We start from the raw sequence: 144,179 nt of genomic DNA, 5'->3' as shown, positions 1-144,179 counted from the left end.
TGTCACAACAATGAGGGAGGGGTGGGATCACAATCTGACAATAACAGTGTGGAATGTCACAACAATGAGGGAGGGGAGGGATGACAATCTGACAATAACAGTGTGGAATGTCACAACAATGAGGGAGGGGAGGGATCACAATCTGACAATAACAGACTGGAATGTCCCAACAATGAGGGAGGGGAGAGATCACAATCTGACAATAACAGACTGGAATGTCCCAACAATGAGGGAGGGGAGGGATCACAATCTGACAATAACAGACTGGAATGTCCCAACAATGAGGAAGGGGAGGGATCACAATCTGACAATAACAGTGTGGAATGTCCCAACAATGAGGGAGGGGAGAGATCACAATCTGACAATAACAGACTGGAATGTCCCAACAATGAGGGAGGGGAGGGATCACAATCTGACAATAAAAGTGTAGAATGTCCCAACAATGAGGGAGGGGAGAGATCACAATCTGACAATAACAGTGTGGAATGTCCCAACAATGAGGGAGGGGAGAGATCACAATCTGACAATAACAGTGTGGAATGTCCCACCAATGGGGGAGGGGAGGGATCACAATCTGACAATAACAGTGTGGAATGTCCCAACAATGAGGGAGGGGTGGGATCACAATCTGACAATAACAGACTGGAATGTCCCAACAATGAGGGAGGGGAGAGATCACAATCTGACAATAACAGACTGGAATGTCCCAACAATGAGGGAGGGGAGGGATCACAATCTGACAATAACAGACTGGAATGTCACAACATTGAGGGAGGGGAGAGATCACAATCTGACAATAACAGACTGGAATGTCCCAACAATGAGGGAGGGGAATGATCACAATCTGACAATAACAGTGTGGAATGTCCCAACAATGAGGGAGGGGAGGGATCACAATCTGACAATAACAGACTGGAATGTCCCAACAATGAGCGAGGGGAGGGATCACAATCTGACAATAACAGACTGGAATGTCCCAAAAATGAGGGAGGGGAGGGATCACAATCTGACAATAACAGACTGGAATGTCCCAACAATGAGGGAGGGGAGAGACCACAATCTGACAATAACAGACTGGAATGTCCCAACAATGAGGGAGGGGAGGGATCACAATCTGACAATAACAGTGTGGAATGTCCCAACAATGAGGGAGGGGAGGGATCACAATCTGACAATAACAGACTGGAATGTCACAACAATGAGGGAGGGGAGAGATCACAGTCTGACAATAACAGACTGGAATGTCCCAACATTGAGGGAGGGGAGCGATCACAATCTGACAATAACAGACTGGAATGTCCCAACAATGAGGGAGGGGAGGGATCACAATCTGACAATAACAGACTGGAATGTCCCAACAATGAGGGAGGGGAGGGATCACAGTCTGACAATAACAGACTGGAATGTCCCAACAATGAGGGAGGGGAGCGATCACAATCTGACAATAACAGTGTGGAATGTCCCAACAATGAGGGAGGGGAGGGATCACAATCTGACAATAACAGCGTGGAATGTCCCAACAATGAGGGAGGGGAGGGATCACAATCTGACAATAACAGACTGGAATGTCCCAACAATGAGGGAGGGGAGGGATCACAACCTGACAATAACAGTGTGGAATGTCCCAACAATGAGGGAGGGGAGAGATCACAATCTGACAATAACAGTGTGGAATGTCCCAACAATGAGGGAGGGGAGGGATCACAATCTGACAATAACAGACTGGAATGTCCCAACAATGAGGGAGGGGAGGGATCACAATCTGACAATAACAGTGTGGAATGTCCCAACAATGAGGGAGGGGAGGGATCACAATCTGACAATAACAGTGTGGAATGTCCCAACAATGAGGGAGGGGAGAGATCACAATCTGACAATAACAGACTGGAATGTCCCAACAATGAGGGAGGGGAGTGATCACAATCTGACAATAACAGACTGGAATGTCCCAACAATGAGGGAGGGGTGAGATCACAATCTGACAATAGCAGACTGGAATGTCCCAACAATGAGGGAGGGGAGAGATCACAATCTGACAATAACAGTGTGGAATGTCCCAACATTGAGGGAGGGGAGGAATCACAATCTGACAATAACAGACTGGAATGTCCCAACAATGAGGGAGGGGAAGGATCACAATCTGACAATAACAGACTGGAATGTCCCAACAATGAGGGAGGGGAGGGATCACAATCTGACAATAACAGACTGGAATGTCCCAACAATGAGGGAGGGGAGGGATCACAATCTGACAATAACAGTGTGGAATGTCCCAACAATGAGGGAGGGGAGGGATCACAATCTGACAATAACAGTGTGGAATGTCCCAACAATGAGGGAGGGGAGGGATCACAATCTGACAATAACAGACTGGAATGTCCCAACAATGAGGGAGGGGAGGGATCACAGTCTGACAATAACAGACTGGAATGTCCCAACAATGAGGGAGGGGAGCGATCACAATCTGACAATAACAGTGTGGAATGTCCCAACAATGAGGGAGGGGAGGGATCACAATCTGACAATAACAGTGTGGAATGTCCCAACAATGAGGGAGGGGAGGGATCACAATCTGACAATAACAGACTGGAATGTCCCAACAATGAGGGAGGGGAGGTATCACAACCTGACAATAACAGTGTGGAATGTCCCAACAATGAGGGATGGGAGAGATCACAATCTGACAATAACAGTGTGGAATGTCCCAACAATGAGGGAGGGGAGGGATCACAATCTGACAATAACAGACTGGAATGTCCCAACAATGAGGGAGGGGAGGGATCGCAATCTGACAATAACAGTGTGGAATGTCCCAACAATAAGGGAGGGGAGGGATCACAATCTGACAATAACAGTGTGGAATGTCCCAACAATGAGGGAGGGGAGAGATCACAATCTGACAATAACAGACTGGAATGTCCCAACAATGAGGGAGGGGAGTGATCACAATCTGACAATAACAGACTGGAATGTCCCAACAATGAGGGAGGGGAGAGATCACAATCTGACAATAGCAGACTGGAATGTCCCAACAATGAGGGAGGGGAGAGATCACAGTCTGACAATAACAGACTGGAATGTCCCAACATTGAGGGAGGGGATGGATAACAATCTGACAATAACAGACTGGAATGTCCCAACAATGAGGGAGGGGAGGGATCACAATCTGACAATAACAGACTGGAATGTCCCAACAATGAGGGAGGGGAGGGATCACAGTCTGACAATAACAGACTGGAATGTCCCAACAATGAGGGAGGGGAGCGATCACAATCTGACAATAACAGTGTGGAATGTCCCAACAATGAGGGAGGGGAGGGATCACAATCTGACAATAACAGTGTGGAATGTCCCAACAATGAGGGAGGGGAGGGATCACAATCTGACAATAACAGACTGGAATGTCCCAACAATGAGGGAGGGGAGGGATCACAACCTGACAATAACAGTGTGGAATGTCCCAACAATGAGGGAGGGGAGAGATCACAATCTGACAATAACAGTGTGGAATGTCCCAACAATGAGGGAGGGGAGAGATCACAATCTGACAATAACAGACTGGAATGTCCCAACAATGAGGGAGGGGAGTGATCACAATCTGACAATAACAGTGTGGAATGTCCCAACAATGAGGGAGGGGAGAGATCACAATCTGACAATAGCAGTGTGGAATGTCCCAACAATGAGGGAGGGGAGGGATCACAATCTGACAATAACAGTGTGGAATGTCCCAACAATGAGGGAGGGGAGGGATCACAATCTGACAATAACAGACTGGAATGTCCCAACAATGAGGGAGGGGAGGGATCACAACCTGACAATAACAGACTGGAATGTCCCAACAATGAGGTAGGGGAGGGATCACAATCTGACAATAACAGACTGGAATGTCCCAACAATGAGGGAGGGGAGGGATCACAGTCTGACAATAACAGACTGGAATGTCCCAACAATGAGGGAGGGGAGCGATCACAATCTGACAATAACAGTGTGGAATGTCCCAACAATGAGGGAGGGGAGGGATCACAATCTGACAATAACAGTGTGGAATGTCCCAACAATGAGGGAGGGGAGGGATCACAATCTGACAATAACAGACTGGAATGTCCCAACAATGAGGGAGGGGAGGGATCACAACCTGACAATAACAGTGTGGAATGTCCCAACAATGAGGGAGGGGAGAGATCACAATCTGACAATAACAGTATGGAATGTCCCAACAATGAGGGAGGGGAGGGATCACAATCTGACAATAACAGACTGGAATGTCCTAACAATGAGGGAGGAGAGGGATCACAATCTGACAATAACAGTGTGGAATGTCCCAACAATGAGGGAGGGGAGAGATCACAATCTGACAATAACAGACTGGAATGTCCCAACAATGAGGGAGGGGAGTGATCACAATCTGACAATAACAGTGTGGAATGTCCCAACAATGAGGGAGGGGAGAGATCACAATCTGACAATAACAGACTGGAATGTCACAACAATGAGGGAGGGGAGGGATCACAATCTGACAATAACAGACTGGAATGTCCCAACAATGAGGGAGGGGAGGGATCACAACCTGACAATAACTTACTGGAATGTCCCAACAATGAGGGAGGGGAGGGATCACAAACTGACAATAACAGATTGGAATGTCCCAACAATGAGGGAGGGGAGGGATCACAATCTGACAATAACAGATTGGAAAGTTCCAACAATGAGATATGGGTTTATCCCATGGTCTTTACTGGCTTTTTCATGAAAATGCATAATTATCAATGCAGGTAGAAGCTGTTTTGATGGTTACTCAGGCAGGTTACCAACCCTTCCTCACTCTGCTTGGTGCTCCTGGTAAGTCTTTCTCAGTTCTGTAAACCATCGTGAACATTACTGTTATTTTTGTTATCTATATTTGGCAAAGATGTAATGTATATTTTTTCTAATTTTTTTTGATCATGTGACTGGTAAAAAACTGCTCTTCACTTTGCATTTATCGAAGGTAAGACTAAGTTAAGCTTAATGCTAAAAATGGCAGGAGATTCCAGACCCGTGTTATGCTCTCCTTGCTCAATGTGGGAGCTCAGGGACATGGCTGATGTCCCTGACTCCATCACATGTAGGAAGTGTGTCCAGCTGCAGCTCTTGTTAAACTGCATGGCAGCTCTGGAGCTGTGGATGGACTCACTTTGGAGCATCCATGATACTGAGGGGGTCGTGGGCAGTACGTTTAGTGAATTGGTCACACCGCAGATTAGGATTGCTGAGGGAGAAAGGGAATGGGTGACCAAAAGGCAGAGAAAGGGTAGGAAGGCAGTGCAGGTGTCCCCCATGGTCATCTCCCTCCAAAACAGGCATACCGTTTTGGATACTGTTGGGGAGATGACTCACTGGGGAAGGCAGCAGTAACCAGGTTAATTCCACCGTGGCTGGCTCTGCTGTACAGGAGGGCAGGAAAAAGTGTGGAAGGGTTATACTCGTAGAAGATTCAGTTGTAAGGGGAATAGATAGGTGGTTCTGTAGTTGAAATAAAAGACTCCTGAATGGTATGTTGCCTCCCAGGTTCCCAGATCAGGGATGTCTCGGATCGGCTGCAGAACATTTTCAAGGGGGACGGTGCCCGTTGTTGTGGTTCATATACGCACCAATTATATCGTTAACACAAAACAAAACAGGATGAGGTCCTATAAGCAGAATTTAGGGAGTTGGGAGCCAAGTTAAAAAGTAGGACCTCAGAGGTAGTGATCTCAGGATTGCTACCAGTGCCCTGCGCTAATCAGAGTAGGAACAATACAATAGGCAGGATGAATGCATGGCTTGAGAGATGGAGAAGGAGGGAAGGGTCCAGATTTTTGGGACATTGGGACCGGCTCTGGGGGAGGTGGGACTATTACAAATTGGATGGTCTACATCTAGTCCAGATTGGAACCATCGTCCTTGGAAGTGCTTTTGCTAACATTGTTGGGAGGTTTTAATTAATGTGGGAGGAGGATGGGAACCAAATGAGGAGGTTAATGTACAGTCAGGAGGTAGTAACTAAAGGCTGCAAGGAACTAGATAATGAAGTCAGTGTGACTAAGGGGAAGTGTAGGCAGGAAGCAGATGATGTAGGTAAAGGGACTGGTGGTCTAAGGTGCATTTGTTTTAATGCAAGAAGTGTCGTAGGTAAGATGGATGAACTTAAGGCTTGGATTAGTACCTTATTGCTATAACTGAAACTTAGTTGAGCGAAGGGCAAGACTGACAACTAAGTATCCCAGGATATTGATGCTTCAGGCAGGAGACAGAGGGAGGTAAAAGGGGTGGAGGAGTTTCATGACTGGTCAGAGAGGATATCACAGCCATGCTGAAGGAGGGCATTATGGAAGACTCGAGCAGTGAGGCAATTTGGCAGAGCTCAGAAACAGAAAGGGTGCGGTAACAATGTTGGAGCTGTACTACAGGCCTTCCAACAGCGAGCGTGAGATAGAGGTACAAATATGTAAACAGATTATGGAAAGATGCAGGAGCAACAAGATGGTGGTGATAGGAGATTTTAATTTTCCCAATATTGACTCGGATTCACTGAGTATTAGAGGTGTAGATGGAGCAGAGTTTGTAAGGAGCATCCAGGAGAGTTTTCTAGAGCTGTATGTAAATAGTCCAACTTGTGAAGGTGCCATACTGGAGCTGGTGTTGGGGAATGAGCCTGGCCAGGAGGTTGATGTTTCTGTAGGGGATTACTTTGGGAATACTGATCACAATTCCATAGGTTTTAGAATACTCATGGACAAAGATGAGAGTGCTCCTAAAGGAGGAGTGCGAAATTGGAGGAAGGCCAATTATACCAAAATTCGGCAGGAGCTGGGGAGTGTAAATTGGGAGCAGCTGTTTGAAGACAAATCGACATTTGATATGTGGGAGGCTTTTAAAGAGAGGTTGATTGGAATGGAGGAGAGGTATGTTCCTATGAAAATGAGGGATCGAAATGGCAAGATTAGGGAGCCATGGATGACAGGTGAAATTGTGAGACTAGCTCAGAGGAGAAAGGAAGCTTACATAAGGTCTAGGCGACTGAAGACAGATGAAGCTTTGGAAGAATATCGGGAATGTAGAACCAACCTAAAAAGAGGAATTAAGAGGGCTGAAAGGGGCCATGAAATATCTTTAACAAGTATAAGAACAATCCCAAAGCCTTTTATTCATATATAATGAGGAAGTGGATAACTAGAGAAAGGGTTGGCCCATTCAAGGACAAAGGAGGGTAGTGTCACAAAGCTAGTCCTTTTTTTCGAAAAGCTGTTCCTTGGCTCAAGGAGACTCTGTCCCTGATTTTTTTCAGAGGGACAATAAACCAGGCCGGGATCTGATCAGTCTGGTTTGGTACAGAGATGAAAAGGATTTTGAGAGGCCTCTGTGTAAACAGATGAGACTTCAGGCCAAAGTGGTCATGTTTTAGAAGTGACCTGAATAATGAAAGGGGAGTGGTCAGCTCTCTAGCTGAGCTGAGCTGTTTTAGTTCAGCCTTGAGCTGGTGAGAAGTTCAACAGGGAGCTGTGTGGAAATTCCCTCTCTCTCTTTCTGCTCTTCAACTTCAACCTGTAAGCATGTGTTCCATTTATACTGGGTTTTAAAGGGAGTTTGCTTATTGGGACTGTTGTATATATTCGGAATAGTTGGATAGGCTGAGATCTGTAGTGGTTCCTTATTCTGTTCTTTGTGTTTCATTGTGTAAATTTGTGAATAAATTTCTGTCTGTTTTAAAACCTAGTAGTCCACCTAGCTATCATACTCCGGGTAATTTTCACTGTACACTTACTGAAACAAATTACAAAGTTATGATCTGGGGTTGCCTGCTCAAGAATAATTTGAGTGGTCTGGCCTAGTCCATAACAGATCGGGGGCTCTTTGCGGGATTTTAAACAGCGAGTGGTAGGTGCTCCTGTCTTTATTTCAGGTGTTGGTTTGGTTGGTTTGACAAAGCTTGGGATAGGAATGGGCTCTTTCAGCCGCCAAGAGTTTTCTGGATGTGGATGCAATGACTTTGGAAGTTTTGGAAAAAAGTGATTAAGACCAAGTTGCAAGAATTAACAGAGAAGCTGGAATTGGAAATTCCTGCTTCTGTGAGGAAAGGAGAGATAATTACAGCAGTAGCTCAGCATTTACACTTGCTGGAGAAACCTTCAGAGTATGTAGAGATGGCAAGAATTCAATTGCAAATGAAGCAGCTTGAGTTAGAGGCGAGAGATAAGGAAAGGGCAGCAAAATGAAACAGTTTGAGTTACAATGAAAAGCAGAAGAGAGGGAAAGAGAGCAGCAGAAGAGAGGGAAAAAGAGAGAAGTCTTTGAATTTCAAAACCTGATACTTAAAAAGGAAAGACAGCTTAAAAGGCTGGAGATAAAGACTGAAGGTAGGCTCAATGAGGATGAGCAAGCCTCTGGTAATCAGAAGCCGAGTGAGAAACTGATTAAGTATGTTCAAGCATTGCCTAAATTTGATGAGTAGGATGTGGCAGTCTTTTTCATCTCATTTGAAAAGGTGGCGAAACAAATATAGTCGCCAGTGGCAATGTGAGTTTTGTTGATCCAAACGAAACTTGCAGGTAGGGCTACTGAGGTATTCGCATCCTTATCAGAGGAGATATCTGGGGAGTGTGAGGAGGTGAAAAAAGCCATTTTAAGTGCATATGAGCTTGTACCAGAAGCATAGAGACAATGTTTCAGGAATCTAAGGAGGGGCCCTGGTCAAACCTATATTGAGTTTGAAAAGATCAAACAGAGTAATTTCAATAGATAGATAAGAGCTTTAAAAATCGAGCAACCTGTGATGCCCTTAGAAAGGTAATTATTTTGGACAAATTTAACAATTCACTGCCTGAAGCAGTGCAAACCCATGTGGAAGAGCAGGGAGTTAAAACAGCAAGGTTAGCAGCTGAAGGGGCTGATGATTATGAGCTGGTCCATAAAACTCATTTTGGCTTCCAGAATCAATGTCAGTCCATGAGGGAGAGAAATTGGGGCAAAGACAAATCCCCACGTGGAAAGGGAATGGTAGATCTCAGTGAAGATCATAAGGATAATTTACCACAGGGGAAAAAAGAAACTCTTGAGGGAGACAAAGAAATTAAAAGGCTCCGGTGTTTTCATTGTAATAAAGTGGGCCACAGGAAATCACAGTGTTGGTGGGCTAGGAGAAAGCCAGGTGTAGGAAAACCAGACACGCCTGGGAGTTTTATTGGTCTAGTAACAAAAAGCACAAGGGAAGTTAGACAGCTGCCTCAGAGCGTACAAGATGATCAGAGGTTGGTTAATGAGGAAGTGCCAGATCTGCTTAAAAAATATACCTGTAAGGGTAAAGTTTATTCACATAGGCCAGGAGTAATAGGTAAGGAGGTTACAATATTATGGGACACAGGATCCTCTCAGCCTGTGATGCTGAAGGATGAGGAGATATGTACTCCTGAGGGACTATTGCCAGAAAAGGTACTGGTCACAGGAATTCACGGTGAGACAAAAAGTGCTCAGTTATGTAAAGTGAGACTAGAGAGTCCAGACAACAGTGGAGAGTTTGTGGTCGGAGTACTGGACAAACTCTCAGCTCCAGGAATACAATTTGTCCTTGTAAATGATATAGCTGATTCACCGGTAGGCGTGCTGCCTACCCCAGTTGAAAAGCCAGTGGAGACGCAGGCAACTGAAGACATAGAACATAGAACATAGAACATAGAAGAATACAGCGCAGTACAGGCCCTTTGGTCCTCGATGTTGCGCCGATCCAAGCCCACCTAACCTACACTAGCCCACTATCCTCCATATGCCTATCCAATGCCCGCTTAAATGCCCATAAAGAGGGAGAGTCCACCACTGCTACTGGCAGGGCATTCCATGAACTCACGACTCGCTGAGTGAAGAACCTACCCCTAACATCTGTCCTATACCTACCCCCCCCTTAATTTAAAGCTATGCCCCCCTTGTAATAGCTGACTCCATACGTGGAAAAAGATTCTCACTATCTAAACCCCTAATCATCTTGTACACCTCTATCAAGTCACCCCTAAACCTTCTTTTCTCCAACGAAAACAACCCCAAGAGCCTCAGCCTTTCCTCATACGATCTTCCTACCATACCAGGCAACATCCTGGTAAACCTCCTCTGCACCCGTTCCAGTGCCTCCACATCCTTCCTATAGTATGGTGTCCAAAACTGCACACAATACTCCAGATGCGGCCGCACCAGAGTCTTATACAACTGCAACATGACCTCAGTACTCCGGAACTCAATTCCTCTACCAATAAAAGCCAGTACGCCATATGCCTTCTTCACCGCACTATTTACCTGGGTGGCAACTTTCAAAGATCTGTGTACATGGACACCAAGATCCCTCTGCTCATCCACACTACCAAGTATCCGACCATTAGCCCAGTACCCCATCTTTTTGTTACTCTTACCAAAGTGAATCACCTCACACTTAGCTACATTGAACTCCATTTGCCACCTTTCTGCCCAGCTCTGCAGCTTATCTATATCCCGCTGTAACCTGCCACATCCTTCCTCACTGTCTACAACTCCTCCGACTTTCGTATCATCCGCAAACTTGCTCACCCAACCTTCTAGCCCCTCCTCCAGGTCATTTATAAAAATGACAAACAACAATGGTCCCAAAACAGATCCTTGCGGAACACCGCTAGTGACGGCACTCCAAGATGAACCTTTATCATCAACTACTACCCTCTGTCTTCTTCCAGCCAGCCAACTCCTAATCCAAACCTCCAACTCACCCTCAATGCCATACCTCCGTATTTTTTTGCAGTAGTCTACCATGGGGAACCTTATCAAACGCCTTACTAAAATCCATATACACCACATTTACCGCTTTCCCCTTGTCCACCTCCTTAGTCACCTTCTCAAAGAATTCAATAAGGTTTGTGAGGCACGACCTGCCCTTCACAAAACCATGCTGACTATCCTTGATCACATTATTCCTATCCAGATGTTCATAAATCCTATCCCTTACAATTCTCTCTAAGACTTTGCCCACAATAGAAGTGAGACTCACCGTCCTATAGTTACATGAAGAATGTTTGTGCAGGAATTTTCCCTGATTGTGTGATCACTCCATTTGCCACCTCTCAGCCCAGCACTGCAGCTTAAATATGTCCCTCCACAAATCCCTTTTCCTGCGAGCTGCTCCCACCCTGATGTTCTCTGTCCACCTGCATTTTGAAGTCACCCAAGATTACTGTGGTCGGGCCTTTCTCACATGTCTTTTTGATCTCCTCATTTATGTTCTGCCTCACATTCTGACTCCTGCCAAGAGGCTTATCTCACACAGTAACCATTGTTGCCTTGTGTTTCCCCATCTCTTTCTGATCATAAATCAAAGATGTGGCGCTGGAAAAGCACAGCTGATCAGGAGCATCTGAGGAGCAGGAGAATTAGTTTTTCAAGCACAAGCCCTTCATCAGGAAGAGCTGATTTCTGATGAAGGGCTTATGCCCCAAACATCGATGTTCCTGCTCCTCAGATGCTGCCTGACCTGCTGAGGTTTTCCAGCGCCACACTCTTTGACTCTGATCTCCAGCATCTGCAGTCGTCACTTTCTCCTTTCTGATCAAAAGTCATTTCTTGCTATTGATTTAATTTTAAGTCTTGCTAACAAGGTATTCCGAGGCAAAAGAAAGGACTGCAGATGCTGGAAACCAGAGTTTAGGTCAGAGTGGTGCTGGAAAAGCGCAGCAGGTCAGGCAGCATCCGAGGAGCGGGAAAATCGACGTTTCGGGCAAAAGCTCTTCATCAGGAATAGAGGCAGGAAGCCTCCGGGGGGAGAGATAAATGGGGGGGTGGGGCTGGGGAGAAGGGAGCAATGAGTACAACAGGTGAATGGGGGTGGGGATGGAGGTGATAGGTCAGAGAGGAGGGTGGAGTGGATAGGTGGGAAGGGAGATTGGCAGGTAGGACAGGTCATGAGGGTGGTGCTGAGCTGGAAGGCTGGAACTGGGGTGAGGTGGGAGAAGGAGAAATGAGGAAATTGTTGAAATCCACATTGATGCCCTGGGGTTGAAGTGTTCCGAGGCGGAAGATGAGGCATTCTTCCTCCAGGCGTCGGGTGGTAGGGAGCGGCAGTGAAGGAGGCCCAGGACCTCCATGTCCTCGGCAGAGTGGGAGGGGGAGTTGAAATGTTGGGCCATGGGGCGGTGTGGTTGTTTGGTGCGGGTGTCCCAGAAATGTTCCCTAAAGCGCTCTGCAAGGAGGCGTCCAGTCTCCCAATGCAAAGACCTATCCCTCCGTGACTACCTGGTCAGGTCCACACCCCTCAACAATCCACCTTCCCTTCCTGGCACCCTCCCCTGCCACCGCAGGAATTGCAAAACCCGTGCACACACCTCCTCCCTCACCTCCATCCAAGGCCCTAAAGGAGCCTTCCACATCCATCAAAGTTTTACCTGCACATCCACTAATATCATTTATTGTATCCGTTGCTCTCCTCTGCATTGGGGAGACTGGGCGCCTCCTAGCAGAGCGCTTTAGGGAACATCTCCGAGACACCCACACCAATCAACCAAACCGCCCCGTGGCCCAACATTTCAACTCCCCCTCCCACTCTGCTGAGGACATGCAGATCCTGGGCCTCCTTCACCGCCGCTCCCTCACCACCCGACGCCTGGAGGAAGAACGCCTCATCTTCCACCTCGGAACACTTCAACCCCAGGGCATCAATGTGGTCTTCACCAGTTTCCTCATTTCCCCTTCCCCCCCCATGTCACCCCAGTTCCAGCCTTCCAGCTCAGCATCGCCCTCATGACCTGTCCTACCTGCCTATCTTCCTTTCCACCTATCCCCTCCATCCAACCCTCTGACCTATCACCTCCACCCCCATTCACCCATTGTACTCTTTGCTACCCCCCCCCCCCCCCCCTCCATTTATCTCTCCACCCTGGAGGCTTCCTGCCTCTTTTCCTGATGAAGGGCTTTTGCCCGAAACTTTGATTTTCCTGCTCCTTGGTTGCTGCCTGACCTGCTGAGTTTTCCAGTGCTATACTCTTTGACTCTGATCTCCAGCATCTGCAGTTCCTCACTTTGTCCTTTCTGAGCATAAGTCACTTATTGCTGTAGATTTAATTTTATCTCTCGCTAACAAGGTATTCCTGCTCACTCAGCTAACTTGCCTGTCCTTTCAATAGGATATATGTCTTTGGATATTTACTTCCAAGCCCTGATCCATTTGCAACCCAAACCCTGGAATATTCTAGAAACCCGTTATTGTTATGGATATGTGTCCGTGATTTGGGGAGGGAGTGTTTCTTGTCTTTTAGATCACATTTTGTAATTAATTAATTTGTAATTAATTCAGAACTTCCCATTTGTTATATCAGCTTCAATTATGTCAATGTATCTCTGAATACAGAATCACTTTGCCTCCAGAATGACGCGTCATTGATTTGTTTTCCTTCCTCACAGTTAATGTACTGACCATCTACGTCCTGCTTTATAAAGATTGTGGATTGTCTCCATGTGTCAGACGTTACCTGGGGGCCATGGCAGTGGCGGATCTCCTGGTCATTATCCTCGACCTGATCCTGAGACACATTCCCATTGTTTATCGGCAACAGTTTAATTTCCGCTCCTCCATCCGAGTGTGTAATTTCCACAGCATCCTGGTTTATGCAGCCACTGACTGCTCTGTCTGGTTCACCGTCACTTTCAGCTTTGATCAATTTGTGGCCATTTGTTGCCAGAAGCTGAAAAGTAAATATTGCAGTGAGAAAACGGCGGCTGTGGTTCTGGGAGCAGTGACTGTGCTGAGCTGTTTAAAGGGCATTTCCTGGTATTTTATGCTCACAGATGAATATTGGCCGGTGAACCAACCCTGGTTTTGTTATCCAACATACGGCATTCGTTTCTCTCTGTTCTGGGTCACAATCGAGTTCCTCCACCACATTTTTACTCCGGCTCTCCCATTTCTCCTGATTCTGCTGCTCAATGTTTTTACCGTCAGACACATTTTAGTCACCAGCAGAGCCCGCAGGAGACTCCGCACTCACACCAATGGGGACGCTCAGTCTGACACTGAAATGCAACATCGAAAAAAATCCATCATTTTACTGTTTGTAATCTTGGCCAATTTCATCCTGTTATGGTCAACGTTAATGGTTTTTACTATATCGTTCCGAATGTCGTGGTTGGGTGATCAGTTTGAGCAATTACCTTTCTTTGTGATGGAATTGGGCTTCATGCTGCAGCTCCTCAGTTGCTGCACAAACACCGCGATTTATGCCGTAACCCAGACTAAGTTCAGGCAGCAGCTGAAGAATGTGCTGAAATATCCCTTCGCCCAAATCCATCCATCCATCAAATTCATTCATGAATCAATCCATCCGGGATTTTCACATTTCAGTTCAATATTTCTGCAATGAAACAGCTTGTCGCTATGGTAACAGACTGAGGGTAGTGCTGGTTTGTCCATCCTTATCCCACAGAGTGTTACAGGGTCACATTATCATGTTTCTCTCAACTCAGGGGCCAGTGATAAAAGGCACCATTCCACTGACTGTATGTGTAACTTGATGGAGTGAGAGTGAGGGAGTGAGAGTGAGGGAGTGAGAGTGAGGGAGTGAGAGAGAGGGAGTGAGAGTGACGCAGTGAGAGTGAGGGAGTGAGAGTGAGGGAGTGAGAGTGCCGCAGTGAGAGTGAAGCAGTGAGAGTGAGGGAGTGAGAGTGAGGGAGTGAGAGTGAGGGAGTGAGAGTGACGCAGTGAGAGTGATGGAGTGAGAGCATGGGAGTAAGTGTGACTGTGAGCGAGTGAGATTGACACTGAGGAAATGAGTGTCAGAGTAAAGGGGTGAGAGTGTGAGGAGAGGGAGTGAGGAAGTGTGAAAGTGAGGGAGTGTGAGAATGAGGAAGTGAGTGTGACTGTGAGTGAGTGAGACTGACTGTGATGGAGTGAGTGTGAGTTTGAGGGAGTGAAGGTGACTGTAAGAGAGTGAATGTGACTAACTGATTGTGCATGACTGTGAGGGATTGAGCATGTCCTTGAGGGATTGAGGGTGACCGCAAGGGAGTGATCATGACTGTGAGGCAGTGAGAGAATGAGGGATTGAGGGTGACCGCGAGGGAGTGATCATGACTGTGAGGCAGTGAGAGAATGAGGGATTTAGGGTGACCGTGAGGAAGTGAACATTACTGAGAGGCAGTGAGAGAATGAGGGATTTAGGGTGACCGTGAGGAAGTGAACATTACTGTGAGGCAGTGAGAGAATGAGGGATTTAGGGTGACCGTGAGGAAGTGAACATTACTGTGAGGCAGTGAGAGAATGAGGGATTGAGGATGACTGCGAGGGAGTAATCATGACTGTGAGGCAGTGAGAGAATGAGAATTGAGTATGATGGTAAGGGATGGAACATTTTGATGAGAGTGTGAAGGTGACTGTGAGGGATTGAGGGATACTGTTATTTAGTGACCATGACTGTAGGGAAGTGAGGGTGACTATGAGGGATTGAGGGTAACCGTGAAGGATTGACAAGGATGGTGAGGGTGTGACGGAGTGAGGGTGACCATAAGTGATTTGGCATAACCCTGAGGGTGTGGGAGTGACTGAGATTGTGAGGGACTCAGGGTGTCACTGTGAGAGTGAGTGTGACAATCAAAGATTGAAAGAGACTGTGAGGGAGTCAGATTGACTCTGAGGGAATAAGTGTCAGAGTAAGGGAGTCTTTCTTTGAGAGAATGAGAGTGAGGGGTTCAGTATGAGCAAAAGGAAGTGAGAGTTAGGAAGTGAGAATGGGAGAGAGTGTGTGGGAGTGTGAGTGAGTGTGAGGGAGTGAGTGTGAGGGAGTGAGTATGGGAGAGTGTGTGGGAGTGGGAGTGAGTGTGAGGGAGTGAGTGTGAGGGAGTGAGTGTGAGGGAGTGAGAATGGGAGAGTGTGTGGGAGTGGGAGTGAGTGTGAGGGAGTGGGAGTGAGTGTGAGGGAGTGAGTGTGAGGGAGTGAGTGTGAGGGAGTGAGTGTGAGGGAGTGAGTATCACCAAAAGTGTGTTGAGGTGACATTGAGAGAGTGAGAGTGATACTGAGTGAGAGTGACAGTGATTGTGTCAGTTTGAGAGTGAGTGAGTGTGGGAGAGGCAGTGCTGAAAATGTGTTGCTGGAAAAGCGGGAATTGAATTAACTGACAATTTCACTCCTATACTTTATAAATTCTGAACCATTTCTTTTACCAGTTTTATAATAAGGTGGATGCTAACAGGTTGTTTCTCTTTATGGGTGAATCTAGGGCCAGCAGCATAACCTCAGTCAGTGATGACACAGATAAGGAGGAATTTCTTCTCTCAGATGACAGTGAATCAGTGGAACCTTTACAGCTGAAGATTGTAGGTGCTTGGGAGTGACAGTGGGAGGGAGTTAACTGTAAGGGAATTAGCATCACTGTGAGGAACTGAGCCTAACTGTGAGTGAGTGAGCGGTGACTGTGAGGGCATGAGAGTGATATTGTGGGAGTGACAGTGAGAGTGCGAGCTTGATGGAATTGAGAGTGAGGTTGAGGGACTGAGAGTGACAAGGAGTCAATGTGAGTGAATGAGGGAGGGAGTGTGAGAGTGAGGGAGTGAGTGTGAGAGTGAGGGAGTGAGACTCCAGGGAACTGAGACTGTGAGGGAGTGAGTGTGAGAGTGATGGAGTGAGACTCCAGGGAACTAAGACTGTGAGGGAGTGAGTGTGAGAGTGAGGGAGTGAGACTCCAGGGAACTGAGACTGTGAGGGAGTGAGTGTGAGAGTGATGGAGTGAGACTCCAGGGAACTGAGACTGTGAGGGAGTGAGTGTGAGAGTGATGGAGTGAGACTCCAGGGAACTGAGACTGTGAGGGAGTGAGTGTGAGGGAGTGGGTGTGACAATGAGGGAGTGTGAGTGAGGGATTATGACTGCAAGGAAGTGAGAGTGGCTGTGAGCGAGTGAGAGTGATAATTTGGGAGTCAGTGTGAATGAGTGAGGGAGAGTGTGATTCAGGGAGTGAGGTTGGGAATGAGGGGGTGAGGTTGGGAATGAGGGAGTGAGGTTGGGAATGAGGGAGTGAGAGTAAGTTTTCTGAGACTCTCGGATTGAGACTGTGAGAGTTGGGAGTGAATGTGAGAGTGAGGGACTGAGATAGTGACGGTGAGAGTGACGGTGACAATGAGGGAGTGAGTGTGAGGGAGTGAATGTGAGAGTGAGGGACTGGGTGTGAGAGTGAGGGAGTGAAATTGAGATTGAGGGAGTGACAATGAGGGAGTGAGAGTGATGGAGGTAAAATGGCAGATTGTGACTGTTAGGGAGTGAGAGTGAGGGACTGCGAGTGTGAGAGTGAGATTGAGGGAGTGAGAGAGGCTTTAGGGTTGAGTTTGGTGTTGCTGGGGCTGCTGGGCAGAAAGCTGCTCCGTAAATAAGCAGAGATCTTTTTGGTCAGAATCCATGGGAAAGGCAGGTTGCCTGGGAAACATTAGACATTCCCAATAAACTGCACCAGTATTAACTTCCGATCAGTCAGGCCCACTATCACAATTTTGTACTTACTGCTTTTCTGAATAATCAGAGATTTTCCCAGGTTTATGTTATAAAAGGACTGTATTTTGAATCACTTGGAGCTGTTCCCTGTAATATACACCTCCCGTTCATTGGAGAGAAAAGTGAAGATTGGTTTGGACAAATGAATGATTTGTCTGAGTGGTGTTTCAGATCAATATAACACTTTGACAGTTTATTTGGAGATTGTACCGAATTCCTTTGCTGTTCGGGTCAGCGGTGATTCCAATCCTGTGCCACAGTTAATCGTTTCTCTGGGTCTGTTTATTGTTTGCTTCTTAATTATTTTTTAAGAGTAAGGTTAAGGACTCAGACTGGAGAGTGCGAACAATGCAGTCTGAGAATTGATTGGATTTATTAGACCATATCATTTTTGTTGATATTAGCTAATTGTATGTTTCATAGCGAGTTTTGAGAAGATTTGTAGCTCAGGTTGAGGTTTTGGATGTAGGTTTGCTCGCTGAGCTGCGAGGTTCATTTCCAGACGTTACATTACATTTGATCATTTGAGGATGTAACTCTGAAGGTGGACGAGGGAGATCCAGTGGATGTAGTGTACTTGGACTTTCAGAAAGCTTTTGATAAAGTCCCACATAGGAGGTTAGTGAGGAAAATTAGGGCGCTTGGTATTGGGGGCAAAGTACTAACTTGGATTGAAAGTTGGTTGGCTGACAGGAAACAAAGAGTAGTGATAAACGGCTCCATTTCGGAATGGCAGGCAGTGACCAGTGGGGTACCGCAGGGATCCGTGCTGGGACCGCAGCTTTTTACAATATATGTTAATGATATAGAAGATGGTATCAGCAATAACATTAGCAAATTTGCTGATGATACTAAGCTGGGTGGCAGGGTGAAATGTGAGAAGCATGTTAGGAGATTACAGGGTGACCTGGACAGGTTAGGTGAGTGGTCAGATGCATGGCAGATGCAGTTTAATGTGGATAAATGTATGGTTATCCACTTTGGTGGCAAGAACAGGAAGGCAGATTACTACCTCAATGGAATCAATTTAGGTAAAGGGGCAGTACAGAGATCTGGGTGTTCTTGTACACCAGTCAATGAAGGTAAGCATGCAGGTACAGCAGGTAGTGAAGAAGGCTAATAGCATGCTGGCCTTCATAACAAGAGGGATTAAGTATAGAAGCAAAGAGGTGCTTCTGCAGCTGTACAGGGCCCTGGTGAGACCACACCTGGAGTATTGTGTGCAGTTCTGGTCTCCAAATTTGAGGAAAGACATTCTGGCTATTGAGGGAGTGCAGCGTAGGTTCACGAGGTCAATTCCTGGAATGACTGGACTACCTTACCCTGAAAGATTGGAGTGACTGGGCTTGTATACCCTTGAGTTTAGAAGGCTGAGAGGGGATCTGATTGAGACATAAGACTATTAAAGGATTGGACACTCTGGAGGCAGGATACATGTTTCCGCTGATGGGTGAGTGCCAAACCAAAGGACACAGCTTATAAATACGGAGTAGACCATTTAGGACAGAGATGAGGAGAAACGTCTTCACCCAGAGAGTGGTGGCTGTGTGGAATGCTCTGCCCCAGAGGGCAGTGGAGGCCCAGTCTCTGGATTAATTTATGAAAGAGTTGGATAGAGCTCTCAAGGATTGGGGAATCAAAGGTTATGGAGATAAGGCAGGAACAGGATATGATTAAGGATGATCAGTCATGATCATATTGAATGGTGGTGTAGGCTCGAAGGGCTGAATGTCCTACTCCTGCACCTATTGTCTATTGTCTATTACCTTACTAGGCAACATCTTCAGTGGGCCTCAGGCGAAGCAATGCTAAAAATTCCTGCTTTCTATTTATATGTTTGGGTTTCTTTTAGTTGGTGTTGTAATTTCCTGTGGTGATGTTATTTCCTGTGGTGAAGACACTTCCTGTTCTTTTTCTCAGGGGGTGGTAGATGGAGTCTAACTCAATGTGTTTGTTGATAGATTTCCTGTTAGAATGCCATGCTTCTAGGAATTCTCGTGCATGTTTATGTTTGGCTTGTCCTCGGATGTATGTTCTTTAGGTTCTTTACGCAGCGAGTGATAAGGGCGTGGAATGCCCTACCTGCTAATGTAGTCAACTCAGCCACATTAGGGAGATTGAAACAACCCTTAGATAAGCACATGGATGATTTTGGGATAGTGTTGGGGGACGAGCTGAGAATAGTTCACAGGTTGGCACAACATCGAGGGCCGAAGGGCCTGTTCTGCGCTGTATTGTTCTATGTTCTATGTTTCATGTTTTGTGACTGTTTTGGAAACGAAATCGGGGACCAACAGGGACGTTGGGACACTGCACACATTTAAATGGTTGAGTTAAGATGTTGAGAACACGGTCACTTAGAAAACGTGTTGTTGGTGTCCAACACATTGTGCACACAATCAGACTGAGCCCGCTTTAAGAGCCCAGTTGATGGCCAGGAGAAGCGAGTCGTGAGTATGGTGCTGGAAAAGCACAGCAGGTCAGGCAGCATCCGAGGAGCAGGAATACTACCTGACCTGCTGTGTTTTGCCAGCAATACACTCTCGACTCTGATCTCCAGCTTCTGCAGCCCTCACTTTCTCCTGGCCAGGAGAAATGGACATAGAGATCATCGGTTGGAGCGAAAAGGGAAATTGAGAGACCGAGGAGCTTTTAAATTACTCAGCCAAGGTAAGGACGTACAATAACAGAATAGGATGTTGTAATATTACAGGAGGCTGCTACACCTGCAGACAGGTGGGACATTGGTCTGATACATGTCTGATGTGCCAGCAGCCCCAGCTAAATGGACACCCTCAGCTGGGTTAGAGTCATAATCATGTTAACACCCAGCAAGCGCAGGCTCACACCAGACCTCAGGCCAACAGCACATTCCAAAATCCATGGGGATACTAAAATAAAAACCCCAGTCACTCTGGCCAGCTGTTCTGACCATCAGAGTTGCGCCCAGTTGCTTCCCTTGCCCTGCTGTCCCGTTGTGTCAGCCACTGCGACTCGAGAACCCACAATAATTCTCCACTTAGACAACAAAGGCATTCTGTTTTTAGTGAACACTGCAGTTACTTACTCCCTCCGACCAAGGAACGTGGTAATGAGATCCTTCACTCAACCACCCATGCTTTCAGCTCATGGCTCGTGGGTACCCCACAGGCTGTATTATTTTCCAAGCTTCTGCATGTAACTCCTCACAGGTTTGAGAATTCCTCTTGTCTGATGAGTCCTCTTTGAACCAATGTGTCAGAGACCTGTTGGGCAAAATGAATACTGTTATCATATGCTCAGAAAATGGAACTACGGTCCACATCTCGGAGAAGAAATAAGGCATGTTTCCACTTCACTCAAAACCAGCCCTGGTCCTCCATGCACGGTTCAGCTACTGCTCTGAGCTGGGCAGTACCCTTGCTGTTACTATTGAATCCATCCTGAAAGCAGTCCCTCACCCCCACGACATTTGGGACCCCTTTAAAGTCCAATTCACTGCCGTCTATGACCAGGATGGCCAGGGTCAGGGGGAACAAGCCTTTTACCAGCCGTTCTTGCTAAAAATTAAGCAGATCCTTGTTGGTCCCAAAGGCATAGTGGCCACTGTCCTACTCCCTGCTCAGGTACCGAACCTGTTTCAGGTGCAGGATAGCCAGTTGCACTGTATACTAGCAGCCTCACAGGGATCTGGGCCCCATGGTAAAGGATATGAAGGAATTGGGGGTGGATAGGGAGTGGTGGGGTACATGAACACACTTTAGTTTGCTGTGTGGCAGAGCTGGGATATTGCCTTTGTTTGAGTGCCCCAGTTTGTTTTGATAATGAATTTGTGAAGCGCCTACTGGATGCATCAGTCTTCCTCCTCCATCAGGAAGCAGAGGAACTCCTGAACCAGGTCCTGCCTCACATTTGGTTTGACCAGTTCAGTAAAGTCGGAAAGTGTTAACCGCCCAGCCACACAAAGTCACCCTCACACCAGCGGTGCCATTTCCATAAAACCCCCCAATATCCCCTTTCTCAGGCTGTGGAACAAGGAATTGCTCCCTTCACATCTCTCCTTGATCAATGTGTTATAGTAGCTACCAGAAGCTGTTGCTATACACCTACCCTGCCAGTTCAGAACCGAGTAGTGACAAGTAGCACTTTATTCAGGAGCTCCGGGCAGTTAATGAGTTGTTTTTTCCCACCTATCCAGTGTTCCCAAATCCGACTACCATTCTCACTGGCATTCCAGTGGGCTCCTTCGATTACACAGTCATCAACTTGTGTTCAGTCCTTTTCTACAGCCTGATACACTCGAACTGACAGTTCCTCTTTGCTTTCACCGACTGAGGAACCTAATACACCCGAGGAGTATACCAAAAGCCCTACCATGTTCTCTCCGTGCTTGAAGAAAGATCTGGAAGATGTAACTTTTCAAGCAGGGTCTACTTTGACACGATGTGTGGAGGATTTGTTTTTGGCATCCCCTAGTAAACAGGCTTGTGAGACTGACTCCTTCATATTGCTCCAATCTCTAGCAATGAAGGGCCATTAAGTTTCGAAAGCTAGGCTACAGTTTCTGTCTGAAAGAGTCCACTATCTGTGACGTGGACTATACCGGGCTACCAGACTGTTACTAATGGATAGAATCAAGATGATCTGATTAGACCCACTGTCCATCATTAAAAGGGAGATGCAACATTTCTTAGGCATGTCTGGATATTGTAGACAATGGGTGGCTAATTATGCCGACCTAGTCCACCCACTCCTGGATAGTTCCATGCACTCACAGCCCGATACCCTGATCTGGAATGAGGAAGCTGAAGATGTTGGTAAATCTCTCAAGCAGCCTCTCATCTCGGCACCAGCGTTAGGGCCTCCTGACTATGCAAAGCCCTATCACTTGTTTGGCCACCGTAGGTCTGGTTTTGCTCAGTCTGTCTGTTGGAGACAACCTTCGGTCAGTGGTATATGTTAGCATTTGAATGGATCCAGTTGCTGAGAACTTGCCCAGCTGCCTGCCTGCAAGTATCGCTGCTGCCTTCCAACAAGCTCACGCTATCACTCTGAACCATCGTACTGTATTGCATGTTCTCCACTCTGTTGAGATCCTATTGACCAAATGTGCCACTCAACAACTGACCTTGGCCCGCACCATTCAGTGTGAAGTGAAATTACTATCTAACTCGAAATTGACCATCAAGCACTGCTCAACCTTCAATAAGTCAGTGATCCCTGAAGATGACAGCCCTCAACACTGTGAGACACTTACCCAGCTAGTCCCAAACCTCGGGTTGATATGACCAACAGGCCCCTGACTCTATTTTTTTCGCTGGTTCGGCCTTTAGGAAAGACAATGGACACTGCTGTTCAAGCTCTGCCATCATCACAGATTACTCTACTGTCCAAGTGGCAGCTCTCCCCAACACTTCCTCTGCTCAACAAGCTGAATGTCTTGCCCTCACACAAGCATGTATATTGGCTACTGGCAAAACAGCTCATATTTACAGCAACTGATGTTATGTATTTGGCATTGCTCATGACCATGGACAGATCTGGAAACTGCGGCATTATCCAATCTCATTGGGCACAAGAATCAAAACTGCTGAATATGTTGACAACCTCTTGCGTGCTACTCAATGTCCTCAGCAGGTCATGATTATTAAATGTTTGGCACATAAGGGTAAGCAAGATGAGGCTACACTGAGCAATGTCCAGGCTGATAGAGGGACTCACAATGCCACCTTGTCTGATACCAGATTGCCTTTGTTTAGAGAAATTGTAAACCCATTGGTTTCCTGCCCACAGTTGGTGATGTATTAGCCTGTAGGTCTCAGGCCAAAGCTGAGGTGGTGTTAGCTTGGGCCCAAGATCAGTGCAATAAGACACCAGCGGGGGTCTGGGTTCATCCCGATGGCCACGTGGTGACACCCAAAGCCCTGCTCCAGTGGGGTTGCTGCTTTGTTCAGTCGGTCACACGTACAGGCAAAGGGGGGAATGGCAGGTTACATTTTGAAAATGTGGTATGCACCAGGAATTTCAGCAAGTACAAAGTAAATTAGTGAATGGTGTGTTACCTTCCAAACTATGAATCTGGGAAAAAAACACAGAAAAAGCGCAGATTGCCTCCCACCTAAATCCTGCAGGGCCTTTTGAACATTTGCAAGTGGATTTTACCAAACTGCCCCTCGTGCATGCGACTTAAGTGTGTACTTGTAATTATTGATGTATTCTGTAAATGGGTCAAAACATTTCCCTGTCGGAGAAATGATGCACCTACAGGTGCTAAGCGTTTCTACAAAGAAATTGTACCACGGTTCGGAATACCTGTGCAGTTATCAAGTGACAGTGGGTGACACTTTAGTGGAACCGGTTGTTATGGAAATGTGTAATGCCTTGCAGATCAGCCAGCATTTTCACTGCAGCTACCATCCATCGTCAGCTGGACAAGGGGAAAGCTATAATGGGATGTTGAAAGAGAAACCTGCAAAACTCTGTGAGGAAACTGGCCTTAAATAGATCGAAATTCTACCTTTAACCTAATGACTGTGTGATCTGCTACCAATCGGCTGACAGGATTGTCACCACACGGGATCATCGTGGGGCGTTCCCTATGGTTACCTTTCTCTGCACCTCTCACTGTTAAAGAAACAGACATTCAGTAAACAGAGGAACATATTTTTAAGTTGTTGTATGTCACCAACCAAATGTTTCTCTAACTTCCATTCACAGGTAAAGAAAGCTAAAGCTGACCCAACTGGAAGACATTGCTGTAATTTGGAACCAGGAGAATTCATGAACATGAAAGTGTTCAGGAGAAAGCACAGCCTCTAGCCAAGGGTCGAGGGGTTGTTCCAGATCCTGCTGATCACCAATACTGCTGTAAAAGGCATCGGCAACGGGAAATGAACAGGATGGCTATGTTTTCTAATGACTTATACTGGACCAATATGGACTAGCCCACACCTCAGCACGTCTCTGCATTTCAGTGATGAATATGCTTTGCGGTCGGATCAATCTATGTGCTGGGTGTGCAGTACACTCGAGTGGAGGACTCCCCCTCATACCTATTCCCTTCAACACATCTGACATGGCAGAATGGGTCACTCACCAGAACATGGCCCTGCTGATTAGTGTTTGCGTGGCTTCCACATCTTCCACAGGGAAAGGGTTATTTTGGGTAGACATGGGGGCTCCTGTGATAGGACGGAATCAGTAGGATACAGCCTTTCTGCCTTTGAAGGTTGGTATTAACACCAGTTTAATACCTTCCATACTGCACCACATGTCACCATCACCGATACATCAAGAGTAGGAAGATTAGTGGGCTATATTTACTTCATCTGATTCAAGCCGGGAGGATGGTCTGCAGGTCAGAAGGGCTGACTCAGAAATTCAGTCATAGAGTCATAGAGATGTACAGCATAGAAACAGACCCTTCGGTCCAACTCGTCCATGCCGACCAGATATCCCAACCCAATCTAGTCCCACCTGCCAGCACCCAGCCTATATCCCTCCAAACCCTTCCTATTCATATACCCATCCAAGTGCTTTTTAAATGTTGCAATTGTACCAGCCTCCACCACTGCCTCTGGCAGCTCATTCCATACACGTACCACCCTCTGTGTGAAATATTGCCCCTTAGGTGTCTTTTATATCTTTCCCTCCTCACCCTAAACCTATGCCCTTCAGTTCCGAACTCCCCCACCCCAGGGAAAAGACTTTGTCGATTTATCCTATCCATGCCTCTCATGATTTTATAAACCTCTTTGAGGTCACCCCTCAGACTCCAATGCTCCAGGGAAAACAGCTCCAGTCTATTCAACCTCTCCCTTATAGCTCAAATCCTCCAACCCTAGCAACATCCTTGCCAATCTTCTCTGAACCCTTTCAAATTTCATAACATCCTTCCAAGAGGAAGGAGACCAGAATTGCACACAATATTCCAACAGTGGCCTAACCAATGTCCTGTACAGCTGCAACATGACCTCCCAACTCCTGTACTCAATACCCTGACCAATAGAGGAAAGCATACCAAACGCCTTCTTCACTATCCTATCGATCTGCGACTACACTTTCAAGGAGCTATGAACCTGCACTCCAAGGTCTCTTTGTTCAGCAACACTCCCTAGGACCTTATCATTAAGTGTATAAGTCCTGCTAAGATTTGCATTCCCAAAATTTGCAGCACCTCACATTTATCTGAATTAAACTCCATCTGCCACTTCTTGGCCCATGGTGTCATTTGCAAACTTACTAACTATACCTCTTATGCTCGCCTCCACATCATTTCTGTAAATGATGAAAAGTAGAGGACCCAATACCGATCCTTGTGGCACTCCACTGGTCACAGGCCACCAGTCTGAAAAACAACTCTGTCTTCTACCTTTGAGCCAGTTCTGTATCCAAATGGTTAGTTCTCCCTGTATTCCGTGAAATCTAACCTTGCTAACTAGTCTCCCATGGGGAACCTTGTTGAACAACTTACTGAAGTCCAGATAGATCACATCTACTGCTCTGTCCGCATCAATCCTCTTCGTTACTTCTTTAAAAAACTCCTGTTCCCTGGATGCTGCCTGACCTGCTGCGCTTTTCCAGCAACACAATTTCAGCTTTAAAAAACTCAGTCAAGTTTATGAGACATGATTTCCCACATACAAAGCCATGTTGACTATCCTTAATTAGTCCTTGCCCTTTCCAAATACATGCACATCCTGTCCCTCAGGATTCCCTCCAACAACTTGCCCACCATCGATGTCAGGCTCACTGGTCTATAGTTCCCTGGCTTTTCCTTACCACCTTTCTTAAACAGTGGCACCACGTTAACCAACCTCCAGTCTTCCAGCAGCTCTGGCTATCGATGATACAAATATCTCAGTAAGAGCCCTAGCAGTCACTTTCCGAGCTTCCCACAGAGTTCTAGGGTACACCTGATCAGGCCAATAGACATTAGACAGTAGGTGCAAGAGTAGGCCATTCTGCCCTTCGAGCCTGCACCACCATTCAATATGATCATGGCTGATCATCCTTAATCAGTATCCTGTTCCTGCCTAATCTCCATAACCTTTGATTCCACTATCCTTGAGAGCTCTATCAACTCTTTCTTAAAGGAATCCAGAGACTGGGCCTCCACTGCCCTCTGGGGCAGAGCATTCCACACAGCTACCACTCTCTGGGTGAAGAAGTTTCTCCTCATCTCTGTCCTAAATGGTCCACCCCATTTTTTAAGCTGTGTCCTCTGGTTCGGGACTCACCCATCAGCGGAAACATGTTTCCTCCAGAGTGTCCAATCCTTTAATAATCTTATATGTCTCAATCAGATCCCCTCTCAGTCTTCTAAACTCAAGGCTATACAAGCCCAGTCTCTTCAGTCTTTCAGGGTAAGGTAGTCCCGTCATTCCAGGAATTGACCTCGTGAACCTACGCTGCACTCCCTCAATAGCCAGAATGTCTTTCCTCAAATTTGGAGACCAGAACTGCACACAATACTCCAGGTGTGGTCTCACCAGGGTCCTGTACAGCTGCAGAAAAACCTCTTTGCTTCTATACTCAATCCCTCTTGTTATGAAGGCCAGCATGCTATTAGCCTTCTTCACTACCTGCTGTACCTGCATGCTTGCCTTCATTGACTGGTGTACAAGAACACCCAAATCTCTTTGTACTGCCCCTTTACCTAAATTGATTCCATTTAGGTAGTAATCTGCCTTCCTGTTCTTGCCACCAAAGTGGATAACCATACATTTATCCACATTAAACTGCATCTGCCATGCATCTGACCACTCACCCAATCTGTCCAGGTCACCCTGTAATCTCCTAACATCCTCCTCACATTTCACCCTGCCACCCAGCTTAGTATCATCAGCAAATTTACTAATGTTATTACTAATACCATCTTCTATATCATTAATATATATTGTAAAAAGCTGCGGTCCCAGCACTGATCCCTGCGGTACCCCACTGGTCACTGCCTGCCATTCCGAAATGGAGCTGTTTATCACTACTCTTTGTTTCCTGTCAGCCAACCAACTTTCAATCCAAGTTAGTACTTTGCCCCCAATGCCATGCGCCCTAATTTTGCTCACTAATCTCCTATGTGGGACTTTATCAAAAGCTTTCTGAAAGTCCAGGTACACTACATCTACTGGATCTCCCTTGTCCATCTTCAGAGTTACATACTCTGTAACTCCCGGGGTTATCCCTATTCCCTATTTTGAACAGGGGCACGACATTCGCCACTCTCCAGTCCCCTGGTACCACCTCAAAAAATTCCAGAAGATTAGTCAAGCATGATTTCCCCTTCATAGATCCATGCTGACTCTGACCTATCCTGTTACTACTATCCAGATGTGTCATAATTTCATCCTTTATAATAGACTCCAGCATCTTTCCCACCACTGAGGTCAGAGTAATTGGTCTATAACTTCCTGTTTTCTCTCTCCCACCTTTCTTAAAAAGTGGTACAACATTCACCACCCTCCAATCCACAGGAACTGATCCCAAATCTATCGAACTCTGGAAAATAATCACCAAGGCATCCACGATTTCTAGAGCCACCTCCTTCAGTACCCTGGGATGTAGACCGTCAGGCCCCGGGGATTTATCAGCCTTCAGACCTAACAGTCTCTCCAACACCAATTCCTGGCAAATATAAATTCCCTTCAGTTCAGGTCCTTCAGCCACTGTTACCTCAGGGAGATTCCTTGTGCCTTCCCCAGTGAACACAGATCTGAAGTACCAATTCAATTCTTCTGCCATTTCTTTGTTCCCCGTAATATATTCCCCTGTTTCTGTCTTCAAGGCCCCAATTTTAGTCTTAGGCCTTAGGGATTTATCCACTTTTATATGTTTCAAGACATCCAGCATCTCCCCCTCTGTAATATGGACATTTTTGAAGATGTCACCATCTATTTCTCCACATTCTATATCCTCCATGTCAGGAATAAGTGAATGTCTGAGCCTATATCATAAACTAATCTCAGTAGGTTACAAGCAGATAAGGGATAGAGTTTTAAACTTATTTCCTTGATGTTAACTTTATTCTAAGTATTTAATTAATTAAGAATAAATATGTTTCAGTTTAAGACATGGCAGCACAGGTTAGTCAAATGGAAGGCCTTTAATATTGGGAAGTTGAAACCCATGTCAGTGTTATGGCTGAAAACTGGGTTTTGGAGCTGAGGCAGTGACTGGAGACTCAGTGAGATATCTGCGATGCTGAGAGTTATGTGGTTGGCACATACAGAGAGGGGATCTCACTGTAGTCATAACTACTTGGCTGAAGGAAAGGAATGGGCAACTATTCAGTGCTAAAGAAACAGTTTGGGAATACAGGAGAACCCTGGGGTCACACTTACAAATCGGTTTTCCAGTCTGGAAGCTGATGAAGCTGCTGGCTGCTCAGGGGAGAGCGGTCAGAGCCACATTTGTGATACCACTAGCAGCCTGATTGTACAGGAGGGGAGGGAGAAGGAAGGAGGAGCAATAGTCAGAAGGGATTCAGTAAATTGAAGGAGATATGAGCTTTCCTGTGACTGTCAATGCAACTCCAGGATACTGAGGTCAAGAATATCACAGTGTCTACAAGAGGACGGTGAGCAGCCAGAGGTTATGGTCCATGTTGGGAGGGATGACTTGGGGAGGTAGTGTGAGGTGGTCTGAGAATCAAAATTTAGGGAGCTTGGTGGATTGTTAACAAGCAAGTCCTCAAATGTAGCAATCACTGGGTTACACCCAGTGCCATGTGCAAGGCAGTACAGAACGAGGAGTATGAGGTGAATGAGAGCGTGACAGGAATGATGATGCGGCAGGAAGGGCTTCAGGCTCCTGGGACATTGGGACTGGTTCTAACAACTCTACAAGCTGGATGTAGTAGCATGTGACAGAGCTGTGACTGAGCCCCTTGTGGGGCATTTGGTTAGTGCTGTTGGGAATGATTTAAAATAAATTGGTGGAATATGGGAACTGAAAGGGAACAGTAGAGGAGACTATCAGGATTTACAATAGCAAGCTTTATAGGGGAAGGTGGAGTAAGAAAGTCTAAATCATAGTCACTCTGCATTCATGTGAAAACTGGGAGTACAGTAAATATGAATGGGGAGATTCAGTTGCAGATTGGTATGTGGAAATCTGATGACACGGCAATAACCGAGGTCTGGCTCAAGGAATAGCAAGACTGGGAGTTAAATATTACTGTGTCCAAAGTATTCAGAAACGATAGAAAGGAAAGGATGAAATGCAAAAGGATTGGTTTAGGATAACATCAGTTAAAGAACCCAAAAAAAGAGAGGTTTTCTCCAAGGACAGAATGTATTTAGCTGGAGGTCCAGAATAAAAAGTGTGCATTTGCTCTGAGGTGCAGTCTAGAGGCCGCCAACTAGTGGAAAGGATGTAGAGAGCAAATCTATAAGGCAGTCCAGAGAGATGACAATATTATACAATAGTTATATTGTGAAATTTAAATGGTCCAAATATAGACTGGGATACTGGTCATGTCAGGGCAGTGAGAGTCAAATGTTCCTGGGTTGTATGGAGGAGAGGTTACTACAGGAGAATGTGTTCAGCCCAAGAGAGCATGTACCTGGTCTGTGCAAAAGAGATGGGGCAAGTTGATCCTGTGTCAGTTTGGAACAATTTTGGGCAGTGATTATTTTATTGTAAAATTCAGGATGATGGCAGAGAATGACATACAACAATGGAGAGTGAGAAAAATCAATTGACTTAGAGCGGCCTTCAGTGGAGCAAAAATGAAGCTGGGAAGGTCTGACTGGAACACCAAGTTGGTCAGAAAAAGGAAAACTGAACAACAGGTTCCCTTCAAAGAGGAGATGGTTTGGGTCCAATCGAGGAATGCTCCCTCATATAGGTAATGCAGGATAACCAGTGCAAAGCTCCCTGGATGACAATATGGCAAGTGGTTAAGATGAAGAAGAACAATAGAATAGTTAGAGAATAGAGTTGAGAGCCTGGGGAAATGCTGAAGGTTCAGAGCAGAGATGATTAAAGAGAGGGTATGAGAGAACTGCAAGCATACATCGAGCTGCCCCAGAATCTTAGGTGGGCCCTCATACAGACAGGGTTAAAAGGTGGAGTAAAACTAATAGGAAACTAGAAAGAGGTTTCATACCAAGAAGAACTTCTCTGACAGTGTTTAGGATACACTTGAATGTGTTTTCGATGCATGTTCAGTTGAAACATTCAAGAGGGTTTTGGATAATTATTGTGACTAAAAATAATGCAAAAGGGTGAGGGGGTGGAATACAGGAGATCATTACTCAGTAATGAGTTCAGTCAAAGAGCTGGTGTGAACCTGATGGGCCAAATAACATCGTTTTATGCCATAAGGATGTCTTGAGAGTCCTACAACTCCAGTAATATCCTATCTCAGTAATGTCATCGAACAAATACTATCAATTCTCTACAACCTCAGTTAGCCAATGCAGCCCTACTTATCTCTGTAACTCATACAGACCATATAAACCTCCTTTCCCTGGAATCTCCTCCATAATCTCCAATCCTCTGTCTCTATATAATCTTTCTCAAATTTTGCAGCTCTGCCTGTTTTGTTAGCTACTCTGATCCACAGAAATCTTCCAATCTTTGCAATCTCCTCCAGTCCAATAATCATCAAAAGTAATCTTCAATTAAGAACATACTGATGACCATGAAAACATTGTTGATTGTCAGTGAAATCTATCTGGTTCACTAATATTTCTCAGGAAAATCTGCCATACTCAGCTAGTCTGGCCTACATGTGACTCCAGACCCACAGCAATGTGGTTGACTCTCAATTGACTTTGAAATGGACCAGCAAGTTTTTCAAATGTACCAATCGCTACAAAGCCTCAAAGTGATCAACCTGCATGGTTCACCTAACACCGACCTTGGCATCAGAAAAGACAATGGCAGAAACAGTCCTGTCGGCCCTACAAAGTCCTCCTTCCTAACATCTGGGGCTGAGTGCCAAAATTGGGACAGCTGTCTCACAGACTAGTCAAGAAACAGAATACAATCGTCATTCTCACGGAATCATATGTGGCGGCACTGTGTGTCTGGAGGGTGGAGCTTTGGCAGTTCTCAATATTAACTCCAGACCCCATAAAGTCTCATGGCTTCAGGTTCAACACAGGAAAAAAAGACTCCAGTTCATTTCCACCTACAATCCTCCCTCAAGTGATAGATTGATACTTGTCCATGCTGAACAACACTTGGAAGAAGCACTGAAAATGACAAGGGCACAAAATGTACTATGGGTGGAGGATTTCAATGCCCACCACCAATAGTGGCTTGGCAGCAGTACTACTGATCGAGCTGATTGGGTCATCAAGGACATAGCTACTATACTGTGGTACGTGGTGAGACAACCAACAAGAGGGCAGAAAAATGTGTTGCTGGAAAAGCGCAGCAGGTCAGGCAGCATCCAAGGAGCAGGAGAATTGACGTTTCGGGCATAAGCCCTTCTTCAGGAACCAACAAGAGGGTAAAATATACTAGACCTCATTGTTACCACTCTACCAGCTGCAGATATGTCTGTCCATGACATGTCCAATGAGAGTGATCACGGCACAGTCCTTGAGGAGAAAAAGTCCCGCCTTCACATTGAGAACAACCTCCATCACGTTGTGTGGCTCTACCACTGTGCTAAATGGGACAAATACCAGTCTTCAGCCAATTTGATTCACACCACGTGCTATCCATACATGGCTGGAGGCATTGGTTACTGCAAAGGCCACAGGCTCTGGCAACATTCCAGGAATAGTACTGAAGTCTTGAGCTGCAGAACATGCTGCTCCCCTCGTCAAGCTATTCCATATAGTTACAGCACTGGCATCTACCCAACAATGTGAAAATATGCTCATGTATGTCATGTACATAAAAAGCAGGACACATCCAACCCAACCAATTACCACCCCATCAGTCTACTCTCAATCATCAGTGAAGTGATGGATGGTGTAGTCCACACTGCTATCAAACAGCACCTGCTCAGCAATAACCTACTCAGTGACACCCAATTTGAATTCCACAAGTGCCACTCAGCTCCTGACCTCATTACAGCCTTGGGTCAAACATAGACAAAAGAGCTGAATTCCAGAGGGGAGGGGAGGGTGATAGCCCTTGACATCGAGGCTGCATTCGACTGAGTGTGGCATCAAGGAGCCCGAGCAAAACTAGAATCAATGGGTATCAGCAAACTCTGCTGTGGATAGAGTCAGTCCTGACATGTAGGAAGATGGTCATGGTTGTGGAGGGTCAGTCATATCAGCTTCAGCACATCTCTGCAGGAGTTCCTCAGGATAGTGTCCTCAGCCCAATCATCACTAACTGCGTAATCAATGACCTTCCCTCCACCATAAGGTCAGAAGTGGGGATGTTCCCCGATGTTAGCACAACGTACAGCACCATCAGTGACTCCTCAGAAACCGAAGGAGTCCATATTCAAATGCAATAAAATGTGGATAATTTCCAGGCTTGGGATGACAAGAGGCAAGTAACATTTGAACCACTGATATGCCAGGCTGTGACCAACATCTACAAGAGACAATCTACCTACCACCTCTTGACATTCAATAGTGTTACCATCACTGATTCCCCCATTATCAACATCCTTGGAATTATGTTTGATTAGAAACTCAACTGGACTTGCCACGTAAATACATTGTCTATAAGAGCAGGTCACAGGCTTGGAATACTGTGGTGAGTAACTCACCTCTTGACTCCTGAAAGCCTGTCCACCATCTACAATGCACAAGTCAGGAGTGTGATAGAATAGTCCCCACTTGTCTGGATGAGTATAGCCCCAACAACACTGAAGAAGCTTGACAGCATTCAGGACAAATCAGCCTGCCAGATTGACACTGCATCCAAAGGCATCCACTCCCTCCACCACTTTACCTAAGCAACAGCAATGTACACTATCTACAAGATGCACTGCAGAAATTCACAAAAGATCCTCAGACAGCGACATCCAAACCCCAGACCACTTCCATCTCGAAGTACAACAGCTGCAGACGTATGGGAACACCGCCACCTTCAAGTTCTCCTTCAGACCACTTACTATCCTGACTTGGAAATATATTGCCGTACCTTCACTGTTGCTGGGTCAAAGTTCCCTCTCTCCCTGGAATTCCCTCCCTAATAGCACTGTGGGTCAATCTACAGCAGATGGACTGCAGCAGTTCAAAAATGCAGCTCACGCCCACCACCTCAAAGGCAACTAGGGATGGGCAATAAATGCTGGCCAGCCAGCAATGCCCACATCCCACAAAAGAAACTCCCTCCAGCCCTGACGATTCTCATGATCTCAATAACATCCTCAAACCAATAAAATGCTCATTATACCTGCAACATTCTCCAGCACCTACAACTCTGCCCATCTCTTTTCCTTGCTCCAGCTGTGACAATGCTTTCAGCCATATAACCTACTCCAATGTTAACAGCCTCTAGTCCCTACAGCGCCTCCGATTCTATAATCATCTTCTTCCCGTAAACAGCTCCCCATTGCTTTCTAAATCCATCTCTATCTGTGGAAGCACCTCCAGTCCTCCCTGTCTCTGTAATCTCTGCCAGATGTTAAAACCCTCTACATATCTGTAACCTTCATTAGCTTCTTTACTCTCTCTTTTCGACCTCCTCCAGCTATTAAAATCCAGTCTAACTGCAAGAAAGGTTACACCCTTGTCAGTAGGGCCTCCTCATCAATTGTCTGCAGCACCAAGACAAGCTTTTTTCTGTTTTCTGCCAGCTCGCAATGCCAACCTCATCCACCCATAACGTCCCTTTTTATCTCTAACCTCTTGCAAATGATCCACCCTCATTTCAATGACCTTCTGAGGAGGCAGAGGCTTTCGAGAATGGAGCCTTGTAGGGTTTAGAGGATGTTACAGAAGTAGGAATGTTTATAGAAACTGGAGGGTTTAGAGAGGTGGGAAGGGTTATAGTTCATGAAGGATGTTACAGAAACTGACAATTTGGAGGCACAGAAGATCCATGAAGAATCTTGGATTTTCCTGGTTGGCTGTGGGTTTCAAGACAAAAATGCTATTGAGTTGCAAATGAATAGGCCCATTATCGAGCCCAGGATCTTCCTATTCTCACTGTGACATTCTGTACTGGAATAGTTGCCAGTTGCTGACTCTGGCACAGTGTAGAGAGAGAGTCTGTAATCTTCTTGATTGGTATGAGGAGCTCAGTTCCAGGACAGGTGAGAGCAGCAGACCATGTTTCGGTGGGAAAGGGAACATAAGATCTTTCTGATGTCATTGTGGGACTCATTTCCGGAATAGATGTGAGCAGCTGTTAATGCCTATTGCCTGGGACTTATTAAGTTTTAAATGCATTTACTAATTCTGTGTCTATGTATTGACGTGATTCTGAACTGAAACAGATACAATAGAATTGTTCTTCGAGGAGAAAGTGAGGACTGTAGATGCTGGAGATCAGAGCTGAAAATGTGTTGCTGGCAAAGCGCAGCAGGTCAGGCAGCATAAAAGGAGCGAGAGAATTGACATTTCGGGCATGAGCCCTTCTTCAGGAATGAAGGGCTCATGCCCGAAACGTCGATTCTCCTGCTCCTTGGATGCTGCGTGACCTGCTGCGCTTTTCCAGTAACACATTTTCAGCACAATAGAATTGTTGCCCTGCAGACAAGAACTCCCAGGTATCAATTCCTGAACAGCAGCCAATGCAACAGAGCCTCAGATCAAAGTACATTCTCACTTCCTGAAATAGAACATAGAACATAGAACAATACAGCACAGAACAGGCCCTTCGGCCCACGATGTTGTGCCAAACATTTGTCCTAGCTTAAGCACCTATCCATGTACCTATCCAATTGCCGCTTAAAGGTCACCAAAGATTCTGACTCTGCCACTCCCACAGGCAGCGCATTCCATGCCCCCACCACTCTCTGGGTAAAGAACCCACCCCTGACATCTCCCCTATACCTTCCACCCTTCACCTTAAATTTATGTCCCCTTGTAACACTCTATTGTACCCGGGGAAAAAGTTTCTGACTCTCTACTCTATCTATTCCTCTGATCATCTTATAAACCTCTATCAAGTCACCCCTCATCCTTCGCCGTCCCAACGAGAAAAGGCCTAGCAGTCTCAACCTATCCTCGTACGACCTATTCTCCATTCCAGGCAACATCCTGGTAAATCTTCTCTGCACCCTCTCCAAAGCTTCCACATCTTTCCTAAAGTGAGGCGACCAGAACTGCACTCAGTACTCCAAATGTGGCCTAACCAAAGTCCAATAGAGTTGCAACATCACTTCACGACTCTTGAATTCAATCCCTCTGCTAATGAACGCTAATACATCATAGGCCTTCTTACAAGCTCTATCCACCTGAGTGGCAACTTTCAAAGACCTATGAACATAGACCCCAAGATCTCTCTGTTCCTCCACCTCACTAAGAACCCTACCGTTAACCCTGTATTCCGCATTCTTATTTGTCTTTCCAAAATGGACAACCTCACACTTGGCAGGGTTGAACTCCATCTGCCACTCCTCAGCCCAGCTCTGCATCATATCCAAGTCCCTTTGCAGCTTGGTCACCTCCTCAAAGAATTCAATCAGACTTGTAAGGCAAGACCTACCCTTCACAAATCCGTGCTGGCTGTCCCTAATCAAGCAGTGCCTTTCCAGATACTCATAAATCCTATCCCTCAGTACCCTTTCCATTACTTTACCTACCACCGAAGTAAGACTAACTGGCCTGTAATTCCCGGGGTTATCCCTATTCCCTTTTTTGAACAGGGGCACAACATTCGCCACTCTCCAGTCCCCTGGTACCACCCCCGTTGACAATGAAGATGAAAAGATCATTGCCAACGGTACTGCAATTTCCTCTCTTGCTTCCCACATAATCCTAGGATATATCCCATCAGGCCTGGGGGACTTGTCTATTCTCAAGTTGTTCAAAATATCCAACACATCTTCCTCTAGCTTACCAGTCCGTTTCACACTCTCCTCTTCAACAATACGGTTCCTCTCATTGTTACAATTGAATAGTGTTCATGTGAGAACAAACGTTTGTTTCAACTTTGAGAATTGAATCTGCATAATTCACCATAATCTGTGTAGTAGAACAGTTCAGTTTACCTGTCACAGTGTGGGATATATTTACACACTTGTGTGCCTGACTCATTTTCATAAAGTTTTGTTCATGGTTTCTCTCTGCAAGGCTCCTGTAGCCAAAATATTGACTTAGCCGGGCAGCATGGTGGCTCAGTGGTTAGTACTGTTGCCTCAGAGCACCAGGGACCCAGTTTACTTCCAGTCTCGGCCGACTGTTTGTGTGGAGTTTGCACATTCTCCCCATGTCCACCTGGGTTTCCTCAGGGTGTTCCGGTTTCCTCACACAATCCAAACATGTGCAGGTTAGGTGAATTGGCCATGCTAACTGTTCAGGGATATGCAGATTAGGTGCATTAGTCAGAGGCAAATGTATAATAATGAGGAATGGTTTGGGTGGGATACTCTTCGGAGGGTGGATGTGGGCTTGTTGGGCCGAAGGGCCTGTTTCCACACTAGGGATTGTAAGATTGACTTCAAACAAAAGTTAAACTATCCTTTTCTTTGTAATCTCCTTCAGTCCCTGTGGCAAGGTGATCCAAAGACTATTAACTTTCTGAGAGAGAAACTCCTCCTCATCTGAGACTGAAATTAGCGCTTCTTAATTCTGCAACTATGCCCTCTGGTCCTAAACTGTTATATAATCCTCCCAGCTTTTATCCTGTCAAACCCCTTAAGAATCTTAGCTTTTTGTGCATCACTTAGGAGAAACACAAGTCCCTCTCTATTACAGCTTTCTGCAGCTTTCCCCATTTAAATAATATACTGTTCTTTGATTCTCCCTTCCAAAATGACCAAGTTTTTATGTTATCCTCCATTTACTCCAGTGTTGCTAAAACACTTTGATGCCACATTAGTTCCGAAGTGGCCATGAAGTTGAGAGCAGTTACTCTCACACTGCCTCGAGGGTTCTGTTCTCTTTGTGTGTCTAAATCGAGGCTGGAATGACGTCCGGAGTTGAGCGGGCGTTATAGAACCCAAACTGAGCTGTCACTTCTCTGTTGCTGAGCAAGTGCTGTCTGATCATGCTGTTGATGTCCCCTTCCACCATTTTACCGATGATCGAGAGAAGACTGATGGGGCATAATGACTGATTTGGATTTGTACAGCTTTTTATGCACAGGGCATAATTGAACAATTTTCCACATTAGTAGATGCCAATGGTGCATCTATATTGGAACAAATTAGCTAGGGGATGTTTTGGGACTTTTTCCAGGGCACTTTGCTGATGTTTTTCAATATCAAGTGCAGTGAATCAATTTTTCTGAAAGACCTTTGGAGAAGGTTGAGATAGTCCAACTTCTCAAAACTTCTGGCTGAAGATTGTTGTAAGTGCTTCAAATTATCCTTTGCACTGATAGATTGCCTCCTCCTGTCAATGCAGATGGGGATATTTGAGGAGGCTCCAGCTCCAAAGTTTAAATGTCCTCTCGCTTTCACAAATGCATATTGCAAATCTGCTGAGCTCGCTACACCCTGTCTATCTGCTGCTGCTTAAGTTTGATCCCTGATTCATGGTCATAATGTTCCCATTTATCAACTACATCTGTCTTTCTCATTAAATCCCCTGTATTTAGGATGTCCTTTCCTGGTAAATGATTGTAGAACATCTTGTAGCTGGTGCACACTGCTACTACTGTGGTAGAGGGAATGTGTATTTGTGAATGTGATGCCTATTAAGAAGGCTGCTATGTAATGGATGGTGTCAAACTTCTTGAGTAATGTTGGAGCAAAATACATCCAGGCATGTGGAGGTATTCCATCACAGACTTGACTTGTAGGTGGAGGACAAGCTTTAGGGAATTTGGAGATGTGCTATCTACTACAGGTCTTTAATCTGTTCCTGCACCACCACATTAATATGATGAGTCCAGTTCAGTTTCTGAGCAATTATAACTCCCAAGATGATGCTAGTGATTCAGTGATGGCAATTTCATTGAGTGTCAAGGGGCCAGATTCTCTCTGATTGGAGATGGTCATTGCTGGCACCTAACTGGCACTGTGTTACTTGTCACTCAGTAGCCTGAGCCAAGCTATTGTTCAAGTCTTGCTGCCTTTGGACTGATTTTGTAATCTGAAGAGTTGAGAATTGTGAAATAATGAACGAACTTCATTACATATGACCATAAGAAGGAGGGAGCTTACAAATGAGTGGTTTTTCCATGTGCCTGCTGCCTCTGTCCATCAAGATGGGATTGGATTTTGTAAGTCCTGTCTAATAAGCCTTGATGTAATGCATCTTGTAGATGGTGTACACTGCTCACACTGAGCATCGGAGGTGGAGAGGATAGATTTTTGTGGATGTGTTGGTGTTTCTGTATTGGGTTATTCTTGGGATGGAATCTATCATATCCTTGACTTCCATATTACCAATGATAGACAGGCTTTGGGGAGTAAGGAGGTGTGTTACTCACTGCACAATTCCTATTCTCTTGAAGACAAGTTCATTATATGACTAGTCCAGTCCACTTTCTGGATGCTGATAAACACCGTGTTGTGGACTCAGTGATGGTCATGGTCTTGATAATCAAAGAAGGATGCTTTGATTCTTTATTGCTGTATTTACCTGGCCTTTGTGAGTGGCATGAATATTACTTGCCACTTGTGAGACCAAGCCTGGATATTTTCCAGATGTTATTGCATTCTAATGTGGACTGCTTCATCATCTGGGAAAATGGTTTAATCAGTCAACATTTCCACGTGTAGCTTTATGATGGAGGGAAAGTCATTGAAGCAACTGAAGATGGATGAGCCTTGGACACTCTATCTCCTGAGGAATGCCTGCAGAGATGTCTTGGAGTTTGAATTACTGACAGTAAGAGCAGCAAATGTTTTTGCCAGTGATAACTCCAACCAGCAGACAGTTTTACTCAGGTTACTATTGTCACACTCGGTCAAATGATGCCTTGATGTTCACAGTAATTACCGTCATTTCTGTTTTGGAGTTCCATACTTTTGAATTAAGCTTGTAATGAGGTCTGGATGTAAGTCACCCTGACTGAACACTAAATCAACATCACTGTGTAGATTTTTGCCGATTAATCGCATTATTGCTGACACTTTCCTTCATGTTTACATGATAGACTGTACACTGATGGGTCACTGCTTTTTATACACAGGATATACTTGGGGAATTGACCACATTGTTGGGAATTGTCAGTGTTCCTAATGGAACAGCTTGACTAGGGATTCCAACTGGAGTTAAATGTTGTCTGTTCCCACGACCTTAGCTGTTTCCAATGTCTCCAGCCATTTCTTGATATCCTGTGAGTGTATTGAATTCTTTGCCAGTTGCCATCTCTGATGCCGTCTATGGACCATGGACGGAGGTTGAAATGTTTCAAATGCTTGGCACTTTCTGGCTGAAGATTGTTACAAATGTTTCATCCTTATTTTTGCCCTTATGTGCTGGGCTCCCTGTAGCAGTGGATGCATTTGTTGGAGAGCAGCATCCTCCTCCGTGATTTGTTTCATTGTCCAGAAACTTTCATGTACAAACCCTTCATCAGGAAGGATTCAAATCAGGAAGTCAAATCAAGGTGGGAGTTTCATAGTGAATGGTTAGGGTTGAAGGAGTGTAGTGAAACAGAGGGACCTAGGCATTCAGGTGCACGGTTTTCTGAAAGTGGAGTCACAGACAGGGCAGTGAAGAAGGCTTTTGGCACACTGGCCTTCATCAGTAACAACATTGAATATAGAAGTTGAGAAATTATGTTGCGGTTGTACTGAACATTACTGAGGCTGTACTTGGAGTATTGTGTTCAGTTTTGATCAGCTTGCTCCAGGATGGATGTTATTGAATGGAAAGAGTGCAGAAAAAAATTACAGGGATTTTGCCAATACTCAATAGTCTGAGTTCTAGGGAGAGGTTGGACAAGCTAGGACATTGTTTCCTTAGAGCGTAGGAGACTGAGAGGGGATCTTAAAACATATATAAGATCATGAGAGGCATGGATAGGGTGAATGCACTCAGTTTTATTGCCAAGGTTAGAGAATAGAGGACTAGAGGGCATCAGTTTAAGTTTAGGAGGGAAAGATTAAAAGGGCAACTGAGGGGCAACCTTTTTACACAGAGGCTGGTCCGTTTGTGGAGTGAACTACCAGCAGAAGTCGATGAGTTGGGTATATTAACAACATTTAACAGACATTTGGACAAATACATGGATGGGAAATGGTTAGAATGGCATGGGACAAGTGCAGGGAGATGGGGTTAGTGTGGATGGACATTTTGGTCGGCATGGACCAGTTTCGACCAAAGGCTCTGACACCATGCTGTAGGACCCAATGACTTTATCAATTTATTCTTAAGTAACAGGCCAGAGAGTCTGAACGGACTCCTCCTGTTCCCATCTAACAGACTCAAGAGGTTGAATGGATTCTGCTTTTCCTGTGCAACAAATTCAAGAGGGTCAATGTCTCCCTACTGCATCTTCTGTGTAACAGATGTGAGAGGCTGAATGGCCTCCCCTTGTTCCTGAGTAATCGATTTCAGAGGCTAAATGGTTTCCTCCTGTTCCTATGCAACAGGCTCAAGTGGCTGAATGTCCCCTATGGTTTCTGTGTAACAGACTCCAGACATTGAATAGCCTCCTCCTGTTCCTCTGTAACAGGCTTTCGAGGCTGAGTGAATTTCTGTTTCTGGTAATAGATTCGAGAGGCTGAATGCCTCTTCCTCTTCCTTTGCATCAGACTCGAGAGACTAAATGGCATGTTGTTCCTCTTTTGTAACAGTCTCGAGAGGATGAGTGGCCTCCTACAGACTCTGTGACTGGCTCAAGAACCTAAATGGTAACCTATGGATTATGAGCAGCCGTTAAACTGTATCTGATGGAGGTCCCTCCCATCTCAGTTACTGAAACATAAGCAACACAATGTAGTGCAAGTGTCCTCTCGGTAATGCCCCCTCCAGCTGCAGTAACACTTGTCTATATTTTAAATGGATTCCCTTTGCAAAATATGCCAACATTCTAGCTTTCCACCTCTTCCAATGGTGATAGGTTAGAATGGGCTGAATGGCCTCCTCCTATCCCTTGAAACAGCCACATGGGGACAGAATTGCTCCCTCCTGTTCCTGAGCTGCAGTCTCAATGCTCTGAATGATGTCTCAAGGTTATGAAAGGATTTGGTACAGTGCACTTTCCAGTCAGAGCAATATTACACAAAGTCATTGGGCAATAAATATTGTTACCTTGGCTTATGCTCTCTAGAAATTTCCCCATCAGTCATTTTATGCTATTTTATCACTGTCTCCTTTTATGAACAGGGTGGGACATATATAACCCTGCAGTGTTCTGGCACTACTCCCACATACAAGGAGGAAGTATTAAAAGGATTGGAAGATTTATGGTCCATCCCTCAGTAATCCTCATCCATTCCATCCTGACTGAGTATATGTTCCCTCTTATTGTGATATTAAACGTGATGTAAAGAAGGTATTAGCTGAACTTGTTTGTTCACTGGCAGTGACTAATGTCAGTCTCCATGGATTATAATTATCCCAGTGGAGTGTTTTCATTGTTTAATTATAAATGGGCTCTGTATTATGTGTTATTCTATAATAAGAGTGGGAACATCACCCACAGGACTAACAGGGATCAGCCCTTCCAGAGGGGGGAAGGAGAGCTCAGAATCTGAGAACTTTAGATTGGAGTGTTCCAACAATGGATCAGAATCTGAGAATAGTGGACTGGAATGTGACAAACATGGACAAGAGTTTATCCTTTTATATTTGGTATCTTTCTACATATTATGATCGAATAACATTATCACAGCAGATCTTATATGCACTTGTGATTATTCAGTACTTTTATTATCCTATCCTGGCTATCATTGGTGTCCCTGGTAAGTCTCACTATTCAGTTGTTACTTCAGTTATTACTTCAGTTAAACCACGTATAACTGTGTTACTGTTCTCTTCAATTACTCAACAGCCCTTGCCGCTGTTGTTATAAAGTTACATAGCACAAAAACAGATCCTTGGTCTAATCAGTCTATGCCAAAAATAATCGCAGTCTAAACCAGTCCTACCTGCCTACTCCTGGCTCATATTCCTCCAAACCTTTCCTATTCATTCAAAATTCCAAATGTCTTTTAAATGTTGAAATTGTACCGATATCCATCCCTTCCTCAGGAAGTTCTTTCCACAAACAAACCAGTCTCTGTACAAAAGAAACCCTATCTTTTTTAAATCTTTCTCCTCTCACTTTAAAAATGCATCCCCGAGTCTTGAAATCCCCCACTCTAGGTAAAAGATAGCTACCATTAACTCGATCTGCACTCTCTATATTTTGCAAACTTCTATCTCAACATCCTGCGCTCCATGTAAAAGGTCCCAGCCTATCCAGCCTTTCTTTCTAACTCAACCCTTCCATACCTGGCAACACCTTGGAAAATCTCTTCTGAACCCTCTCTAATTTTATAACATCCTTCCTATAATGGGGCGACCAGAACTGGACACAACATTAAGGAAAAAGCCTCACCAAAATCCTGTCCAATCTTAACACGAATTCCCAACTGCTATACTCAACATGCCAAAAACCTTTTTAACCAGCCTGTAAAAATGTGCTGCATACTCCAAAGAATTATATGCCTACAGCCCGAGTAAATGTTCCTCTAAAACTCTGAATCCAGATATTCACTTTAGAATCAATACTAACTGCATCAGTGAACCTGTTCATTCCCTCTGCTCGTCTTCGCTACTTACAGTATCCCTCGTGGATGTATGTGTAACTCAGTTTTGGCTGTGACAATGGTTTCATTGTAACACACACGCACACACACACACACTTGCCTCATTCTGATGCAATGGAGATATTGAGATATACATCCGTGGAAGGCCCATTAACTGTCATTCAGCATGGTGTTACGACATAGCAGTGAACCCTTCTGTTAATTAAACCAAACACCCAGAAAAGCTCACCTCGCGTCGTAATCTGTTAACATATGAGTGAAAGAGAACTCCCAAATTCCACTATTTAAAGAAAATAATATCAATTTATTCTTTAACTCTAAAAGCGAACATTAAAGAACAACTATTCACAGCTCTAAGCCATCCTTTCTCTTAACTGCTTATATTTGCCTCCAACTTAATAACAATATACTGTTGCAACAAACCACTGACTAAAATTTCTTCAACTTAATTTCAAAATGGACTTCAGTAAAGCCTTTGATAAGGTTCCACATGGTAGGCTATTGGAGAAAATGCAGAGACATGGGATTGAGGGTGATTTTGCAGTTTGGATTAGAAACTGGCTTTCTGAAAGAAGGCAGCGGGTGGTGGTTGATGGAAAATATTCAGCCTGGAGCCCGGTTACTAGTGGTGTGCCACAAGGGTCTGTTTTGGGACCACTGCTGTTTGTCATTTTTATAAATGATTTAGATGCACGCATAGGGGGATGGGTTAATAGATTTGCATATGAAACTAAATTTGGTGGAGTAGTGGACAGTGTGGAAGAATGTTACAGGTTGCAGGGGAACTTGGATAAACTACAGAATTAGGCTGAGAGGTTATTCTTCACTTTGGTAAGAATAACAGGAAGGCAGAGTACTGGGTCAATGGAAAGATTCTTGGTAGTGTGGATGTGCAGAGGGATCTTGGAGTCCATGTACGTGGATCCCTGAAAGTTGCCACCCAGGTGGATAGTGCTTTTAAGAAGGCATACAGTGTGTTAGGTTTCATCGGTAGAGGAATTGAGTTCTGGAGCCGGAATGTCATGCTGAAACTACAAAACTACAGAATATTGTGTACAGTTCCGGTTGCCACATTACAGAAAGGACGTGGAAGCATTGGAAAAGGTGCAGAGGAAATTTACCAGGATGTTGCTTGGTCTGGAGGGAAGGTCTTATGAGGAAAGGCTGAGAGACTTGAACCTGTTCTCATTGGCAAGAAGAAGGCGAAGAGGGGATTTAATAGAGACATACAAGATGATCAGAGGATTAGATAGGGAGGACAGTGAGAGTCTTTTTCCTAGGATGATGACGTCAGCGTGTACGGGGGGACATAACTACAAATTGAGGGGTGATAGATTTAAGACAGATGGCAGAGGCAGATTCTTTACTCAGAGAGTGGTAAGGGTGTGTAATGCCATACCTGCCAATGTTAGGGACACTTAAACAATCTTTGGATAATCATATGGATCATGATGGGATAGTGTAGGGGAATGAGCTGAGGATAGTTCACAGGTGCAACATTGGGGGCAGAAAGGCCTGTTCTGCATTGTATTGTTCTATGTTCTATGTTCTAAAACCATACAGCAGCTGTCATTATCAGTGTCTTTCTTCTACTGTCTACAGATCTCCCTGGGTTGTCTTCTTTCTTTTACTGTGAATACATTTCATTTGAAAAGATACCTTTGATAGAGTGTTTCAAGTGACAGTTGCTCTCTCGATGGTAGTTACTTGGCCTGACCTTCAAACTGTCTGCCTATTTTACACGCCCAACATCAGATCATAAACAATAGATAATAGACAATAGGTGCAGGAGTAGGCCATTCTGCCCTTCGAGCCTGCACCACCATTCAATATGATCATGGCTGATCATCCTTAATCAGTATCCTGTTCCTGCCTTATCTCCATAACCCTTAATTCCATTATCCTTGAGAGCTCTATCCAACTCTTTCATAAATGAATCCAGAGAGTGGGCCTCCACTGCCCTCTGTGCAGAGCATTCCACACAGCCACCACTCTCTGGGTGAAGACGTTTCTCCTCATCTCTGTCCTAAATGGTCTACTGCATATTTTTAAGCTGTGTCCTCTGTTTCGGCACTCACCCACCAGCGGAAACATGTTTCCTGCCTCCAGAGTGTCCAATCCTTTAATAATCTTATATGTCTCAATCAGATCCCCCCTCAGTCTTCTAAACTCAAGGGTATACAAGCCCAGTCGCTCCAGTCTTTCAGGGTAAGGTAGTCCCGTCATTCCAGGAATTGACCTCGTGAACCTATGCTGCACTGCCTCAATAGCTAGAATGTCTTTCCTCAAATTTGGAGACCAGAACTGCACACAATACCCCAGGTGTGGTTTCACCAGGGCCCTGTACAGCTGCAGAAGAACCTCTTTGCTTCTACACTCAATCCCTCTTGTTATGAAGGCCAGCATGCTATTAGCCTTCTTCACTACCTGCTGTACCTTTACCTTCATTGACTGGTGTACAAGAACACCCAGATCTCTTTGTACTGCCCCTTTACCTAAATTGATTCCATTTAGGTAGTAATCTGCCTTCCTGTTCTTGCCACCAAAGTGGATAACCATACATTTATCCACATTAAACTGCATCTGCCATGCATCTGACCACTCACCTAATCTGTCCAGGTCACCCTGTCATCTCCTAACATCTTCCTCACATTTCACCCTGCCACCCAGCTTAGTATCATCAGCAAATTTACTAATGTTATTACTAATACCATCTTCTATATCATTAATATATATTGTAAAAAGCTGCTGTCATCTCATTGGTTCGTCATTGGCAGACACATTAAATTCAAACTCGGTTGGGTTTTCGTATCCTTGGGCATAATTTAAACTGTTTGATTAAATTAGAATTGTTGTCAAAACAGCAACCAACTCAGGTAACTATTTCACAGCCAAATATTTTCAATTTTCCAGTACACTCTGTTGACTGACAGTTTGTCATATGTGAGCTCTCAGTTTGTGAGCTCTCAGTTCAGAACAGTACTCACTCTCTCTTAAAGGGACAGTCCACACCTTCAACTTCATAACACCTCCCCCTGAAGAAAACAAATGAACCATTATCATGAAAGATGGCTTCATTTTTTTTCCTAATTCTTAATCCCATTACAATGAAATACGCAGGACATTAATCGAAGTTCATATTAATTTCTGCAGACACCTACATATAACATTGGAATCTGTTCAAATTTATTTATACTTTATCGTGTTAATCCTCGATAACACATTTGCTATCACATTTTTCAATCCGCAACATGTAAAATTTGCAAATTAAAAGTCTGAAACATAATACTTCAATGAAATAGTCTCATATTTTTGTCCTTAAATCGTTCAAACAATGTAAGAGGATTATGATCTGTGTACACAACTGTCTCCGACACATCATTCATCACATAAACATTAAAATGTTTTAAGGCAGTACCAAGTTCAATATTTCATTTTCAATGGTAGAGTGTTTTCTCTGGTGAGTGTTGAGTTTCTTTGTAACATAGCCAATTCGTGGTTCAATTCCATCATCATCTTCCTGTAGCAGTACAGTTCCAACCCATATACTGCTCACATTGATTGCAACTTTGAAGAGTTCCAAAAAAATTTGGTGTAACTAAAACTAGTGCAGTGGTTAATATAGCTTTTAAATTTTCAAATGTCTACTGGCATTGTTCTGTCCACAGGAATTTTGCGTCCTTCAGTAAATCTGTTAGTGGTGCCACCAAACTGCTGAAGTTTGGAACAAACCTCTGGTAGAATCCACTTAATCCCAAATATCGAAGCACCTCTTTCTTCGAGGCTGGTCGTGGAAATTCCCCGATGGCCTTCGTCTTTGCATTCCTTGTTATGTCCCAAGAACATCATCTCTGCCTTTGTGAATTCAGTTTGGTTTAAGTTTATTACCAGTTTTGCTTCTCTGAATCATTCAAAGAGCTCTGCCAACTGTACTATGTGATCTTTCCATGGCTCGCTAAAGATAGTACATCATCCCGATAGACTGCACAATTTGTTAAACCAGCCACCACTCTATTCGTGAATCTTTGGAATGTGGGTGGTATGTTCTTCATTCCAAATGGCATCACTTTGAATTGATATAGCCCAATTGGAGTTACAAATGCAGCAACTTCTTTCACTTTCTCTGATAAAGGTACCTGCCAATAACCACGCAGTAAGTCCAACTTTGTGATGTAACTTTCTCTGTACAGTCCTCCAAACTTGATTTTGGATATGAGTCCAATTTTGTTACAGGGTTGACTTTCCAATATTCCATGCAAAATCGTGGACAGCGGGCTTCAGCTGCTTTGAAAAAGGTCTTTGAAACTTGCTTTCCACTGAGCGGTCGTGCTTGTCCCCCTTAGGTGATCATGCAGTCAGTGACATGAGGAAGCCCCTCAAGTTCTGATTGTAAAGGACGTGGCACTTGTCTTTTTTTATCTGAGGTACTTCTGGCCAACAACTGTTGTTGAAAGGTTGGTGGTGATGCTGGGGTTGGTTTGCTGGAGGTTGTGCTGTCAGCTGCCTCAGACATCCAGGGAACCTGAGGATTTGTTGACTCAACTCTGGACGAAGCTTTGGGAGTCCAGTTACAGCATCTGGGTCTGCAAGGTGAACATAGCACTCAAAACTGGAACCCTCCCAACCCCCCCAAGGGTGAGTTCTCAGCTCTCTACTGTACTCTCTGTACACCCATGACTCTGTTTCCAAATTCCAAACAAATGCCACCTACAAGTTCGTTGAAAACGCCACCAGGACAGATATCTAATAATGACAGTCAGAATATATGAAGTAAATAGAGAGCTTGGTGACATGGTGCGATGATAATAACCTCGGTCTCAATGTCGGAAAAACAATCAAAGTAATCATTAACTTCAGCAAGGAAGGTGGAGAACACCCCCACACAACCCCTCACCCCCCCCCCCCCGCCCCCACACACACACACATCAATAGAGCTCAGGTTGAGAGGTGGAGAGACTCAAGTTCATCAGAGTGATGATAACCGCCATAATGTCCTGGACCTCCCACATGGATGTGATTGTCAAGAAGGCAGAATAAAATCTCTTCTTCCTCAGGCTGCTCAGGAAATCTAGCAAGTCCATCAGGACCCGCACCAACCTTCCCAGATACACCATTGAGAACACATTATCCAGATGCATAACAGACTGATATGGCAAATAATCTGCTCAGGACAGTGAGAAACTACAGAAGGTGGTTTGCACAGCCCAGAGTACCAGGGAACCAACATCCCATCCATGGACTTCAGTTAAACAGCTCGCTACCTCGGAAAGGTTGCCAACATCCTAAATGACCCCACCCACCCCGGTAATGCTCTCTTACACTCCTTTCCATTAAACACGATACAGAAGCCTGAACACCCGCACCAACAGGTTCAATAACAGATTCGTCCCTGCTGTTATTAGACTGATGATGGACTCTCTAACTTAAAACAATCCTGACCTTGTTGATCCTGATCTTGTCTAGCGCACGTCCTTCATAATGTGAACTGTATGCCTTTCTCTCTCCAAGGCTTTTTTACACCCTGTGATCTGTATATCCTTGCTTACTATGATCTATCTGTACTACTCACAAACAAAGCCTTTCACTGTACTTAGGTTCACGTGACAATAATTTAAACCAAATCAAAACCAAATGGAGCACACACTGCAGAGAGGCAAAGTTCTGAAACCAAGCAGTAGGTGTGTGTGGGAAAGGGATCTGCCGTATTCACCCATGGTTTTCGAAGAACAGCTTCCCCAGCGACACTTATCCCAGGAGCAGAGTGTGAGGGGACCCTGACTGAACAAGGAGCTGGTCACAGAGCAGTGTCACCTCCTTCAACATGACCTGCAGCTTCACACCAGGGGGAGGACAGTGCTGCCAGAGGCTGTTAGGGTCACAGTTTCATTCAGCTTCTAAGATCTGGAGTGTGTGAGATATCCATCATCTCCCAGTGTGTCGACATCAATGTCACTATTCAGTGAGGGAGGATATATATGATGGTTGAGGTGAATACAATGCTTTCTCATACAGCAGGGAGCTGCTGGGTGCATCTTGTTTTCCCAGTAGAAAGGGTTTTGCGATTGTGTACTCATGGTTCCATTGATTTGCCATGTCAATGAAGCGAGGTAGAGCAACTGAAGGAACTCTCATTCCATTGATGTCACATTGTGATCATCCATATTACATCATAGAGTTATAGAGTCATTGAGTTGTACAGAATAGAAACACACCCTTTAGAACAACTCATCCATGATAAGTAAATATCCTAAAGTAATCTACAGCCATTTGCCAGCATTTGACCCATATCCCTCTTAACCTTCCTATTCATGTACCCATTCAAATACCTTTTAAATGTTGCATAATTTTACCAGCCTCCACCACTTTCTTTGGTCATATATTCCACACCTGTACAACCGTATGATTGAAAAAGATCCCTGTTAGGTCCTTTCTAAATCTTTCCCCTCTCACGTTATACATACGCCCTCTAGTTTTGGACTTCCCACCCCAGGGAAAAGACTTGTCTCTTCAATCCAAAGGGAATAATCTCGGCTTTATTCTTAGTGCAATGTATCAGTGAGTCAAGGAATAGGAACAGACCAGGTGAATGTTTGCCTGAGGGATTGAACAAAGTTAGGAATTTGGATTTTTCAAGACTGGGACTGATTCTGTGGAAGATGGGATGTGTACAATCCAGACAGGTTACACCACAGCAGCACCAGCACCAATATCCTCACAGGGAACTTTCAGTAGGCTGTGGGGGAGGGTTTAAACCAGAGTGGTAGGGAGATGGGAACCAGAACTGGGAGACAGGAGTTAGAACAACACAGATGGAAATGAAAGAAAAAAAAAGTAGAAAGCAAAGGAAAGCAGAAGAAACAGAAATATTGACAAATATTGTTGTAAAGATGGAATCAATTCAATAGTGAGAAAAAGTATTGGAGCAGGAACCCCAGATATGGGTGCATCGAGAAAGTTACAAAAGACAGAAGACATTTGTGGAAGTTCTTCGGAGGCCTCCAAACAGTACTGATAAGAGAGGAGATGACAGGAGATTGGAGATGCATGCAACGAGGATGCTACAGTAATCATCATTTTAATCTACAGATCGAATGGCAAAGCACATTCATAATAATACTCTGACTATTAATTCCTGGAGTGTGTACAAGATGAGGGGTGTGTCATTGATAGGCGATGCATGGATTGCAATAGCTATACATTCCTTTTGGAAAACAAAGTGCAAAAGAAAACCATGGCTAATGAAAGAAATTGAGAATACGATTAGCTTCAAAGAGGAGCCATATAAAGTTTCTAAAGAATATAGTAAGCCTGAGGCTTGGGAACATTGTAGAATTCAGCAAAGGAGGTCTGGGAAGTTGGTTATGAGGGCAAAAATAATGTATGAGAAGCAAACTTTCAAAAACAAATTAAAGATTGACGGTAGAATCCTCTAGAAATATGTAAAAAAAAAAGTGAGGACAAATTCTTCAAGAGACTTCATCCTTACAGTCTGAAATGGGATAAATCCATAATGGAAAACACTGAAATGGCAACGCAGTTAAACAAATATTTTAGTTTTGCCTTTACAGAAGAGCACACTGATAATTTCCCAGAAATGCTAGGGTTGCAAGTATATATCTAGAAGGAAGCATTGAAGGAAATTCATGTTACTACAAAATAGTGCTGGAGAAATTAATGGGAGTGAAATTACACTGAAGGAAATAGCCAATCTGTTAGATCCCTCACTGATGATTTACTTTATGCTTTATTGTTTTATCAATTTTGGTTTGGATCTAAAGATGATTTATAGACTTTGAAACAGCTTGTGACAACAGGAAAACAATAGTTTGTTTTGTTGGTGAATTCCCACTGTCCTGGCAGCAGCAACAGCCTCTTCATTTAGAAGCAGTCAGCCATTCCTGTCATCTTCAGGTCTCCATGGAGAGAGAAAGGGTGGCCTCTCAGATTAAGGTCATCCCTTTGATATTAGTTTCAAAACACCCTTCAACTCAGCATTCCCCACTGCAAACCAACCCCATCAAAATACCCTGTGTGTACTGAGAGCAATGGGCCCACTGGGAACATCAGGGAGCAGACCATCAGGGAGATGGAACAACACTTCTGATGTCCGAATGAGTCAGAGTGAACCCTCCAGTACAGATTGTTTCATTAAGTCCTGTAATCTCTATCCATTTCAGTAACATTCTGCCTTCTATTCTTCCTGATAAAAATGACAGGATATATATCACATTAACAGCGACCACAATTCTGTAAGTTTTAGAATACTTGTAGACAAAGATGAGAGTGGTCCTAAGGGACGAGTAATAAACTGGGCTGAAGCCAATTATATCAAAATTAGGCAGGAGCTTGGAAATGTGGATTGGACACAGCTATTTGAAGGGAGGTCCACATTTGAGATGTGGGAGGCTTTCAAAGATAGGTTAAAGATAGTGCAGGATAGGCATATCTTGTTGAAAGCAAGGGATAGGAAAGGCAAGATTTGTGAACCGTGGATGACAGGAAAAATCGTACGACTAGCCAAGAAGAAAAGGGAAGCGTACATAAGATCTAGGCAGCTGAGGACAGGACGCGCCCTGGAGGAATATCGGAAGAGTAGGACCAGTCTTAAATGAGGAATCAAGCAGGCGAAAAGGGGTCATGAAATAGCTTTAGCTAGCAGAATTAAAGAGAATCCCAAAGACTTTTATTCTTATATAAGAAAGAAGCGGGTAAATAGAGAAAGGATTGGTCCACTAAAGGATAATGAAGGAAGGCTGTGTGCTGAACCTGAGAGAATGGGTGAGATTCTGTATGATAACTTTGCATCAGTGTTCATTGAAGAGAGGGACATGATTAATGTTGAGATTAGAGATAGAAGTTTGATTACTCTGGATCACATTGACATAATAGGCAAGATGTGTTGGTTATGCTGGAGGTTATTAAAGTGGACAAATTCCGAGGACCAGATGGGATCTATCCCAGGTTGCTTAGGGAGGCGAGAGAGGAAATAGCTGGGGCCCTGACAGATATCCTTCCAGCATCCTTAAATACAGGTGAGGTGCCGGAGGACTGGAGAGTAGCTCATGTTGTCCCCCTGTTCAAGAAGGGTAGTAGGGATATTCCGGGTAACTACAGACTAGTGAGCCTGACGTCAGTGATGGGAAAGTTGCTGGAGAATGTACTGAAGGATAAAATCCATTTATGCTTGGAAAAGAATGGGCTTATCAGTGATAGGCAATATGTTTTTGTGCGGGGGAGATCATGCTTTACCAACTTAATAGAGTTCTTTGAGGATGACCTTCCAAGCTCTTATACTCAATACCCTGTCTGATCAAGTTGATAGATGAAGGAAGTGCTGTTGATGTTATATACATTGTCATAGTAAGGTATTTGATTAGGTTCCCCACAGTAAACTAATGGAGAAAGTGAAGTCACATGGTGTGCAGGGTGTTCTAGCTAGGAGGATAAAGAACTGATTGAGCAACAGGAGACAGAGAGTAGTAGTTGAAGGGAGTTTCTTGAAATGGAGAAAGGTGACCAGTGGTGTTCCACAGGGGTCAGTATTGGGGCCACTGTTGTTTGTGGTATCCATAAATGATCTAGAAGAGGGCACAGTTAGTACGATCAGCAAGTTTGCAGATGTCATGAAGATTGGTGGAGTGGCAGAAAGCATAAGGGACTGTCAAAGAATACAGGAGGACATAGATAGACTGGAGAGTTGGGCGGAGAGGTGGCAGATGGAGTTCAATCCAGGCAAAAGTGAGATGATGCATTTTGTGAAGTCTAATTTTAGAGTGAATTATACAGTAAACGGAAGAGCTTTGGGAAAAGTTGATGGGCAGAGAGATCTGGGAGTTCAGGTCCATTATACCCTGAAGGTTGCTGCACAGGTGGATAGAGTGATCAAGAAGGCATATAGCATCAGACAGGGTATTGAGTATAAGAGCTTGGAAGGTCATGTTAAAATTGTACAAGACATTGGTTCAGCCGCATTTAGAATACTGTGTACAGTTCTGGTTGCCACATTACCAAAAGGATGTGGACGCTTTGGAGAGGGTGCAGAGAAGATGTTGCCTGGAATGGAAGGTGCTAGCTATGAAGAGAGATTGAGTAGGTTAGGATTGTTTTCATTAGAAAAAAGGAGATTGAGGGGGGACCTCGTTGAGGTTTGCAAAATCATGAAGGGTATAGACAGGGGGGATAGAGACAAGCTTTTGCCCAGGGTGAGGGATTCAATGATGAGGTCATGCTTTCAAGGTGAGAGGGGGAAAGTTTAAGAGGGATACACGCAGGAAGTACTTCACACAGAGGGTGGTGGGCATCTGGAACATATTGCCAGCAGAGGTGGTAGAGGCAGACACGGTAGATTCATTTAAGATGCGTTTGGACAGATGCATAAGTAGGTGGGGAGCAGAGGGATACAGATGCTTAGGAATTGACCGACAGGTTTAGACACTAGATTTGGATCGGCTCAGGCTTTGAGGGCCGAAGGGCCTGTTAATTCTCTTTGTTCTATGTATTATATTGCACCCTCCAAACTGATGTCCATTGACTTTACACGTCTAGATGAGAGTAAACCAGTTGATGTGGTGTATATGGATATTAGCAAAGTGTTCGATAAGGTTCCCCATAGTAGGCTATTGTACAAAATGTAGAGGAATGGGATTGTGGGAGATATTGCAGTTTGGATCAGTAATTGGCTTGCTGAAAGAAGACAGAAGGTGGTGATTGATGGGAAATGTTCATCCTGGAGTCCAGTTTCTCATGGGTCCACTGCTGATCGTCATTTTTATAAACGACCTAGAAGGGTGGGTTAGAAAATTTGCAGACGATACTAAGGTCGGTGGAGTTGTGGATAGTGACGAAGGATGTTGTAGGTTACAGAGAGACATAGATAAGCTGCAGACCTGGGCTGAGAGGTGGCAAATGGAGTTTAATGCAGACAAGTGTGAGGTGATTCACTTTGGTCGGAGTAACCGGAATGCAAAGTACTGGGCTAATGGTAAGATTCTTGGTAGTGTAGATGAGCAGAGAGATTTCGGTGTCCAGGTACACAGATCCTTGAAAGTTGCCACCCAGGTTGACAGGGTTGTTAAGAAGGCATACAGTGTTTTAGCTTTTGTTAATAGAGGGATCGAGTTCCGGAACCATGAGGTTATGATGCAGCTGTACAAAACTCTGGTGCAGCCGCACTTGGAGTATAGTGTACAGTTCTGGTCACCGCATTATAAGAAGGATGTGGAAGCTTTGGAAAGGGTGCAGAGGAGATTTACCAGGATGTTGTCTGGTATGGAGGGGAGGTCTTACGAGGAAAGGCTGAGGGACTTGAGGCTGTTTTCGTTAGAGAGAAGAAGGTTGAGAGGTGACTTAATAGAGACATATAAGATAATCAGAGGGTTAGATAGGGTGGACAGGGAGAGCCTTTTTCCAAGTATGGGGACGGCGAAAACGAGGGGGCATAGCTTTAAATTGAGGGTTGATAGATATAGGACAGATGTCAGAGGTAGTTTCTTTACTCAGAGAGTAGTAAGGCTATGGAATGCTTTGCCTGCTTTGCCGACTTTAAGTTCATTTAAGTCGTCATTGGACAAGCATATGGACGTACATGGAATAGTGTAGGTTAGATGGACTTCAGATTGGTATGACAGGTCGGCATAACATCGAGGGCTGAAGGACCTGTACTGCGGTGTAATGTTCTATGTTCTATGTTCTATATCCACTTACAGTCTCTCCACCTTCTCTTGATAATTTAATTTCCTACTTATCTGTGTGTTGTCAGCAAACCTAGTTCCAATCCATCTGTTCCATCCTCCTGATCATTGATCTCGATTGTAAATGGCTGAGGAGCCAGCACTGGTCACCGTGGGACTCCACTGGTTACTTTCTCTCAAACTGGTCAAGACTGATTTATTCCGAGTGCCTGCTCCCTGTCTGATACACAGTCCTGCATGATTCTTGTGGAGTACATTGAAAGGGCTGAATACAAGTGAGGAGCATCAGTTTGCAAGTTAGCCTTTTGAGCGTGCTCGGCCATTTAATATGACCATGACTAATGTCACTCGGCTTCGGGTCTACTTTCCTGTCCACTCTCCATCACCCTTCATTTACTCAATGCCTCCAGCATCCACTGCACTCTGGGGTAGGGAATCTCACAGATTCACAAAAGTTTAAGCGAAGTGAGTTCTCCTCACCCCTTATTGTAAAACTCTGGTCTTTTGTTCAAGACTGTCCCATGAGGAAATATCCATTCCACATTTGCATTATCAATCATTTTTAGCATCTTACAGACCTCAATGAGATCTCTTCTCATTCTTATAAACTCCAGAGAGCACAGGCCTGAAGTGCTCAACCTCTCTTCAGAAGACAAACTCCTCATCTCTGAATTTAATCCAGTGAACCTCTTCTGAACTGCCTCCAATGCAACTACATCCCTCCTCCAGTCTGGGCACCAAACTGCACACAGTCTTCCAGTTGTTGTCTCACTAACGGTTTGCTTAGCTGCAGGAACCCTTCCCTACCAGTATATTGCGGTCTATTAGAAATAAACAATGTAAGTGCACTTGCCTTCCTCCTCACCTGCTATACCTGCATATGTGTTTTCTGTGATACAAACGAGAACACACAGATCCCTCTGCACCTAAGCCTGCTGAAGTTTCTCTTCATTTAGATAGTAAGTTGCCTTTGTATTCCGCCGGTCAAAAGAGATAACCTCATACTTATCTCTTTGAAATTTCATCGGACAAATGTTGGCTCATTTACTAAACATATCCATGTCTATTTGTAAACTTCAGACATTTTCACTGCAACCCACTTTTTCAAGTATTTTAATATAATCTGATAATTTGACTGGAGTATCTTTTATCTCTCATCCAAGTAACATTACAGATTGCAAACAGCTGGGGCCTGGGATTCAAAATCTATGGCAGTCCAAAAGTCGTCAACCATAAAACGTTGGATCTATTCCATCTTTGTCCATTTTGTTAGTTCATCAATCCTCGATCTAAGTTAATAAATTACTCCTAACTTGAAGTGCTCTTGTCTAGATATTTTACATCACGAGGATCCCCATTATCCAACTTGTTTGTCACATAGAATCATACAATCCCTACAGTGTAGAAACAGACCATTCGGCCCATAAAGTCCACACCAACACCCGAAGAGCATCCCGTCCAGATCCACTCCCTATCCTATCCCTGTGACGCAGCATTCCCTATGGCTAATACTCCTACACTGCACATCCCTGAATACTATGGGCCATTTATCATGCCCAATCCGCCTAACCTGCACACTTTGGGATGGTGGGAGGAAACTAGAGCACTCAGAGGAAATCCCTGCAGACACAGGGAGGACGTGCAACCTCCACACCGACTGAGATTGCAATCAAATGGCAGTCACTGGCATGGTGAGGCAGCAGTGCTAACCACTTAGCCACTGTGCAACCATCTTTAAGGAACTCAAGTAATTCCAATACGATTTATTCTGAAGAAACAAAGCTGGCTCTGATGGATGATGATGAATATTTTACTCACCCCTTTTTATTCTTTGGTGAAGGTGACTATTCTAAGTTCTCCCCTTTCTATAATCTCAATGTTCCCTTCCAATTCCTGTGTAACAGGGCACTATCTTCTCAGAATGCTATTTCAGAGCATGAGTGGCTGAATGGATACATTCTGCACCTGGTGTGAAACTTGATGGGCTGAATGTCCTCCTGGTGTTGCTACATTACAGTCTCAATGAGCTGCATGTCCTGCTCCGGTTCTGTTGTAAGCAGATCAAGGTCTGAATATCCTCCTTCTGTTGCTGTGTAAGGGTTTTAAGGGATTATGAGATCTTCCTGTTGCTATTTAACAGTTTGAGGAGCTGGAGGGTCTCCTCCTATTGTTCCATTACAGACTCGAGGTACTGAACAGTCTCCTCCTGCATCCCTGAAATGAGACTGAGAGAGTGATTGGTCTTCTCCTGTTCCCACACAACACACATGTGGCTGTATTACTTCTTCCTTTCCCATATAAATCTCAAATTATTTTGTATTCTTCTTCAATTACCTTTCAACCAGCTCAACGGGCTGAAGGGCTTCCTGTTATTTCAGTCTAACAATCTGAAGTCACATTTTGGCCTCTTCTGGTCCCTGTATTAAAGACTTTAGGATGCTGAATGAACTGATTCTGTTGCGGTGTGTGATGATGCTGTCAGGTTAACAAGGTTATTTTGTCCTTGGGTTTTTTTAAAGAGGGGTTGTAAAGGCAGAAGTGCTGAGGGGTTTAGGAAGATCCACGTTTAACAATGGCAAGGGAGTGGCCAGTTCTCTCAGTTCAAGTTTTCTTTTCTAGTTTGGTTTAGTTGTGGAAGTCACAAGATGTTGTAATCCAGAGAGGTTGGAGCATCAGCAAATGATTTCTGGCAGACTTTCTATTTGAAACCTCTTTGGATGTTGTTCCCTCCTGCCTGGAGGAATCAATTTACCTTATTGTCAAGCAGTGTGTTTATGGGATGTGACTGGATTGGAACAGTTCCTTAGTTAAGTTGCTGTATCGACTTGGTTAAGTTTTCCAATTGTTAAGTTATTGTAAATTCCATTTTCTTTTGATTGTGCTTTAATTGTAACATTTAAATAAATTCTGTTTTACTTAAAGCCAAGTGCTTTGACCAGCAGCATCACACCTGGAATATCCACTACACATCTGCCTTTAAAATAAGACAAAAATTAGGGTCTAAGCTACCTTCTTAAAATATTTTCGGCATTCTGGCCTGGTCCATAACCTCGGTAACAGGATACTAGTGCTGCATGGCCTGTTCTGGGTCCTGTGTTATCGGCTCAAGGGGTTCACTGGCCTCCTCCTGTAATTGTACATCAGGCTCCAGGGCTGAATAGCCTCGTCCTGTTCCATAGACATAGAAACATAGAATCCCTACAGGATAGAAACAGTCCATTTGACCCAACAAGTCCACGCTGTCCCTCCAAAGAGTAACCCACCCAGACCCATTCTCCTACCCTATTACTCTACATTTCCACTGACTAAGACCCCTAACCTACATATCCTTGAACACTATGGGACAATTTAGTATGGCAAATTCACCTAGCCCGCACATCATTGGATAATGGGAGGAAACTGAAGCACCTGGAGAAACGCAGACATGGGGAGAAAGTTCAAATTCCACACAGAGAGTTGCCCAAGGCTGGAATCGAACCAGAGTCCCTGACTCTATGAGGCAGCAGTGAATGCCTGAATATCCTTCTGAAATTTCTGTGCGACAGACTCAAGATTCCTCCATTTGCTGTGGAATTGGTTTCTGTGGCTGACATCTTCCAGTCTTTTCTATAAAATTATGATCAGCTTTCATTATCATAAACTCCAATGCATATTAGATCAAACTGATCATTCTTTTGTTTTAAGCTAACACCTTCATTGCAGGAATCAGTTGAGACAACCATCTCTGAGCTGCTTCCAGTACAACAATATCCTTTCTTCAGTGAGGAGACAAAATCCTGTCCACACTATTCCAGGCATAATCTCAATAAGATTCTGTGCAGCAGCAGCTACACTTTGCCAGCCTGCTGTTAGGCTCCCATCGAGGTTAGAGCAGCCTCAGCTCTCTCGAGGAATGCACTGCATAGCTTGAAAGATCTTTGCTTTTTTCTATTACACCAGCGTAACAGGAGATCTGGTGAAAATGTCATAATTACGCTTGAGAAGAACGAATAAGATGTGGTGAGATGACCTCAATGTCAAGATAAGCCTCACCAAACATCTCACCAGAATCTACTATTAATGTTTTCAGAACCTATGTTGCTTGGATTCCACTGAAATTGGTAATGTGGAGCTTAGAATCAGCAAGGAGAATCAAACATTAAAGCGCGTTACACATCAAAGTCAAAAATGCAACACAAATGTTGGGCATGTTATAAAACAGGAAATTAGATATTTAGGTTCATGTGTACTGCAGCACTAATGGAAAAAAACCTGTGTTAACCCAAGTGAATCCTAATGCTGGGAAAAATGGATTCCATGGCGTGTGTGAGATTGTTTGTTTTAACAGCATATTGAGCACCAAGCCAGAGATCAGGCTGTTTTGGAATTGTTGTTGTGCAAGATAGGGGACTCTGCGACCCCCATCAGGCACTCTGCTTCCCTTCCCAAGAACAAAGACACGGAGGAGTTCGTCCAAAACTATTTATTCAATTCTGCAGAACCGGGTGTTACCTCAATGGCTTCCCACGAGGCACACACACAGATTGTAATCCCCGCACGTTATATACATGTAGGAGTGGGCGGGGCCTTCTACTGTCTCAGCCAATGAGTGTTAAAGTTCCCCACTGTCCTCCTGATGGATGAGATTATTTGGTTATTCACCCAGCCAATCAGTGTTCGAGTTCCCCGCTTCTCCCTTATATGGATGATGACGTACAGCCGTGGTTGTGGGCGGTCCCTCAGCCACGAGGAAAGCTGTTTCCATTGTTCCATTCATGAAAATCTGGGGGAGTGTCTGCTCGTGCTTACTACAAGGTAGAGAAGACTAAAATGGTGGCTTTGTACTTACTATGTGCTTACTACAACAGTTAATGATTTAAAAATTACACCACCCCCTACAAATCCCCCGTGTCTTTTCTTACGGTTTGTAATTTTTAAACTGGGAGTTTCTTCTCCAGGGCGTCCAATAGCTCCCGAGCTTGTTTATCAAGCTGCCCGTCTCTAATGCTACCCCCGCCCAAGAGGGATTCAGACTGTTCTATCTCGAGGTTCATCCTTTCGACCTGCCCATAAGGTACATCCCTCTTAGTAAGGGCGGTTTCGATCAGTCGCTGAGTTAACCCCCTGGCGCAGGGAATGATGCAACACCCGAGGGCAGTTAGTACCCCTGCCACCACTATACATGAGACGAGAAAGGAAACGACCACCCCCTTCCATTTACCAAACCAAGCTTCCAACCAACCCGTGAGGCCAGAATCGATGCCCGAGTTTTCGGCGAGTTCATCCGCCAATGTGGTGAGCCCATCCAGGGCGCGGGTGATGGACCCATCAGGGGCTGTGTTGTTGGGGATGAAAGTGCAGCACTGAGTGCCTATCATGACACAAACACCCCCCTTCTCTGCCAACATCATGTCCAGGGCCAACCTATTTTCCCACGCCATTCTGCTAGTGGCGTCTAGTTGTTCTGCTATTCCCTTCACTGCATCCCGAGTATAATTAATGAACCTCTGCTGATTGTACTAAATATAATTAATCCAATCCACGTTCTTATTGATGGTAACCCACCAGAACAGTGACGACTCAAAACCCGCCACTATCTGGTTCCTAGCCTTGTATTCATCAGGAACACCCCTGGGGACCCCTATGACATCTAAATATATATTATCATCAAAAGAGGTCTCCAAAGCTCTCTCAGTTCTTCCACTGGAACGGGGTTGCTCTTGTTTTTCGAATGCCACGGTGAATGGGATGGCCAATTGAACGATTGCACAAGTGCCCGCCCATTTTTGGGGCAGGGTAGGTCGCAGAATTCTCCCACCACAGTACCACCAGAGGTCTGCCCTAGGCACATGAATGTGGGAGTAATTCCTGCCCCCGGTAGTTTCGTTGACCCGCCGAATTGATCCGCTGCACTTGTCAAATGTCCCCACATCATTGTCCCATTGTGGTCCCGTCCGAGAGACGCAGGCTTGGTGCGTACCCGTTACCCCTGTGAATGACGGAGGGCGGGGCGCCCCTTTAGACCTGACGGGAGGAAACTTCAAACTTAAGGGTCGACAAGTGGGGTCGTTCCAGGCCTCTCGGTCCTGGTACAGCCTTACCATGCAGTCCAAGGCTTGTGGATGTTTCTCCCATCCCAGCGGGAATGGGACCACCTGAGGGTTAGGACGGGCACCCGTGCATGCGTAGCAATCACTCTTTTTCATGCTCCTTACCGTATATTTGACCCATTCCATCCAGGCATTCGCCTCCCCGTATCCCGTTTCTATTTCAAAGGTCCTTTCCAAGTCCATCACCTCAATTATCCTAACCTTTTCCTACTCATCGGGGGTGGATGAGGCCCCAGACCCAGCTTCAATGACCGTTATGGTTGTGCAGCACAGCTGCAACCCCTTCTGTCCTGCCTGGCCCCCAACCCTAATACCCAGGATCGTTCCATTAAGGCTCGTCCCGTTGTTCCCCAAGGTCTTTATGGTCAGATAGAGCGGATTGCACTGATTCTGCTCACAATTCCGCCTAGGGGTGATGGGATCACGGACAATTGACACCATAGCCTGGACCCCGGGGGCCGGAGGCCTATTGATGCCTTCTTTGCCATGCAACTGTAATACTAACGTCTGACCCTGGAATCCCCTTTCTCTCTCTAGGTTACGCTTAGTCTGATTCAGTTCACTTTTAGTCGCACAGGGTACCAACCCACATAGGTCTAAACTAAGTGTCTGTGTTGGCTTGTTGGCGGGAACGGAGATGGAGAGCCACCGACGGTCCTCTGCCTGTTTTTTCCCAGAGGCCGAATTGGGTAACACGCACACTATGACCCAGCCGAAGGATAATGGCAAAGCAAGTTAACAATACGATTGACTGCATTTTGTTGCAACACTCGTGTCGGCGTGTCGGACACAGTCCTTTAAACTCGCCAAAGTCCAATTAGTCTGTTCTCAGGGTCTCTGTTCCTTAGATGCCTCTGTCAGAGAGGTTTGTTCGTCCTCCGTCGGTTGTGGCACCGGTCCCTTGATCCGAGTATAATGTGTCCAGCCCTTTTCGGCCGTGCGGACAGCCGTTTCGGTAGTCAAAAGTACTAGGAAGGGACCGTCCCAAGTTGGTTCGAGGGTGCGTTGCTTCCAGCTTTTAATCAGGACCCACTGACCCGGCTTGATGGTGTGCACCGCAAACTCGAGGGGCGGCGTCTGTGCCAAAAGTCCCTGTTGGCGTAAACGAGATAGAGCAGACCCCAGAGCCACCACATATTTTTGCACAAACATGTCCCGAGACTCGAATAAGGGAGGTTCTCCCTTCGGCCCATGGAACGGGAGGCCAAACAGCATTTCGTAAGGGGAGACGCCCAAATCCCGTCTTGGCTGGGTGCGAATTTGCAACAGGGCGAGGGGTAGGCATTTGGTAACTGTCTTCAGGCCCTGCCTCCCTTCCCAAGAGATGGGGTATTGGCGCACTCTGACGTCGGGGCTCTGGGGCTTTAATTTTACCTCCACAGGTCGAATTGCGAGCCCCTCCCGGTTCCCTTTGGCGACCCAAACCCTAGGGTCTATCTCTGTCAATCGGGACTCACTAAGGTATGACATGGTAATGGCTAATTCTTCCTCTTCTCTCACTTCTATTCGTAGTCCGAAACGGACTATTAAATCCCGTCCCAACAACCCATAGGGAAGGTGCAGGAGGTGAAGGAGTTCCACTTGGAGCTCCTCCTCCTCCAGCCGCAAGGGTTGTGGTTCAAATATTCTTGCACTGAAAACCCCACCCTTTACTCCTGAAATGTTTAATGTTTTAGCCTGGAAGCCAACCCCCCTAGGATGGAGGGGGATTGAGGACCTGCCGGCGCCTGTGTCAACTAAGAAAGTAACATCTTGTCTAAATGGGCCCACCCGTAAATTTACCAGGGGTTCTTGGTAGGCCCGTGTTCCGATCCTCCCCTGACTTCCCTAATCCATTTGTTCGCGCTCCATTTCATACATCCCTTCTCGCTCCCTTTTAAAATCGGGACAATCCCTCTTGAAGTGTCCCAGTTTCCCGCAATGGTAACATCCGGCCGCCTGAGGCCGTTCGATTCCATAAGATCCTCCTCTCCCACTTCTGCCCCGTCTCGCTCCTCTCCCTCTCCAACTTTCCCTCGACCTTCCTCTTTCCATCCCATAACCTTCTTCCCCCATTCCGGTGGATTTACAAGCTTCCCGTACGGCTGCCACCATCATTTTTGTCTTCTGTTTCTCCCTTATTACATCCCTCTGAACGTACACCTTCTGTGCTTCCCGTAATAATTCTGCAACATCTTTTTCAGCCCAATCCTCCACTTTCTGTAATTTCTTCTGAATGTCAGGCCATGACTTAGTCACAAAGTGCACCTTAAGCATGCCCTTGCCTATTTCCCCATCGGGGTCTAAACCTAAATACTTTCATATGGACTCCCGCAAACGGTCTAAAAACTCACTCGGGGATTCATCCTTTTTCTGTCCAACTTCGAATGCTTTCGCTAAATTCCGCTGTTTAGGCACGCAGGTTTTGATTCCCCTGATTATAAGGTTTCTGAGGTCTGTCATATTAGCCCGTCCCCCCTCGTCATTATGATCCCACCGGGGGTCCTCTAAGGGGTACTTCTGCTCTCCATGCTGAGGGCCGTCCTGATGCTCCCTATCCCAAATGGCCATTGCACTATTCCGGATCATGACAATTTCATCGTAATTAAATAGTATTCTCATCATGGCCTGCAATTCGGCCCATGTGTATATACTGGGCCCCAGAAATTGATCTAATTGTGTTCCCACACTGACGGGGTCGTCCAGTAGACGGGGTAGTTCATTACGGAGTTGTCGGATATCCCCAGAATTTAAAGGTTGTACTACGAATCCGGTCCGTTCGTTCCCAAACGGCACCTCTCGTAAAGGGTTCATCTGTTCAACATTGTTAACCCTCTCAGCACCCAATCTCTCTTCTTGATCTCTCCGCATCTCAATTCGGGCTGATCTCCTAATGCCTGGGGTGGGCTCTTCTTCCCTTCCTGTGTCCCCCCCAGCAGGCTCTCCCTCACTGAGCATGACCTGCCGGGAACCGGGATTATCCGACGCAGGAGGGAGGTCCGCGCTGGACGCCTGGCCGTGCGCGGGTTGTACATACGGGGGCGGGGCAGAAGGGGGCAAACCATCGGTGAGGACGTCCCAAGACTTCTGGGGCTTTCTCGGGTCTGTTTGGGGAATCAGAGGATAGAGACTCGTGGGGTCCCCGCAGTCACTCGCCAACCAGGCGGCGGCGTATTTGCTCTCTTCTGGGTCAAACGGTTGTTTTCTGTTAACATATATATTTAGGAGTTGACACACCCAGTCTTCATCAGACCCATACTCGGGCCAAACTACCGAGGGGGCGTGGATAGTTTCTTTGGTCCATATAAAACAACAATATTTTATCATGGTCTCTTTCTTTAAGTCCTTTGTCCTACTGCTTTCCGTCCATAAACTCAATTTCCGACCTAGTGGACTATCGGGGGGGTATTTCTTTTCCATTTACAGTCCTCCCTGACTTGTCCTTAGTGGACCTAGAAGTCTGATTTCCCATGGTCTATCTTCGGTCTTGGTCTTAAACGCCTAAAGCATTTTCACAGATAACCGTCAAAACCACAATTTCCCATGGTCTATCTTTGGTCCTGGTCTTAAACGCCTAAAGCATTTTCACAGATAACCGTCAAAACCACAATTTCCCATGGTCTATCTTCGGTCCTGGTCTTAAACGCCTAAAGCATTTTCACAGATAACCGTCAAAACCACAATTTCCCATGGTCTATCTTCGGTCTTGGTCTTAAACACCTAAAGCATTTTCACAGATAACCGTCAAAACCACAATTTCCCATGGTCTATCTTCGGTCCTGGTCTTAAACGCTTAAAGCGTTCTCACAGATGACCGTCAAAACCACGCGGCCAACAAGGAAGAACAAAAAGAAACTCTCTCACCTTGATTCGTGCACGAAGTTGTCTGGCCTTTTTAAATGTGTGTACCCCCGTGTATAGTCACTAACCGGTCGTCCCAGCACTCGTCCGTGTGTTCCTTTTCTCGGGATCCAAAATTATTTTAATGAGCCGGGTCACTCTCTTGGCCGACGGCTGACAGACCAAGCCGATCCAGTGAGCAGTATAAATATATACCAGATGCGTCTTTTTGTATCAGACTTGATCCACGAGCCGAAGAGAGCCCCGGCAATAATTATTGCATCCCGGACGAGCCCCCAATTGTGCAAGATAGGGGACTCTGCGACCCCCCATCAGGCACTCTGCTTCCCTTCCCAAGAACAAAGACACGGAGGAGTTTGTCCAAAACTATTTATTCAATTCTGCAGAACCGGGTGTTACCTCAATGGCTTCCCACGAGGCACACACACAGATTGTAATCCCCGCACGTTATATACATGTAGGAGTGGGCTGGGCCTTCTACTGTCTCAGCCAATGAGTGTTAAAGTTCCCCACTGTCCTCCTGATGGATGAGATTATTTGGTTATTCACCCAGCCAATCAGTGTTCGAGTTCCCCGCTTCTCCCTTATATGGATGATGACGTACAGCCGTGGTTGTGGGCGGTCCCTCAGCCACGAGGAAAGCTGTTTCCATTGTTCCATTCATGAAAATCTGGGGGAGTGTCTGCTCGTGCTTACTACAAGGTAGAGAAGACTAAAATGGTGGCTTTGTACTTACTATGTGCTTACTACAACAGTTAATGATTTAAAAATTACACCACCCCCTACATTGTTGTGTGACTAGAAGAGCTAATTGAAAACCTTGCTGTAAAGGACCTTTTGAAATAGTGATCATAATATATTGAATTTTACATGACATCTGAATACAACTTTTTTTTTGAAATTACATTTATAAACCTGAGTCAGGCAAGTCATGAAGTATTGAGGGACAAGTTGGCTTCAGTGAATTGGAAAAGTATGTGAAAAAGATTCAATGGAACAAAGGCAATGTCTGTTACTTATAGAAATACTGTAAGGTGTACAATGTGCATATATCCTTCAAAGGTGCAAACAGCAAAACGAAAGCGACTCAATGATGGTTAAATAAAGAAGTTAAAGATTGCATTAGTTCAGGGGGAAGCGGCTTAGAAAAAGGCCAAATATTGTGGAAAGCCTTGGTTTCAGAGAGACATTTCGGACTCAGCAAAAGAGAACCAATAAACTGATAAGAAAATCAAAAAGAAAACTTCAATGGAAACTGACAACAAACATAAAGACTGCCGAAAAACTTCAAACAGTATTTGAAAAGCAAAATGAAAGCAAGGTCAAATGTGAAACGGTGAATATGTGAACAGGATAATTGATTGTCGGGAACAGAGAAATTACTGGGAAAATAAGGAGTTAATTTATGTCTGTTTTCCTGGAGGAAAATCCAGAAAATCTCCCAGAAATATCAAGTCATTCCTGATATAGATGATTTTTCCCTATCGACCTTTTTGAACTTGGTACTGTCCTACAAAATAGGGAATATAGCTGTTTCTGACCATCCGGCAGTGTATATGGTGGTTAAGATCAAAGGTGGTGAGGTGGATTCCCGGCACTGGTGGATGGACCCTTTCCTCCTGAAAGATAATAAGTTTATAGAATATTTTCCACAGGAATTTAAATCGTTTGGGACATCAATTAAGGTATGGCCAGCAACCCATCGGTGATGTGGGAGACTGACAAGGCCTATGCCTGGGGTCAGATTATTTCTTACTCTGCGACCTGGAGATGACAGAGGGGAGAACAGCAATGTCTGCTTGAGGCTCGCATGAAGGCAGCTGAGTTAGCATTCTTTGATTGGCCGTCCATAACTAAATTACAGAGGATTACGGACCTCAGGGCTACTTTGAATGCTGCACTTACCCAAACAGTAAAGAAGGAGATCTCTTTTGTGAAACACAACATCGGCGTAACATTGTGGGTCGAAGGGCCTGTTCTGTGCTGTACTTTTTTATGTTTCTATGAAACAGAGACTATTTGAGTACGGTGATAATCCGGGTAGGTATTTAGCGTACTTGGCGAGAAAGAGGAATGCTTCCTAATCTATTACATCTATTAGAGAGAGTCTGATACTTTGACTTGCAATGCCAAAAAGATTAATGCAGCATTTTGAAAGTTCTATTTTTTGCTGTATGAGTTGGACAGCTGTGAGGGTAGAATGGGGAAGATGGAGTCCTTTTTTAAGACTTTGGACTTTTTCGGGTGTAACCTCAGAGCAGCTGTCCTTTTTGAGTGCCCCCTTGACAATTCAGGAAGTACAGGAGGAGGTGAGACTGCTCCAGAGTGGTAAAGCGCCTGGACCAGATGGATTTCAAAGTGAGTTTTATAAGGAGTTTACAGACATGCTGGCCTGGCCACTCTTGGATATGTACAATTAATCGTACAATCAGGACTGTCTCCCATGTTTTTTGAGAGAATCAAATATTTGTCTCATCCTTAGGAAAGGGAAAGCCCTAGAAGATTGCACATCATACAGGCCTATATCGTTACTGAACGTGGATTTAAATATCCTGTCGAAAATGCTGGCATTAAGACTGGAGAGGGTATTGCCTTTTATTGTAAAGGAGGACCAGGCAGGTTTTAATAAGGGTTGTACATCGACCAATAATATCAGAAGAGTATTAAATATGGTCCAAATATGTCAGCAAAGAGCGATCTTGGGTTTAGTAGTCTCCTCGGCTGCAGAGAAAACATTTGTTCAGGTGGCATGGCGTACCTCTCTTTTGTCATGGAACAGTTTGGTCTTGGAGAGATTTTTACCAAATGGGTGGCAGTGCTGTATAGTGACCCAAAAGCAGTGGTGCTCACTAATTGTATAAGGTCAGATAGCTTTAGTGTTGGCAGAGGCTTCTATCAAAGGTGTCCAGTTTCACCACTATTATTTAGACTGGTGATTGAGCCACTGATGGAAGCCATTCGGACGGATCCCAATATAATTGCCCCGGAGATAGGATGAGGCAGGCATAAAATTACTCTTTATGTGGATGATGTCCTTCTCTTTTTAACTGAGCCAATGACATGTATACCCTGCATAACACAAGAGGTTAATCTGTTTGGTGTGTTTTCAGGGTACAAAATTAATTTCATGAAATCAGAGGCCATGCCTGTCGGGGTCGAACCAATATGTCCAACTTTGAGGAAGGAACCCATTTCCCCTTTTGGTGGTCACAGGGAGGTTTTCTGTACTTAGGCATTTTTATTACCCTGGTTTTTGATCAGTTATAAAAAAGCCAATTACATGTAGCTTTTGGAGAAAATTAGGCAGGATCTTCAGTGCTGGGAAGATCTTCTGATATCTTGGGCAGAATAGCTTTGGTTAAGATGAATGTTCTTCCTCGCTTATTATATCCCATGAGAATGCCCCCTTTGATGTTGCCAAGACAAGTGACGTAGACTTTATAGCTGGCTTGGATCTTTTATTTGACATCATCGATGGCCTCTTATTAAGCTGGATAAATTGCAGCTTTTGCAAGAAAGGGTGGGGGGGTCTAGACTTTCCAGACTTTAGGAATTACCAACTGAGTTCCTTGTTATCCTATGTGGTGGATTATTAACTTGTTGTTTATGGACAATATGAGAACTGTTATGGAACATTGTAAAAATTCGATTGTCCTAAACACAGTTAAAGCATAATGCGGCAGGGCGAGGGCAATTTACAAAAAACCTCCCCTTTCACTTCTATAGTGGGAATGTTGGGATTTCAGTCAGGTTTGACGGACTCTGGCTGTAAGCCCTGGGAATCCTGAGGAATCTCCTGTTTGAGATGGGGAGGTCATGATGTCCTTCGAACAGCTGAGTCAGAAGTTGAGCTTCGATACTTCCAAGTTAGAGACTTTGTATAAAAAAAGACTACAATTATGGTCAATCCTTACAAATTGGACATGGCGAGGAGAGTGCTCCGGTCAGCGGGTTCCCCCTCAGTTAGCACACTCTATCACTTACTAGGTAGTAAAGTGCCAACGGACATAGAATGGCTATATAAAACCTGGACTCAAGAATTAGGGGTGGAAATCTCCTCAGAGATGTAGGTGGATGTCTGGAGAAAATGTTAGGAAGATCTCGATTTGTAATAGGACTCAGGCTATTCAACTGAAGATACTTCATAGGGCCTACCTGGCACCAGAACGGCAAGTGAAGTTTACGACAGGATCATACTCGATGCGCTGCAAATGAAAAACGGAGGTTGGTACTCTTACTCATTGTTTGTGGACATGCCACAAGATTCACAGGTGTTGGGATGACGTAGCGAGTGCCTTGGCAAAGTTTTTGGGAACTGAGATTGGGTTGGATCCGCTGTCCCTCCTTATGGGTCTTTCAAATCTTCCTTCCCTGGATGCACATGGGTAGAATCTGTTTAATATTCTTTCTTTCTGTGCAAGGAAGTACATTTTAATGAGCTGGGTGTCAGGAGATCCCCAGGACTCTTGAGCTGGCATAGGATGGTATTGGAACACCTCCCTCTGGACTTCCTTATGAGTATGGTGCACCAGAAAACAGAATTGTTCTATAAAACATGGCGGTCCTTTTTGAACTATATCAATGTAGACATATCGGCTATATTATCCAGGGCCTTTGTCTAGGACTGTGCCTGTTGGTTTGGGGGCTCCTGGGAGGAAGAATACCATATAAATACGGGTCTATTCATTATTGCTCCCAATGTTGGGGAATTGTGATGAGATTGCGCTGAGTGTAGAAAGTTAATTGAATGTAACTTAAGTTTCCTTGTTATGACTTGGCATAATTTTACTTTTTCTGCTTTTTTTTCTTCTTCTTTCTCAATGGTTATTTATTGAACTGTAGATTTTATAGAGTTTTAAAAATTTTTTTGTGTTTTGATAGTCTGTGGAGTAGATTAGTAGTTTGTTTTTTTCTTATTGTTGTGATTATAATGTAAAGTTGTCATACTATTTTGTACTGGTTTTGTAATTTTGTAAAAGACCTAAAATCTTTTCGTTTTAATAAAAATATTGATAAAAGTGAACAGGTTGTCATCAGATTCAGGCGCACAAGTTTCTGACCTATTCACCCAGACTTGTCACTGGACCAAAGCTTGACTTGATGGTAATGGTAGACTGAGGGATTATTCTGGGCAAGAAGTTGCAGATTGTGGTTGAGTACAATTCTGCTTGTGCTGCTACTGTGGCCTGCAGCGCCACATGAATGCCCGTTTTGAGCTCCAACATCTGCAATGCAATTCTGCTGCCTGTTCCCAATTCACACCAAGACCCCTTCACCCACCAACCTTGTACTCAGCGACCTACTCCAGTTTCTGATATGGCAATTCTTCTGAGGGTCTCACCGTGGTGTCATTTGTACCTTTCCTTGACCTTGATGGGGATCTCTATGTTTCTTCTGGAAAAGTGGGGAACAGGCACTGGCAAAAGCATGGGAGATGGGTCAGTTACAGCTGAAGGGCCTGTCCACCAGAGTTTGGGGATTTCTTGTCATGTTGGTGTCTTCCCACTGGAATGTGGCATCATCAAATGACAGAGATGGGAAACTGGTAGAGTGGAGTGACCCTCAGCTGATCACGTATTCAGCCACATACGGAAGATCACCCTGAATGATTGAAAAGAACCAGGCATCTAAATTGCAGTTTTGTCTGACATCTGGTCTAAGGCAGGATGTGAAAATACACCCAGGTGAAGGTCAGTGTATGTACAATGGCAGACATCTGAGCAGATATTTCATAATGTTCTGCAGTGATCGATTCTGTTCAAAAAGCGGGACTTGATAAGAAGATGAACCACCAGTGGTTCACAAACGCAATCAAAGAGAATTTTCAAACAGAAACTAAAGAATTCCAATCAGTGAGGATTAGTGCAGACCAAATTTGGGATGTTTAGTTTAGGAACCAAAAACAGATTATATAAAATGAAAAATAATAACCATATTGCGCATGTAAATTATGAAGAAGGATAAAAAAAACCCAACACAGCCTTTTCCATGTGTATAAAAAATGTGAATAAATCATGTGTATATGATTGTGTGAACCTTGGAAGAAAATCAGGAAGGTATATGTGGGGCACCTGGACAGTGTGGTGAGGGAAATAATTAATGTAAACAGGCAGATAATTTAAACCAGAGGTCTGCATCACCCTCAAAGGAAAATACACAGTGAGCATTTCAATGATGTGAGCGAATGGTAAGAGAAGGAAAGTTTCATCTGTCTTTAAGAAAATGAATAAAGTTTTTGACTAACAGATAAGACTGAGGGTAGATTAGAATTCCTGATGAAGGGCTTTTCCCTGAAACGTCAATTTTCCTGCTCCTCGGATGTTGCCTGGCCTGCTGTGTTTTTCCAGCACCGCTCTGATCTCCAGCATCTGCAGTCCACATTTTCGCCTAAGACTGAGGGTAGACAGGTCAGCAGCAACTGACACATAGTTTTAAAAGAAGTTTTAAAAGAGGGACAGGTGACATTGTATGGAATATTTCATAACTCTCTGAATTGCAGGAGTGTTCCAGCAAAACTGGAGAACCTTCAATGTGGTGCTTGCCTTTCGGGAGGGGGTCAGACAGAAGTCAGGAACCTATAGGCCAATTAGCCTATTCATTATTGCTGGGAATCTGCTAAAGTCTGTCAATAATTTAGGAATTGCAGGACATTTAGGAAAGCTTAACGTACAATCAGCATGATTTTGTGAATGGGACATTGTGTTTTGCCCTGTAAAATCATGCAACATTTTGCTGGAGATTCCCAAGAACATAACAAGACTTAATCAATGTGAACTACTAGACAGTGTATTTGGCTTTCCAGAAACATAAAGTTTGTTACACAAGACGTGAGTGCACAGTAAGACGGTAATATATTAGCAAAGAATGAGGATTGGTTAACACACAGAAAATGGAGAGTTAAGGTTAAGAAGATATATCTAAAGGAGTATCACAAATATCAGTCCTGTAGCATGTTATTTGCAATCTATATTGATGGTTTGAAGCCAGGCATTGAGTGCAGTTTATATTTGAGTTTGTGGATGATGTAAACATGCGTGGGAGGGCATATTGCAGTAGGGATGTAAGGAATCTGAAAGGGGGTATAGATAAGGTCAGTGAGTAGGCAAATAATTAGCAGATGGAGTTTATTGTTAAAAAAAAGTATGTTTTATCCACTTTGGCAATGAGAACCAAATTTAAGGTTATTATTCAATTACAGATGACGCAACCTGAACGTGAAAATGAAATGAAATGGTTTGAATTACAGTTAATAGCAGAGGAAAGGGAAAGAACAACAAGAAAAGAAAAGGAGAGGAAGGCCTGAGCAAAGGTGGGGGAGGGTGATGGTCTTCATAAATTGGCACTTAGACAGGAAAGTCGGACTTAAAAGGAATAGAGGTGAGGGTAAAGATAGGCTGAGTGAGGAAGGTATTGAGGATGACACCGTAAGAACATAGGAATGAGGAGCAGGAGTAGGCCATTCAGCCCATCGAGCCTGCTCCGCCATTCTATAAGATCATGGCTAATCTTTTTGCGGACTAAGCACCACTTACCCGCCCTCTCTCTGTATCCCTTAGTTCCTTTATTTTCAAAAAAGAACTGCCTTAGCTTTAAAAGCATTTACTGAAATAGCGTCAACTACTTCCCAAGGCAAGGAATTCCATAGATTAACAACCCTCTGAGTGAAGACGTTTCTTCTCAATTCAGTCTTAAATCTGCTCTCTCTAACCTTGTAGCTCTGCCCTCTTCCCCTAGTTTCACCTGCCAGTAGAAACATCCTCTCTACTTTCTAATTTAGAAATTCCTTTCATAATTTTATGTTTTCATAAGATCCCCCCCCCCATTCTTCTGAATTCCAATGAATATAATACCAATCTACTCAGTCCTTCCTCATAAGCCAACCCCCTCATCTCCAGAATCAACCTTATGAACCCCCTCCAGTATCAGTACATCCTTTCTCAAGTAAGGAGAACAAATCTGCACACAGTACTCACAGTTTTGTGCCACATTACCAAAAGGATGTGGATGCTTTGGAGAGGGTGCAGAGAAGGTTTACGAGGATGTTGCTGGCTATGAAAAGAGATTGAATAGGTTAGGTTTGTTTTCATTAGAAAAAAGGAGATTGAGGGGGGACCTGATTGAGGTTTACAAAATCATGAAGGATATAGACAGGGTGGATAAAGACGAGCTTTTTCCCAGGGTGAGGGATTCAATAACGAGAGGTCATGCTTTCAAGGTGAGAGGTGGAAAGTTTAAGGGGGATACACAGGTAAGTGCTTCACACAGAGGATGGTGGGTGTTTGGAACACATTCCCAGCAGTGGTGGTAGAGGCAGGCAGGCACAGTAGATTCATTTAAGATGCGTCTGGACAGATGCATGAGTAGGTAGGGAGCAGAGGGACTTAGGAATTGACCAACAGATTTAGACAATACATTTGAATTGGTTCAGGCTTGGAGGGCTGAAGGGCCTGTTCCTGGGCTGTAAATTTTCTTTGTTCTTTGCTCTATTGCACACAGTGTGGCCTCACCAGCACCCTATCCAGCTGCTACATAACCTCTCTGCTTTTAAATTCAATCCCTTTCATAATGAAGGACAAAATTCCATTCACCTTCTGACCAAACCTCTGTGATTCATGCACAAGGACACTCAGGCCCCTGTGCCCAGCAGCATGCTGCAACTTTTTATCATTCAAGTAATAATCCTTTTTCTGTTACTCCTACCAAATGTATGACTTCACATTTACTAACACTGTATTCCATCTGCCAGACCTTAGCCCACTCACTCAATGTATCTATGTTCCTCTGCAAAGTTTCACAGTCCTCTGCACACTTTGCTCTGCCACTCGTCTTAGTGTCATCTGCAAACTTTGACACCAAACACATGGTCCCCCATTCCAAATCATCTATATAAATTGTAAATAATTGCAGTCCCAATACCGATCCCTGAGGCACACCACTAGTCACTGATTATCAGCCAGAATACCACTCATTTATCCCACTCTGCTTCCTGTCAGTCAACCAATCTTCTATCCACGGCTAATACTTTACCCCTAATGCCATGCATCCTTATTTTCTGCAGCAACCTCTTGTGCAGCACCTTGTTGAAGGCCTATTGGAAATCTATGTACACCACATCTACTGGGTCCCCATTGTCCACCTTGCTCATAATGTCTTCATAGAATTCCAAAAGACTTGTCAAGCTTCTGAGGAAACCCATTGTAGCCAAAGGTCTGGTGGAGATCTGTTTAAATATATCCAAACATTACCTATATTTAATGAGAAGGATGAGAAACCTTTTTCATCTCATTTGAGAAAGCGGCTAAACAAAGGCAATGGCCAGTGACCTTGTGGGCTTTTTTGATCCAAATAAAGCTGGTAGAGAACTAGAGAAGTAGCAGTGAGTCACTAATTTGAACCTTTAAAAGCTTATCACCAGCGCAGGAGTCCTCCATTTCTGTTTTTCAGCGGCAGGTACAACTCGAAGGGCGGGAGCTAGCACCAGGGGCCTGCCGGGAGCAGTGACTCACTGATTGGTGCTTTCACATTTGAAGTCAGAGAGCAGAGGTTTCTCAGAAAGGAGGGCTTTCTTATTTTTTTATTTCCGACCAGCTATATCAGTAGTATTTCTCAACCGGAGACCCTACCTTTGTAGGACACAACCACCTTCTCTAACATTATAGACCAGGGACATATCAGATAAGTGTCTCTTCTTTTTTACTTTGTGACTAGGGGACTAGCAGAGATGGCAGTGCAGGGAGAGCAATGTTCCTCCTGCAGGATGTTTGAGGTCAGGGACACCAATAGTGTCCCATCCAAGTACATTTGCAGGAAGTGCACCCAACTCTCGCTCATCCAAGACCGTGTTAGGGAACTGGAGCGGGAGCTGAATGAACTTCGGGTCATTTGGGAGGCAGAGGCTGTGATAGATAGGAGTTAAAGGGAAGTAGTTACTCCGAGGCACGAAGAAAGCTGGGTGACTCTTCAAAGAGGGAGAAAACAGTCAGTGGAGGGATCCCCTGTGGTCGTTCCCCTGAAAAACATGTATACTGTTTTGGATACTGTTGGGGGGGGGGGGGACTTACCAGGGGTATGCAGTGGGGCCCAGGTCTCTGGCACAGAGCCTGTCCCTGTTGCGCAGAAGGGAAGGAGAGAAAGGAGGAGTAGGGATAACCCTAGTAATTATAGGCCGGTGAGTCTCACTTCTGTTGTGGGTAAAATCTTAGAGAGAATTGTAAGGGATAGGATTTATGAACATCTGGATAGGAATAATGTGATCAAGGATAGTCAGCATGGTTTTGTGAAGGGCAGGTCGTGCCTCACAAACCTTATTGAATTCTTTGAGAAGGTGACTAAGGAGGTCGACGAGGGGAAAGCAGTAGATGTGGTGTATATGGATTTTAGTAAGGCGTTTGATAAGGTTCCCCATGGTAGACTACTGCAAAAAATACGGAGGTATGGCATTGAGGGTGAGTTGGAGGTTTGGATTAGGAGTTGGCTGGCTGGAAGAAGACAGAGGGTAGTAGTTGATGGCAAAGGTTCATCTTGGAGTGCTGTCACTAGCGGTGTTCCGCAAGGATCTGTTTTGGGACCATTGCTGTTTGTCATTTTTATAAATGACCTGGAGGAGGGGTTAGAAGGTTGGGTGAGCAAGTTTGCGGATGATACGAAAGTCGGAGGAGTGGTAGACAGTGAGGAAGGATGTGGCAGGTTACAGCGGGATATTGATAAGCTGCAGAACTGGGCAGAAAGGTGGCAAATGGAGTTCAATGTAGCTAAGTGTGAGGTGATTCATTTTGGTAAGAGTAATAAAAAGATGGGGTACTGGGCTAACGGTCGGATACTTGGTAGTGTGGATGAGCAGAAAGATCTTGGTGTCCATGTACACAAGTCTTTGAAAGTTGCCACCCAGGTAAATAGTGCGGTGAAGAAGGCATATGGCGTACTGGCTTTTATTGGTAGAGGAATTGAGTTCCGGAGTCCTGAGGTCATGTTGCAGTTGTATTAGCCTCTGGTGCGGCCGCATCTGGAGTATTGTGTGCAGTTTTGGTCGCCATACTATAGGAAGGATGTGGAGGCACTGGAACGGGTGCAGAGGAGGTTTACCAGGATGTTGCCTGGTATGGTAGGAAGACCGTATGAGGAAAGGCTGAGGCACTTGGGGCTGTTTTCATTGGAGAAAAGAAGGTTTAGGGGTGACTTGATAGAGGTGTACAAGATGATTAGGGGTTTAGATAGAATCTTTTTCCACGTATGGAGTCAGCTATTACAAGGGGGCATAGCTTTAAATTAAGGGGGGGTAGGTATAGGACAGATGTTAGGGGTAGATTCTTTACTCAGCGAGTCGTGAGTTCATGGAATGCCCTGCCAGTAGCAGTGGTGGACTGTCCTTCATTATGGGCATTTAAATGTGCATTGGATAGGCATATGGAGGATAGTGGGCTAGTGTAGGTTAGGTGGGCTTGGATCGGCGCAACATCGAGGGCCGAAGGGCCTGTACTGCGCTGTATTCTTCTATGTTCTATGTTCTATGAGGAGAGTGTTAGTCATTGTGGACTCAATAGTTAGAGGCTCAGATAGAAGGTTTGTTGGGAATGAACGAGACTCACGGTTGGTGTGTTGCCTCCCAGGTGCCAAGGTCCATGATGTCTCGGATCGGATCTTTGGGGTCCTGAAGGGAGAGGGTGACCAGCCTCAAGTCGTTGTCCATGTAGGGACCAATGACATAGGTAGAAAGAGGGATAGGGATGTAAGGCAGGATTTCAGGGAGCTAGGGTGGAAGCTGAGAGCTAGAACAAACAGAGTTGTTGTCTCTGGATTGTTACCCGTGCCACGTGATAGTGAGGCAAGGAATAGGGAGAGATATCAGCTGAACACGTGGCTGCAAGGATGGTGCAGGAGGGAGGGTTTCAGGTACTTGGATAACTGGGGCTCATTCTGGGGAAGGTGGGACTTATACAAACAGGACAGTCTTCACTTGAACCAGAGGGGTACTAATATCCTTGGTGGGAAATTTGCTGGTGCTATTCGAGTGGGTTTAAACTAGCTCAGCAGGGGGATGGGAACCGGAGGTGTAGTTGCAGTGCACGGGAGAATAAGAGTATGAAGGATAGGGACAGGATTTCGTGGTCACAGGAATGTGCTGGCAGACAGCGAAGTGGTTTGAATTAGGAGTTGGCTGGCTGGAAGAAGACAGAGAGTAGTAGTTGATGGCAAAGGTTCATCTTGGAGTGCCGTCACTAGCGGTGTTCCGCAAGGATCTGTTTTGGGACCATTGCTGTTTGTCATTTTTATAAATGACCTGGAGGAGGGGTTAGAAGGCTGGGTGAGCAAGTTTGCGGATGATACGAAAGTTGTAGACAGTGAGGAAGGATGTGGCAGGTTACAGCGGGATATAGATAAGCTGCAGAGCTGGGCAGAAAGGTGGCAAATGGAGTTCAATGTAGCTAAGTGTGAGGTGATTCACTTTGGTAAGAGTAATAAAAAGATGGGGTACTGGGCTAATGGTCGGATACTTGGTAGTGTGGATGAGCAGAGGGATCTTGGTGTCCATGTACACAGATCTTTGAAAGTTGCCACCCAGGTAAATAGTGCGGTGAAGAAGGCATATGGCGTACTGGCTTTTATTGGTAGAGGAATTGAGTTCCGGAGTCCTGAGGTCATGTTGCAGTTGTATAAGCCTCTGGTGCGGCCACATCTGGAGTATTGTGTGCAGTTTTGGTCGCCATACTATAGGAAGGATGTGGAGGCACTGGAACGGGTGCAGAGGAGATTTACCAGGATGTTGCCTGGTATGGTAGGAAGATCGTATGAGGAAAGGCTGAGGCACTTGGGTTGTTTTCATTGGAGAAAAGAAGGTTTAGGGGTGACTTGATAGAGGTGTACAAGATGATTAGGGGTTTAGATAGGGTTGACAGTGAGAATCCTTTTCCACGTATGGAGTCAGCGATTACAAGGGGGCATAGCTTTAAATTAAGGGGGGGTAGGTATAGGACAGATGTTAGGGGTAGATTCTTTACTTAGCGAGTCGTGAGTTCATGGAATGCCCTGCCAGTAGCAGTGGTGGACTCTCCCTCATTATGGGCATTTAAGCGGGCATTGGATAGGCATATGGAGGATAGTGGGCTAATGTAGGTTAGGTGGGCTTGGATCGGCGCAACATCGAGGGCCGAAGGGCCTGTACTGCACTGTACTCTTCTATGTTCTATGTTCTATGTTCTATATGTGTGTCTACTTCAATGCCAGAAGTATCCGAAATAAGGTAGGTGAGCTTGCAGCATGGGTAGGTACCTGGGACTTCGATGTTGTGGCCATTTCGGAGACATGGATAGAGCAGGTTGAGGAATGGATGTTGCAGGTTCCAGGTTTTAGATCTTTCATTAAGAGCAGGTAAGTCGGTAAAAGAGGGGGAGGTGAGGCCTTGTTAGTCAATGATAGTATAACGGTGGCTGAGAGAACTTTTGACAAGGACTCGTCTACTGAGGTAGTGTGGGCTGAGGTTAGAAACAGGAGAGGAGAGGTCCCACTGCTTGGAGTTTTTTTATAGGCCTCCACAGAGTTCCAGGGATGTGGAAGAGAGGATTAACAACATTATTCTGGGTAGGAGTGAAAGGGACAGGGTGGTCATTATGGGAGACTTTAACTTCCCCAACATTGATTGGAAATGTTTTAGCTTTCGTACTTCGGCTGGATCAGTTTTTGTCCAATGTGTACAGGAGGGTTTCCTGACGCAGTATGTCGAAGGGCCGACAAGAGGGGGGTCACACCAGATCTGGTGCTTGGTAATGAACCAGGCCAGGTGTTTGATTTAGTTGTTGGTGAGCACTTTGGAGAGAGTGACCATAATTCAGTTACGTTTAGTTTAGTGATGGAAAGGGATAGGTACATGCCACAGGTCCTGGTGTTTTCACTGCAATAAAGTAGGCTACATGAGGTCTCAGTGTTGGTCAGTTAGAGAAAGCACTGGGAAGCTGGATGTATGAAAACAGGATAAGCCAGTGAATTTTGTAAAGTGGTCAAGGAAAGCCTAGTGGAGGCTATAAAGCTATACCAGATTGTACAACCTTGTCAGAGGTCACTTCAGGAGGAAGTGTCAGATAATCTTAAACCATTCACTTGCAAAGGTAAGGTTTAATCACATAGATTAGGAGCAGCAGGTAAAGAGGTTACAATGTTAAGAGAAATGGGATCATGTCAACCTTTGATGTTGCGAGATGAGGAGATATATAACTCAGAAGAACAATTACCAGAAGAAGTGTTAATTGCGGGACAAGACGTCTTGCAATGTGTTATGCAGAGTGAGGTTATAGTGACTAGTGAAAAGCGGATTAGTGATGGTTGGAGTACTGTAAAATCTCTTGCCTCCAGGAATACAATTTGTCCTTGCTAACAATATAAGCTAGGTCTCAGTTAGGACTGCTGCCTGCTGAGATTGAAAGGTCAATGGAAAACTGAGGTATTATAGGAAGTATATCCTGGGACTTTTCCTGACAGTGTGATAACAAGGTCACAAAGCCACCAGTTGAACCATGAGGAGAAATCAAAGAATAAGATAAGGAAATTGAAATAGAATTATCAAAGTCCATATTTGATCAAATGGTTGAGACAAAATGGGATGTAGACGATGAATCGAGAATTCGAAATTTTGCTAAAGGAGATAAAGTTTTCGTGTTACTTCCAATGATAGGAGTACCTTTAAAACCAAGGTTTAGCAGACCCTACCAAGTCAAAAGGAGTTTGAGTGAAGTGAACTATTTGATAAGAACTCCAAACAGAAAACAATCTCACAATTTCATATGAATATGAAAGCAAAAAGAGAATGTGCTGCTTGTTACAACACAGAGTGAAGACCCAAGTTCGGAGGATTCTGAATTGGACATTCCTCAAATTAAATTGGACAATGCGAAAGTTCTCAGAAACTGTGATGAGTTATTGAGTTACCTTCCAGAGGAAATTCGAAATGACCTGAAAGAGTTATTGTTATTGTTCAGGCAGGTAAGTGGGAATAAGCTGGAAACAAGTACTAATTTAATTATGCATGATTTAGATATTGGAATTACTTTTCCAATTAAACCATATTCTGATACATCTAACCCTCTAAAGTTTGCACAAATTCAAAAAGACATTGAGCACGTGCTCCAAAACAATGTATTCGAAGTGAGATTGCAGTGGAGCTCACCCAGAAAATATAGTGTCGAACCCAAAGGGTACTCAGTGGTTATGTGTATACTGTAGCAAAGTCAATGCAGTTACAAAGTCTGATTCACATCCGAAGGCTGTATTGGGAAGGTGGGTCAAACAACTTATATTTTTTAGTTTGACCTACTCAGAGAATACTGGCAGGTACCTTTTTTTAAAACAGCGAAGACAATTTTGGCTTTCATAACGCCAAATGGACTGTATCAATTTAAAGTCATGCCATTTGGTGTGAAATTGTGCCAGCAACATTTCAAAGACTAACAAAGTCACTTCTAATTTACTCAATAGTGTGGTAAAAATCACAACCTGGTGATGTTTAGTCTCACATGAAAAGAACATTTTCAGAATTCTTTGGAATTATTCAATTGGCTTCGGGGGCAGGCTTAGTGTTAAAACTGGCTAGGAGGGGATTCACCAAAGCGCAAGTCACCTTCCTGGGTTGTGTTATCGGATATTGACAGATTGTCCCACAGAATATGAAAACAAAGGTTATTGAGGAATTTGCTATGTCATCAACGAAGAGAGCATATTACGATTCCTGGGATTGAGTGAGTGTCATTAGAAATTCGTATGGAATGTTAGCAGCGTGATTGCTCCACTCACTGAATTACTGAAGAGATGCAGGAAATTTCAGTAGACAGCAGACTGTCAGAAGGCATTTGACAGCCTGAAAGCTGTGTTAAGCACTGCCCCAGTATTAGCTGCACCTAATTATGCAAAGCCATTCAAGGTGGATATCTATGTGAGCGCTGTGAGTGTTGGTACTGTGCTCTTAAAAGCAGTAAACCATATGATAGAAGTATTGGATATTTCTCCAGGAAATTGAACATGTTGAAAAGAATACATTGAGCTTGGTGTTGGTGTTACAATATTTCCATATTTATTTTGCCAGTACTGTGTCTAAGACAATCATACATACTGATCATGACCCATTAACATTTTTGGAGTAATTTAAGGACAAACTTTCCAGACTATTTAGATGGAGCTGATTAGTGCAGGCATTAAATTTGAAAATTATTCATGTGGCAGAATGAGAAACCATAGTTGCCGACGCATTCTCGAGACTTGGATTAAAAACTTGAATTACAATTCGGTTGTAGTTAAAATTCTACAGTCTAGATTGGAGTGGTGCTGGAAAAGCACAGCAGGTCAGGCAGCATCCGAGGAGCAGGAAAATCAATGTTTCGGGCAAAAGCCCTTCATCAGGAATAGAGGCAGGGTGCCTGTAGGGTGGAGAGATAAATGAGAGGAGGGTGGGGGTGGGGAGAAAGTAGCTTCAGGGCAGAGGAGATGACCAGGGGGTTGCAGTGAGAGGCACCCTGCCTCTATTCCTGATGAAGGAATAGAGGCAGGGTGCCTCTCACTGCAACCCCCTGGTCATCTCCTCTGCCCTGAAGCTACTTTCTCCCCACCCCCACCCTCCTCTCATTTATCTCTCCACCCTACAGGCACCCTGCCTCTATTCCTGATGAAGGGCTTTTGCCCAAAACGTTGATTTTCCTGCTCCTCGGATGCTACCTGACCTGCTGTGCTTTTCCAGCATCACTCTAATCTAGACTTTGGTTTCCAGCATCTGCAGTCCTTGTTCTTACTGAGGTAAAATTCTAGAATCCATCGTTAAGGATGAGATTTCTAAATTCTTCGAAATGCAGGATTGGATTAGAACAAGTCAGCATGGATTTAGAAGGGGAGGTCATACCTGACAAACCTGTTAGAATTCTTTGAAGAGGTAACAAGTAGGTTAGACCTGGGAAACCCAGTGGATGTTATCTACCTAGACTTCCAAAAGGCTTTTGATAAGGTGCCTCACGGGAGGCTGCTGAGTAAGGTGAAGGCCCATGGTGTTCGAGGTGAGCTACTGGTATGGATTGAGGATTGGCTGTCTGACAGAAGGCAGAGAGTTGGGATAAAAGGTTCTTTTTCAGAATGGCAGCTGGTGACAAGCGGTGTCCCGCAGGGTTCAGTGTTGGGGCCGTAGCTGTTCACTTTATACATTAATGATCTGGACGAAGAGACTGGGGGCAGTCTGGTGACGTTCGCCAATGATATGAAGTTAGGTGGACAGGCAGATATCACTGAGGAGGTGGGGAGGCTGCAGAAAGATTTAGACAGTTTAGGAGAGTGGTCCAGGAAATGGCTGATGAAATTCAATGTGAGCAAAAGCGAGGTCTAGCACTTTGGAAAAAAGAATACAGGCATGGACTACTTTCTAAACAGTGAGAAAATACATAAAGCTAAAGTACAAAGGGATCTGGGAGTGCTAGTCCAGGATTCTCTAAAGGTAAACATGCAGGTTGAGTCCGTGATTAAGAAAGCGAATGTAATGTTGTCATTTATCTCAAGAGGGTTGGAATATAAAAGCAGTGATGTGCTACTGAGACTTTATAAAGCTCTGGTTAGGCCCCATTTGGAGTACTATATCCAGTTTTGGGCCCCACACCTCAGGAAGGACATACTGGCACTGGAGCGTGTCCAGCAGAGATTCACACGGATGATCCCTGGAATGGTAGGTCTAACATACAATGAACGGCTGAGGATCCTGGGATTATATTCATTAGAGTTCAGAAGGTTGAGGGGAGACCTATTAGAAACTTACAAGATAATGCATGGCTTAGAAAGGTTGGACATTGGGAAATTGTTTCCGTCAGGCGGAGATATAAAGACTTGTGAGCACAGCCTTAGAATTAGAGGGGGTCACTTTAAAACGGAAATGAGAAGACATTTCTTCAGCCTGTGGAATTTATTGCCACGGAGCACAGTGGAGGCTGGGACGTTAAATGGCTTCAAGGCAGAGATTGATAAATGTTTGATCTCGCAAGGAAATAAGGGATATGGGGAGAGTGCGGGTAAGTGGCGTTGAAATGCCCATCAGCCATGACTAAATGGTGGAGTGGACTCGATGGGCCGAATGGTCTTACTTCCACTCCAATTTGTTATGGTCTTAAAAAACAGAGATGTTCAGTGGCAGGAGTAAATGGACTGAAATAGAATTTAATAGTGCATAGTTGCATGGTTATGGTTAAAATAATGTATAAGTTTTATGGTGTACTAACAGTATTAGACTAAGGGGCTTAAAATGAAGTCATCGTTGTATATTGATGGATCATTTTTTAAAGGGGGTTGGTGTGGTGATGTTGTCAGTTTAAGACGGTTATTTTGTGCATTTTATTAAGAGAGGCAATAAAGGCAAAGTTGCTGAGGGCTCTAGAAAGAGCCTAGTTTTCCAATGACAGGGGAGTGGCTAGATCTCCGAATTCATGATTTGGAGATGCCGGTGTTGGACTGGGGTGTACAAAGTTAAAATCACACAACACCAGGTTATAGTCTAACAGGTTTAATTGGAAGCACTAGCTTTCGGAGCAACACTCCTTCATCAGGTGATAAAATCTCCTAATTCAGGTATTTTCAAGTTTGATTTGGCTGCAGCAGTCAAAAGATGCTGGAGTCTAGGAAAAGTTGTCACTTCAGCACATGACTCCTGACTGACTTTCTCTCTGAAATCTCTCTTTGGATGTTGTTCCCTCCTGCCTGTAAGAATCTGATTTTCAAATTACCTTTTTACCAAGCGGTGTATTTATGGGATATTACTGGATTGGAAAAGTTCCTCACTTAAGTTGCTGTAATGGTTTGATTAAATTTTCCTATAGTTACGTTATTCTAAATTCTATTTTCTTTTGTTTGTTTTTCAACTGTAGTGTTTAAATAAATTTGGCTTGCACGGTGGCACAGTGGTTAGCATTGCTGCCTCACAGCGCCAGGGACCCGGGTTCATTTCCTGCCTTGGGCAACTGTCTGTGTGGAGTTTGCACATTCTCCCTGTGTCTGTGTGGGTTTCCTCCAGGTGCTCTGGTTTCCTCCCACAATCCAAAGATGTGCAGGTCAGGTGAATTGGCCATGCTAAACTGCCCGTAGTATTAGGTGCATTAGTCAGGGGTAAATATCGGGTAGGGGAATGGGTCTGGGTGGGTTGCTCTTTGGAGGGTCAGTGTGGACTTGTTGGACCGAAGGTCCTGTTTCAACACTATAGGGAATCTAATCTAAAGCTGAGTGTTTTCACCAGCTGCTTCACTCCTAGAATATCCACTTTACATATGCCATTAAAATAAGATAATGTTAGGGTTTAGGCTACCTTCTAAAAATATTTTGAGGAGTTCTGGTCTGTTCCATAACAAAATGAAGTGAAATATCTCTGAACCACTTCCACTGTAATTATTATCCTTTCTCAGACAAGTAGAAAAAAACACATTCACATAACGTCCTCCAGATATGTTATCAATCTGGGTACAACTGCAACAATATGGCCTTCCTACAACATGAATTGAAAGTACAGCTAGCGGCACATTCTATGTCTTTACCTTCTTTAAAAAATCTTCTTTAATTTACTAGAGTTGAGGAAATTTACTCTCTATTTTCAGTGTTGTGTGTCTTTGAAACTCCCTTCCACAGACAGCATTCGGGGAAAAGATCACAAACAGATAGATTGATAAATAACAACAGAGTCAAGGATTTTCGGATAGTGGACAGGAATGTGCAGTGTGGGAGTAAATTCTGATCGTGATACAAAATGAAACTGTGCCTCCAGAACATTCAGGAATACAATGGAAAAATAAATAATAATGTAGAGAAAATTTTAAAATGCTAACAGTGATAGAATAAAGTTGCTATAGTCCCAGAGGACCATAACAATGCTGTCTTATTAGAGAGACACTTGTGGTGGTTTAACCGAAGGGACACCATACCTCAGTCGAAGGATGAGGTTAAGAAAGTGGACCCTTTAGCCTCTGTCAGAGTGGGGAATTGAACCTGCACTGTTGACTTCCTTGTGCATCACCAACCAGCTGTTCAGCCAACTGAGCTAACTAAGAAGGTAGCCCAGACTCTAACCTTTTTGGTTGTTTAAGCAAATGTAAAGTGGGTATTCCAGGTGTGCTGCACCTAGTCAAACCACTTGGCTTTAAACAGAACAGAATTTATTTAAACAGTATGGATGCAACATGAACAAAAGAAAACAGAATTTAGAACAACAACTTATTTGAAAGCCCAACCAAATCTAGCTTAACTTAAAGAAGCTGTTCCAATTCCTGCAACATTCCATAAACACATCCCTTGGCAAAAGATACATTTAAAAATAAGTTCTTACAGGCAGGAGAAAACAACTTCCAGAGTTTGGACAAAAAGCCAGAGTGGAACCATCTGTTGAAGCATGGAACCACTTTTCACTACAGCTGCTTCTACATTACGAGCAGTTTCCTGACTGACTGCTAAATCTAAACCAAAGTAGAGAAAATCTGAATTGAAACAACTGACCACTCTCCTGCCATTGTTCAAGCCAAGCATTTCCAGACAAATTGGCATCTCTGCCTTTATGAACTCACTTAAAATCCAAGGACAACATTAGACTTGGTAGTGGGCAGCATTTTCACAAGTATGAGACTTTAAAACTGCTATAGACTGGAATAATCAAAGACAAAGGATAATAAAAACTTTTATAACAAGGAAGACGCTGTAAGTCAGACCATGTTCAAGATGACGGCTCATGAATAAAATGTTCTCTGCTGGAAATTGTATTTTTATAATGAGATGAGCGTATAGACGCTGTCTTTGGCTGATTAAAAGAAGGCGAGACAAATGAAGTAGCCAGAATTACTGATTGTTTTCGGATATTGAAAATCATAAAATATGTGTAATGTTTTGATTGAGTTGTGTAAAGTGTATTATGATTACATAAAAGGGTCAATCTGATGTAACATATTTATTGGAGAGTCCATCTTCCTGGGAAATGGTTCGTTTGAAGAAAACTCATGTAAAACGAATCCGAGTGTCATCTGATCAGTGACAGGAAGTCAGGGGGTTGAATGATTGAAACATGGAGCTCAGGACGCCATCAATTCACCATGTTTCCTGGTGGCTAGTTTTCTGCCTGTTTGTCCAATGTAGTGTTTGTTACAGTTCTTGCACGGTATTTTGTAAATGACATTAGTTTTGCTTGTTGTCTGTGTAGGGTCTTTCAACTTCATTAGCTGCTATTTTAGTGCGTTGGTGGGTTTGTGGGCTACCATGAACATCAACTAGCCACAAAACAACATGACCCACTCTCACTAGTATCCTTACATATAGATGAGGAAGGACATCATTTCGACTGGGACAACACATCCATCCTCGGACAAGCCAAACAGAGACATGCACGAGAATTCCTAGAAGCATGGCATTCCAACTGGAACACTATTGGCAAACATATTGAGTTGGATCCCATTTATCTCATCCTGAGAAAAAGAACAGTAAATGACATCACCATTGGAAATGACATCACCACAGGAAATGACATCACCAACCCAAAGAAACCCAAATATATAAAGAGAAACCAGGAATCATCAGCAGTGCTTCATCCGGAGGCTCACTGAAGATGTTACTAGTTATGATGACGAAACGGCTGAAAATGAACCTTCCAGTTCAGTGAGCTAACCAAATCCAAAACTGATGCAGTGGTTAATAAGGCTTTTAACTTCTGAAATGCCACCTCACATTGTTCTGTCTACCAAAATTTTGTGTTCTTCTTCAGTAAATCTCTCAGCGGTGTCACCACTCTGCTCACATTTGGTACAAGCTTCCGGTAGAATCTGCTCAGTCCCAAAAATCGAAGCACCACTTTCTTTGCGGATGTTTGTGGAAATTCCTCGATGGCCTTTATCTTCCTGTTCCTGGGGGTTATCCTTCTATGTATGATGTTATGTGCCAAGAAATTCACCTCTGCTTTCGCAAATTCTGTTTTGTTTAAGCTTATTACTAGTTTCTCTTTTCATAACCATTCGAAGAGCTTTGCCAAATGTACCCAGATGATCTTTCCATGAATGGCTAAAGATCACTACATCATAAGATAAACTGCACAAGTTTTGAATCAGGCGACAACTCTGTTCAAGAATCTTTGAAATGTGGCTGATGCATTCTTCATTCTAAAGGGCATCATTTTAAATTGATATGTCCTATTTGGGGTTACAAATGCAGAAACTTCTTTCGCTTTATCTGATAAAGGTACCTGCCAATAACCACGCAATCAGTGCAACTTCATGAAGTAAACGGCTTGCTCGACTTTCGTTGTATCGACCTCCAGCTTTGGTGTTGGATAAAATTCTGGTTTAGTTATGACATTGACCTTTTGATAGTCCACACCATATCGTTGAGTCTATTCAGGTTTGGGAACTAAAATGATCTGCTGTTATGGACTAGGCAAGACCCCTCAAAACATTTTTAAGCAGGTAGCCCAGACCGTAACTTTGCTATTTGTTTTAGATTGGTGTATAGTGGATTTTCCCAGAGTAAATTAGCTGGTTCGGCTGCCAAGTTTTAAACAAATAACATTATTTACAAAATTACAGAATGAAACGCAAAGAACCGAAAACAGAATAATACATAATTTATCCTATCCGAATCTGACTTAACAATGCTGTTCTGAAAATACTCACAACAGTCCTAATATACACATCCTGTAGCACAAATGGTGAAAATGGCACAGGCAGCTTGTCGTTATCGTAGTTACAAGGGCAGAAGCAGAGAGAGCTTCCCGATTCAACTGTGACTCTTGCTCAACTAACTCCCAAACTGAATTGAACTGCACAGCTGGCCACACCCCCTTGACTAGGAGAAAGTGAGGACTGCAGATGCTGGGGATCAGAGCTTAAAAATGTGTTGCTGGAAAAGCGCAGCAGGTCAGGCAGCATCAACGGAGCAGGAAATCCCAACCCTCGGACTCAGCAATGCCTTCTTGACCTGCAATCTTCTTCCCGACCTCTCCGCCCCCACCCCCTCTCCAGCCTATCACCCTCACCTTAACCTCCTCCCACCTATCGCATTCCCAAAGCCCCTCCTCCCTACCTTTTATCTTAACCTGCTTGGCACACCTTCCTCATTCCTGAAGAAGGGCTTATGCCCGAAAAGTCGATTCTCCTGTTCCTTTGATGCTGCCTAACCTGCTGCGCTTTTCCAGCAACACATTTTTAAGCTCACAACCCCTTGACTATTCCAGTTATTTCAAAAGACTTTTCAAACTTTTGGTCTGAAGCACTATCTGTTAGGGTAAACAACAAGCCCCCAATGAACCATTCCAACCTCCGACATGATGTAGCCTGGCTAATTACCTGCACTCTGGGAAAAAAACTCAACAGCAAAGTAACCTTGTAAAAAAACCAGCATTGAGGCACTGTGAACTCAGCTCACTCTGACTCACTTCGATTATGTCTTCGTTGAGCATCACATCCACCTCCTTCCATATCTGTGCGGCTTTGAGAGGATTAAGCCTGTAGGGTTTTTTTTTATTGCCAAAGCCTTCCTATTTCCACCTCATGAACAACAGTAGTTGTCCTTCTCATTCTATTCCTGCATATGTCCTTATACAGCTGCAACAAACCTTTCAACTCCGTTCTTTGTTCCTGAGACAGGTTATCCAATATCCTATCCCATTCTCCAAGAACTTCCTAATTATTTAATGTATTTTGCAGCCCATCAAAGTCCACACCACCTGGATTTGATTCCTCACTCTACGGGACAGTAATTAACACTTGTTTTCTATGGTGGCTTTCCTATCCTCTGGCATATTTTACAGGTACAGCAAATCTCAACCCCATCCTTTTACATTCCAGGCAAATAGAAGTGCTTTAGATTAGATTAGATTACTTACAGTGTGGAAACAGGCCCTTCGGCCCAACAAGTCCACACCGACCCGCCAAAGCGCGACCCACCCATACCCCTACATTTACTACGGGCAATTTAGCATGGCCAATTCACCTGACCTGCACATCTTTGGACTGTGGGAGGAAACCGGAGCACCCGGAGGAAACCCACACAGACACAGGGAGAATGTGCAAACTCCACACAGTCAGTCGCCTGAGGCAGGAATTGAACCCGGGTCTCTGGCGCTGTGAGGCAACAGTGCTAACCAATGTGCCACCGTGCCGCCCACCGTGCTTTTCTACCTTAGCCTGAGTTTTCCTCACCCCTAAATGACCTCCTACTGGTAATACTTCCTGTCTGTATGCTGTCGGTAACAAAATCTGGTGCACTTGAGCCCACTTCTCCTCTCCACTAACCTGCTGTGGTCTCTGTTTTCATTTTAGGATTCTATCCTTAAGATAATAATCCTCTGAAATACATTCCGATTCTTTTTCTGAGTAAGCTTCATAATACACATCTTTTATTGTTTCAATTTTCTGTTGTAAGTCCATTGGCCTTTCAGGACTAAACACCTCTGCCTGACTGGACCTGTTCAGAGTTTTTTTTTCTGTATCATTACATCAAACAGGGTGTCTGCTAACTGAACCTCGACTCCTTTGTCTTTCTGTTTAGTTTTGCCCTCTTACTGTAACTTATGACAGTGAGATCTTGTTGCTGAATAGTCAGGAAAAATTTCAGGGTATTTATCCTTTAACTTCACAGTTCCCTGGTTTTCCTTTGGCTTCTTCACCACAACACGCAGATATTCCACCTTGGATCCTGCTAGGTCATTTCCAAGACCATACTATACTCCTGTAACTGGCACTCCATCAAACCTGATTTGGCTCTCCAACTGATCTTATGTAGGGGAATACTAAACCTCCAAAAATTATCACGTTCCCTGGTAACATGTCTGAAAGAGTGCAAATTGTTTCATCTCTTACTATTAGAGATTGATCAGATCCTGTATCTGTTAGAATTGTAACTTCTTTCCCTTCTCCCCCGATCTTTCTGAAGAAATTTTACCCATGGAGATGAAGTCTTTCCAGAGATTGGGCACTATCTCAATATCCAGCAGATGCCCAGGCTGTGCAACTCTCTTGTAGCTCCTTGACTTTTCTTGGTACTTCCTCTACTCCTTCCACTAATCCCACTGGCTTAGCCTCTTTTACCACATCATTTCCCACAGTGCCTTACTTTAACGACCAGCACTGTGACTTTGCATGTCCCACCTTATCCACAGTGGAAACACCTCAGGTCTTTCTCCCCGTTTTACCCCCTTGGGTGTTTTTTTTCACCTGTGGTAAACCGTTTCCAGTGTTATCTACACTTTGTTTTTGTAGTGAAGAATCTGGCCTTCTCCCAATTTCTATTCCTCACAGGATGAAATTCCTGCTGGAAGCTAAACTTTGCCTTATGCACCAATGTATATTCATCCGCCATCTCTGCTGCTCTTTTTACTTCTTGAACTTTCTGTTCATCCACATGAATTCTTATCATCCCTGGAAGTGAGTTTTTAAACTCCTTCAGCAGAATAACCTCTCTTAGAGCCTCAAATGTCTTGTCTATTTTTAAGGCCTGCACCCATTTATCAAAATTGCTATGTTTAATTCTTTCAAACTCAACAAACGTCTGACCTGGTTAATTCTTTATGTTTCTGAACCACTCGCTATATACTTCTGGTACCAATTCATAAGCATTCAAAATAGCCTTTTTGACCTCTGGATAATCTCTTGATCCCTCATCTGACAGCGCTGCAAATATCTCACCACCCCATTGTCTGAACCAGCATTACAGACATGGTCTCTGGCCATTCTATATGCCTAGTGAAATTTTCAAATGTATAACAAAATGCTTTTATATCTTTCAGATCGGAATATAACAATGTTTTAACACAGTTGTCTACATCCCTCCCTTCTTCTTTCCTCTCCATCCTGTTAACTTGACTTTCCCGTCTAATTTACAACTTCTGAAGTTCAAATTATCTCTCTCTTTCTCTTTCTTCTCTCTCACTTTCCCTCTCCCTTTTTTCTTCTCTTTCTCTTACTTTCTCTTTTACTTCTCTCTTTCTTTCTCTTTCTCCTCCGTCTCTTTTTCCTTGCTCCACTAAGTCACTCCCGTCCCTTTCTTTCTTGTCCAAGCGAAGCTGCTTCATCTGCAATTGAATTTTAGCCATTTCCAAGGATTCTCATGGCCTTGCTGGCATATTTAAATATTGAGTTATTTTGGTAATAACCTCATCTTTTTCTTTCAGAGACACAGGCAATTGCAGCTTGAGCTTGTCTGAAAATCCTAGCAGCTTTTCCTTGCTCATCTTTATGTAAAACCCCCAAAGTCACTTAGAGTCATAGAGTCATAGAGACGTATTCTATATGAATTCCAGTAAGGCCTTGGATAAGTTCCACATGGCAGGTTGCTCTGGAAGGTAAGATTGCACGGAATTGAGGGAGAGCTGGCAAATTGGGGAATCGAGGACTAGAGTCATAGAGATGTACAGCATGGAAACAAACCCTTCAGTCCAACCCGTCCATGCCGACCAGATATCCCAACCCAATCTAGTCCCACCTGCCAGCACCCAGTCCATATCTCTCCAAACCCTTCCTATTCATATACCCATCCAAATGCCTCTTAAATGTTATAATTGTACCAGCCTCCACAACTTCCTCTGGCAGCTCATTCCATACACACCCCACTCTGCGTGAAAACGTTGCCCCTTAGGTCTCTTTTATATCTTTCCCCTCTCACCCTAAACCTATGCCCTCTAGTTCTGGACTCCCCGAACCAGGAAAAAGACTTTGCCTATTTACCCTATCCATGCCCCTCATAATTTTGTAAACCTCTATAAGGTCACCTTTCAGCCTCCGATGCTCCAGTGAAAACAGCCCCAGCCTATTCAGCCTCTCCCTGTAGCTCAAATCCTCCAACCCTGTCAACATCCTTGTAAATCTTTTCTGAACCCTTGCAAGTTTCACAACATCTTTCAGATAGGAAGGAGACCAGAATTGCGCGCAATATTCCAACAGTGGCCTAACCACTGTCCGGTACAGTCGCAACATGACCTCCCAACTCCTGTACTCAATACTCTGACCAATAAAGGAAAGCGTACCAAACGCCTTCTTCACTATCCTATCTACCTGCAACTCCACTTTATAGGAGCTATGAACCTGCACTCCAAGGTCTCTTTGTTCAGCAACACTCCCTTGGACCTTACCATTAAGTGTATAAGTCCTGCTAAGATTTACTTTCCCAAAATGCAGCTCCTCGCATTTATCTGAATTAATCTCCATTTGCCACTTCTCAGCCCATTGGCCCATCTGGTCCAGATCCTGTTGTAGTCTGAGGTAACCCTCTTCACTGTCCACTACACCTCCAATTTTGGTGTCAACTGCAAACTTACTAACTGTACCTCTAATGCTCGCATCCAAATCATTTATGTAAATGACAAAAAGTAGAGGGCCCAGCACCGATCCTAGTGGCACTCCACTGGTCACAGGCCTCCAATCTGAAAAACAACCCTCCATCACCACCCTCTGTCCTCTACCTTTGAGCCAGTTCTGTATCCAAATGGCTAGTTCTCCCTGTATTCCATGAGATCTAGCCTTGCTAATCAGTCTCCCATGGGGAACCTTGTCGAACGCCTTACTGAAGTCCATATAGATCACATCTACTAATCCTCTTTGTTACTTCTTCAAAAAACTCAATCAGGTTTGTGAGACATGATTTGCGGCACAGTGGCTCAGTGGCTAGCACTGCTGCCTCAAAGCACCAGGGTCCCAGGTTCAATTCCAGCCTCGGGTAACTGTTTGTCTGGAGTTTGCACATTCTCCCTGTGTCTGCATGGATTTCCTCCGGGTGCTCCGGTTTCCTCCCACAGTCCAAAGATATGCAGGTCAGGTGAATTGGCCATGCTAAATTGCCCATAGTGTTAGGTGCATTAGTCAGAGGGAAATGGGTCTGGGTGGGTTACTCTTCGGTGTGGACTGGTTGAGCTGAAGGGCTTGTTTCCACACTGTAGGGAATCTTAAAAAAACACACAGATTTCCTCTGCACAAAGCCATGTTGACTATCCCTCATCAGTCCTTGCCTTTCCAAATACATGAACATCTTGTCCCTCAGGATTCCCTCCAACAACTTGCCCACCACCAACGTCAGGCTCACTGGTCTGTAGTTCCCTGGCTTGTCCTTCCCACTCTTCTTAAACAGTGGCACCACATTTGCCAACCTCCAGTCTTCCGGAATCTCACCTGTGACTATCGATGATGCAAATATCTAAGCAAGAGACCCAGCAATCACTTCTCTAGCTTCCCACAGAGTTCTTGGGTACACCTGATCAGATCCTGGGGATTTATCCACCTTTACCTATTTCAAGACATCCAGCACTTCCTCCTCTGTAATCTGGACATTTTGCAAGATGTCACCATCTATTTCCCTACAGTCTATATGTACCACATCCTTTTCCACAGTAAATACTGATGCAAAATACTCGTTTAGTATCTCCCCCATTTTCTGTGGCTCCACACAAAGGCCTCCTTGCTAATCTTTGAGGGGCCCTATTCTCTCCCTAGTTACCCTTTTGTCTTTAATGTATTCGTAAAAACGCTTTGGATTCTCCTTAATTCTATTTGCCAAAGCTATCTCATGTCCCCTTTTTGCCCTCCTGACTTCCCTCTTAAGTATACTCCTACTTCCTTTATACTCTTCTAAGGATTCACTCGATCTCTCCTGTCTGTACCTGACGTATGCTTCCTTCTTTTTCTTAACCAAATCCTCAATTTCTTTAGTCATCCAGCATTCCCTCAACCTACCAGCCTTCCCTTTCACCCTGACAGGAATACACTTTCTCTGGATTCTTGTTATCTCATTTCTGAAGGCTTCCCATTTTCCAGCCGTCCCTTTACGAACATCTGCCTCCAATCAGCTTTCAAAAGTTCTTGCCTAATACTGTCAAAATTGGCCTTTCTACAATTTAGAACTTCAACTTTTAGATCTGGTCTATCCTTTGTATCACTATTTTAAAACGAATCGAATTATGGTCGCTGGCCCCAAAGTGCTCCCCCACTGACACCTCAGTCACCTTCCCTGCCTTATTTCCCAAGAGTAGGTCAAGTTTTGCACCTTCTCTAGTAGGTACATCCACATATTGAATCAGAAAATTGTCTTGTACACACTTAACAAATTCCTCTCCATCTAAACCTTTAACACTATGGCAGTCCCAGTCGATGTTTGGAAAGTTAAAATCCCCGACCATAACCACCCTATTATTCTTATAGATAGCTGAGATCTCCTTGCAAGTTTGTTTCTCAATTTCCCTCTGACTACTGGGGGGTCTATAATAAAATCCCAATAAGGTGATCATCCCTTTCTTATTTCTCAGTTCCACCCAAATAACTTGCCTGGATGTATTTCCGGGAATATCCTCCCTCAGCACAGCTGTAATGCTATCCCTTATCAAAAATGCCACTACCCCTCCTCTCTTGCCTCCCTTTCTATCCTTCCTGTAGCATTTGTATCCTGGAACATTAAGCTGCCAGTCCTGCCCATCCCTGAGCCATGTTTCTGTAATTGCTATGATATCCCAGTCCCATGTTCCTAACCATCGCCTGAGTTCATCTGCCTTCCCTGTTCGGCCCCTTGCATTGAAATAAATGCAGTTTAATTTATTAGTCCTACCTTGTCCCTGCCTGCCCTGACTGTTTGACTCACTTCTGTTCTCAACTGTACCAGTCTCAGATCGATCTCTTACCTCACTATCTCCCTGGGTCCCACCCCCCCACCTTACTAGTTTAAATCCTCCCTAGCAGTTCTAGCAAATCTCCCTACCAGTATATTAGTCCCCTTCCAATGTAGGTGCAGTCTGTCCTTCTTGTACAGTCACCTCTACCCCAAAAGAGATTCCAATGATCCAAAAATGTGAATCCTTCTCCCATATTCCAGCTCCTCAGCCATGCAGTGATCTGCTCTGTCCTCCTATTCCTGCCCTCACTAGCTCGTAGCACTGGGAGTAATCCAGATACTACTACTCTCGAGGACCTCCTTTTAAAATTTCTGCTAACTCTCTGTAATCTCCCTTCAGAATCTCAACCTTTTCCCTTCCAATGTCGTTGGTTCCAATGTGGACAATGATCTCCTCTCCCCCGTGAGAACATTCTGCACCCTCTCTGAGACATCCTTGATCCTGGCACCAGGGAAACAACACACCATTCTTCTTTTTCTCTGCTGGCCACAGAAACGTCTGTCTGTACCTCGGACTACAGAATCCCCTAACACAATTGATCTCTTGGAAGCCGACGTACCCCTCGTTGCATTAGAGCCAGTCTCAAAACCCGAAACTTGGCTGTTTGTGATATGTTCCCCTGAGAATCCATCACCCCCTACATTTTCCAAAATAGCATACCTGTTTGAAATGGGTATATCCACAAAAGACTCCTGCCCTAGGTGCTGACTTCTCTCACCCTTCATGTTTTTAACCCATCTATGTGACTGTATCTGAGACTTCTCCCCTTCCTATAACTGCCATCCATCACATACTGTTGCTGTTGCAAATTCCTCATCGCTTCTAACTGTCTCTCCAACTGATCCACTCGATCTGATAAGATTTGCATCCAACAGCATTTATGGCAGATATAATCCACAGTAACCTGCCACCTGTGGAGGCTTTGGAGACGGTGAAAAGAATGTTTACCAGGATGCTGCCTGGACTGGAGGGCTTGTCTTATGAAGAGAGGTTGAATAAGCTTGGACTTTTCTCTCTGGAGAGAAGGAGGAAGAGTGGTGACCTGATCGAGGTGTACAAAATAATGAGAGGAATAGATAGAGTCAATAGCCAGAAACTTTTCCCCAGGGCAGGATTGACTGGCATGAGGGGTCATAGTGTTAAGATATTAGGAGAAAGGTTTAGAGGAGATGTCAGAGGAAGGTTCTTTACACAGAGAGTTGTGAATGTATGGAATGTGTTGCCAGCGGTGGTGGTAGAAGCAAAGTCATTAGGGACATTTAAGCGACTGCTGGACATGCACATGATAGCAGTGCGTTGAGGGGTGCGTGGGTTAAGTTATTATATTTTACATTAGGATTAAACCTCAGCACAACATCGTGGGCCGAAGGGCCTGTTCTGTGCTGTACCTTTCTATGTTCTATGTTCTATTTGAGCTAGGAAAATAAATTGATTTTCTTTTAAATAGTGGAATTTAGGAGTTCTTTGTCACTTACTGACACTTGTAAAATCTGCCTGCCTTGTAACACTTGTAACAGATTAAGAGGCAATGTTAGCTTTTCTGGGTGTTGGTTTTAATTGGCAGAGAGGTTCGACCTCTGCGTTGTAACAATTTGGGGCTCATCCGGGATTTGGACAGGTTTGGACAGATCCAGTCTGGGACTGGGACAGGATCGGACAGATTTGAATAGATGTGGGGGACGAAAGGTCCCAGCAGATTTAAACACTAGGCAAGTGAGAAAAATCTATTTAATTTCAGATACTTGTAGTTGGTTATATTAAAAGTAAGATGAATGGCACTTTCAGTTACAAAATGTTTTCTGGAGGTGGAAGAAGATGATTCTGGGTAATCGAAGATGGACGACGGGAAATATTTCTGGCTGTAACAGCTGCTTCTTTTTTGAGGTATTTTAGGTGTAGGAAGTGATTTCCTCAAATTCCAGGAGCAGCAATTACTGTTTTATATGCTGTTGCATTGTTTTGGAACTTTGGGAAAAAAAAAGTCAAAACAACAGCAGTTTAAAAGGGAGAAGAGCAGACAAAGGAAGCACATGGTGAGGACAGTGCAGGAGAGAGAGAGAGAGAGAGCGCGAGAGAGAGAACCTGCACAGTTACCGCTTTTGCTGTTTTGAATTCATGTATCGCTGGACATCGGAGTACATCTGGGAAAATTAACAAATGGTGAAATTCACAACTAATTTTGGAGGAACCTGTTTGGGCGAAGTTCACAACACAGAATCAGATAAGTTAATCATTGTTTTAAGTGTGGCCGACAGAGAATCTGCAGTAGTGAGTAGAGTGGGTTCTTTCTTGATTTTTTTTTTGAGATTTATCTCTTGATTAAACTGAAAATATAAGCCATAACTATTAACTTAATCTGGGGCACTGTTTTGTAGAGGAATAAGATGATGTTATTTTCTGGATCTGTAGATTGTGAAGGAGCAAAAATAGCCTTTAGTACAGTGATATGTACTTCTTGTCAGATGTGGAAATTTAATGAGAGTTTAAGGGACTAGATTGGGTTGGGATATCTGGTCGGATTGGACAGGTTGGACCGAAGGATCTGTTTCCATGCTGTACATCTCTATGACTCTATCTTTCCTGTGATAGGACGACCAGAACTGGACACAATATTCCAAGTGTAGTCTCACCAGGGACTTGTAGAGCTGGAGTTGGCTCTTAAACTCGATCCCCCTGTTAATGAAAGCCAAAACACTATATGCTTTCTTAACAACTCTATCCACTTGGGTGGAAACTTTGAGGGATCTATGTACTTACACACCCAGATCCCTCTGTTCCTCCACACTGCCAAGAATCCTATCTTTAATCTTATATTCAGCATTCGAGTTCGATCTTCCAAAATGCATCACTTTGAATTTATCCAGGTTGAACTCCATCTGCCTTTTCTCAGCCCAGCTCTGCATCCTGTCTATGTCATGCTGCAGCCTGCAGTAGCCCTATATACAATCGACGGCACCTCCAACCTTTGTGTCATCTGCAAATTTACTAAACCACCCCTCAACCTCCTCAAACAAGTCATTTATAAAAACTACAAAGAGCAGAGGCCCAAGAACAGAGCCCTGTGGGACCCCACTCAACACTGACCTCCAGGCAGAATATTTTTCATCTACAACCACTCTCTGCCTTCTGTCAGCCAGCCAATTCTGCATCCAGACAGCCAGATCTCCCTGACTTACAGATGTAAGACTGACTGGTCTGTAATTGCCAGGGATTTCCCTATTACCCTTCTTGAGAAGTGAATACTAAACAAAATTATTAACAAACCGGACTTCAGGACAGGCAATAATGCAAAGTGGCCAAGCAGAGGCTGATAGCCAAGCTCGGTACCGATGGGAATGGACTCAACTGGGATCCCGGGTTCATGTCACGCTACAGGTGACTCCACTGCACACACACACATAAGTTTGTGAGGTGAATTGTACTTGCAGAATTAAGTTTTATTTGCTCATAAACTACATGAATCCATGTAAGATTCTGTAAATCCCTTTTGAGAATAGAATCAGTTTGAACATTGGGACACAGACAGACCGACTTTAACCTTACCCCTTACCCCTTCATGCATTAGCTGACCTGACATGGCACCTACTCTTAAAGTTCACTTGAGAATGTGAGAATTTGGGAGAACTGAAACCAACATGGTCATCATAAAATATGAGCGACTTAACAAACCAGGTCTTTTTCAATATATAATTTCAGTTACATCACACTGTAAACCTTTGGGACAAATCCTGTGTCCTACAATCTTATTCTCCACAACCACCTGCTGAAGGAGCAGCGCTCCAAAAGCTGGTGCTTCCATATAAACCTGTTGGAGTATAACCTGGTGTTGTGGGATTTTTAACCATGAACAAACCGGACATACTTTCCCGAATGAATCAGTATTCCTTAACTGAACACAATTCTATTAATGTGCTGTTCCAATAACACAATTATTAAACATTAACTTAGTCTCAGGTCCACACAGTCTCTTATGCTGTCTTCTTCTTGCTTTTTACTGGGAATGCTTTTACAGGAGAACTTACTTTTTGATAGGTAGTGCCTTCTGATTTCCTTGAGAACTTTTCTGATAGGCAATTAGCTCTCTGGATTAGTGGTGCTGGAAGAGCACAGCAGTTCAGGCAGCATCCAAGGAGCAGCAAAATCGACGTTTTGGGCAAAAGCCCTTCATCAGGAATAAAGGCAGAGAGCCAGAAGCGTGGAGAGATAAGCTAGAGGAGGGTGGGGGTGGGGAGAGAGTAGCATAGAGTACAATAGGTGAGTGGGGGAGGGGATGAAGGTGATAGGTCAGGGAGGAGAGGGTGGAGTGGATAGGTGGAAAAGGAGTTAGGCAGGTAGGACAAGTCCAGACAAGTCATGGGGACAGGGCTGAGCTGGAAGTTTGAAACTAGGAAGAGGTGGGGAAGGGGAAATGAGGAAACTGTTGAAGTCCACATTGATGCCCTGGGGTTGAAGTGTTCCGAGGTGGAAGATGAGGCGTTCTTCCTCCAGGCGTCTGGTGGTGAGGGAGCGGTGGTGAAGGAGGCCCAGGACCTCCATGTCCTCGGCAGAGTGGGAGGGGGAGTTGAAATGTTGGGCCACGGGGCAGTTTGGTTGATTGGTGCGGGTGTCTCGGAGATGTTCCCTAAAGCGCTCTGCTAGGAGGCGCCCAGTCTCCCCAATGTAGAGGAGACCGCATCGGGAGCAATGGATACAATAAATGATATTAGTGGATGTGCAAGTAAAACTTTGATGGATGTGGAAGGCTCCTTTAGGGCCTTGGATAGAGATGAGGGAGGAGGTGTGGGCGCAGGTTTTACAGTTCCTGCGGTGGCAGGGGAAAGTGCCAGGATGGGAGGGTGTGTCGTAGGGGGGTGTGGACCTGACATAGAACATAGAACAATACAGCACAGAACAGGCCCTTCGGCCCACGATGTTGTGCCGAACATTTGTCCTAGCTTAAGCACCCATCCATGTACCTATCCAATTGCTGCTTAAAGGTCACCAAAGATTCTGACTCTGCCACTCCCACAGGCAGCGCATTCCATGCCCCCACCACTCTCTGGGTAAAGAACCCACCCCTGACATCTCCCCTATGCCTTCCACCCTTCACCTTAAATTTATGTCCCCTTGTAACACTCTGTTGCACCCGGGGAAAAAGTTTCTGACTCTCTACTCTATCTATTCCTCTGATCATCTTATAAACCTCTATCAAGTCATCCCTCATCCTTCGCCGTTCCAATGAGAAAAGGCCTAGCACTCTCAACTTATCCTCGTACGACCTATTCTCCATTCCAGGCAAAATCCTGGTAAATCTTCTCTGCACCCTCTCCAAAGCTTCCACATCTTTCCTAAAGTGAGGCGACCAGAACTGCACACAGTACTCCAAATGTGGCCTGACCAAAGTCCTGTACAGTTGCAACATCACTTCACGACTCTTGAATTCAATCCCTCTGCCACTGAACGCTAATACATCATAGGCCTTCTTACAAGCTCTATCCACCTGAGTGGCAACTTTCAAAGACCTATGAACATAGACCCCAAGATCCCTCTGTTCCTCCACCTCACTAAGAACCCTACCGTTAACCCTGTATTCCGCATTCTTATTTGTCTTTCCAAAATGGACAACCTCACACTTGGCAGGGTTGAACTCCATCTGCCACTCCTCAGCCCAGCTCTGCATCATATCTCAGTCTCTTTGCAGCCGACAACAGCCCTCCTCACTATCCACAACTCCACCAATCTTCGTATCATCTGCAAATTTACTGACCCACCCTTCGACTCCCTCATCCAAGTCATTAATAAAAATTACAAACAGCAGAGGACCCAGAACTGATCCCTGCGGAACTCTACTTGTAACTGGCCTCCAGGCTGAATATTTGCCATCTACCACCACTCTCTGACTTCGACCGGTTAGCCAGTTTTCTATCCAATTGGTCAAATTTCCCTCTATCCCATGCCTCCTGACTTTCCGCATAAGCCTACCATGGGGAACCTTATCAAATGCCTTACTAAAATCCATGTATACTACATCCACTGCTCTACCCTCATCCACATGCTTGGTCACCTCCTCAAAGAATTCAATAAGACTTGTAAGGCAAGACCTACCCTTCACAAATCCGTGCTGGCAGTCCCTAATCAAGCAGTGTCTTTCCAGATACTCATAAATCCTATCCCTCAGTACCCTTTCCATTACTTTGCCTACCACCGAAGTAAGACTAACTGGCTTGTAATTCCCGGGGTTATCCCTATTCCCTTTTTTGAACAGGGGCACAACATTCGCCACTCTCCAGTCCCCGGGTACCACCCCTGTTAACAGTGAAGACGAAAAGATCATTGCCAACGGTACTGCAATTTCCTCTCTTGCGTCAGGCCCGGGGGACTTGTCTGTCCTCAAGTTGTTCAAAATATCCAACACATCTTCCTTCCTAACAAGTATCTCCTCTAGCTTACCAGTCCGTTTCACACTCTCCTCTTCAACAATACGGTCCCTCTCATTTGTAAATACTGAAGAAAAGTACTCATTCAAGACCTCTCCTATCTCTTCCGACTCAATACACAGTCTCCCACTACTGTCCTTGATCGGACCTACCCTCGTTCTCGTCATTCTCATGTTTCTCATTACGCATAAAATGCCTTTGGGTTATCCTTGATCCTATCCGCCAAAGATTTTTCATGCCCTCTCTTAGCTCTCCTAATCCCTTTCTTCAGGTCCCTTCTGGCTATCCCGTATCCCTCCACTGCTCTGTCTGAACCCTGTTTCCTCAACCTGATGTAAGCCTCCTTCTTCCTCTTTACAAGACATTCAACCTCCCTCGTCAACCAAGGTTCCCTCACACGACCATTTCTTTCCTGCCTGACAGGTACATACATATCAAGGACACGTCGTATCTGTTCCTTGAAAAAAGTTCCACATTTTCACAACATCCTTCCCTGACAGCCTATGCTTCCAACTTATGCTCCTCAGATCCTGTCTTACAGCATCGTAATTACCCATCCCCCAATTGTAAAACCTACCCTGTTGCACGCACCTATCTCTCTCCATAACCAAGGTGAAAGTCACAGAATTGTGGTCACCATCACCAAAATGTTCACCCACTAACAAGCCCATCACTTGTCCCAGTTCATTACCGAGTACCAAATCCAATATGGCCTCCCCTCTGGTCGGACAATCTACATACTGAGTTAGAAAAGCTTCCTGGACACACTGCGCAAACACCGCCCCATCCAATCTACTTGATCTAAAGAGCTTCCAATCAATATTTGGGAAGTTGAAATCGCCCATGACTACTACTCTGTGGCTTCTGCACCTTTCCAAAATCTGTTTCCCAATCTGTTTCTCCACATCTCTGCTGCTATTGGGGGGCCTATAGCAAACACCCAACAAGGTGACTGCACCTTTCCTATTTCTGACTTCAGCCCATACTACCTCTAAAGGCAGATCCCCCTCGAACTGCCTTTCTGCAGCCGTTATACCATTTCTAATTAGCAACGCCACCCCCCTCCTTTTTTACCACCCTCCCTAATCTTACTGAAACATCTGTAACCAGGAACCTCCAACAACCATTCCTGTCCCTCTTCTATCCACGTTTCTGTGATGGCCACAACATCGTAGTCCCAGGTACCGATCCACGCCTTAAGTTCACCCACCTTATTTCTGATACTCCTTGCGTTGAAGTATACGCACTTGAACCCATCTCTGTGTCCGCAAGTATTCCCTGTCTGTGCTACCTTCTTCACAGCCTCCCTACATTCTTGGACATCCTGACAAACAGCTAGCCTACTTGCTGGATTACAAGTCCGGATCCCATCCCCCTGCCAAATTAGTTTAAACCCCCCCGAAGAGTGCTAGCAAACCTACCTCCCAGGATATTGGTGCCCTTCTGGTTCAGGTGCAACCCGTCCTGCTTGTACAGGTCCCACCTTCCCCAGAATGCAGTCCAATTGTCCAAATACCTGAAGCCCTCCCTCCTACACCATCCTTGCAGCCATGTGTTCAACTGCACTCTCTCCCTATTCCTTGCCTCACTGTCACGTGGCACCGGCAACAACCCAGAGATGACGATTATGTCCGTCCTAGCTTGTAGCTTCCAGCCTAACTCCCTGAGCTCCTGAATGACCTCCCCACCCCTCTTCCTACCTATGTCGTTGGTGCCAACGTGCACCACGACTTCTGGCTGCACCCCCTCCCCCTTAAGGATTCTGAAGACACGGTCCAAGACGTCTCGGACCCTGGCACCCGGGAGGCAACAAACCATCCGAGAGTCTCGCCCATGTCCACAGAACCGCCTGTCCGTCCCTCTAACTAGAGAGTCTCCTATAACAAGCACTCTCCTCCTCTCCCCCTTTCCCTTCTGAATCTCAGAGCCAGACCTCGCGCCACAGACCCAGTCACTGCAGCTTACCCCTGCTACCCCAACAGTATCCAAAGCGGTATACTTATTGTTGAGGGGAACGACCACAGGGGATCCCTGCACTGCCTGCTTCCTCCCCTTCCCACCTCTAGCTGTTACCCAGCTACCTCTGTTCTCTGGCGTAGCTATGTCCCTGTAACTTCTATCTATCACCCTCTCAGCCTCTCGAATAATCCTCAGTTCATCCAACTCCAGTTCCCTAACTCGTTCTGTGAGGAGCAGGATCTGACTGCATTTCCTGCAGATGAAGTTGGCAGGAGTATCGGTGGTCACCCCTACCTCGAACATCCTGCAGGAGGAACATTCCACTGCCTGCGCTGCCATTACTCTACACCTCGTCTCCGAAAACAAGAACACTGAGTAGCTTACCTGTGGACTTTAAAATTAGGTTAGAGGAGGAGGATGGGAGGGAGGCCCCACTATGTAGGGCCTGGGGTCTAGAACACACCCACTCAAATATCAGTCACTTACCTTCCCGACCAGCTCTGCGCTCCAACCTCACTTCCGCCCAGTTCGCGCCGCTCTCTGCTGTGACCAGGTAGTCACGGAGGGAACGGTCTTTGCGGAAGGCGGAAAGGGGTGGGGAGGGAGATATATCCCTAGAGGTGGGGTCCGTTTGGAGGTGGCGGAAATGTCGGCGGATGATTTGGTTTATGCGGAGGTTTGTAGGGTGGAAGGTGAGCACCAGGGGTGTTCTGTCCTTGTTACGGTTGGAGGGGTGGGGTCTGAGGGCGGAGGTGCGGGATGTGGACGAGATACGTTGGAGGGCATCTTTAACCACGTGGGAAGGGAAATTGCGGTCTCTAAAGAAGGAGGCCATCTGGTGTGTTCTGTGGTGGAACTGCTCCTCCTGGGAGCAGATCCGGCAGAGGTGGAGGAATTGGGAATACGGGATGGCATTTTTGCAGGGGATAGGGTGGGAAGAGGTGTAATCCAGGTAGCTGTGGGAGTCGGTGGGTTTGTAGAAAATGTCAGTGTCAAGTCGGTCGTCATTAATGGAGATGGAGAGGTCCAGGAAGGGGAGGGAGGTGTCAGAGATGGTCCAGGTAAATTTAAGGTCAGGGTGGAATGTGTTGGTGAAGTTGATGAATTGCTCAACCTCCTTGCGGGAGATGAATTGCTCTCTGGCCCTACCGCAGCTGGTCTGACCAATTTTCAAAATGCCAGAGTTTTTTACACCCCCAACATTGTTCCCTCTCATTGGTTTGATGTTGTTAATACAACAAACTCATGTTCAATTTGGTTTCAGTATCCTGAGCATAATTTAAATTAATTGTTTAAATCTGAATGGTTTTCATAACATCAACCAAAACACAGGTATCCCTTTAACAGTCAGTTGTTAAATGGATCGGTTTTGAAACAACCCATTCCTTAGCTGTTATGCTTTGGCTGCACTTTAAATTTACTTTGAAATTCGGAGAACACTTTCTATCTTAGAGTTAGCATATACTCTTCAGACTTCGTAACTCTCTGTGCTGGTGGACATTTCTTCAGACTGCAGATACTGCACTGAGCTGGGTGGTGAGCTCAGACCATGCTTGGTGGGTCTGGTGGTGTGGCATCCTCTGGGAAGCGAATGGTCTCCTCTGTACTAGCCTATCCACCAGGACCTTTGTGTCCCTGTCGACAAATTGTGTTGTAATTGCCCCTTATCTGCCGTGTTCGGATTAAACTTTGCAGGACAGCTCTGAGCTGAGAGAAACGAAGCATGTGCACATAAGCCTTTTAAATATGGCACTAGTGCCAGAGATCACCGGTGCCACGAGATAGTGAGATGAGAAACAGGCAGTGAATGCAGCTTAACACGTGGATGTGAGGCTGGAGCAGGAAGGAGGGCTTCAGATACCTAGACCATTGGGATACCTTCTGGGGAAGGTGGGACCTGTACATGGAGGACGGGTTGCACCTGAACTGGAGGGGCACAAATGTCCTGGGTGGGAGATTTGCTCGTGTGATTCAGGAGGGTTTAAACTAGTTTGGCAAGGGGTGGGAATCAGAGCTACATGTCTGAGAGGGGGGTAGTTGTAGATGGGGCAGTGACAGGATGTAGTGAATCTATCAGGAAGGATTCTCACGTGATGAAACAAAGGGATCGGCTAAAGTGTGTCTGTTTTAATGCAAGGAGTGTCAGAGATAAGAGTGAGGAACTTAGAGCATGGATCAGTACTTGGCACTGTGATGTTGTGGCCATAACAGAGACCAGGGTTTCACAGGGGCAGGAATGGTTGCTTGATGTTCCAAGGTTTAGAACATTTTAAAAGATCAGAGAGGGTGGAAAAAGAGGAGGGGGTGTAACATTGCTAATCAGAGAGTGCATCACAGCTACAGAAACGAAGGTTGTTGAGGAAGGTTTGTCTACTGAGTCAGTATGGGTGGGAGTTAGGAACAGCAAGGGAACAGCCATCACACTGGGGGTTTTCTACAGACCCCCTAATAGCAATAGAGAGATTGAAGAACTTATAGGCAGGCAGATTTTGGAAACATGTAGATGTAGCAGGGTTGTTGTTATGGGTGATTTCAATTTTCCCAATATTGACTGGAACCTCCTTAGTGCAGATGGTTTGGATGGAGCCGTTTTTGTCAGGTGTGTTCAGGAGGGTTTCCTTGCTCAGTATGTAGACAGGCCGACGAGGGGAGAGGCCATTTTGGATTTGGTGCTCGGCAACGAGCCAGGACAGGTGTCAGATCTCGCAGTGGGAGAGCACTTTGGTGAAAGTGATCACAACTGCCTCACATTTACCATGGCCTTGGAAAGTGAAAGGAGCAGTTAAGGAGGGAAGATATTTAATTGGGGAAAAGGAAATTATGACACTATCAGACAGGAGTTGGGAAGTACAGACTGGGAGCAATTGTTCCACAGAAAGGGCATAGCAGACATGTGGAGACTATTTAAGGAGCAGTTGTTGCGAGTGATGCACGAATGTGTTCCTCTGAGACAGGTAAGAAGGGGTAAGATTAAGGAACCTTGTATGACAAGAACAGAGGAACTTCTCGTCAAAAGGAAGAAGGAGCTTACGTAAGGTGGAGGAAGCGAGGATCTAGCACAGCTTTCGAGGATTCCAGGCTTGCTAGAAAGAAGCTCAGAAATGCACTGAGGAGAGCCTGGAGGGGGAACAAGAAAGGCTTGGCAATAAGGATTAGGGGGAACAAAGGCATTTACTCATACGTGAGGAATAAGAGAATGATCAGGGAAAAGGTAGGGCCCATCAGGGATAACGTAGTGAACTTGTGCGTGGAGTCTGAGCAGATAGGGAAGCCCAAAATGAATTCTTTTGCTTCGGATTTCAATAAGGAAAAGGACCTTGTTGTGAATGAGAACTTTGAGGAGCTGGGATACAGGATTGAACAGATCGAGATTGATGAAATTGATGTGTTGGAAAATTTCGCAAACATTAAGATTGCTAAGTCCCCAGGGCCAGACCAGATTTATCCCAGGCTGCTCCAGGAAGTGAGAAAGGAGGTTGCTAAGCCACTGGCGAAGATCTTTGCTTCCTCACTCTCCACGAGAGTCATACCGGAGGATTGGAAAGAGGTGAATTTTGTTCCTCTTTTCAAGAAAGGCAATAGGGAAATCCCTGCAATTACAGACCAGTCAGTCTTATGTCTGTGATCAGCAAGGATTTGGAAAGAATCCTGAGAGATAGGATTTATGACTATTTGGAAAAGCATAGTATGATTACAGGCAGTCAGCATGGCTTTGTGAGGGGCAGGTCATGCCTCAGAAATCTTACTGAGTTCTTTGAGGAGGTGACAAGACAGGTCAGCAAAGGTCAAGCAGTGGATGTGGTGTTTCTGGAATTCAGCAAAGTATTTGATAAGGTTCCTCATGGTAGGCTCATTCATAAAGTCAGCAGGTATGGGATGCAGGGAGATTTGGCTATCTGGATTCGAAATTGGTTGGCTGACACTAGGCAGAGAGTGGTTATAGATGGAAAGTATCCTGCCTGGAGGTCAGTGGTGAGTAGTGTCCCGCAGGGCTCTGTTTTTGGGCCTCTGCTCTTTGTAGTTTTTATAAGTGACTTGGATGAGGAGGTTGGGGGGTGGGTCAATAAATTTGCAGATGACACTAAGGTTGGAGGTGTTGTCGATAATATCGAGAGCTATTGCAGGCTGCAGCATGACATAGACAGGATGCAGAGCTGGGCTGAGAAATGGCAGATGGAGTTCAACCTGGATAAATGCGAAGTGATGCATTTTGAAAGGTCGAACTCGAATGCTGAATATAGGATTAAAGACAGAATTCTTGGTAGTGTGGAGGAACAGAGGGATCTGGGTGTGTAAGTACATAGATCCCTCAAAGTTGCCACCCAAGTGGATAGGGTTGTTAAAAAGCATAGTGTTTTGGCTTTCATTAATGGGGGATCGACATTAAGAGCCGTGAGGTTTTGCTGCAGCTGTACAAGTCCCTGGTGAGATCACACTTGGAATATTGTGTCCAGTTCTGGTCGCCCTACTATAGGAAAGATACGGAGGCTTTGGAGAGGGTGCAAAGAAGGTTTAGCAGGATGCTGCCTGGACTGGAGGACTTGTCTTATAAAGAGAGATTGACTAAGCTCGGACTTTTCTCTCTGGAGAGAAGGAGGAAGAGAGGAGACCTGATCGAGGTGTACAAAATAATGAGAGGAATAGATAGAGTCAATAGCCAGAGACTTTTCCCCAGGGCAGGATTGACTGGTACGAGAAGTCATAGTTTGAAGATATTAGGAGAAAGGTATAGAGGAGACATCAGAGGTAGGTTCTTTACGCAGAGAGTTGTGAATGCATGGAATGCGTTGCCAGCGGTGGTGATGGAAGCAGAGTCATTAGGGACATTTAAGCGACTGCTGGATACGCACATGAACATGTGAATTGAAGGGTGGGGTTATTTTATTTTAGATTAGGATTAATCTTCAGCACAACATCGTGGGCCGAAGGGCCTGTTCTGTGCTGTACTTTTCTATGTTCTATGTTCTACCACAGAATATTCAGGGGAAACCAGGTGATGGCAAATACCTCCAGCTGTGATGGGTGGGAGAATTGGGCTGGCATTGAATGAGAGGGATGCCATGGGGTGGGTGTTTAGTTAATAAGTTGAGTTGGATAAGACAGCACCATGAAACTAGCTCAGCCTCATACAGACAATGTCTCTGTCACAGTCAATGAAAATGACACGGAGACAAATTATTGTTAGATTCAGCCCAATGAGTCAAAGTCTCTGCTGACGCCACTCCCAGTTACAAAGCTGCTGAATCAATATGTTTCTAATATTCTCCATCATCTGCACTCACCCAAATCCCATTCAACCAAACCTTCCTGGAAATATTGGCCCATGTTGCAGGATGATATTGAAGTGTACTCATTTCAGCATTCTTAATCCTGTGAAGACATGCTTCCATGGCATTGTCTCTCAATCTGCCCCTCTCTATTTCCCAAACCTCTCCCATTTGTTGATGTTGAAACTGATCTCACTGACATCTCCCTCTGGTAGTGATTTTCACATCCACAGCACCCCTTGTCATGGCACAATGGAGATATGGAGCCGTCAATGAATGGGAGCTGCATATCCTGTTACTTCTAGCATGAGATGCAAGTTCCCTGCACAGCTCCTATGTTACAAAAATACCTAGTCTTTGTTTATTGATTGATTCACTGGAGTGGACTGCGCGGTGGTCCACCCTGGACAGATTGTCAGGCTGTATTGAGCAGTACACTAGCCTGGTCTGCACAGTGCTGCATGATGTACAGATACCTCCTCTGGCTTTACGGTATCTGCACTGGTTCTCTGAGGTGAATTGACAATGTGGTAGAACGGAACGTTTCAGTTGATTTGGCAATGCCTTTATTTTATCTCATTCTTCTGATCAATCCTCCAAAGTCTGACAGCTCCAGCTCCTCCCATTTCTCCGTCTACCTGCATATTTTTTGCATTAATTATTTGTCCCGTTTTAACATAAATATTTTTTCCTGGCCCTTTGTGTTGCTCTCCCGGAACAGCTTTCAGATTATGTCTTTTAACTTGTTCTGTGCCTGTTGACTGACTGCCTGTATTAGTCACTCTCTGCTGACCATGAGCTCAGTAACATGAGGTTACTGTTATTGTTTCAGACCAGGATTCTAACTTGAAATTGAGAGGAGTTTGACATAATTGTGGTATTGAAAGGTTTGTAGAAATGCTGGGGATATTTTCCTAGAGATTGGGTTTTACGCTGCTGTGCACAGACACAAAGAAAGAAGACTTTGATGACCCACTCTGGTTAAGTCATGTTGACTATAGTTACAACACTGGGATCTGCAACATGTCCAGCAAGTGGGAGCAGTGGCTGCAGAGAGGAGAATCTCTGTCATATGGAATGGGGAGTCACAATCAGATCAGCCGTGGTCTTGTTGCACTTTGGATGACCCACTCCTCCAACTTATTCATATGTTTTTGTTTGTAACAAGTCAATTCTCCTTCTCTCCCAGTGTATTATACTGCTAGGGAGTGAGTCACCTCCTCCTGTTCCTGGGTAACAGGATCCTGGGAGCTCACTGGCCTCCAGCTTTTCCTGTGTCTCAGTCTCGAGCTGTTGAAAGACTGCCTCCTGTTCCTGTGTACTTGGTTTGTGGAAATAGATGTCCTCCTTCTTTTCCTGAGTAACAGGCTCAAATAGTTGAGTGCTTTTCTGCAGCCCTCACTTTCTCCTAGTCATTTGGTCCAGGTACACTCCCAATGCACTGGCAAAGCATTGCAACAAACCTCAGAGTAGTTGGGGCATGGAATGGCCTGCCTGCAACAGTAGTAGACTGGCCACCTGTAAGGGCATTAAATGGTCATTGGAAAGGCATATGGATGAGAATGGAATAGTAGGTTAAATAGGCTTTCGATTGGTCCTACAGATCGGCACAACATCAAGGGCTGAAGGGCCTGTATTGCACTGTAATATTCTATGTTCTATGATGGGCAGATAGTCCAGTTTACTGTGCAATAGACTGGCATAGTCTGTGCAGCTCTCCATGCTGGCCTCTCTTCTTGTTCCAGTTTATGGTATCTGGGCAGATCCAGAATTTGATGTAACAAACCATTTCAACTGATCTGGCAATGTTCTCATTATGTGATTTGGATATTCCAAGTCTCACTCCTCCAGTTAGTCCCATTCCCCTGTCTTTTTCCTTCATACTTCCAATACACGTTTTCGATTAATTAATTGTCTGTTTCTGTTTTTAATTGGAATCTTTGTCCGTCGGTATGTTTCCTGGCCTCGGGTTTTGCCTCCCACGTGTATCAGGTGCTGGCATTGTGAATCTCAGAAACAATTAAATGGTGTGTGACTGACTGTTGTTCACTTCCCGGTGTGCCCCATTTGGTGCTTCATGTTGGACAGGAGGGTTCCAGTATCTTTGAAACGTGGTCTGTGCCTGTCCACTGAAAGCCTAAGTTTGTCCCTCTCAGCTGATTGTGCGGTCAGTAACACGAGGAAGTCCCATAAGTATTATTGTAAAAGACCTAACATCCAACGTGTAGCTCAGGGACGTCTGGATGATTCTTGGTATTAAAAAGTTAATGGAGGAGCTGGGGATGGTTTTCTGGAGGTTGTGCTGTGACCCGCCTCAGACATTCAGGGAGACCTGAGGATTTGGTGACCCAACTCTGGATGGAGTCTGGGGACTGTAGTTACAGCATCTGGGTCTGTAATATGAACAACAAATGGAGCAGGGGCTGGAGAGTGGGGCAGCTCTGAAACCACGGAGTGAGTGTGGATGGGGAAAGGGATCTGCTGTATCCATCCCGGGTTTTCCAAGACCAGCTTCCCAAGCTAAACTTATCCCAGGAGCAGTGTGTGAGGGGACCCTGACTGAACAAGGAGCTGGTCACAGAGCTGTGTCACCTCATTCAATATGACCTGCAGCGTCACACCAGGGGGAGGACAGTGCTGCCAGTGGCTGATAGGGTCACAGTTTCATTCAGCTTCTAGGATCCGGAACTTTCCAGGCAGAAGTGGGTGAGATATTCATCATCTCCCAGTATGTCGATATCAATGTCATCATTCACTGATGGAGGATATTAATGGTGGATGTGGAAAATATTCTTTTTTTCCCTCAACAGAAAGCAGCAGGATATATTCTTGTTTTCCCAGTATAGTGGGATTCCTGATTGTGTACATGGCTCTGCAGGTCCCCATATCAATGTGGAGAGGTAGACAAACTGAAGGAAGTCTCATTCCATGAATGTTGCAGTGTGCCCATGCACAGTACATCATGTTGGTGAATACCCACTGTCCTGGCAGCAGCCACAGCCTCTTCATTCAGAAGCAGGCAGCCATTCCCATCATCTTCAGATCTCCATGGAGAAAGAAAGAATGGCATCTTGGATAAAGGCTGTCCCCTTGATACACTGCTCAATGTACTCTCCCTCTCAATAGTCCCCACCACCAAACAGTTGAAACTTTATTGCTGGAACAGCACAGCAGGTCAGGCAGCATCCAGGGAACAGGAGATTCGACGTTTCGGGCACAGGCCCTTCTTCAGGAATCATTCCTGAAGAAGGGCCTGTGCCCGAAACGTCGAATCTCCTGTTCCCTGGATGCTGCCTGACCTGCTGTGCTGTTCCAGCAATAAAGTTTCAACTTTGTGATCCAGCATCTGCAGACCTCACTTTCTCCCCACCACCAAACAATCAAACTAAAATACCGTGTGTGAACTGAGAGCAATGGGGCCACTGGGAACATCAGGGAGCAGACCGCCAGGGAGATGGAGCAACACTTACGATGTCTGAACAGGTCAGAGTGAACCCTCCAGTACACACTGTATCACTAAGTCCTGTAAAGTCTCTCTATTCATGCAATATACTGCCTTTTATTCTTCCTGAAAAATTCACAGATTCACAGTTGCTCACGTTATATTCCATCTGCCGAATTGTTGCTCATTGATTATATATTTACGGACTCTCTATCTTTTCTTGATAATTTTGCTTCCTAACTGTGTTAGCATAATTGACAAATTTAGTTTGATTGTATTTGTTTCCTTTTTCTATATCGTTACTAAAGGTTGTAAATAATTGAGGACCCAGTACTAGTCACTGTGTCACTGGAGTCATTAGTTTCTGTTAAACTGACTTAGAATAATTTATCCCAGTGAGCAGTATCTTCAATATGGGGATAAACTCTTCCTCCACAAGGACAGTGTGCTGGATGCTCCGACACATACTGTTAGGGATAGATACAGGATTAGAATCCCTACAGTGTGGAAACAGGCCTTTCAGCCCAACAAGTCCACACCAACCCTCCAAAAACTAACCCACCCAGACCCATTCTCCTACATTTACCCCAGACTGTTACACCTAACGTACACATCCCTGAACACTATGGGCAATTTAGCATGGCCAATATTACACCTAACCTGCACATCTTTGGATTGTGGGAGGAAACCCACGCAGACACAGGGAGAATGTGCAAACTCCACACAGACAGTTGTCTGAGGCTGGAATTGAACTCAGATCCCCTGGTGCTGTGAGGCAGCTGTGCTAGCCACTGAGCCACCGTGCCATGCCAAACGTCAATGAAAATGGTTTGTTATTCTTGAATAAAAGGCTCCTCCACAGGATAGCAGCCAGTGACAAGTGGTGTTCTGCAAGGCTCAGTGTTAGGATCACAACTTTTCACTTTAGACATTAATGATCTAAATAAAGGAACTGTGGCAATCTGGCTAAGTATGTAGATGATACAAAGATAGGTAAAGTGATAGATGGGATTGAGGAGGCGGGCACCTCCCTCCCCTTCAAGGGTCTCTCCATTTCCACTAATGACCACCGACTTGACACTGACATTTCTTTACAAACCCACCGACTCCCACAGCTACCTGGATTACACCTCTTCCCACCCTATCCCCTGCAAAAATGCCATCCCGTATTCCCAATTCCTCCGCTCCACCGTATCTGCTCCCAGGAGGACCAGTACCACCACAGAACACACCAGATGGCCTCCTTCTTTAGAGACCACCATTTCTCTTCCCACGTGGTTAAAGATGCCCTCCAACGCAACTCATCCACATCCTGCACCTCCGCCCTCAGACCCCACCCCTCCAACCGCAACAAGGACAGAACCCCCCCCCGGTGCTCACCTTCCACCCTACCATAGACCATAGAACATAGAACAGTACAGCACAGAACAGGCCCTTCAGCCCATGATGTTGTGCTGACCACTGATCCTCATGTATGCACCCTCAAATTTCTGTGACCATATGCATGTCCAGTAGTCTCTTTAATGTCCCCAATGACCTTGCTTCCACAACTGCTGCTGGCAACACATTCCATGCTCTCACAACTCTCTTGGTTAAGAACCCGCCTCTGACATCCCCTCTATACTTTCCTCCAACCAGCTTAAAACTATGACGCCTCATGTTAGTCATTTCTGCCCTGGGAAATAGTCTCTGGCTATCGACTCTATCTATGCCTCTCATTATCTTGTATACCTCAATTAGGTCCCCCCTTCTCCTCCTTTTCTCCAATGAAAAAGGTCCGAGCTCAGTCAACCTCTCTTCATCTTTCCTATAATAGGGCAACCAGAACTGGACGCAGTATTCCAAGTGCGGTCTAACCAAAGTTTTATAGAGCTGCAATAAGATCTCACGACTCTTAAACTCAATCCCCCTGTTAATGAAAGCCAAAACACCATATGCTTTCTTAACAACCCTGTCCACTTAGGTGGCCATTTTAAGGGAGCTATGTACCTGCACACCAAGATCCTTCTGTTCCTCCACACTGCCAAGAATCCTATCCTTAATCCTGTACTCAGCTTTCAAATTCGACCTTCCAAAATGCATCACCTCGCATTTATCCAGGTTGAACTCCATCTGCCACCTCTCAGCCCATCTCTGCATCCTGTCAATGTCCCACTGCAGCCTATAACAGCCCTCTGTACTGTCAATGACACTTCCAACCTTTGTGTCGTCTGCAAACTTGCTGACCCATCCTTCAATCCCCTCATCCAAGTCATTAATAAAAATTACAAACAGTAGAGGCCCAAGGACAGAGCCCTGTGGAACACCACTCACCACAGACTTCCAGGCAGAATATTTTCCTTCTACTACCACTCACTGTCTTCTGTTGGCCAGCCAATTCTGCATCCAGGCAGCTAAGTTCCCCTGTATCCCATTCCTCCTGACCTTCTGAATGAGCCTACCATGGGAAACCTTATCAAATGCCTTGCTGAAGTCCATATACAACACATCCACAGCTCAACCCTCATCAACATTTCTAGTCACATCCTCAAAGAACTCGATAAGGTTTGTGAGGCATGACCTGCCCCTCACAAAGCCGTGTTGACTGCATTTAATCAAACCATGCTCTTCCAGATGGTCATAAATCCTATCCCTCAGAATCCTTTCTAACACCTTGCAGATGACAGACGTGAGACTTACTGGTCTGTAATTGCCAGGGATTTCCCTATTTCCTTTCTTGAAGAGAGGAATTACATTTGCCTCTCTCCAGTCCTCAGGTACGACTCCAGTGGAGAGCGAGGATGCAAAGATCTTCGCAAGTGGCGAAGCAATTGCATTTCTCGTTTCCCAAAGCAGCCGAGGACAAATCTGGTCAGGGCCTGGCGACTTGTCAATCTTAATGTTGGACAAAATTTTCAGCTCATCAGCTCCCTCTATCTCTATCCATTCCAGCATGCACACCTGCTCTTCAAAGGTTTCATTCACTACAAAGTTCGTATCTTTCGTAAAGACAGAAGCAAAAAACTCATTTAGGGCTTCCCCTACCTCCTCAGACTCCACACACAAATTCCCTATGCTACCCCTGATCGGCCCTACTCTTTCTTTGACCATTCTCTTATTCCTCACATAAGTGTAAAATGCCTTTGTGTTCACCCTAATCTGTTCTGCCAAGCCTTTCTCATGCCCCCTCCTGGCTCTCCTCAGACCATTTTTGAGCTCCTTCCTCGCCTGCCTGTAATCCTCTAGAGCTGAGCTTGACCCTAGCTTCCTCCACCTTATGTAAGCTACCTTTTTCCTTTTGACGAGAAGCTCCACCGCTATCGTCATCCAAGGTTCCTTTATCTTACCACTTCTTGCCTGTCTCAGAGGGACATATTTATTCATCACTTGCAACAACTGTTTTTAGATTAGATTAGATTAGATTACAGTGTGGAAACAAGCCCTTCGGCCCAACAAGTCCACACCGACCCGCCGAAGCGAAACCCACCCATACCCCTACATTTACCCCTTACCTAACACTATGGGCAATTTAGTATGGCCAATTCACCTGACCCTGCACATCTTTGGACTGTGGGAGGAAACCGGAGCACCCGGAGGAAACCCACGCAGACACAGGGAGAACGTGCAAACTCCACACAGTCAGTCGCCTGAGGCTGGAATTGAACCCGGGTCTCTGGCGCTGTGAGGCAGCAGTGCTAACCACTGTGCCACCGTGCCGCCCACTAAACAGTCCTTAAACAGTCTCCACATGTCTATAGTGCCTTTACCATGGAACAATTGCTCCCAATCCATGCTTCCTAACTCATGCCTAATCGCATCATAGTTTCCTCTTCCCCAATTAAATATCCTCCCATTTTGCCTAATCCTCTCCTTCTCCATAGCTATGTAGAATGTGAGACAGTTGTGGTCACTATCACCAAAATGCTCTCCCACCACAAGATACCTGCCCTGGCTCGTTTCCGAGCACCAAGTCTAGAACAGCCTCTCCCCTCGTCGGCCTGTCAACGTACTGAGTTAGGAAACCCTCCTGAACACACCTTACAAAAACAGCTCCATTCAAATCTTCTGCTCGAATGAGGTTCCAATCAATACTGGGAAAGTTAAAGTCACCCATTAGAACAACCCTACTACGTCCACACTTTTCCAAAATCTGCCGACCTATGCTTTCTTTCATCTCCCTGCTGCTATTGGGGGGCCTGTAGTAAACCCCTAATGAGGTGACTGCTCCCTTGCTGTTCCTAATTTCCACCCATACTGACTCGGTAGGCAGATCTTCCTCGACAAGGGAAGCTTCGGTAGCTGTGATACCCTCTCTGATTAGTAGTGCTACACCCCCTCCTCTTTTCCCCCCTCCCTATTCTTTTTAAATGTTCTAAACCCTGGAACATCCAGCAACCATTTCTGCCCCTGAGAAACTCATGTCTCTGTTATGGCCACAACATCATAGCACCAGGTACTGATCCATGCTCTAAATTCGTCACTTTTATTCCTGATACTCCTTGCGTTAAAGCAAACACACTTTAACTGATACCTTGGTTCCTTCCCAGGAAATTCCTTCCCACTAGCTGGTCTACCTCTTGCTATTGCCTCATCTGCATCAACTCTCACAACTCTCAGGTTCCCCCCCCCCGCCATACTAGTTTAAACCCTCTCGAACTACTCGAGCAAAACTTCCACCCAGGACATTGGTCCCTTTCCAGTTCAGATGCAACCCGTCTTTCTTGTACAGGTCCCACCTTCCCCAGAAGGCATCCCAATTATCTACATATCTGAAGCCCTCCCTCCTACACCAGCTACACTGCCATGTGTTAAACTGCTCCCGCTCCCTGTTCCTTGCCTCGCAATCTCATGGCACCGGTAGTAAACTAGAGAACACTACTCTGTTCGTCCTGCTTTGCAGCTTCCACCCTAACTCCCTGAAATCACTTTTTATATCCTCGATCCTTTTCCTGGCTATATCATTAGTGCAATATGTAACACGATTTCTGGCTGTTCGCCCTCCCCTTTCAGAACCTTATACACCTGATTGGATACGTCCCGGACCCTGGCACCAGGGAGGCAACATACCTTCCGAGAATCCCGATCCTGACCACAAAATCTCCTGTCGATTCCCCTAACTATCGAGTCCCCTACCACGAGTACTTTTCTATTCTGCCCCCTTCCCTTCTGGGCCACAGTGTCAGGCTCAGTGCCAGAGAACTGATTGCTATGGCTTTCCTCTGGTAGGTCATCCCCTCCAGCAGTATCCAAAACGGTATACCTATTGCTGAGGGGAATGTCCACAGAGGATCTCTGCACTGTCTGACTGTCCCCTTTCCTCCCCCTAACTGTAACCCATCTATCCTTGTCCTGAGCCTTAGGAGTGACCAACTCCCGGTAACTCCTCTCAATTACCCCCTCAGCCTCCCGAATGATCCGTCGTTCATACAGCTCCAGCTCCAATTCCCTAACACGGTTTTCAAGGAGCTGGAGTTGGGTGCACTTCCTGCAGATGTAGCCAGCGGAGACATGTGCCATGTCACCCACCTGCCACATTCTGCAGGAGGAGCAAGCAACTGCCCTAGCATCCATACCCCACTTACCTGAACACCCACTCAAGTACTAAAGTAGAAAGCTTAGTTCAAGTTGCTATAAAAATTAATAACAAACTTATATCCAATAGAGGAAGTTTAGAATGAACATTACCTTATTAACTAGGTTAGAGGAGGAGGGTGGGTGGGAGACTCTACAGTAGTAGAGTCTCGAGTTTAGCCGTCTTGCTGATACATATGGTCACTGCTTTCCTTCCCGGCTGCTCCTCCGGTCCACGTCACTTCCCCCGCTGCTCCCCCTCCTTCTGTGAAAGGGAAAACACCGCTGTCCGCTACCGGTAAGTAATTTTTTTAAAAACTGCCTTACCTTAGCTGCAGTGTTCTGGCTTCGTCTTGCCTCCGCTGCTGCTCGCACTCAAAATGGCTGTTGGTGTCGAAGGGTGAGAATTTATACTCACTGCTTACCTTCCCGGCTGCCCCTCTGGTCCTCGTCACTTCCTCCGCTGCTACTCGCACTCAAAAATCTAACCTTCGCTTAAACCACGCCATCAGCCGACATTTCTGCCACTTCCAAATGGACCCAACCACTAGGGATATATTCCCCTCCCCACCCCTTTCTGCATTCCGCAAAGACCATTCCCTCTGTGACTACCTGGTCAGCTCCATGCCCCCCACCCTCCCTTCCCGGCACCCTCCCCTGCCACTGCAGAAATTATAAATCCTGGGCCCACACCTCCTCCCTCACCTCCATCCAAGGCCCCAAAGGAGCCTTCCACATCCATCAAAGTTTTACCTGCACTTCCACTAATATCATTTATTGTATCCATTGCTCCCGATGCGGTCTCCTCTACATTGGGGAGACTGGACGCCTCCTAGCACAGCGCTTTAGGGAACATCTCCGAGACACCCGCACCAATCAACCAAACCGCCCCGTGGCCCAACATTTCAACTCCCCCTCCCACTCTGCCGAGGACATGCAGGTCCTGGGCCTCCTCCACCGCCACTCCCTCACCCGACGCCTGGAGGAAGAACGCCTCATCTTCCACCTCAGAACACTTCAACCCCAGGGCATCAATGTGGATTTCACCAGTTTCCTCATTTCCCCTTCCCCTACCTTACCCCAGCTCCAGCCTTCCAGCTCAGCACTGTCCTCATGACCTGTCCTACCTGCCTATCTTCCTTCCCACCTATCCACTCCACCCTCCTCTCTGACCATCCCCTTCATCCCCACCCCCATTCACCTATTGTACTCTTTGCTACTTTCTCCCCATCCCCACCCCCCTCTCATTTATCTCTCCACCCTAGAGACTTCTTGCCTCTATTCCTGATGAAGGGCTTTTGCCCGAAACGTTGATTTTCCTGCTCCTCGGATGCTGTCTGATCTGCTGTGCTTTTCTAGCTCCACTCTAAATTAGACTCTGCTTTCCAACATCTGCAGTCCTTGTTTTTACCTTGTAGAAAGTTTTTCACAGGTTTGTAGAGTGGGTAATGAAGTGACAGATGGAGTACAACATGGGAAAGTGTAAGGTTGTGCATTTTGGTAACAAGAATAGAAGTATGGACTATTTTTTAAATGGAGAAAAAATTCAAAAGAGACTTGAGAGTTCTAGTCTAGGCTTCTTTGAAGGTAAGCTTGCAGGTTGAGTCAGCAATTAGGGAGGAAAATGCAATGATAGCATTTATTTTGAAAGAATTTGGATATAAAAGCAGTAATGTACTTTTGAGGCTCTAGAAGAGTCTGGTCAGACCACATTTGGTGTATTGTGCGCAGCTTTCGGTCCCATATCTCAGGAGGGATGTACTGGCCCTGGAGCGTGTTCAGAAGAGCTTCATGAAAATGGTCCCAGAAATGAAAAGCTTAACATATGAGGAACTTTTGATGACTCTAGGCCCATATTCTATGGAGCTTAGAAGGATGAAGGGGGATCTAATTGAAACAGACAGAATATAGAATGGCCTGGAGACAGTAGATATTTGAAAGATGTTTCTATTTGTAGGAGAGATTAGGACCCGAGGGCACAGCCTTAGAGTAAAGGGAAGACGTTTTAGAATGGAGGTAAGGAGAAACCTCTTCAGCCAGAGAGTGGTGAATCTATGGTATTCACTGCCACATAAGGCTGTGGAGGCCAGGTCAGTGAGTCTGTTTAAAACAGATAGGTTGATTGTCAAGAATATTGAGAACTACAGGGAGAAAGTGGAATCATGGAGTTGAAAAACTCACCAGCCATGATTGAATGGCAGAGCAGACTCGATGGGCTGATCGGCCTAATTTCTGCTCCTGTGTCGTATGGTCTTATACCCAGACATAGTGATAGTGCTTCATGAAACATTACTCATCAAGGTTTGGTTCTCTGAGCATGATGATGTCAGACATTTTCTTGACCAATGAAAATGAGGAAAAAAGCTGACAATGGAGCAGCGAATAATGGGTTATAAAGCTGAATGAAAGGCCTTCTATCTGAATGTGTGTTATATTCTCAAAAAGATCGAGGGATCCAATGTATACACTGAGGGAAATGAATATGATGTAATGACATGAGAGAGATTTGGCTACTGATTGACCGATATTGGATACTGAATATCCAGGACATTTTATATTTGGGAGTGTTAGACAAAAATAAAAAGGAGGTAGGGGAGTTCTCCGAATAAGGGATGATGTCTGTATGATCGCAGGTGATGATAGAACATGAACTGTTCAAGGCATTGGTATCATCTTATTGTTTTGTGCACAACATGCCAGTTGAGTCAAGTTTGGGGGAGAAATCAACAGCGCGGCCGAATGGATCTCACTAAACTTAATGGGCAGAAGGGCCTTTTTCTTTGATGTGGAACTGTATGGCTCCATCACATTCTATAATTGACATTATTTTTGGCAGGCTGGACGTCAGTTAATGGAGCAGAAGATAAGATGCCGAGGGAAAAGGCATTATGGGTGGAGCTGAGAAATAAGAAGGATACATTGTTGGGGCTGTATTACAGGCCTCCCAACAGTGAGCGTGAGGTAGAAGAACAAATAGGTAAACAGATTATGGAAAGATGTAGAGGCAACAGGGTGGTGGTGATGGGAGATTTTAATTTTCCCAACATTGACTGGGATACACATAGCGTCAGAGGTCTGGATGGGGTAGAATTTATAAGAAGCGTCCAGGAGAGTTTTCTAGAGCAGTATGTCAATAGTCCGATGAGGGAAGGGGCCATATTGGACCTGGTACTGGGGAACGAGCCAGGACAGGTGGTAGAGGTTGCGGTGGGGGATTTCTTTGGGAACAGTGACCACAATTCTGTAAGTTTTAGAATACTCTTAGATAAAGATGAGAGTGGTCCTAAGGGAAGAGTACTAAACTGGGCCAAGGCCAATTATATCAAAATTAGGCAGGAACTCAGAAGTGTGGATTGGACACAGCTATTTGAAGGGAAGTCCACATTTGAGATGTGGGAGGCTTTCAAAGATAGGTTAAAGATAGTGCAGGATAGGCATATCCCGTTGAAGGTAAGGAATAGGAAGGACAAGATTCGTGAACCGTGGATGACAGGAGAAATTGTACGACTGGCCAAGAGGAAAAGAGAAGTGTACATAAGGTCTAGGCAGCTAAGAACAGAACGAGCCCTGGAGGAATATCGGAAGAGGAGGACAAGTCTTAAAAGAGGAATCAAGCGGGCTGAAAGGGGTCATGAAGTAGCTTTAGCAAGCAGAATTAAGGAAATTCCCAAAGCATTTTATTCTTATATAAGAAGCAGGCAGGTAACTAGAGAAAGGATTGGTCCACTAAAAGATAATGAAGGAAGGCTGTGTGCCGAACCTGATAGAATGGGTGAGATTCTGAATGATTACTTTGCATCAGTGTTCACTGAGGAGAGGAACATGATGAATCTTGAGATTAGAGACAGAAGTTTGATTAATCTGAATCACGTTGACATTAGTAGGGAAAATGTGTTGGGTATGCTAAAGGTCATTAAGGTGCACAAATCCCCAGGACCAGATGGAATCTATCCCAGGTTGCTGAGGGAGGCAAGAGAGGAAATAGCTGGGGCCCTGACAGATATCTTTGTGGCATCCTTAACTACAGATGAGGTGCCGGAGGACTGGAAGGTTGCTTATGTTGTCCCCCTGTATATGAAGGGTAGTAGGGATATTCTGGGTAACTACAGACCAGTGAGCCTGACATCAGTGGTGGGGAAGTTGCTGGACAGGGTACTGAGGGATAGGATCTCTGGATATTTGGAAAGGAATGAACTTATCGGTGATGGGCAACATGGTTTTTGTGAGGGGTAGATCGTGCCTTACCAACTTAATAGAGTTCTTTGAGGAAGTGACCAAGTTGTTAGATGAAGGAAGGGCTGCTGATGTCATATTCATGGACTTTAGTAAGGTGTTTGATAAGGTTCCCCATTGTAGATTAATGGAGAAAGTGAAGTCACATGGTGTGCAGGGTGTCCTAGCTAGGTGGATAAAAAACTGGTTGAGCAACAGTAGACAGAGGGTATTAGTTGAAGGGAGTTTCTCGAAATGGAGAAAGGTGACCAGTGGTGTTCCACAGGGGTCAGTGTTGGGGCCACTGTTGTTTGTGATATACATAAATGATCTGGAAGAGGCCACTGTTGATATGATCAGCAAGTTTGCAGATGACACAAAGATTGGTGGAGTAGCAGAAAGCATAAGGGACTGTCAGAGAATACAGGAGGATATAGATAGACTGGAGAGTTGGGCGGAAACGTGGCAGATGGCTTTCAATTCAGAAAAATGTGAGGTGATGCATTTCGGCAAGACTAATTCTACAGTGAATGATACAATGAATGGAAGAGCCTTGGGAAAAGTTGATGGGCAGAGAGATCTGGGAGTACAGGTCCATTGTACCCTGAAGGTTTCTGCACAGGTGGATAGAGTGGTCAAGAAGGCATATAGTATGCTAGCCTTCATTGGACGGGGTATTGAGTATAAGAGCTGGCAAGTCATGTTGACATTGTACAAGACATTGGTTCGGCCACATTTAGAATACTGTGTACAGTTCTGGTCGCCACATTACCAAAAGGATGTGGATGCTTTGGAGAGGGTGCAGAGAAGGTTTATGAGGATGTTGCCTGGTATGGAAGGTGCTAGCTATGAAGAGAGGTTGAGTAGGTTAGGTTTATTTTCACCAGAAAAAAGGAGATTGAGGGGGGACCTGATTGAGGTTTACAAAATCATGAAGGGTATGGACAGGGTGGATAGAGACAAGCTTTTTCCCAGGGTGAAAAGTGAGAGGTGGAAAGTTTAAGGGGGATACATGCAGTAAATACTTCACACAGAGGGTGGTGGGCGTTTAGAATGTGTTGCCAACAGAGGATGGATCCAGGCTGATGGATAATGTGTTTGTTTTCCTTCCTCACAGTTACCGTAGTGACGATTTACGTCCTGCTTTATAAAGATTGTGGATTGTCTCCATGTGTCAGACGTTACCTGGGGGCGATGGCAGCAGCGGATTTTCTAGTCATTATCTTTGACCTGATATTGAGACAAATTCCAATTATTTTTAAAAAACAGTTTGATTTCATGAGGAATATCCCTGTGTGTAATATCCACGCCGTCCTGCTTTATGCAGCCACTGACTGCTCTGTCTGGTTCACCGTCACTTTCACCTTTGATCGATTTGTGGCCATTTGTTGCCAGAAGCTGAAAAGTAAATATTGCAGTGAGAAAACGGCGGCTGTGGCTCTGGGAGCAGTGACTGTGCTGAGCTGTTTAAAGAACATTTTCTGGTATTTTATGTTCTCACGTTGGTATTGGCTGAGGAACCTCTCCTGGTTTTGTTTTGTATCAATCGCTGTTCGTCATTCTCTGTTCTGGTCCACAATTGAGTTCCTCCACCATATTCTAACCCCGGCTCTCCCATTTCTCCTGATTCTGCTGCTCAATGTTCTCACCGTCAGACACATTTTAGTCACCAGCAGAGCCCGTAGGAGACTCCAGGCTCGGACTAATTGGGATGGTCAGTGTGACCCAGAAATTCAAAAACGAAAGAAATCCATCATTTTACTGTTTGTGATCTCGGCCAATTTCATCCTGTTATGGTCAACGTTAATGCTGTTTTCTATATGGTACCGGATGTACTGGATTGGGTATGATTCTGTGTATCTAGGTTGGTTTGTGATGGAATTGGGCTTCATGCTGCAGCTCCTCAGTTGCTGCACAAACACCGCGATTTATGCCGTGACCCAGACTAAGTTCAGACAGCAGCTGAAGAATGTGCTGAAATATCCCTTTACCCAAATTCATCAATCAATCAAATTCATTCATTAATCAATCCATCCAGGATTTTCACATTCCAGTTCAATGTTTGAGCAATGAAACAGCCTGTCGCTATGGTAACAGGCTGAGGGTCGTGCTAGTTTGTCCAACCTTATCCCACAGGGGGGTTTCAGGGACACATTTCAATGTTTCCCTCAACTCAGGGACCAGTGAGAAAAGGCACCATTCCACTGACTGTATCGATAACTTCAATTTGTAAACAATAAAAATGTTCATTAAAAAGTGCTGACCAGCAGAGTCAACTATCTTGCTGTTAGTCTTTGTGCTGAAGAAGCTGAGTCAGAGAGAGACAGACTCGGCCCCAACTCCTGCTCCTCAGGAAAGGGGAGGGGCGCAGGGCCCTGCTCAGGAGTTGAGTTTAAGTCACTGTGTCCTTGCTTTCATCTCTGGGCGATCCACTCCAATCTGGCTTCAGTAGAATTCATCTCTCTCACTTGTTCCCTCTCTCTCCATAGCTCCCTCCCTCCCTCCCTCACTCTCTCTCTCTCCTCGTCCCATTTTTGTCTCCTTTTGCTCATAACAGGGAAATATTCGATGGCACAAAACTGCTATCTCCAAAGACACTGTTTGAAGAAGGTTTCACAGGCTATGATGTTTTCACCAAAATAATCTGCCGCCTGTGTCCGGGCATAGGGGGGGCCAGCATATGCTGGCACTGTATCACTTTAAACACAAGAGAGTGATAGAGTGAGAGAGAGAGAGAGAGAGACAGAGAGAGACTCGGAACCTCTGATTTATCACTTTTAATTCATTTATTCATAGTTTGTGAGAAGATTTGTAGCTTGGATGCTCGTTGTTGTGGTTCTGTTCGCCGAGCTGGGAATTTGTGTTGCAGACGTTTCGTCCCCTATTTCCTCCAGAAACATCACAGAAGCGCTTCACAGGAGGCTCCCAAGCACTGAGGATGTCACCTAGACAGGGGACGAAACGTCTGCAACACAAATTCCCAGCTCGGCGAACACAACCACAACATCATTCATTCATTTTAACATCCTCCAGTTAGTGCTATTGCAGCCAGATACAAACACAAGGATACATATATGGAGAAACCAACAACATGACCGTTGTATCAGTTTAAACAGTCACATGAGGGAACAGGCTAATTATATTTCAATGGATTCACCCCCAAAACAACAGACTCACTGCACAGAAACACGGGCACAGAATTACATTAATACACACATTCAGACGCACTGCCTTTTACACACACAACTACAAAAACACAGATAGCTCAACAGAGGTATGCAACACACAGATGCAAAAACACAGACGCATTTATAAACACACATGTACAAACAGACACAGACACACATACAAAGACCGAAATACACAGACACTGATTCACACACACACGCACACCCAAACACTGACACTCATACAGACACACGCAGACTGTGTGCAGCAACTGACATTGCCCTCAGTTTAACCTACTTTAACACACTTGTGTCAATCAGTTAATTTCCAGCTTTTCCTGATGAAATGTCAGTGAGAAAGTGAAACAATGTTGTGATGCCCCTCTCTTCATTATCAGATAAGAGATTAATGCATTGAATAAACTCATGATCATTTGTAAAATAAACAAACATCCACTCATTAAACGGATCCATGTAATCTCTTGACGTCCACCTATGAAGTGGATCGATATTCATTCTTAGGAGCTCCTTAAAAGTTAACTCACTGACTTTACTGGTTAATTTCAGTCCCACTCAAACCTTGTGTTGGTCTGTGAAGTGTGTGTGTTTGTGTGTGTGAAGAGAGAATGAGAGAGAGAGTGACTGAGTGAGTGTATGAGGGGAGAAGTTAGGGACAGACAGAAGCCATTGGACTGAAGTTTTGAGTTGCTGCTTTCTCTCACACCTCCTCCTTTCCCACTTGTACCTCCCAAAGAAGACTCTTGGTTTACTCTGTACCTGGAAGACATGTGTTCCAGGTTGTGTGAGCTGGGAACTGACTCGACGAACCGGGATTTGGGAGGACAGAGGGTGGTTTATAAACCAGATATAGGCATGCTTGCTTTTGTCACGTGGATGGGGTCAGGAGGGAATAGTGTGAAAGAGACCATTCCTTCCATGACTTCCTTGTCAGGTCCAAATCCCCCGACCAACCCATCCTCCAATCCCGAATCCTTCCACTGCCACCACTACAAGTCCAAACCCTGGCCCACACCTCCCCCCGTCTCCTCCATCCAAGGCCCCAAAGAATCCTCCCACATCTGACAAAAATGTACCTGTACTTCTACAAGCATCATCTAGTGTGTCAGTTGAACCCACTGTGGTCTCCTCTACATTGGGGAGACAGGGCGCTAACTTGCAGATTGTTTCAGAGAGCATCTCTGGGACATCTGCACCAACCAATCCCACCACCCTGGGGCTGAACACCTCTATTCCCCCTCCCACTCTGTGAAGGGCATGCAGATCCTGGGCCTTCTTCATTCCAAACCCTAACCACATGACACCTGGAGGAAGAACGCCTCTTCTTCCACTTTGGGACCCTGCAACCACACAGAATTAATGTGGATTTCACCAGATTCCTCATTTCCCCTCCCCCACCTTATCCTAGTCCCAACCTTCCAACTGGGAACCCCTTCTTCAACGGTTCTACCTGTCCATCTTCCTTCCCAACTTTCTGCTTCACCCTCCCCTCCGACTTATCACTTTCACCCCACCTTCATCTACCAATCACATTCTCAGTTACGTTATACCCCAACACCACACCCCCCCCCCCCTCCCCCTCCATTTATCTCTCAGTTCCCTTGTCCCACAAGCCTCATTCCTGATGAAGGGCTTATGCCCAAAATGTTGATTCTCCTGCTCCTTGGATGCTGCCTGATCTGCTGTGCTTTTCAGCACCATACTCTGGAGACTCTTATCTCCAGCATCTGCAGTCCTCACTTTCTCCTCCAAGGACTCTTTGTTCAGTCACATTTCCCAGGACCTTAAACACTACAATAAATATTCAGCCCTCCACCTGCACCCCCACCCCCTCAACCAACCCAGCGCTGAGTCCAAATTAGCCCCCATGGAAAGAGGCAGAGGAACAGAGGGGCAAAGTCAGACAGACTCAAACCCCCAGAGAAAGAGACAGAGGGATAGAAAGACAGAGACAGAGTGATGGAGATACAGAGACATACGTTTGTTGAAAACCCAGGGCAGGGGTGGGAAGAGAGAAACGGGGAGACAGAGTGAAACTGCCAATGAGAGAGAAAGCATAGACAAACGCAGGCAGAAAGAGTGAAGCCCTGAGGGAGAGGCAAAGGGATACAGAGACGCAGGCAGACCGAGAATGAAACCCCCACCCCCCAGGGAGAGACAGAGACATGAAGAGACAAAGGCAGACAAAGACTGAAACCTTGAGGGACGCAGACAGACGTATAGAGAGTGACAGGCAGAGTGTAAAACCCAGGGAGAGAGAAGGCAACAAAGAATCACAGGCAGCTCAAGAGTAAAACCAAGGGAGAAAGAGAAATAGAGGAATAGAGCTGCAGGCAGACAGAGACAGAGGGGTAGTAAGACAGGCAGTCAGTGTGAAACTCTCAGGAAAACAGAGAGAGGAACAGAGAGAGAGACAGGCCGATGGAGTGTGAATCCCCAGGGGAGAGTGGCATGTGTTATGGAGGTGCAGGTGCGTTCTGTACCTTCAATTCAGAGTGAAAGCTGGCAAGGATTTAACAAGCAGAGAGTGCGCTGAACAATTTAAAAACCAAATTAAACATTTGGTTGTGAAACAAATGCCTGGAGCTGAGTTGCCTTGGTACCAACAAATACAAATTCAGCCAATCAGTTTAAATTATGCCCAAAGTTACCAAAATCCAATCGATTTTAAAATTTAAAGTTTTGATGACATCAAACCAACAAGCCAGTCCAATGTTGGGGAGTGTAAAAATTAGGTATTTTGAACTTTGAGCCAGGTGGCAACAAGCACCAACTAACTGGCCGCAGAACCCGCTCTCTGGATGGTACCTGTTCATATGAAATCTCTGAAGGAGAAAACCGAAGAAAAGAAGACAGGAAAATCTACCAAAGGAAAATACAGCGGAAAGTCGACCCAGCTGACTGGTTTTGAAATTAGATTATTTTGTTAAACTTAATTGGGGGTAGGGGGAATGGGAGGGGGGGTGGTTTTATGAGATCAGAATATTGTTGTAGAGTGGGGGGAGAATAAATTGATCAGACAAAGAAGGTTTGCAGAGTAGATAGTTGTTGTTTAATGTTTTGGTTTACTTGGAGTAAAAGAATAACTTGTTTTTTTTTCTTTAATGGTGGGATTTGGGTAGTTCTCTGTCACTCATACTTTAACAGATTACAAGGTGAGGTGAGCTTTTCTGTGTGTCTGGTTTAAACTGGCAGAAGGGTTTGCCTGTCATGTAGGAAGAGAATGAAACCCTCTGGGAGAGAGACAGATGTATAGACACAGGCAGACAGAGAGAGAAGCCCCCAGGAAGAGAGAGAGTGACAGAGACACACACAAACAGACAAGAATAAGGAGACAGGGATAGAGCGACACAGACAGAGTTTCAAAAACAAGGGCGGAGACAGAGGGATGGAGAGACACAGGCAGAGTGTGAGAACTCCAAGAAATGAGCAACTGAGTGATAGAGAGAGACCTGCAAACCATGGAGAGAGAGAGAGAGAGAGAGAACAGATAGAGACGGGCAGAGTGTGAAACTCAGGGATAGAAAAGGCAATGGAGTGACACAGACAGGCAGAGAATAAACCCAAGTGAGAGAGGGAAAGAGATATAGAAAAAGACAGAACACGTAACCCCCAGGGAGAGAGGCAGAGGGATAGAAGGGTACAGGCAGACATGGTGGGAAATCCTGAGAGATAGAGGCATAGAGAGGCACAGGCAGACAGAGATTAAAGTCCTGAGAGAGAGAGAGAGAGAGAGAGAGAGAGGCAGATATAGAGACAGGCAGACAGAAAACAAAATACTCCAAGCGAGAGACACTTGGATAGAGGGACCCAGGCAGACAGAGTGCAAAAGCCCTGGGAGAGAGGTAGAGGGATAAGGGACACAGACAGACAGTGAGTGGAATCCCCTGGGAGAGACAAAGCAATAGAGAGTGACAGGCAGAGTGTGAAACCCCCAGGGAAAGAGTGACAGAGTGATAGAGAGAGAGACATGCAGAGAGCATGTGAAACCATGGGGAAAGATACAGGAGCCTGGAGTGTGGTGCTGGAAAAGCACAGTAGGTCAGGCAGCATCTGAGGAACAGAAGAATCAACAGTTGGGGCATAAGCCCTTCATCAGGAATGAGGCTTGTGAACCAAGGGGGCTAAGAGATAAATGGGAGAGGCAAAGATAGCTGGGATTGCCATTCCCCAGCCCCACCAACATGACCTTCTCTCACTACTATCCTTATATACAGATGAAGCAGGACACCACTTCGACTGGGACAACACATCCATCCTAGGACAAGCCAAACAGAAACACGCTCGAGAATTCCTGGAAGCATGGCATTCCAACTGGAACTCTATCAACAAACACATTGGGTTGGACCCGTTTACCACCCCCGAGAAAAAGAACAGGGAGTGACATCTTCAACCCAAAGAAACCCAAACATATAAATAGAAAGCAGGAATCATCAGCATTGCTTCATCCAGAGGCTCATTGAAGATGTTACCTAGTATGGTGATGAACAATCTGAAAATAAACCTTCCAGCTCAGTGAGCAAACCTACATTCATAGGCATGGAGGATTGTATTGGTAGAAGGAGCTTCAGGGATAGTGACTGCTGTAGGAGTTTGCATGGATAGGGAAGTTTGTGTTTACTGGAGAAGGTTAGACTGATGCAGACAGTGTTAGGGATTGAAGAATTTGATAGCAGTAGGGAGTGTTCTATGGACTGTAGGAGGTTATAGGCTGAGGAAAGATTATAGGGACTAGAGGAGACTACAGACATCTGGAGGATTAAAGGTTTGGGAAGACGTTATTGAGGTAGGCAGTGTTCTAAGGGTGGGAGAAGGTTGTAGTGATCATTAAATTTGTCAAGACTTACTTGCTTTATTGATATAGAGTGGGACTGAGGATGTTACAGTCAAACGGAAATTCATCCATTCTAAATGAGTTTACAGAGATATGAATGGTTTGAGGAGTCGCAGGAGGTAACAGTGATGGGGAGCACTGTAAAGAATGGCTAAGGTTACAGTCATAGGGAGAATTCTAAGGGTAGGAAGAGATGACAGACGTATGGATCTTTGTAAGGACTGTAGGGGCTTACATAGGCAAGCAGTGTTTGAGAGACTGTAGGAGATTACAGAGATAAGGAGAGTAGTGGGGATGGGTAAAGGCTCAAGAGACAGAGACAGTTGATTAGACTGGAGAAAGATTTGATTATGCAGAAATCGAATGAGGTCACGAAGTTCATGAAGATTACAGGAACAGGGAAAGGTTACAAAGATGGCATGCTTTGGATGGACTGGCAGAGGTTCCAGCAATAAGGAAAATGGTGGAAGTTCTGTACGATTACAGAGATAGGAACAGTAGTTGAAACTGGATGAAGTTAGTAATACTGAGAGTTGTAAACACTGGATGAGGTTACAAAGTTAGCAAGGATTCTTCGGACTAGCCAGGGTTATAGACAGAGACAGCTTTTGGGACTGGAAATGATTACAGCAATCAAGAGGATGTCACACGTTACTGGTTGGTTTTAGTGTCCTCAGGAGGTGACAGAGCTAGAAAGGCTAGTCCTGATTTGGAGAAAGTTAGAGAAACAAAGCATTGTAGTAATGAGGGGAGGTCTCAGATATGAAGGAGATTGTAGAGACTGGGCAAGGTTACAGACAGAGAAAGGATTCAAGTGGTTTCAGAACATTGTATAAACGGAGGGTTGGCAGGAAAGATTACAGGGACTGGAGGAATTTATGCAAATAGAGAGGTTTGTAGGGATTGTAAAAGGTTAGAGGTAGTGAGGTGCTGTAGGACAGGTTGCCAGAGTACTGTGTGAACTGGAAAAGTTTACAGTGATATCATGCACTGTATAGGCTGGAGCTTGGTGCAAAGATGGGGAGTTTGTTAAGGACAGGAGGATTAAACAGACAGAGTGGGCTGTAGGTACTGGACAAGAAAACAGAGAAGATTTTTGTGGCATGTTTTAGGGAGATCGCGACCATAACTCTATGTGTCAAAGTCACTGTGGAAAGCGATAAGGATAGTGCAGCAGTTTAGTGTTAACATTTGGGGAAGGCCACTTATCATTCGATTATCTCTATCACTGGACATTATCACTATCATTAGATAGGATCTGGTAAACATAGGCTGGAAGGACTTAATCTCAGCTGAGTCTATATTCAGAAAATGAGAGTATTTAAAAGTGATACAGTCAGAATTCAGGGCTAGTGAGTTCTGCGAAGAGTGAATGGCAAAAGCAGCAAGTCTAGCAAATACTGATCAAGCGATGTTGTGGGTTTGATAAAGAAAGTACAGTGCAATAAAATCAAGCAAAAGCCTTCAAACCTATAGAGAATGCAAGGGGATCTTAAAAATTAAGCACAAACAATGAAATACTATTGGCAGAAACTGTTAAGGTATAGTCAAAGGTATTTTATCAGTACAGTTCGAGTAAGAGAATTACCAAGAAAAAAGTGGGTTCTGTTATAAATCAAAGGGACAATCTGTGCATGGAGTCAGAGGAAGTAGATGAGGTCTTAAGTCAATACTTCTCATCTGTATTCACACAGGAGAAAGACATTGTAGTTGGGATTTTCAGTTGGGATGGTGAGGTTCTCAAACATGCTAAGATCATTAAGGAGGAGGTATTAAATCTTTCACCAGCATAAAGGTGGATAAATCCCCAGTGAAAATTACCCCAGGCTGCTACGGGCGGTAAGGGACGAGATTGCTGGGGCCCTGGTGGATATATTTAATACTTTGTTGACCACAGGTGAAGTGCCAAATGACTGGAGGATCGCTAATGTGAGTCCTTTGTTCTCGAAGGGCAGCATGGATATGCCAGGTAATTACAGAGCAGATAGTCTAGCATCAGTGGGAGGAGAATCCAAAGAGATTCTACAAGTATATTAAGGGCAAAAGAGTAACTAGGGATAGAGTAAGGTCCCTTACAGATCAATGAGGCCATCCATGTGTGGAACCACAGAATATGGATGAGATACAAAAAGGAGACTTAACGTCAGAACTTACTGTGGAGAAAGACGAAGAAAATTAGGAAATAAATAGTGATGCCATGAAGAGTCTACATTACAGAAAATAAGGAACTGAAAGTCTTAAAACGCACAAAGTAGATCAATCCCCAAGATCTCAGCAAGTGCCCTCAGGATATTGTAGGGACACTATGGAAGATATTGCTGGACCCAACAGAGACAATTGCATTGTTTCTATTACCAATAATTACCTCCGTATTACCAGTGAGGTAGGCACACTTGTGGATAGTGCCGAAGGGTGTTGTAGGTTACAGAGGGATACAGATAAGCTGCAGAGCTGGGCTGAGAGGTGGCAAATGGAGTTTAATGCAGAAAAGTGTGAGGTGATTCACTTTGGAAGGAGTAACAGGAATGCGGAGTACTGGGCGAATCGTAAGATTCTTGGTAGCGAAGATGAGCAGAGAGATCTTGGTGTTCATGTAGATAGACCCTTCAAAGTTGCCACCCAGGTTGATAGAGCTGTGAAGAAGGCATATGGTGTATTAGCTTTTGTTAGTAGAGGGATTGAGTTTTGGAACCATGAGGTCATGTTGCAGCTGTATAAAACTTTGGTGTGGCTGCACTTGGGGTATTGCATGCAGTTCTGGTCACTTCATTATAGGAAGGGTGTGGAAGTTTTGGAAAGGGTTCAGAGGAGATGTACTAAAATGTTTCCTGGTATGAAGAGAAGGGCTTATGAGGAAAGGTTGAGGGACTTGAGGCTGTTTTCTTTTGAGAGAAGAAGGTTGAGAGGTGACTTAATTGAGACATATAAGATAATCAGAGGGTTAGATAGGCTGGACAATGAGATCCTTTTTCCTGGGATAGCGATGGCTAGCACGAGGGGACATAGCTTTAAATCGAAGGGTGATAGATATCGGACAGATGTCAGAGGAAGATGTTTTTACTCAGAGAGTAGTAGGGGCATGGAATGCATGCCTGCAACTGTAGTAGACTCACCAACTTTACAGGCATTTAAATGGTCATTGGATAGGCATATGGACGAGAATGGATTAGTGTAGATTAGATGGGCTTCAGATTGATTCCACAGGTCAGTGCAACATCAAGAGGCTGAAGGGCCTGTCCTATACTGTAATGTTCTATGTTCTATTACCATTGAGCATAGGATGTTGAGGGCTTACTGCATAGAGGTTTATACAACCATGAGGGGCATAAATAAGGTGAATAGCCAAGGCCATTCTCCCACGGTAGACGAGTTCAAATCTAGAGGACGTAGGTTTGACGTGCAAGGTGAAAGATTTAAAAATGACCAGAAGGACAGCACTTTGCACACGGAGGATAGTGCAGAAATGGAATGAATTGTCAGAGGAAGTTCTAGAAGCAAGTAAAATGATAACATATAAAAGAGAACTGGCAGGTACTGAATAGGAAAGTCTTGAGTGATGTTGTTCAGACACAGGCCAATGTGACCAGTTCACCTCAGGAAACCTGGTCAGCATGGATGGGTTCAGCTGAAAGGTCTGATTGCATGCTGCATGACACTATGATTCTAGTTGCTGGAGAAGGAGACCACTGGGATAATGCATGTTGTAGAGACTGAAGCACGTTACAGAGAAAGGGATGGTAGATTGGAGTCTGTTTCAAATATATAAGAGGATTGCAGGGAGGGGAGTAGGCGACGGAGATAGAAACAGTTACAGGAGTTAGAATAATTGAAGACACTGGTCTGCGAGGCATGACAGAGATAGTGGTGGAGAGAGAATCCAGTACAGAAAGATCCCATGGCCATTACCAGCATCTCCTGGGAGTCCTGCTATCACCTCTACTGTACGATCCTCACTAAAACAGTTGAGACTTGGATTGATAACTGTGAACTCCCCATGCTGTTTTAGGAAGGCTCAGTACACCAGAGGTTAAAGTAGGCCACCCATTAGTGGGTAATGATTAAGTCTGGGATCTTTCTGCACTGTTCCTCCCCTCCAGCACTGTATCTTTGTCATGTAATGGGGGACTGATGCTTTAAGCTCTCTAGTTGCTCTCTGCTCTGTTGGCTGTGGGTGATCTTACCTTGCTGCAGATTTATTGAAAACTCCAGATCTCTCTCCTCTTTATCTCTCTGGCCAACCATCCATCTTCAATGTGATGATGGACAAGGTGGGAGTCAGTACTTCTGCTGAGTCAGGAACAAGACCAACAGGAGACAGAGAAATAAACAGACTCAGAAATCAGACTGATGCAGTGAGGGTTACACATGGAGGATGGCCCTGGGTCCCACAGAGACCCGGAAAATCCCAGTCTCCATCCCTGGCCTGTGCTGCTGTGTCTCTCTGGAATGGAGAATTCTGTTGGCTCAGGATCTGGAGTAGCTGCAAGAGCGAGACCCTGACAGAGGAAGCAATTAGACCCACACAGTGAGGGATACCACATGGAGAGAGACTGAGTGATATCACCAGAGTGCAGGAAGACTTCAGGATCAAACAATGATGTCACAAGAAGTGTTGATTTTAATTCGGCAGCACTGTTACAAGTACTCAGAGACAACTGAGCTATTATATTGGCTTGGGCTCCATTGGTACGATACTGGGACCAGTGCCCTGGTCAGTCATATGACCAGGATTCTACAGAGTGCTTTAAACTGACACAGATGAGGAGGGATAGGGCTCAGTTGAAGGGCAATTCCCAAATCCAAAGAGGAAGGTTGAAATATTGAAACACCATGGGAATTTGGTTGAAGACAAGCAGAAAGAAACAGGAAAGGACCGAGTTTAACCATAAAAGTACAATAGCAAATAGGTTTCTAACAGGAAATTGTGGTGAAAAGTAAATTAGAGTTTTTTGATTTGAATGCACAAATAGTTTGCACTTGTTACACAGCGAAGTAAACAGCTCCTATCTAATTGCCAACAGGGCGACGTGGTTACAGAGCAGATAAAAAGGTGGAGCATCAATATTCATGGAGAGTCAGGCAGAATGGGAAGCAGGATGGGGAGCTCTCATAGTGAGGGATAACAATGGGATTACCAAGAAAATATATGAATCAGCATAAATATCATAATAAGTGTCAGACAACAGAAGTAAAAGGACAGTTTTGATGGCCCTTAACAGCATTACATTGTTAGACACTGCAGTAACATGGAATTATTGGAATTTGTCACAAAAGGTACTGGGATAATTGAGGGGGAATTCAATCTTCCTATCTCACTGGCTGTGGGTCACAGATGAGGCTGTCTATTTCCCACTCTCAGGGGGAGTCTGTAGGTGGCTGTACAGACCGATGTGGCCTTCCACAGACTGTGTTGCACTTGGGACAGAAGGTGGCCGTGGGAAGGGGGTGAGTGAGGCATTGGGGTGGCAGAGCGCTCCTTGTGCTGTTTTCTCCTGGATTCCCCTTTTACCCCACAGCAAGTTTCAAGATGCTCGACACCTTCCCAATGCTCCTCCCCCACTTTAGACAGTCATAGCCCAGTAATTCCCAGGTTTCGGGGGGAATGCTGCACTTTCCCAGTGACGCCTTGAGGTTATCCCTGAAGTACTTTCTCTGTCCAACTGGGGCTCACCTGCTGTTTCGGAGCTGAGAGGAGAGCACCTGCTTGGGGAGCCTTGTGTCAGTCATGGGGACGATGCACCCAGCCCATTGCAGCAGATTGGGGGCAGGGGGGTCAGTGCCTCAATACTGGGCATGTTGACCTAGTCGAGGACACTGGTGTTGGTGTATCTGTCTTCCCAGCGGATTCACAGGATCTTACGCAGGCAGCGTTGATGGTTCTGCTCCAGCACCTTGAGATCCCTGCTGTACACAGTCCGTGTCTCAGAGACATACAGGAGGGTGGAAACCACCACAGCTCTGTATACCATGAGCTTGGGGCTGGAGCTGATGTTGTTATCCTCGAACACCCTTTCCCTCAGATGGCTGAAAGCTGTGCTAGTACACTGGAGGCAGTTCTGGATCTCTTCATCAATATCCGCTTATGTCAACAGGACATTCCTGGAGGGATTGGAAGGTCCAAGGCTTCCCCATGGACATTGATGATCGGGGGGTTGCTCTGCAATGCCGGGCCAGTGTGGTGGGGGGGGGGGGGGCTTCATCTTGTGGATGTTCAGGGGAGACCCATTCTCTCACATGCCTCCAAAAAGGTACTGATGATGGTCTGGAGTTCATACGCTAGGATTGCATACTCACAAACACCATCCATGTCCTGCAGCCCGATGACACTGGGTTGCGGTGAGTCTGGTTTTGGTTTGAAGGCGGGGCGGTGGTAGGTTGACTAATTTTCTGCTGGTTCTGGAGGTTAGCCCGACTCCAGCAGGGAGCTTGTCAGTGGGGAGGTGAAGCATTGCAGTGAGTTAGATTGGGAACAGTGTTGGAGCAATGACACAGCCCTGTCTGTCCCAGTCCAAGCAGAGAATGGGTCGATGATGGAGCCATTGTCATTACCACGACTTCCATGTCATCATGGAGCAGGTGAAGATTGGGGACAAACTTCACGGTGTATCCAAAGCTGAGACGGACACCTTATAATGTTTTCCAGTTGATGGTGTGAAAGACCTTTGTAAGATTGAAGGTGGACCTGGACACGGGGAGGTTCTGTTCTCTGCATTCTCCTGCAGCTGTCACATGGTGAAAATCAAGTCCATTGTGCCCCTCCACAGCGGGAAGCCACACTGCGATTCTGGGAGGAGTTCCTCAGTTTCAGCGGGGAGATGATTGAGGTGGACCTTGGCGATGACCTTTCCATAAATCTGCAGCAAGTCCAACTTAGAAATGTAAGTTGCTTGTCCCAATTTTTCAACACAGCCCTCCAACTGTAGAATTGGATATGCATCAGTCTTTGTAACGGTGTTGACTTTGCGATAATCCACACGTAACCGTTGGGAACCATCTGGCTATGGCACCATAACAATGGGTGAGCTCCAGTCACTGTCACTCACTTCGATTATGCCGTTTTGGAGCATGCGCTCTATCTCCTGAACCTGCGCCAACTTTAGAGGGTTGTTGCATATCAGGATGTTGCTTAATCGGAACAGCATCCCCTACATCTACGTCGTGCACAATTAGGTTAGTACTTAGAAAAAGAAAAGTACAAAGCACAGAACAGGCCCTTTGGCCCACGATATTGTGCTGAGGGTTAATCCTAATGTAAAATAAAATAACTTAATCTACACACCCCTCAACTCACTGTTATCCATGTGCATGTCCAGCAGTTCCCAATGACTCTGCTTCTACCACCACCGCTGGCAATGCATTCCATGCATTCACAACTCTCTGTGTAAAGAACCTACCTCTGATGTCTCCTCTATACCTTCCTCCTAATATCTTCAAACTGTGACCCCTCATACCAGTCAATCCTGCCCTGGGGAATGTCTCTGGTTATTGACTCTATCCATGCCTCTCATTACCTTGTATACCTCGATCGGATCTTCTCTCTTCCTCCTCCTCTCCAGAGAGAAAAGTCTGAGATTAGTCAATCTTTCTTCATATAGCAAGCCCTCCAGTCCAGACAGCATCCTGGTAAACCTTCTTTGCACCCTCTCCAAAGCCTCTGTATCTTTCCTATAGTAGGGCGAACAGAACTGGGCACAATATTCCAAGTGTGGTCTCACCAGGGACTTGTAGAGCTGCAGCAAACCCTCGCGGCTCTTAAACCTGATCCCCCGTTAATGAAAGCCAAAACGCCATATGCTTTCTTAACAACCCTGTCCACTTGGGTGGCAACTTTGAGGGATCTATGTACTTGCACACCCAGATCCCTCTGTTCCTCCACACTGCCAAGAATGCTGTGTTTAATCCTATATTCAGCATTCGAGTTCGACCTTCCAAAATGCATCACTTCGCATTTATCCATCTGCCATTTCTCAGCCCAGCTCTGCATCCTGCCTATACCGCACTGCAGCCTGCAATAGCCCTTGATACTATCAACAGCACCTCCAACCTTTGTGTCATCGGCAAATTTACTATATCAACCCTCAACCTCCTCATCCAAGTCATTTTTAAAAACCACAAAGAGCAGAGGCCCAAGAACAGAGCTCTGCAGGACCCCACTCAACACTGACCTCCAGGCAGAATGCTTTCCATCTACAACCACTCTGTGCCTTCTGTCAGCCAGCCAATTCTGAATCCAGATAGCCAAATCTCCCTGTCTCCCATACTTCCTGACTTTATGAATGAGCCTACAGTGTGGAACCCTATCAAATGCCTTGCTGAAATCCATATAAACGACATCCACTGCTCGATCCTTGTCAACCTGTCTTGTCACCTCCTCAAAAAATTCAATAAGTTTTGTGAGGCATGACCTGCCCTTCCCAAAGCCATGCTGACTGCCTTTAACCACGTTAAAAATCACACAACACCAGGTTACTGTCCAACAGGTTTAATTGGAAGCATGCTAGCTTTCGGAGCGAAATGGCAGATACATGAATAGGCAGGGGGCAGAGGAATACAGATCCTTAGAAAATAGGTGACAGGTTTAGAGAGAGGATCTGGATCGGCACAGGCTTGGAGGGCTGAAGGGCCTGTTCCTGTGCTGTAATTTTCTCTATTCTTTTGTTGTATTGCATTCACTTTCAATCACAAACTCCATCCCTATCCCACGAATTTCATATCCTTCACTTACAAACCTGAGGGGGAACAAAAGTGTTCATAACCAAAAATACTCCATTTTGTCATGAGCTGATGTATATTTCAATATTCTCTCTATCACCAAACCTGTACACTTCCTTCTCCACAATATCCCCAGTCTTTACTCCTGGCTCAGTGCTGTTTCTGAGTAAACCATCATCTACAAACTTTTGGTTTCAGTTCTCTTCCTGTCACTCTTCCAGTTACAAATATTTTGATAGCAAACTTACTCTTGTCTCAACCTGGAGCAAAGTGAAGCCGGACTGATGCTAAAACGAGGTGGTAACAGTTTTGTGTCACTTCTTTCAGCATAACCTGTAGCTTCACAAGAGGGAGAGGACTGTTCTGTCAGTGACCATGAAGTATCATGTGCTCCAAGATGCAATCAAAATGTCATCATTTTACCATTTCAATACCTGTGATCACATCCTTCCATGACACTATCTTTCAATCTCTTCATCTGTATATGCCAAACCCCTCCCATTTGTTCGTATTTAAACTGGTAGCTCAAAATCTCCCTCTGGCAGTGATTTTGACATCCACAGCACTAATTGTCCTGGCACAATGGAGATATGGAGCTGTAAATGGATGGGAGCTCTACATCCAGTCACTCCCAGCCCGGGCTGCAAGGTTCCCCACGCTGGGCAGTGATCTAATGCAGTGTTACCGAGCAATGAACTGAGGTAGTGTACACAGGTCTATGTGCTGGGGGAATAACTGATTTATAGATCAATGCATTGTTGTCTTCTGCACAGTTTTCCACTCTGGACAGAGTGTCAGGTTGTAGATATCCGTACAGTGGCCTGGTCTGCACAGAGCTCCGAGCTGCACTGCTATCTCAGCCAGATTTATGGTGGGTCTGGGATGGTTCTGGGGTGGACTGAGAATGTGAAATAACTAACAAGTTCAGCTGATCTGACAATGTCTTTATTTTATGCTCTCATTCATATGATTGAACCATCCAAAGCCTGATTCCTCTGGCTTGTTCCATTCCAGTGAAGAAACCCATATTTCTGTAACTTGTTGTCCGTTTAGTAATGGCAACAGTTATGAAAACTGTTCTCTCTGACAGAGGTACTTGCCTGTAGCCTCTGAGCAAGCCCAACTTAGAAATGTAAGTTGCTTGTCCCACTTTTTGACACAGTCCTCTAACTGCGGAATTGGTTATGCATCAGTCTTTGTAACAGCACTGACTTTGCAATAGTCTCCACATAACTGTTGGGTACCATCTGGCTTTGGCACCATGACTATGGGTGAGCTCCAGTCACTGTAACTCACTTCGATTATGCCATCTTGGAACATGCGGTAGAGGGACAGCATCTCCTCTATCTACATCATGTACAATTAGGTTCATACTTCCCAGTTTATTTCTGCATATCTCCCCATGTGATAGTAATAACTCTTTCAGGTCATTTCGATTTTCTTGTGCAAGGTAACTCAATAATTTATCCCAATTTTTGACAACTGTCAAATTTGATTTGAGGAATGTCCAATTCAGAACCCTCTGAACGTGGTTCTTCCTTCTGTGCTGTAATCAGTAACACCTTCTCCTTTTGCTTTCCTTCCCGATCAAAATACCTTTTGAGCATTTTCACATGACACACTCTGTAAGGGTTCTTCCTGTCTGGAGTTCTTAGCGAATAGTTCGCCTCACTCAATTTCCTCTCAAATTGATACGGTCCACTAAACCTTGCTTTTAAAGGCTCACCTGTTACTGTAAGTAACACCAATACCTTATCCCCAAGTTTAATATTGCAAATTTGTGATTTCTTATCCACTTCCTGTTTCATTGTATGCTGTGATACTTTTAAATGTTGTCTAGCCAACTCTCCAGCTCTGTTTAATCGTTCTCTAAAATTTGACACATTGTCCAAATGGGTGGTCACTGAGTTCTGACATATTATTCTTCCTTAATTAATTTTAACAGTCCTGTTACTTCATGCCCCCAAATTAATTCAAATTGACTAAACTTGGTTGATTCATTCGGTGCAACTCTAATCACAAAAGGGATAAACGGAACTCCCTTATCCCAGTCAGCTGGATAATCCTGACCATAAGCCCTCAACATGGTCTTTAGTGTATGCTGCCATCTCTTTAGCTCTTCCTGCGATTCCAGATGGTACGTGTTAGATTTGAATTGCTTTATTCCCAAGTTATCCATAACCTCCTTGAATAGTTTGGATGTGAAGTTTGATCCTGACTGGATTTCTATTGGTAATCCGTATCTAGTAAATATTTAAGTAATTCTTTTACAACCCTTTCAGCTGTGATGTTGCATAATGGGATTGTCTCTGGAAATCTAGTCAACACATCCATTAATGTTAATAAATACTTATTCCCACTTTTTGTTTGAGTTAGAGGACTTATGCAATCAATCAAGACTCTTGTGAAAGGTTCCCCAAATGCTGGAATAGGTATTAAAGGTGAAGATTTTATTGCTGCCTGTGGCTTTCCGATGTGCAGGTTAGGTGAATTGACCATGCTAAATTGCCCATAGTGTTAGGTGCATTAATCAGAGGGAAATGGGTGTGGGTGGGTTACTCTTCGGTGGGTCAGTGTGGAGTGGTTGGGCCGAAGGGCCTGTTTCCACACTGTAGGGAATCTAATCTTACCGAACAAATTGCAAACTTAAGGTCTGAGCTGCCTGCTTAAGAATGTTTTGAGTGGTCTGGCCTAGTCCATAACAGATTGGGGGCTTTTTGCGGGATTTTAAACAGCGAATGGTAGGTGCTAGTGTCTTTATTTCGGGTGTTGGTTTGGTTGGGTAGACAAAGCTTGGGATAGGAGTAACTCTTTTAGTTGCCAAATGTTTTCTGGATGTGGATGCGGTGACTTTGGAAGTTTTGCAAAAAGTGACTAAGACCAAGTTGCAAGAATTAGCAGAGAAGCTGGAATTGGAACTGTGTGATTCTGTGAGGAGAAGAGAGATAATTACAGCAGTAGCTCAGCATTTAAACTTGCTGGAGAAATCATCAGAATCTATAGAGATGGCAAGAATTCAATTGTAAATGAAGCAGCTTGAGTTAGAGGTGAGAGATAAGGAAAGGGCAGCAGAAGTGAAACAGTTTGAGTTACAATGAAAAGCAGAAGAGGGGGAAAAAGGGAGAGCGTTTGAACTTCAAAACTGATACTTAAAAAGGAAAGTCAGCTTAAAAGGCTGGAGATAAAGGCTGAAGATAACCTTAGTGAGGAAGTATTGCAAACTCATGTGGAAGAGCAGAGGGTTAAAACAGCAAGGTTAGCAGCTGAAGGGGCTGATGATTATGAGCTGGTCCATGATGGATTGAAATTGGGGCAAAGAGAAATCCTCACGAGGAAAGGGAAAGGTGGATCTTAGTGAAGATCATAAGGATAATTTACCACAGGGTAAAAAATAAACTCTTGAGGGAGACAAAGAAGTTAAAAAGTTCTGATGTTTTCATTGTAATAAAGTGGGCCACAGGAAATCACAGTGTTGGTGGGCTAGGAGAAAGCCAGGTGTAGGAAAACCAGACACGCCTGGGAGTTTTGTTGGGCTAGTAACAAAAAGCACAAGGGAAGTTAGACAACTGCCTTAGAGTGTACAAGATGATCAGAGGTTGGTTAAGGAGGAAGTGCCAGATCTGCTTAAAAAATATACCTGTAAGGGTAAAATTTATTCATATAGGCCCAGAGTAATAGGTAAGGAGGTTACAATATTAAAAGACACAGGATCCTCTTAGTCTGTGATGCTGAAGGATGAGGAGATATGTACTCCTGAGGGACTATTGACAGAAAACGTACTGGTCACACAAATTCATGGTGAGACAAAAAGTGCTCAGTTATGAAAAGTGAGGCTAGAGAGTCCAGAGAACAGTGGAGAGTTTGTGTTGGAGTACTGGACAAACTCTCAGCTCCAGGAATACAATTTGTCCTTGTAAATGATATAGCTAATTCACCACTAGGCGTGCTGCCTACTCTAGTTGAAAAGCCAGTGGAGACGCAGGCAACTGAAGACCTGGAGAATGCTTATCCAGGAAGTTTCTCAGATTGTGTGATCACAAGATCACAGAGGCACAAGTTGAAGCTGGAGAAACCAAAAGGCACAGAAAAGAAGCTGATGTCGTGTAATCGAAAACTTTCTTTGATCAAATAGGTGAAACAAAGAATGAGCAAAGAGGTTAACATGCCAGCATCTTTAGCTCTGCTAAGCTGGTTTAATTCTTCATCTTTCTGCTGTAATTCAAACAGTGATATCTAAAGGCATTTACTGATAAAGAAAGTGAATGCATCCCTGTGTGTAATTACTTAACAAATGATGTTTTAATGAGGAAATGAGGAAATGAGCTAATGTAGTCAACTCAGCCAAATTAGGGAGATTTAAAAAATCCTTAGATAAGCACATAGCTGATTTTGAGATAGCGTAGGGGACGAGCTGAGAATAGTTCACAGGTCGGCGTAACATCAAGGGCCCAAGGGCCTGTTCTGCGCTGTATTGTTCTATGTTCTATGTTCTCGCATATAATCAAGCAGATGAGAAATGGGCAGAGAGTCATCAAATTGTTTTGCTGCTTGTGGCTTTCCGATTAGCTGACATGTGTGACACGTCTGACAAAATTCAACTACATCTTTGTGTCATCCAGGAGAGTAAAAATGTCTTTGTATTTTAGCCCGTGTTTATCTCACCCCTAAATGACCTCCGTGTTAGCTCATGTGCCACTTGCTGCACCTCCTTTCTGGAGGAAACCCACGCAGACACAGGGAGAATGTGCAAACTGCACACAGACAGTTGCCCGAGGCTGGAATTGAATCTGGGACCCCAGTGCTTTGAAGTAGCAGTGTTAACCACTGAGCCACCATGCCACCCACAACCATAGAGTGAAAATCACCTGGATTAAGTTAACCAGGTTGACAACTAGATTTTAAAACAGACACAAATTTATTCACATAATTACACAATGAAACACAAAGAACAGAATTAAGAACTCCTACAGAACTCAATGTTAAAATTAGAGAGGTGCTGGAAAAGCTCAGCATGTCAGGCAGCATCCGAGGATCAGAAAAATTGTGCCTCAGGCAAAAGACTAACCAACGATACTTAATTATGCTGTCCCGAATATACACAATAGTCCCAATAAGCAAACTCCCTTTAAAACCCATTATAAATGGAACACATGCTTACAGATTGATGTTGAAGAACAGAAAGAGAGAGAGAGAGTTTCCACACAGCTCCCTGTTGAACTTCCAACCAGCTCAAGATTGAATTAAAAACTGCTCAGCTCAGCTAGAGAGCTGGCCACTCCCTTTTCATTGTACAGGTCACTTCTAAAGCATGACCACTTTGGCCTGAAGTCTCATCTGTTTACACTTAAACAAAAGGCCTCTCAAAATCCTTTTCATCTCTGTACCAAACCAGACTGATCGAAGCCTGGTCCAGTGTATTACCCCTTTGAAAAAAATCAAGGACAGAGCCTCACTGAGCCATGCAACAGCTTTTAGAAAAAAAATGGGAGTAGCTTTGTGACAGTAGTTACAGCACCTGGGTCTGCAACATGACCAACAAATGGAGCAGAGGCTGCAGAGTTGGGATTGTCTGTAAAATGGAGTGAGGGAAGTCACAGTCAGATCAGCCATGGTCTTAGTGAATAGGAGCAGGATTGAATGGCCCACTCCTGCAAACTATTCATATGTTTCTGTTAGTAACAAGCCAATTCCCCTTCTCTCCCAGTGTATCATAGTGAGAGGGAATGAGTCACCTCCTCCTGCTAGTGTCTAACAGGATCCTTGGGAGCTCACTGGCCTCCAGGTTTTCCAGCGTACCATAGAGTCATAGAGATGTACAACACGGAAACAGATCCTTCGGTCCAACCCGTCCATGTTGCCCAGATATCCCAACCCAATCTAGTCCCACCTGCCAGCACCCGGCCCAGATCCTTCCAAACCCTTCCTATTCATATACCCATCCAAATGCCTCTTAAATGTTGCAATTGTAACAGCCTCTACCACTTCCTGTCTCTCAGGATTCCCTCCAACAACTTGCCCACCACCGAGGTCAGGCTCACCGATCTATAGTTCACTGGCTTGTCTTCACTGCCCTTCTTAAACAGTGGCACCACGTTAGCCAACCTCCAGTCTTCTGGCACCTCACCTGTGACTATCGATGATACAAATATCT

At 44.9% G+C, this 144,179-nt stretch overlaps 1 protein-coding gene across 1 annotated transcript; it reads left to right on the top strand.

Annotated features, from left to right (window-relative positions):
• The first annotated feature begins 42,191 nt into the window (after positions 1-42,191).
• Positions 42,192-123,322, top strand: LOC148141963 (putative G protein-coupled receptor 139). Its single transcript, XM_087977068.1, has 2 exons — positions 42,192-42,372; positions 122,415-123,322. The coding sequence occupies exons 1-2, from the start codon at positions 42,192-42,194 to the stop codon at positions 123,320-123,322; spliced, it is 1,089 nt and encodes a 362-aa protein (XP_087833194.1).
• Positions 123,323-144,179: the final 20,857 nt, after the last annotated feature.

The sequence above is a fragment of the Chiloscyllium plagiosum genome, unplaced genomic scaffold (assembly GCF_037043375.1).
Source record: "Chiloscyllium plagiosum isolate Xiang-an unplaced genomic scaffold, Cpla_swu_hap1 HiC_scaffold_31, whole genome shotgun sequence".
Taxonomy (NCBI): Eukaryota; Metazoa; Chordata; class Chondrichthyes; order Orectolobiformes; family Hemiscylliidae; genus Chiloscyllium; species Chiloscyllium plagiosum.
This window is presented reverse-complemented; position numbering and strand designations above follow the sequence as displayed.

Coding starts and splice junctions, on each gene's coding strand:
- LOC148141963 (XM_087977068.1), top strand. CDS start 42,192: ATGGATCAGAATCTGAGAATAGTGGACTGGAATGTGACAAACATGGAC. Junction 42,373..122,414: donor GGCTATCATTGGTGTCCCTG/GTAAGTCTCACT, acceptor CCTTCCTCACAG/TTACCGTAGTGACGATTTAC.